At 38.2% G+C, this 112,838-nt stretch overlaps 1 protein-coding gene across 1 annotated transcript; it reads left to right on the top strand.

Annotated features, from left to right (window-relative positions):
• Positions 1-12,965: 12,965 nt before the first annotated feature.
• On the top strand, positions 12,966-54,552 carry MMRN1 (multimerin 1). The gene is made up of 8 exons (XM_082760091.1): positions 12,966-13,622; positions 26,975-27,094; positions 29,574-29,680; positions 34,940-35,038; positions 37,800-37,973; positions 43,028-45,007; positions 52,237-52,383; positions 53,537-54,552. The coding sequence occupies exons 1-8, from the start codon at positions 13,069-13,071 to the stop codon at positions 53,956-53,958; spliced, it is 3,603 nt and encodes a 1,200-aa protein (XP_082616217.1). The 5' UTR covers positions 12,966-13,068; the 3' UTR covers positions 53,959-54,552.
• Positions 54,553-112,838: the final 58,286 nt, after the last annotated feature.

Here is a 112,838-nt window from a genome sequence, read left to right as displayed (position 1 = left end):
GACTTATACCGACAGTTTTATTGCAAGAAATACCTTGTTCTCTCCTTACAATTACAATATATATATATATATAAAAAAATATATATATATATAAATATATATATATATATAAAATACTGCAACTTGCTTAACCTTATTTTATTGTTTCTATCATGACTGCTAAATGCATTGCTCTCTCAAGTAGCCCTGGTCTCTCAAGCAGCTCTGGTTCTCCCAATTTTCTTTCTCTGCCATCAATAGGCTGTCTGTCTGAAATCTGTAATCACAACAGCAGATGAAGAAAGTCTCAAACCCTGCATTACAGGTTAGCCTGACTGCACCATTAGCACTCAGGTCAATGCTGCATGCTAGAATATGTTATTTTCTTTGTGTACACTCAAGCCATCACCATCTTCAGTATGCAATTTCATTTTGATATCTAAGCTCTGTAATACCTCCAGATTTACAAGGGAGCACAAGACACAGATTCTTCACCAGAGTAAAGTTATTTCTGGGAAAAGGGAAAAAGATATCAAAATATCAAAGTGGGGGCCCCTACTTACCTCCCAGCCTTTCCACCAGTTTGCTGGTGGCCCTAGGAAGGAGATCCAGTGCTCAGGCTAATGGATCGATGCATATGAATACATATGCCACCCCACACCTGATCCAGACAACAGCAGGACTGAATGCTGAGGCATGCTGCAGGCAGTGAACACAGAGCCTGTCATTCCCCTAAATGTATTATATGCCTTCTACTGTGGGTTATTGAACATCATAATGCACCTTCAGTCAGGCGTTCCTGTATTCTTTTATATAACCTGCAGTGATTCCCTGAATGACTTCACGAAGGCTGTACCCTACTGCTTTAGGTAAGTGTATTTTGTCGCACAGCAACAGCTACCATCCCAAAGTACCACTGTCTTTTCTACCCCTCTGTCTCACAAATTTATCAGCTAGGACTGACTGAAACTCAGCAAATGTGGCTGTGGCAAACCAACAGTGAAGCAGAACATGTAAAAATTGAAACGGGGCTCATAGGGAAAATTTTATTATTGCAAGGGGTGAGCATGGCTCACACTCAATCGTAAGCAAATGTCTTGGGGCCCCTCCTGCCACATGACAGTAAAATGTGCTGTTCAGTTCAAGCAGTTTGCAAAGCCAGTAATTAGCCATTGTCATTTCATTTTACTATGCCTTGTAAATTTGCCAAGCCTGCACTTCCCAGCAGACCTTGCAACCCATTCCATAAACCCAGAGAGCTGCCCAGGCAGCCAGGCACGGTGTAACCCGCTCTGTTCTGTTACATTTTCTTTGGGTTTTCATCCACAACTCATGTCATTAACAGAGCGTCCTTTTACAAGAAATGAGACTGCCCCTCCAGCAGTTGGAAACACCCCTGATTAACGGCCCTGCTTACTGGCAAGCCTTGTGCTGCACTGCAGCACATAGAGATTTTTTTTTTTCCTCCTGCTACTTCCAGTTTGCTACCAGCACTACAGATTCTGTTCCGCATGTTACCAGTGTGTTGCATCCAAATTAAAGACCAGATTACTCAAATTCTCCATCAGGTTGATATACTTCAAATCCTGTTATGAGCAGAAAGGGGAACACACCTTATGTGTAAAACCAATAACTGACCAGAGCTGAGCTGTTCACAGTCCTGGGACCTCTGATATCCTGTGCCGATCCTTTACATTTTCCACTCTAATCCCATGCCCGTGGTCCTTTATGCTGCATTTTATTTGAGGGTCACAGATAATTCATTCTGTACATAATATCTCCTTGCTATTGCTGTGTGTTAATTACAGATAACAGTCAGTGTTATATCACACCATTTTACAAAGCTTGCAAACGCTAAAATCAGGTTAGCTATAGTTACCTGGTCATTAGGCAACTGTTGCAACCAAACAATCTAAAACAAAGCTTCAGGGAAGCCAGAAAAAGTCCAGACATTTCATAAAGGCTGTTTGGTACAAATAGGGAGAGGAGAAAAAGCACCTACACCACTCCCTTTCCTCTAAATAGAAAAGAGCTGGGGGAGATAAAAATAATCATCCTCCAAAGGGCTCAGAGCTCTGGTATTCCCCAGGAGTGGAAAGTAACACACATATGCAGTGGGATCAGCTGGAGAAAGAAGTTCTGCAGATGTTGAAAGAGCAGGATTTCTCTCTCTCCAGCAAAATTAGATTGGAAGAGCTCAAAATCATGCAGAAATTTTACAGAGCCTTTCTCACCAGTGATATTCACTGCAATACAATATATGAAGTCAAGGTAAGCTCCCTCCCATGCCAAGAAGCAGCCGGTCAAATTAGTGGCTCCTTTGTTGTTTCTAGGTCTCTGAAGGATCCTGGCACTATGGCCCAACAATGTGACTTCCAATGAAAAGCCTGGCGTTTTTCATAATAGATGCTTCCTGTTCCCTTGAAAAATGGAAATGATGGATCAACCACTTAACTTCTTAAAGGGAAGGTGAAGCCTTGGTCACTCCTAATTCCTCTGGGTATTCATTCCCAAATGAGTTCATCTTGGGCACTAACAGGCCATGTTCCCAAAGCCCTTTTGCTACACCTGCACCAGGTTTGAATAATCCAATTGCTCAATGCTTGGAAAACGTCTTTTCCTTTTCTTTTTCAATGTCTGAATGTGATGTAGAGGGCTTGAGCAAATCTCAGTGCCTTCCTGCCAAGGATCGGGAGGCTGCCTGATCTTTTCAGAAGGATTTAAAGCCACTCAGAATATAGATCAGACAGGCTCATATTGCTGTACCTCCTGTAGGAACACTGTGCTCAGTGTCACACTGAGATCTTACATTCCTCAGTTGCTAAAAGAGGTGGTAGCAGGTCTTACCTTTCAGCTACAAACGATAAAACGTATTGGGTTCAATTCATCTCCAGTGTAGCTCTAAGCAGAGTTGATAGAAGAGAGAAAAAGGGTTTCATAAGAAGCTTTGAAATTTAAATTTCTTAGCTGATAAAGTGGAGCAATTTTACATTCACTTTTGTTTTATTCTGTGAGGGATTTTTATTTTGAAAGCCTTTTCTCAGTTACTCAATCTGTTTCTCTTCTTTTTATTTCCCTTTCATCTTTTCACCACTGGTGACTGGTGTGGAAATGAAAAATACAGTTATTAATTTGTGGGTTTTCTAACATAAGAAAAGGAAAAGCATTTTGATGAAATGGGACATTATTATTATTTCTATTTTTTAAAAATAAATAAACCTTTTCTGTAGATTTACTGGCACGCTCCTGGTGATTCAATCTGAAAGTGTAAACAAAACCAAGAAGCCAGGTGTGAAATTAGAAATCATGCTTATTCACTTAGTACAAGGTTTTCCAGCTCTTTCATTTGAAATTAGTAGCTGGTGACCATTACTACTTGCTCCTATCTCCTTTGACTCTCTCTTAACCTCCCATTTTCCTCTTATTGATGCAGCCAGGAAAGAGACCCTTGAAATCCAAGAGCTCGTGTACTTACTGTGCCATGGCTACTATACATGAGCATACATACATATATTTAGATATAACACTTACTCCCAAAGCTCATTATTTTCTAAATTAAGCTTCTTCAGGCTCCAATCCAAATCTAAACTCCCAGCTGCAGCAACCGTTGCACAGTACATTAGTCACCCCTCCTTTGCTTTTTGGTTCCAAGGAAAAAATTAGTCACTACGACAGATCGACAATTGTTCAAATTGGAGATTACACACAAAGGTTCCTCTTGCCCTCCTTCATTTTTTCTCTCAGGGCATGTCAGGTCTTCTAGCTAATTTTCTAGGAATAGAGTTAATTGTATGGTCCAGGGAAAAGTCTCACGAATCTATTTTCCATATGATGGTGAAAGCTTCTCTGTAAATAAGAGAGGGCTTGTTCCTAGGTCTTGGAACAGTAACCTTCTCCTTGAAACAACAGTGTGCTTTGAAAAACCTTCAGCATACACAAGCTTCACACATAACTAAGGTTTCTGGAAAAACAAAGGACAGCTTTAAATAGTAGCAATGTACAGAGTGACAGAATATAAGGTTTAAAATCTGGATATGAAAGATATTTTCAAAATCTTTCTTCAAAGGCTACAACGAAGGGTGAGTTTCAGCTGGTTTGTCATGTCTTTTCTGACAAAATAAATTCAGGTTTTTAGGCTTTCCCCATGGCCATAAACCATTTTCTGACTGGAAACTTAAAATTTGATCTCACTGGACACATCCAGAGGTAATTTGCCCTATCCTCAAATGCTCAATTTTAAGGAACATAGATCCCCAAGTATTTTTATAAGTAGAGAAAAATGGAGAAAAACATGATAAATTCTGTGAAAGAAACTGAGCAGCTTAAATGAAAATCAGTGTTGGAAACTGGCTCCAGCCAGTCATTGCAAATCATATTAATCTCTTGTGAAGGCATTCAGCATATTCATCTCTTCTACCAATCTTATTCATATAAAAACCTGCTTAAAGATCCAGCTAGACAAAATACCTCTCTGCCACAGGACTACTCTGATCTGGAGATAGCTCCTTTTACAGATTCCTCTGTTACGTGCAGCTCATGGATACCCAGCTTACCCCTGAGTCACAGGTGAGTGAAATTATGACACTACTATATCTTGACCTAATGTCCTTCACAGGATCACAGAATTGTAGGGGTTAGAAGGGACTTCTGGAGATACTTCAAGTCACAGAGATGCCAGTTGGGAAACACCAGGCAAATCAGTTCTTTCCCTACTGAACTACAATGTGATTATAAAACCAAAGCTCATTTCAAAAAACAGAGACTGCCATGTTTATTCCTGTGCAGTTTGTAAGTGCAGTTTTGCTATGAGCAGCAACAAGCTTCAGCCATGTATCCAGCCAAAGCTGGATACATCAAGCACAACATCAAGCACAACACCAAAAATTAGGAAGCAGGATTATGGATAAACTTGGATTTAAATTTATGCAGACTGAAGGGTCAACAGTTGTATCCTCACCTTCCCTTTTCCACTATTCCACTAGCACCTCAGGCAGTTTGGCACTGAGTCACATGCATGATGGAGGGCCTTCACATCTATCTGCACTTCCATCTGCAAGACTGGGGCCTCAGTGCTGGAAAATGGAAACAGGTTGATTCTGTGCGTAAAATACAGAGAAGAAAATTGACACATAGGTGAATCAAATAAGCAAAATGTAGAAAAATAAAACATAATGATCAGAATGCTTACAGTCTTAGGAAATCACATGCGGATTTTCATAGAGCATTTTTCATTGATTGCATTCATTAAGACTTGCTCTTTGTGTATCTTGCACATGAATTATGCTTAAAAAAAAGTAAAGGGCCTTTCACTGTCCCTTTAAGTATCTGAGACTCTCACTCCAGACTGAGGTGCTCAAGAGGGAGAAAAAAAATCTATTTTTTCCTTGAAATACATATCTACAAGAGAAGTGATAAAAGAGTGTGCTTGTAGAAAGCCAAGACTGTATATTTGTCATGGAAACAGCAGTTAAAAGAAACAGTGATGGGAGGGATATCAACTATTGCTTCAATCTGATTATTCCAGCATGCAGGCATAGGCAACTGCGGGTTGCTCCTTGCACAGTCTGACAGATCCACCAGTAACTTGGTAATTTTGGGTTGTTTCTGGCTGCAACTTTTGAAACACTCTAGGCATCCTTTGTTATATTCAGAAAATACAATGAATTAAATGGAAAAGGGGAAACAAAGTTGGGAAGGCCCCTCACTGGACACTGGACACTCTGCTCATGTTTGTGAGGCTGGCAAAAGACCCGATGCACATTTCGTTTGCCAGGTTTCATATGCCTGTTTCTGGCAGTGGCATGCAGTATGGCCTGGCAGTGGCATGAAGTATAAGGAAAGAGAGGGACCTGTGGAGACAAAGGAGCATAAGTCTCATTCTGGTGTTCTACTTGTTGAAACTTCTTGTTTCATCCTTGTCAGGAAAAGCTTGGAATTAAAAGAAACTCTGAGGTCTAAATCAGCCTAATCAAAGATGCAAATCCAAAATTTAGTAAAGAGTTCCCTTTCTAGGACTGTCACTATCTCCTTAATTGTCAGCTCTTTGTTCTTCGCCTCTTTCAGTTTCCTTTCTGCTTTATGCCTTGTTCCTCTTCAGTCACCTGTCCCTTAGCTGTTCCCTTCTTTTTGCAACAAAAGGATTACGGAATCATCCTGATCTCTCTTCTCATCTCCACCAATGTAAAGCAAAAATACAGCCAAGCCAAGTGACCATTTTTTGCTAAAAGGAAGAGAAACACATGTTGAATGCAATTTGCAAAACAGAGATAATTCATGTCCTGGAGGAATTAGGAATTTGATGACCTGCCATTGTAAGAAAGGGGTTTGGTTACTTCTAGTTTTCATGCGAATGTCATTCTTCCATGCACCTGCAGCTCTAATGTTCACGAGGTTCCTCATGATCTCTCTTTGTGGTGCCATCCTTCATTGTGAGAAAGCAGCCCACTGTAGATCTAAATGGATGGTACCAACAGAGGAATTTCTTACTGCTCTTTTTTATTTATTTTTTTGTCACAGCCCTGGTTTCCACAGAATATTATTGATCAATATACTAGGAAATGAACTAGCATGGGAGCTTCTCGGTGCTTGTCTCTAGCAGCACGATTTGTTTTTCACAGAGTGTTGCTAACAAAGCTTTCTCACTAGCAGATATGCGTGGGAATGTCACACCACCAGACAGATTAAAAGTGCATCCAGGAAATTTCTGTCCTTCAGAAATGATTACTTTTTCCACAGCTTGCCACAGTCTCCTGAATTAAATGCAAGTAAGGCAAAGCCTTGACTCTGGGGGTTAGCCAAGCTTTTCTTAGTGTTGGTTCTGAAAGCTATAAAAGTAACTGTTGTTTTCCTTTATCTTTGCTGATTTCTAGGCCCATGCAAATGGTTTGGTCACCGGAATATTGCAGGCATTTCCTAAGCTAAACTGACTTTTATCTGAATCTGGTGGAGGCTGCTAAAAGAGGCCATGATGCTCACCAAAGATCACTGTCTCCATCATACTTGGGAACTAATACAGAGAAGGAAATGTCCAAGATTAGAGCTCTGCAGCAAGTTATTTATTTTGTTCTAGGAAATCCTAGTGCTTGTTTGCTTTATTTGCATATTAATATCTATTTTGGGAGGAAAACTCTAGAAGCCAGACCACATCAATTCCCACTTGCTTGATGTCACCTTTGTCTTAAGGATAGGCTGAAGTTTGAGAGAGCAAAGCAGAGAGCAATCTCCCTCACCAGCTGCCACAGTTCCCACATGAAGATATTTTCAATACGAAAATATATATATTTATGCCTAAAAATGTGCCTTTGGGGCTAAAATCTTACTCACAGTCAAAGAAGAAAAATGTATCAGAATTACTTTCAAATCACAGCTCTGACATGATACTATAAGAAAGGTTTGCTCAGATACTATGGACTATTGTTCAGTTTGATCAAGGATGATGCTAAAGATGGAATATGACTCTTAGCACCTAGATTGTAGCTGAGTCATCAAAACCACTAAGAACTCATGCAGTAACCATGCAAACTGCACATACTGACCTTTAATTTGAAAATCCCTGTGCTGTTATCTCCTTCCACATAAGGTAATGATTTTTCCTTTTACGAATATTCTAAGTAAAGATTCAAAGGAGTTGTTTTTGAGAGGGATATAGTGGTGTTTCACAGTCAAAATAAACCTAAAGGAATCTTATTTATTCACTGAATCTTATTTTAGATTTATAATGTGAACATACAATGTTCATTTTTCTGGAAAAATATTCTACACAATGCTTATATCAGTTATATAGGAGCACCTCTCCTACGAAGATAGGCTGAGAGAGCTGGGAGTGTTCAGCCTGGAGAAGAGAAGGCTCTGGGGACATCACATTGTGGCCTTTCAATACATAAAAGGGTCTTATAAAAAAAGATGGATAAGAATCTTTAGTCAGGTAGATAATGATAGGACAAGGGGGAATGGTTTTAAACTAAAAGAGGGGAGATTTACATTAGAGGTTAAAAGGAAATTTTTCACTCCGAGGGTGGTGAGGCACTGGAACAGGTTGCCCAGAGAGGTCTTGGATGCCCCATTCCTGGAGGTGTTCCAGACCATGTTAGATGAGGTCCTGAGCAACCTGATCTAGTGGGTGGTGTCCCTGCCTAAGGCAGGGGAGTTGGAAATGGATGATCTTTGAAGCCCCTTCCAGCCCAAGCCATTCTATGATTTCTGTGATTCTGTACGTATCCACTTTGAGCATGATGGCATCTCTTATATGGCATGTCCTATCAATTCATGCTAACCAGCCATATACATTGGATACATGCTGTTAACTTTTAAAACAATGAATATGGGAATTCAGAACTGCTCAGAAGCCTAGTGCTTACTTTGGGAGCTGATAGGGAAAATATGAGAAGAAAAGGAGACTTTGCTTTCTCTTCTTATATAGAGCAGGTTTAGAGCTTATATAAATTGATGAGAACTTTTTCCACCATGGCAGAGTTACAGAAGTTATTTCTTCTTCCTGATTCTATGTCTATTTTCATGATCTTAGTGCTGCTCTATCCTGTCTGTATATGAGAGAAGAAAACAAAGTGGTTGTTTCACTGGACCTGGTACTGGAAGTAATGTGAAATACTATCTCAACACAAATGTAATTTATCTGAGACACAGGAAAGCTAAATTCTCCCAGCAGCAGCCATGCTAGTGGAATACATGTAAAATGCTACCAAACGGCAGCTTTCTCATATAAAAACGCATATTTTTTACCCATTTTGCTTTTGACACTGCATGCTAAGCAGACAAACAGCCCATGGGCTGAGCAGTGTTTTACAGATGCTGTAGCTGCTGGCATAGTTGGAGAAAATGATCTGGCTGTGCAATCCTTGACCTCACTTATTCTTGGCTGGCCAGCCCCTACGGATTCTGGCAGCTTCAGACTACTCTAAGGCTAAGGACAGCCTTACTACTAGTAAACCTCCAAGAGTGAGGATGATAAAAAGCAGTGAGACAGACCACAGCAGTGTAGCAGAGGTGAGCTTATAGAAGCTGTTTAATAATCTGAAGAATGAACACTAGCTCTGCCAAAGTGAATGTGCCGTCTAACTGCAGAACAGAGCAAACCCGATACTCCCTTCACTTTGCTTGGGGAGAGTTTAAAGTCCCCAGAGATGACTAAAATTATTCAATGACATGAGCAAGGATTTGTCTAAAGTCACAGAACTGAATGAGTGCCATAACCAGATGTTAAGTACAAAAGTGTTTCTAAAATCCCAGCTTTGATCAGTTTACTCAGGCTTCTGCAAAGTGCTTGCCCCATCACGAGAGCCACAGTTGAGACCCTGAAGATAAAGGCTCTTCTCTTTCTTCTAGAGAACTAAGAAGTGATAGCTCTTCTGTGAGGAGAAGGGTGCTGCTCTTCTAAAGTAATGTAGGCTGTTGATTTGAATGCCCACCAGGAGGTCAGCTACATCTTCAGACCATATCTTCCACCTCCCAGCAGTGTTTTTTACCACCCTGTGTTCTCATAGGAGAAGAAGGAACTCTTCCATCCCTCCTGCTCAGTGTGCCAATATATATTAAATTTAAGATTCACTGAATGGAAGAATATGTGTGCAGCAGTAATGAATGTAGACTCCAGGAGGGGTCACTTAGTAATCCATGAACTCGGAACCTGAGGTTCAGTTTCTGCTCCAATACTAACATTTAAATTTTACAATAAAAATCCATGAGGCTAGCCCAATATTCAGGGATTTCAGTAGCACTTTAATACAACTACTGAAAAAACAGTGGCATCTGTGGATTTACGCATAAGGGAGTAAGCAGTGTGTTGAGTAGGAGTTTTCAGGATAATTTTGAACCTACATGTATTTCTACCTAAGTTTTACCAAATGCGCCTAAGCGCTTATCTTTCCCTATCTTCAGTTTGCAGTGAGACAAGCAGCACTTGGATGTGAACTAATGCTGAAATACTATTTACGAGGAACTTGGGATTTAGATCCAGCATGCAGCAATCTGAAAACTGATACCCAGTGTTTCTTACAGTCCAAGGTTATTCTGCTAAATAAAAACAACTTCAACTAATTTTAACTTGTGATCAACAGCCCAGACATTTATTAATAAAATTATATTAATAATAAATGTTAATTTAAGGGTATTCAAAGAGGGAAAAAGCACTGTTGTAATGAAATTTTCCAGCCACCAAAAGCCAGATTCTTCTACATTGCTTTTCTCTGCATTGGTGGAAATCTGCAGTTGCTATGTTGACTGCAGAGGCATAATTAACACTTGCAGTGGGGTAATAGAAGGAAGAATACAAGCTTTTTTTTTGTTATTAGGCAAGTTGATTGAATAAATAAACACTCTATATACCAGCTGCTACTATTTTTTTAAAGCCAGCTTGCATTTAATTTGCAAATATGGTCAAGAGTAATTTACCTTTCTTTTTATCTTGGGATTTCTAAAAATAGGGAATGACAGATGCTAATTCAGGTAATGGTATTAATTCAAAATCGCAAATGTAGAGCTCAGAAAGAGAAGCACTCACATGAAATAGTTTATGTTAGCCTTTCAATGAGATTGCTCATTAGACTGTGGTCTACATACAAAAGGTTTTACAGGCTTTTATTATGAATGAGAAGAAGAGGGAAATAAAGTCTCTGAAAGGGAGCACAGCTGCATTTCTTCTTTAACATGTTATATCACAAAATGGCAGGGGTTTCACTTGCACAGTAGAATCCTACACATTAAAGATACAATAAAACAGTAAAATAAAATGATAACAAATGGAAAACCCAAACTTTTGGCACACCTAAAAGGCCAGACTATCAACTGGAAACTGAAAGCAAGACACTGTTAATCCAAACACCACAAAACATGAGCCACTATTACAGAAATTTAATTGACTTCAATAAGAACTAGTTGAGTTTTGAATATATCGAGGCACAGAGATCCCACAACTTCTCTGGGTAATCTGATTCAGTATTTGTTTACCTTTCTGGTGTAAAAAAAAAAAATATATATATATATATTTCACTCTTTATATTGAACATCCACCATCTCCGTCTGATCATTTATGTAAAATTCCCAATATCATGCTAAGGCTGCAATTGATGCTGGTTTAGAATACCATCTTATATTACTCAGACTCCATTGTGAAAATAACTTAATGCCCTGTGAGGTATTGAAACAACTTACAAATAAAAGTTGTAGGAAAAAAAATACAAAATGACCTTAATTTTAAGATCAATCTTGAAAGTTTTATGAAAGAGGTTACAGGAATTTAAAGTGTGCAATAAAAGGGAATTCCTTTTTATTCATTGATTCAGGATATTCATTTAAGTCTTGTCTGTATGTGGGATTGAGCTAGCAGAATTAGGAATATGGATTTAAGTGTCCATAAATATGAGTCTGTATTTGAACTAGGGGTCTAAACTTCAGTTTGTAAGCTTCTAACACCATTTCAAATGCTCTCAAATATCCTGCCCCTGAAGGACACATATCTCCCATAGATTATACACCTTCTCTGCCAGGACCATGTAGATGTCTCTTCCATCCAAGACAATCTTAAAGACACCAGACACAGAATCACAGAACGGTTGAGATTGGAAGGGACTTCTGAAGATCATCTAGCCCAACCCCTCTGTAGAGCAGGATCACCTAGAGCACATTGTGCAAGATGACATCCAAGCTTATGCTTGTGTGTAAGCAGCAAAACCGAGCTCCTAATCAAGACAGTCAATAAGTCAATGAGTCTAAAGAACTCTTTTGATCATCCTAAAATAGGAGCCTCCATTTAGTCAGGTAGTACTACAAGGTCCATCTTCATTAATGACATGGATAATGGGACAGAGTGTGCCCTCAGCAAGTCTGCAGATGATAAAAAACTCGGAAGAGTCCCTGATACACCAGAGGATCATTCTGCTATGAGATGATAGGAACGTCCACAAGGGCATGTGAAGTTCCACAAGGGGAACTGCAAAGTCCGGCATCTGGGGAGGAACCAGTACATGCTGGGTCCTGCTGGCTGGAAAGCAGCTTTGCACAGAAGTACCTGGGAGTTCTGGTGAATGCCAAGTTGACCATGAGCCAGCAATGTGCCCTTGATGGAAAGCAAGCTAAGAGTATCTTGGGCTGTCTTAGGAGGAGAGTTACCAGCAGGTTCAATGAGGTGATGTTTCCCCTCTATTCAGCACTGCTGAGGCCACACCAGGAGTGCTGGCACCAATTCTAGGCTCCCCAGTACAAGAGAGCTACGAAGATACTGGTGGGAGCGCAGTGAAAGCCCACAAAAATAATACAGGGACTGAAACATCTCTCCTGTGAGGAAAAGCTGAGAGAGCTGGGACTCTTCAGGCAAGAGAAAAGATAGCTCAAGGGGAATCTCATCAATATGTATAAATACCGTAAGGAAGGGTGTCAGGTTGTTTTGAGTGGTGGGAGCAATGCTATAGGACCAGGATGTGGCATATATAGCCAATGACCTACAGGTAAATGATTACATAAAAAAGCTTGTACTACAACAATGAGTATAGCATGATCCTATTTTTCAACACCTCCCTATGTTTGGCAGCAGTGTGCTTAATTATTCAAAGCAGAAGAGAAGACACAGCAAACTTTGAGCTTTATGTAGCACACCAGTTTTCCAAGTCATTTTTCAATAACAAGGTCACAAGTACAAATCATTCAAAGTGCATGTGACAAGTCACTTCTGCTCTCTGCACATGTACACGTGAAAGGAAAATTACCTACCAATTTCAGTTTTTATCCCTCAGGATTACTTCACAGTACATATTTTTCCACATTTCTATTGTGCCATTAATCTTTATCCTGTGCCTTCTGCAAAAAACTTCTTTTTTTCCTTCTACACAGGCTGCCAGGCTCCTGCTCTCTAAGGGGTCAAAGGTTGCAGAGGAATCCACAGAAACAGGAAACCAGGCTTCCTCTGTCAGTTTTGAAACACCAAAACCTGTTTCCTTTCTACAAAAAATAAACCCCAGCAGGACATTCTCTGGGTAGGCTCTTTGCTGTATGAGTAGCAGCTCAGGAGGAGAGAAAAGCCACAGGGTTCTTGCTTGGGAAATAAATGTGAGACATCCTTAGCATTTATAAACTAGCAGAATGAAGGAGGTTATCTTCTTGCTGCTACTTTTGCACTTCCAGAGTGGCAACCTTGGATTTAATACCCCAGGAAAACTTTGGAACACAGAGGAAGGTGGTCAAAGCCCAACAACTTACTCAGACATGACCCCATCTCCAACTGCAGTGCCTGGCTCTGTGAATGCAGTGACAACTGCAGGGTCACCCTATTCTGAGATACAAGTTGCCAAGGAGAGTGCATCACAGGCACCCACTTCTGCATCTTCAGACAAGACTCTGGGAATTAAAGCAGCGAAGAAAACTTCCAATTCTACAACCTCCATCCCTGCAAGCCAGTCAAATGGACACAGTGATGGGGACTCTGACAAAGATAAGATGAGAAGCTCATCTAGCAGCGAAATGACATCTCTACAGAGCAATGCAAGAGAGACCCCTCTCCAGAAAGAGGTCACTCCAAGCCAGGATAGAGCAGCAGGGAACAGAGCTCTCAAGCAGTCATCCTACAGCACTGATATCACCAATACCCAAAGCGATGCCAACTCTAAAACTTCTGGCTCTCAAACTACCAGGGGAAAGTAAGGAAAACTAAACTTTTTTTTTTTTTTTTTTTTTTTTTTCTCTTGTCTTCTATGTACTGTTTAGCAATGCTATTCATTAATTTCCAGTGAAATAAATGGCAAGTGTCCCAGTAATTTCAAGTAAAACTGTTTTCTGAGCTTTAGGAAGATCATGAAAAAAACAAGCAAGGGACCAAACCTACAGTATTTACTCAGTCAAAACCATTGTGACAGAGTAAAGACTGAAATATTTATTTCCTCGTGGTACTTATCTCAAAATCAGCAGGAAAGTCATTAACACATATGGATAAAAAAGGACTACAATAGATGTCTCTGTTTTGTGCATACTAAAATTTCGTTGTTTTCTTTGTTGTGGGTAAAAGAAATTTTAAATGCAAGATTTCATTCTATTAAAAATGATTGTGTTTCTAAACTTCCTCACTACTCTGAAATTACAAACAATTAAAGATACAACAGTGTGTGACAATTGCAGCATTTTATTCTGTGACAAAAACTTATAGCAAATAGTGCTGCAGGTGAATGTGCATTCAGAATTGTATAGCTTAATACATAATAGCTATGCTTAATGGAGTATATCAACTTGTACTGGCTAGCTTTATAGCTCTAAACACTCAATTATTTTCTTTGAGCTCCCATATCTTTAACTCAAATGGGGATGTTAATACTGACTTTGGAGTTGTCATAAGCTTCACGTAATTACTGATATATATTCAGATACTGATGTAAATGGAAGACACAAAAGACTGGTGGTTTTCTGTCATATTTAAGGATAGAGGGCTTTCAGAATATAGATTCCTTCTTTTGATTGTAGTTGACAAATGCTAACATCCAAAATATGGAAAAACTCTTTCTCTTAAGTTCACAAAAAGGGAATAAAGCACTCCTTAGAAACACTCCTACAATTATGTTGCAATGTGAGACTGTGAGCTAATATTCCTCCAAGGCAAAGAAAAGATTCCCATAGACCTGAGTGTCTTTTGGATCATGCATAGATGAAGTGATGCCAGAAAGATGCAAAGCAAAGGAGTTCTTCACCTCGGCGCAGAAGAAATACCCAGTAAGAAGCAATGCTTCCCAGGCTGCTTTCCTAGCATACTCCTTTAGAAGTGAATGTCATCTCTTACAACACCTTATCACAGTTTTTGGCAGCGTCTGAGATAACCTGGCTTATGTGGGCTCTCTTTATTTGTTAGAGCCTATACACCATTTAAATAAGCCTTAGAATATGCTAAGCTAGAGACTTTAACTTTCTCAGCTTCTCTCAAGAATAATATTCCAGTGAAATTAATCTTCAGAAAAACTCTGTGAATTGGCAAGTATTGTTTCTACCCTTTACATAAGGTACAAAAGCAGAAAGTGAAAAATCAGTCTCTGGTGAAGAAGAACTCACATTTTACTTATCACAATGGGATGTGGTTGCAACTGTGTAGAGGAAAAAAAGCAATTTTGTGTGGGCTACCACCTTATTTCATGAGTGGTTGAGGAGCAACCTGCTGTGCAGCCTGCATAAAGGTCCTATTTTGTTTGAGTGCTTTAAGCAAGTTAGACACAAAGCAAGGTTTACATATGATATTACAGGATTGAGTAACAGTGTGAAACCCCAGCATAAAACCGAATGCTAAACCCCCACTCTCTTTTTTAAACTGTTCCTGGGGTGGTTTATCCTTCACACATTAAGATGTTTGCCTTGCAACTCTAGTCCTCCTACTGCATACAAGTGCTTTTGCAGCCAGATAGGGTGATTTGAGCTTATCTTGCAGTTTTGTCACTGACCTTTGTCACTGTGACTTGAGTCACTTCACTGTTCTTTCTCCCTTTCCCTATGAATTAGACTTGGATAAATAAGAAAGTCTTTTGCAATTCGACTTTTTTTCAGTAAAGTCATGAAAAAAAATGTCTGGTGTGCTCAATATTACCAATCACTGCTGTGAAGCATCTGGAAAACTACTGCTGAGAAACTATGCATAAGAAAACAACTATTTATATTTATTATGTGCAGGTGCTATTGACTACACATTACATTAATTTCTAGCACATTTCCTATTTTATTTTTTTTTTGCCCTTTTGCATCGTTATTGCAAATAAAGTGAAAGAGATGCACTAAAGTTTCCAATAAATACATGCAGCTACCTTTGAGGTTTACTTCTCTAATTCCTGAGTGCATCTTGAATGAGTCAGTAGCAGATTTCACAATTGTAAAGCATACTACCTCTGAGGAAATTTGGAAGCACTATTTGCTTTTTGGTTTTATTTTGAATTGAAGCAACTGTGTAGTGATAGTCCCTATCCCAGCCTGAATTTTGAGGTGACTTTGTAGAAACTGCATGATTCTGTTCTCCTTTATGGCAACCCATTGTGCTAACATATGTGCAGAAATGCTGATGTTAAAAGATTCCATACAGAAGGACCAAAATAAAGAAGTCAGGGAGACAAGAGTAAGAAAAATAAAGGAAAGCAATTTAAAATATATATATTTATAATTAAAAAATAATAAAGTAATATGCTTTATTAGAGAGTCTCCACGGCTGTCAGGTTACCCAAAAGATACAGTATGTGCTCATTGTACAAGATTAATTACCAAAATACCCTCTTTCTGAAGGAAAAAGATTGTGTACTCAATTGGCTTAATTATAAAGAGATTTCCCTCAGTTGTCTCTGCTCTATGTTATCTGAGGATAAGACTATGTACATATATCATGCACATGCTAGAACTAGATTTAAAAATAAAGTTCTTCTGGTTCATTCTATTTTGGCAAAATTCCCATGAAAATGTCAAAATAGTATGATTTGGAAATATTTTATGCATTTTCAAAGTCTGCGCCTGAAGAATATTTCTGACAACTGACAAACAAATGCAGGCAGGGAAGACTCAGATATGGCAACTAGCATCAGCCCAGAGGCCAAATCACAAAGTGCTGCTGTGGTGAGGCTTCAAGGCAGACGTCAAGCCAGGACGGCAAGTCAGTGAGTGCAGATCAGGCCTGGTGATGGTGACTTATTATTTCAGAATTTACAGAGGAAAAAAAAAAAATGTATCTCAGAGGAATCTAAATATGCTAGCTCCTAAAAACTTCCCTACTCCTAATTGTTTACTACTTGGGCACCCCTCTAGGATGAGTAATGCTGGAAAACTAAAGCTGTGCTTCAGCAGCAGAGTTTTTTTCCAGTGTTGAGTTAAATTAAATGTGAGCACCAATTTAGTGTCAAAGAAGAGAATTGATGATACATTGTTTTCAACTGACTTCATGTGAGATACATCTTTTTCAGCCTGCAGAAAGGACTTAATTGAAGGATTTTGCTGTATAAAACAGACCAAGTAACTATGAGACTCTGGAGCGAGTTTGAGGCTGAGTCTTGGGATGAGCACAGTCTCCTTTCATTCTGAAGCCAATTTTATTAATTATTATTCAAGGCAGCTTCTGAATACATGAGACATTCATTCAGGCTGTAAATTAACCACACTACCTCCACACTGTTGGATGGCTCTGTATTACTCATTTCTCTTAGTACGTGTATATTCCACATTTTCCAATTATCATGAATCCACTGAGGGTCTTCACTGACTTCCCCTGCCATTACCATGGGTAGTGGTGAGGTGACAGTATTTTATTACTAAGTACAGAAAGATTTAATAAAGTCAGCACCAGGGACAGATTTACTTAACTGTCATATGTGATAGGAGTGCTGAAATATTTCATTCTCAAGACCAGAGCTCTGGATTTCTCCCCAGAAATTGCTTTTACTTTTACTGGCTTGGTAGAATTTCTAGTGTACTGGTGAATTGAAATGAATGGTTAAGTTCAGCAGATGTTTCAAATACAGAAGCAGCATAGAAACTGATTTAACTGCCTGGCTAATGTAAGGTCCACCGTCTCTTTTGATCATGTCACTTTTTAATGGAGCAGAGAGAACAATTCTTAAATGGATTCCTTAGGATTTTGCATCACTGTACATTTACAATAAATAAAACTCATGTATGACTTAAGTTTCTGCCTCACTAGGTGTATTCAATAGGACCTGGAAGAAAGAATCCCTTACACTACTACTTAGGCTGCCTTGGTGGCTAAATGTCAGAAAATGTTTGACAGCGCTTTGCCCTCACAGTGTTGTACTCCAGCCATGTAGAGGACATTTACAATGATAGCTTCTTCTCCAGCAGCATGTTGAACATACTTCTTAAGTATGGCTATGAGTCCACAATCTAATTTCCCTGCATATGCTGAACACAGCATTGCTCCCATTGCACTCCTGGAAAAATAGTAATAGTAGTTGTAGTAATACTCAGTACAGGGGAGTAAATAGTAGTAGTAGTAATATTCAGTACAGGGGAGCGAAATACATAATTATGCACTTCCATAATGATGCATGAGGCATGGCACCAAGAAAATGTAACCCCAAAGAGAATTTTAACACAAGTATTTAGAGATCGGTGATTAACAGGTGGCTGAGGGCGCTGGTGTGAAGTAGCCAAGTGCCTTACCACATCGTGCAGATCACATACTACTGCAAGCTGTACAGCAACACTGGTATAGGGCAGCAGGTGCAGAGGGTTCATGCAATTCACAGACATATTCTTTATATCAGTTTATATCACATATCCCATGCACTGAGGAAATCTTTCCCACTGCTGATGTCCCATGCACAGAAAGAATTAAAGTTTGTTTAAATGTGAAACTCTGCAATGTTCACATTTCAAGTAGTTCCAGTACCTGAAAGAAATCATTGAGGGAGACCCAGCTTGTACTGTCTCCCACAGTGACCCTATAGGATATTTTGTCTTTCAGGGAGAGAAGAAATAGTAAATATATGCTCATGCAATTCTGGAATATAGGTGATAAAATTGTAATTTCTGAAAACTAGACAAAAATTTCAAAGTAACAAAATCCATAGTTTTGGTTTTCTCAGACAGCCTTTCAGCAATGATGGCTTGGCACAATCATGACAGACTTTTCAGTAGCACAGGAAATATAGCGCTGGAAAAGAAAAAATACATCTCCACCCACACTGCTTTTGAGACACTCACATGGTACTTAAAAGAGAGGGAAAGTCCCAGCCCCTTAGTCCCTTACTTCTTTGCTTCCTCAGAGTTTGGTTACTTAGTTTTTTTATGATCAGATTTAGATAAAGCACTACTATGCATATGACTTCTGAAATACTTTAATGAAGTTAATAAAGGTTTCCATTAATTTTCATTAATTTAATTACACTGACTACTGCATCAATGCTCATGCTTATCCTTGCTGTTGCTCTTTGCTTCATCTGCCATGGAAACAGTGAGGATTAAGAAGAGAATGCTTTCCATCCCTATTTATATCTCTCCATCTCACTGAATAGATTAGAGTTACTTTAACAAACTGGACAGGGTGTTAGGATTTAGCTCCCGGTAACTGCAAAAGGTATTTTTTAAAAAAAACATAATTCCACCTAAGGTACACCAGAAACATCTGCTCAAATTTCCACAGAAAATTTGCATTATCACAAACCCAAATATTATTAACATTTTAGAAAACTGACACTCTAATTCGTGGAGTAGATGTGGCAAGGAAAAGAACAGTGGCAAGGTGTCCCTGTATGTTTTCCAAAGGCATTGTTTGTGTTGCTAGTTAGAGAATGTAAGTGATTCATGAAGACACTTCTTTTGCCAGATCTCATAACATCTATGCTGTATTATACTCCTAGCAAGTAATACCATAGGTCATGAGGAAAAACCTGGGGGAAAAAAAAATATAATTTAATGGACTTGTGCTTGGATTCTTTTTGTGAAAAAGCTCCACAGAAATCAGTGAGTAGAGACAGTTCTGCATGAGTAAGTGGCAAATCAGGTACAAAGCAACTAGCGAGGCAATTTAGCCATTGAATGAAGCTAAATAAGAAAAGAAAAGCTGCCCAAATACTCTAAACAAATTAAAAAAGAATAACATTTGTCCTGGGAACTGGGATGGGATCTTCTATTTTAACATTTTCATTTTGTGTCACTTTTTCTTTTTCAACATTTCTCAGAGTGAAGTCATTACTGACATACTGCAATCTCCTTTTCTGTAGATTAGAAAAGGACTAACAAAATAGCAAAAACCAGTACCACTGAAGGTCATCTGAGAAGCAGTGTCAGTAAATTAGACCAGAGTTAGATTAAATTAGACCATGAATTCTGTAGTCTGTGCCAGATAGATGATGGAAAACAAATCTATATTCCAGAGGGGGGGGAACAAGAAAAATTAAGACACTTCAAACAAACAAACAAACAAAAATCGGTTTGACTGGATTTTCAAATGTAAATCGGTTCAACTGTATTTTCAAAAGTGTTTTACTTGATGATTCTCAATCCAGATTAATGGAAATCTTCTTAAAATTTTAAATTTCTTCTTTAGAAAAGTTTGATTATTTTGAGGGGCTTCAAACACAGTGAAATAAGTTCTAAAAGACCTAATGCAGTATGCAGCAAGCCATCTTTTTTAATGCTAAAACTGATGGGTAAAATGCTAGCCAAGTGGAAAATGTGAATTAATTTTTGTAGCACAAGACAAAAAACACAACTGGTCACAACAGTAAATAAAAATTTGAGTGAGACAAAGAGGCTATTCACAGTCCAAGGTTTCGGCACAGTACATACAAAAAAAGGAAATGAATGATGACAGTAGAATTTGTATTTTGTAACAGGCAGGACAAAATGTCAAGACCCCAAATCCTACAAAAAACATGGAATAAATGGTACAACTCCCCCAGCTGATACTTCAGTGTCAACAAGTCAACTGTTTCTCAGGGTCAAAAACCATATCCTATAAAATATTTAACATCACTTACTGTACTGTATTGCCTATCAAAAATGTAATTTTCAGAGGTCATCCAGGTTTGTCATTCCAATCAGGACATAAAACAGATTTCCCAATCTGATTTTTGTTTATTTTTTTTATTTTTTTTATTTTTTTTTTTATTTTTTTTTTTTTTCCAGTTTCTAGTGAGTTTTCATTTCAGCTGAGATTAGTAAATTCATATATTTCAGAACTAAGGAAGCTGAGTAGAAAACAGAGAAAAATAACCAATTTTGATTCAGTTTTATAACTTCTGTTTGAAGTAGAGCTTATACTTCAGAAAGATATCTGATGTTCATTTAAAGATTCAGAATTTGCTATAGAATCATAGAATCACAGAATGGCTTGGGTTGGAAGGGATCATCTAATTCCAGCCCCTGCAGTGGGCAGGGACACCTCCCACTAGATCAGGTTGCCCAAAGCCTCATTCAGCCTGGCCTTGAACACTTGATGGGGCATCCACAGCTTCTCTGGACGACCTGTTCCACTGCCTCACCACCCTCACAGTAAATAATTTCTTCCTAATACCTAGTCTATACCTACCCTCTTTCATTTTAAAACCATTACTCCTTGTCCTATCAGTACACTCCCTGGTGGAGTCTCTTTCCATCTTTCCTGTATGCCCCTTTTATGGACTGGAAGTCCATTAGAAGGTCTCCCACAGCCTTCTCTAAGCTAAACAACCCCAACTGTCTCAACCTCTTTTCACAGGAGAGGTGCTCCAGCCCTCCGAACATCTTTCTGGCCCTTCTCTGGACTCGCTCCAGCAGGTCCATGTCTCACTTATGCCGTGGGCCCTAGGGCTGAATGCAGCACTCCAGGTGAGGTCTCACTGAGAAGGGGAGAATCACCTCCTTCAACTTGTTAGCCATACTTCTTTTAATGTAGCCAAAAGGCTATGATTGACTAGTATCGGAAAGGTCAGAGGTCTCCTTTGTCACCTAGTAGAGTTCAAAAGAAGTTGCTGAAGCCAAAATCTGGTCTCCCATGCAATACCAACAAACCAACCAAACCAAACAAATAAACATAAAGGTTTCAAGGATGCTTTCCCTCCTCTTAATCTGAGTGTTAACATTTTGTCAATCAACGTTATCTCTCTTCACCAAAACTTGGCAGAATAGTTAAAGGAAGCTGAAAATATATGACGGCAATGTACTTTATACAACCTAAATCCAGGTCCTCTGTGTAACACTCTTTCATACTTGGAAATGTCCTATCTTAAGAAAAGCTAGAAAAAGATTGGCTTCTTCCACACAACTTCAATACGTGTTCTTCCATATGAATGCTTGTATGGTACCATATTCAGAAGAACAATCATACCACCTAAACTGTATTTGTGCATAAGCGAAGAGCATAGGTTCACAGAATCATAGATCAGTCAGGTTGGAAAGGACCTTGGGAGGTCTCTAGTCCAACCTCCTGCTCACACCTGGGTGAGTTATGAGATCAGACCAGGTTACTCAAAGCCCGATCTAGTCAGATCTTGTGTTCCAAGGCTCACCTGTTCAAGGCTGGTGACTGTACAACCTTTAGGTCCTGCTCCAATGCATGGTTGTCCTTGTGGGGAGCAAGCTTCTTATATTCAGTCTGACCATCTCTTCTTTGAATTTGTGCAGATTTCCTCTCATTCTCCTGCCACACATTGCTCTAGGACCAACCTCTCAATAAGGTCCCTGTAGATCCTTGGGGTGGAGCTGGGGCAGAGCTGCTGTTGGGTGCCCCTGAAGGCCTTCCTTCCTCCAACTGAACATGCCACAGTTCCTCAGCCTTTCCTTCCAAGGCACTGACTATAGCTGCTCATAGCATCTTTCTACATTCTCCTTGCCTAGGTATAAAGGAAGACACTAAATGAAAACAGGTGTAGAATTGGGATTTGTATTTCATTAACTGTTCTATGAAATACCCATCAGCTGCATATAATCTGAATGAGGCATGGCCACCAAGCCATGCTCTGGCTTTAACAGTGTCTCCAGCTCTGTGTCCTGCTGTCTTCCTTCAGCAACACAATAATCTCATTTTCATGATTCAATGATGTTCAGCTGTGCTGATTCAATAGCATTTCTATTAAAAGTCAGGTAATCTAATTTACTTATGGATAAAAATAACTCATTTTCAGATATAATATGAAAGATACAGAATGAAAACTCTACCCTTCATGTCCCAACTACCACTGGTGTTCCTTCTGTGTGGCTTTAGGACTTCACAAGGATTGTCTGAAAGTATGGTCTGTGCTTAGAAGCAATGGGAAGAAATTGTGTACAGCTACACTTGATCTCTAGCCAGCAGTGTGTTGTTGTTCAATTACCCAAGGAACAGCTTAAACCAGCGGTGTGCTGTGGAAGGGGTCACTGAAGTCTCATAACTTCCACTCACCCTCTCACCTTCAGGAAATTATCATTTTTCGATGATAGCGTAAGTTGCACTTCCCCTTTTACCAACACCAAGCCTGCTGCTGTGGAAATATTTCCACTGACTGCAAAAGTATTAACAACAATCCTTGTATAGACTGGATAACTACCAGCAAGCCAGCGTATCCTCATCACCTAATTTCTCAAAACCAGAGGATTTATTTTCACCTAAAAAGTGAATGAAGAGCACATCCTCAAGGACAAAAAGAGAGAAAGGGACAGAAGTCAGAGCACTCTCATTCTTCAGGATTTGGAAGCGAACATAAATTTATTTCCTTCTTTGGCCACTATTCCTGTCAACAGACTCTCTGCCCTCCCTCAGCAGCCTCGGGAGCCCGCACAGAGGCGTTAACGGCCACAGCTTTCCCGCCGCTGCGGGCAACGGCCGCCACCTGCCGGCGCCTCCCGGCAGCGCCGCCCGCCTCGCCTCGCCTCACGCAGCTCCTCCTGGCGGCAGCGGGTCGCTCGGGCAGGGCTGCCGGGCTGCTGTCGAAGCGGAGCAGAGGCTTTGCTAATTAAAAAATTAAAAATTTGAGAGGGTTTTAAGAGCGCTGGCAATGCGCCAGCGGAGAACTAATGAGTTTATGGGCTCTTGTTTGCAGACAGGCATGACTGCCAGTCCCCTGATTCTGCGCCCAGAAATACGTGTAACAGGACATGGTGATACAGTTGCTTCAGACCAGCTGGGGTGTTTTCCTTCATATACCCTCCAGTCAAGCTTTGGAAATCTGCGTAGTAAATTAAGAAACTGTGCACCAAAGGGCAGACCTCCCCAGGTTCCACAGTTTTATGACACAGACAAGGAACTTGCTCTTTGCTGAGAATCGAGTCCCATTAAAGTTGCAAAATGTCCAGTAATTCAGGCTGTATAGCTTCACCTAGGATGAGTCAGTTAAACACAGGGAAACACTCCAGTAATTTGTCCCATATTTCAGAATATTTTTATTTATTTATTTATTTATTTATTTATTTATTTATTTATTTTCCCAGCTGACAGAAGGACATGTACATACATACTTACTCATTTAGCCTGGGCATGGGGCTTCTTGCCATGGAGGAAACACAGTGTGGGCAGACCTTCCTTATGACTGCTCTGAAAAATCTTCTATTTCACAGTTATCTCCAACCTATTTTCTGACCAATTGTGGAAAGGAAGGAATGCCTCACAGGAATGTTTTCTCTGTTGAAAAAGAAATAGGAGTGGTATAAGCAAAAGAGAAGAGAACTTATCCAGTAGGGTATTAATACAAGATTCAAATGAGCCTTACAGGACATGCAAGATCCCAAAAGGCAAAGAGAGGCTTATAGGCACCATCTAGGTTCCATTAGCACTGTCAGTTGTAGGTATTTTACTCCAGCCATGTGTGCAGGCTCCACAGGTTGTAAGCTACACAGACCTTGAATTTGCAATGTCCATAAACTCCCCAAGATTCAGGCCAGCTGGAGTTGCAGAGCTTGTATGCTTATTGCTTGCACAAGAAAAAAAAATGTTGCTCTTCATATTATGCCCAACTTCTCAGATAGGGTCAAACACCACTTGATGTATATTTGGTGTAGCAATATTTATATTTGAGCTGGAAATACCATGGCAAATATCACAAGCAAAGAGGCCATTTCAAAAGTCTGAGGATTCAAAGGTATTCTTTGACACCTTGCTATGAGTGAGTTTTGCTGGTCAGCACATGACAGAAAAGGATGAAATCTGTTGCATTGTCTTTACGCCTGTCAAGACTTGCACTACACTCTTCAGGCTGGATTTCTGTTGTACACCATGAAGATGTTGTTTTGGTTTTAAATACAGTTTTCCTGATTGAAATCAGACCCAATGCAAAACAAACAAGAGACTCCTGCAGCTTTCAATAAAATCTACATGTTAGAAGCTTGTGTTGCTGATCTGAAACATATTATTCCATGGAGTAAAGAAGATTTTCAGGTTTAAGTTCCTGTTATGCAAAAGAGTTGTTTTCCATTCTGCCTTTGCATTAACACAGCTTGTCACAGTTCTTCCGCTATGCTTCATCTTCTATTTTCAGATCTACATTTTTTCAGACCATTTGATTTCAAAATTATATTTACATTCTTAACATCTCTTAATGAGCTTATTTCATTGGTAGCATAAACCTAATTATAAGTCACACCAGGGGCTCTGTGGATATTTCCTCCAATTTAGCCTGATCAAAGATTGCTGGGTCATGTGAGAACAGCTACAACCATTGTACTCACAGAGCTTAAGAATGAGTTAAATATTTTAAACAGAAACAATCTATTCAAGTTGAGTTAAATTTTTGATGGAAATCAGAGACTGAGTTTAGGCTATTTTTAAAAACAAACAACAATCCTTAACTGTTAAGTTTGGAATGTATTGTACTGATCTTTCCTTGAGGGCATCTCCAAATGGGTATGTTCCAGTAGCTGTTACATTGAAGTTGGCTGCTTTCAATAGTAATGATAATTGTTGGACTTACATTATGAATTTTAAAAAGTAGATTTTTATTTTTTTTTAACTGACCTCTCTGTATTCCAGGACTTTCATATATTTTACAGCTGCTTTTTACGCCTGTTTTCATTGTTTTATCTTCTCATTGATCACATTTACTTTGATGTGAAATGGAATCCAGTTACTAAAACCTGTACCTCCACATACACTGCATAAAACACTGACAACATTGCTGTATTTCCTCTTATTAGTCCAGCTCTGGTGAGCTGTCAGGTCTGCATGTGAGGGTAGAGTGCAGGAGAGGGAGCCAGGAGTTCAAGTCCTAACCATAGCACTGGCAGGTTGAGATGATCCACTTCTGCCCAGATTTTAAAATCTGACTCCTATTTTTGGGTCTTGATTTGTAGATGTGGTAAGACACCTTTCTGCTCTTTACTCTTAGTCCCTTACTTTCTAGACAGATAACTTGCTACAGTAAAAGAGGTATGGTACTGAACTGAGGTGTATTTATCACTTCATATGTCTTCTGATCAGACTTTATATGCTATCAGTTAATTGCTGAAAGTTATTCAGAAACTTAGATGTTTATATTTTGTATATTGAGTTTAAATCATAAGCAAATCGTAAGCAAATCACCATCTTTAGTCAGGGGTCCCCCCCCCCCAAAAAAAAAGAACACTGCCAGTCTGGACCAGCATCACTTTATTCATCTATTAAGAATTGTTTACTATGACATTCATGTGTTGATAGATTTCTGATTTGTTTGCTTGTTTGTTTTTTAATTTAAATCTCAGTGCTGCAATTCAGAGAAAATTATGTTTTATAATATCAGGTATGAATATGCAGAACCCTTACTACAGCTATGAAATAGAGGAGGCTTCATATCTGTACAGAATTACAGAACATCCTGAGTGAACTAGAAAGTGGATTGTTGTGGTCAACACAGAACCACCCAAAAATCAAACCATATGTCTGAGAGTGTTCTCCACATGCTTCTTGAAGTCTGACGGAGCAATTACTGATATTACCTGAAATTACTTTTAAAAGAAAGTGGCCTTACACTTTTCAGCTCCCATAATTCTGTACTGCAGTTAGCAGTTTGGTTGTTTCATATGTAACTTCCCTCTAGGAAAGGGTGTGGAAAAAAAAGGCACAGGCAAAGGCAGTGCTAAGGCACAATATAGTCATGCGTGTCTTTGACCTCAAAGTGCACTCAAAAACACAGTCTAATTGTACTGACAATATTTCCAGGAAAAGGGAGGAAGAGTTGAAATATCTATCTGCAAAATGGAACCTATAGGTGATTAGGAACCTTGTTAAAGAATCCTTTGACTACTGGAGAGACAGTTTCTATGGTCGGAAATGTAGGTGTATTATAAGATCTGTGATTACTGCAGTCCAGAAAGGCTTTTTTGCCTTGGTGTTCCACAAACATTTACAAAGAAAAAATCTGTTATACCATATAAAAAGATGTAGAGGTGTAAAAATGATTGCTTTCTTTGCTAATGAGTAGCTGAAGCACAAAAAACTAAGTAATTTGCCTAAGATTACACTGTCAGTCTGAGAGAAAACAAATTTTATTTTCATAACTTTCCTATCCCTAAATCATGAGTTTGACTTCCCCTCTAAGTATCATATCATATTGTGTGAAATGTTATTTGTACATTAATTATATTTACATTTTCTTTCTTACAGAAACTGGTGCGCTTATGTCCATACCAGACTATTACCTACAGTAGTAGTGGACAACCTGGAAACCTTCTCATCAGGCAGAGCGAAGCCTTGCACTTGGCTTATTGGATCCTGTGCTCAGAGGTGTGTAGACAACAGAACAAAGAGTACTTGAGGTTAAGAGTGACACATATGCTTAATGAATACAACCACAACTTCAGAAATTTAAAAACAGAACACAACAACAACAACAAAGAAAAACCCACACATTCACAAAACACACAAAATAAATAAATAAATAAATAAATAAATAAAGCAAACCAAACCAAATGAAACAAACAACAACAACAACAACAACAAAACAACAAGCAAACAAACAAAACCAACCAACCAAGCAAAAACAAACAAACAAACAAAAAAAAAAAACACCAACCACAGGAGGGAGCAGAGAGTGTGTTTTGAATTTTCATCATAATGTGTTGCTAGTAAAGCAAGTAAACATAGCAAGTAAACAACATAGCAAGTGAAAAAGCTCATGACTGGGAGTATCCTTGAGCTCTGCCATATGGGCTTGGTACGCCCTCACTCTGGCATCCTCTGATCTGTTCAAAGCCTTCAAGTAAGCCCACTGCCTTCTCTTCTCTTCTGAAGTACTACAAGAGAAGGTACAAGGCTTTAAAGCACGTATGGGAATGAAACTCTTTCCTGTGCAGTTTTCTAGGCTAGTGCATTGTTGGAGCAAAAGGCTTTCTCAGAATGGCATAAATATTTTTGTTACTATCTTTGCTGGGTGCTTATTTGTGGCACAGCTTTGTTGCTCAGGCAGTGAACCTAGCAAAGTAATTGGCCTGAATGCAATGTGTAAATAACAACTGCTAAACATATTCAGATTGTCCTTTGTGATTTGAGTGCCTCATTGGATTCTCACGCATTAGATTTCAATAGTAAATGAAGTTTGATTTTAGTGCCTGAGACTGGAAAATGGCATCCTGAAATAGCACCAGTAAAACAGAGGCTGTAATACATTTCTTCCCTTGAAAAACTTCAGAAGCTTCTTACAAACCAGCTTGTTCTGAGAATTACCCTCTAGGTGGTAGGACTGAACATGCTTAAAGCTTTGAGGTGAAACCTGGAACAGAAGTGTCCTTAGGATTTGTGAACTCTGAAATATAATGAATTGCATCACAAAACTGTGGGATGAGCCCTGTGGTTGCAATGTTGCCAGCTTTTTTTTTCTAATTAAACCTGGAAGATTCACAATATCTCTGATTATTATTATTATTTTAAGGAAAATGAGCTCATTGGGCTGTTCCTGTAAATAAGTCTCTGCTATATACACTTCTTGGTTTTGTCTACATGGAAAGTTATTTTTGTAGTATTTATTTCTGATTAACTTCTTTTAGGGACATTTGTTTTTAAGGTTGCTTTCAGGAATCAGTTATACTAATGCAGAACAATGCAATGGTACCATAAAATAAGAGCATCCAGAAGGTGAAAGAATTGAGAAGAAATCCCTTGATTTCAGTTCACCTTAATTTTTATTGAGTTCTTGCAGCTGAAAAGCCTTTTCTCAGAGGCAAAGCTGTTTGGGGACACATGCAAAGCTCCCAAAAGTTGATACAAATTTTAATATACCATACTGCATTCCTTGTGAAAGGCTGACAAGATTAACAACTGTATAAAACAAGATGGCATGTTTTTTTTAATTCAATGGGAAGGCATTTTTTGGTCTGCCAGTCTTCAAATATGCCACCTTTTGCATGATTTAGACGGGGATTGTATGTCCAAGAGTTCTGTAGACATTATATTTTTGTATTTTCTGAGATTTAAAGTATTCTTCATGGTAGTGTTTAGCAACTAGCAGAACCATTTGATACACTTTTTACTCAAACTTTTTATTTAAAATAGACAAGTGGAGTTGCTGTAGTTTGTTTCTGTTGCAGCATGCTCATTCTAAACTAACTTCTCTGAACTTCAGAAAGCTAAAAGAAGTGATGGTGTAGCCAGGACATACAGAATGTGATGGAACACAGAAACAAAATTGCTGCTGACTCTGCAGTTACCTACAGTAAAAACAGAGGCGTCACATCTACATAGCTATACCCTCCTTTCAGCAACTTACAGAGTGGAAATTTTCATATTTTATCAGAATAATGCATCTATAAACCTACAAAAAAAAATAATCAGAATGGAAGGCTTCTGGTATGTACTTAATATGAACTGGCATGGCACAGATTCATCATAAGTGCTTTTTGTTACTGATTTCAAAGTAAACAGGATTCCACAATTTTATTTTTGTCTCACTCTGTCCAGTGTAGTATGTATTAATTATAATAACATAACAGTTATTAAGATTTGCGTCCTGAATAAGATATTCAGGGAAGAAATCTGACAGCCCTAAGCAGCCATCAGTTTTCTTTAAAACCTATGCAGATGATCTGAAGGGTACAATTCTAACACTGATTGCTATTGAAACACCAAATCCTAGTTAGGCTTCACTTTCAGTTTCAATGGGTTAATGAAAACATAAGAATACATAAGAAAATATATTGTTGATGTACAGGTATCCTACAACTCCTCCTTGGTCACCTAAAACATGTTTAAAAAGTTTTTTGTTTTGCAGGTCCCAGACAACAACGCACGTGGCCTACAGAACTAAGCATAAAATAGTAACATCACTGGAGTGGAAGTGCTGTCCTGGGTACAGTGGGCAAAACTGCCAATCCATGGGTAGGTGAGAGTTGTACTAATTTCCAGATCAGCTTAAGCAGAACATCACTTCCTTTCTTCCCGTCTAAAACTCACAAAATCTTCAGCCTGATTCCATTTTGCTGAAATATGGAGTTTGCATTCAGTGCTTCTCTTCTTTCAACCTTTCAATTATTGAGTATTACAGTGCTAGGATATTAAGCCCAGGTCCTGTATTGAATGCTTACTGTAAAATTCATCTGCAGCACTGTGACCCCTTGGCTTTCAGTTTCAGTATCTAAGAATATGTTTCACACGTATGATAAAATAATGTACCAACATTGTTTCTCTCTGAATCGAGCAGGAATTTTGCTCAGTTCAATGGTGACTGAATTTTACTCAGTATTACATGTGATCCATATATAGCTGTGTCCTTTTTCAATAAAATAGAACATTTTACCTCTGCCCTGGTGATCAAACATATGACAATATACTGTAGTTTAACATCTGTGTAATAGCTATTTCTTTGCTGCTGGCCTTAAACAAGCTGCCCTTGAAAAATAAGATATGGCATCAGCATACATATTTTAAATGAATGAATATTACAAGAAAGGCCATTAGATGTGGTAGGGAATTCAATCAGCAGTGGTAAAGTAGGGGTTGTGATTAAAAATTAATGTACAGGAATGAAGAGAAATCACTGTTATTCACATCCAGGAGGGAAATTTTAATGCTGAAGAGCCAGAACCTCAGCAGGCACAGAACTCTCTTCTGTGTAGCTGAGTATGGAGTCAGATATTAACAGGGGACACAGTCAGTCAGCAAGGCTGTCCAATGAGCATGGATCAGATGTTTTAAAGATTTGCATTTAAAAAACTCAAACATTAGCAAAAATAAATTTCAAAAATGCTTATAAAGGGGTCAGAATACAGTTGATAAAATGGAAATGACATCAAAACAACGTGGAAGCACTGACCAGGAAAAAACAGCTATTAATTCAATTTGTAGTGGTATCTATGTAAAAACAAGAATAAAGGAATGCATTGTCAAGTGTTACAGGACTGGGTTTGAAATTACATCTCCCGGGTACTGTTTTCAAGCCCCTTCTGACTTGCTGAATAACTTGGGGAAGCTACTTATAATCTGCATACCCAAGTTTACCCATCTAGAAAATTGAGATGACATTTATCTCACAGGGGCACTGGGATATTTAATTAATTAATGCTTGTAGAAGTGTTTAAAGAGACTGGGATGAAAGGTGTTATGTCAGAAATGCTCCTCTTCCCTGCTACTGGAATCCTCCCTCCCATGAGGGGCAGACCACCAGCACAAGCCCTGCCTGTATTATTCAATTCCCATGAAGGGACATCAGCTAATGAACTTGAACAACTGGGAGTCCAAGAGCCCTGTCTTCAGGCACTCTATCTCTACAATGGTAGGGAGAGAGATGTTGTAAGCTCTGACAGTGGCTCTCCAGAGTCCCTGAGGCCTCCACATGGCCTGTCTGCGCTTGATCTGCTTAACAACAGAACCATTTATTGAAGGATTTCTGTGCTAAGGGAATCAGGGTATTCTAATGATTTGTTTTGGATCTTGGGAAGGCACCATTAGTGTGATGTGGATTGGTTGTAGCAAACGCTAATTCAAAACTCCTGCTTTAGTTTCCCTCTCAAACCAAGTTAACCCATACATAATGATTTCAGTACAACATTCTAGGCAGCAGAAAAACTTGTTTCCATCTGACAGCAATTTCTAGACATTTGTAAACTGTACTTGGTATCCTCATTATAACTGGCTACAGATACTTCTGTGGGTAACAGTACTGAGTGACACAGAAGAGCCTCTGGAAAGAAAGTGGTGTTCATATCACTATTTCCAGCTCTACTTCCCATGTGGCTACACATTCCTAAATTGGGTAATACATGTATCCTAGCGTAGCATGGACAGCGCAACTTTACAAGAAAGGTTGTTGTTGTTGTTGTCATTTAATAAAGAAAAACTATAGACATGAATTCTTTATTATAAATCTCATGGAACAGCAGAATACGGACAATTCAACAAACAAAATGACAGTATTTTAATTCAGAAATATCAAATGTTTGACTGTGAGCAAAACTGCTGAAATTAAAGAGCTTGTCAGTTCTGAGTTACATAGTTTGTGACATATTATTATTGCTAAGCACAGCTTTATTTTAACTATTTATCCTTAAGTTAGAGAAAACAATTTGTCTGTGGTAATGTTTTGGGGTGGGAGGGAAATCTCATTTCATTTTTGGACATAAGGTTAGTGGATACTACATGATGTGTCACAAATAACTTCAAGAACTGGAAAATACATCTTCAAATATAGGTCATGCTGCATTCAGCTTTGCTTTGGAGTGAGGTAACTTAGTGTGTGGTAATTTGTTTCCATCTATCCTGGCTGTGGTTTAGAGCAAAGGGCTTGTTATTGAAATTGCTGACAATACAGTAGCCATTGTTAGCACTGAATTCTCTTGCCTGGTAGCGATGTCATTTCTCCAGCAGATGGCTGTAAAATGTTCTGCACAGGAGCAAGTGCCGTCCTCAGCGTGGGGTGAGATTCAGACACAAAAGGTAGCAATTCACCTTTAAACACAGGAGTGCTCTGAGAGGGAGTGGGACGAAACTACCTAATTCCCCACAGGGATTTCTCTTGAAACACTCCTGCTCCATCAAAAGTATATTGAGAGAAAAAGATACAATTTTCATATTTTTAATATTCCCTGAAATCATTTTGCACATAATTTTGTCCCATGTATTTAAAAATTATACATCTAGGCCAATATATTCAACAACAGGAACCTAGTGTTGGATTCCTATGTGCGTAACGTATTTGGAAGTGCTAGGAACCTTCAAGTTCCTTGAGCTTCTTATTGTAAATGTCATCTGTAGGGTGGACTGGAAGTCTAATTTTGAATTTATATTTTCTATTTTAGCTTAAACTGAGCATAGCATATCCCATTTCAAGTTATTTGATGGCTATTTTGAACCTACAGAATGTGTGTGTTGGTATTTCAGTTTGGTGCTCCTGTCCCATCTGCTGCTGTTTGGGATCTAGGATGGGGATATCAGCTGTGGGACCAATCAGCACCTAAGACCTAATTACTTTGTGATCCTTTGTGATTCCAAAGTGGTTCCTTTGGAAAAGGGCTGAGCTAGCCTAGAGGAATAATAAAGGAGAAGTTATATTGCCACTGACTGTTCTGAATTTGTTTCACCAATAAAATTCCTGAATTTCTAGGGCTGTATGAGACGTGCCTTTCCTATACAGTGATGAAATTCCATAAATGTACAATCCAGGGAATTCTTTTTTTCTCTTTCTCTATTTTATTTATTTATTTATTTATTTATTTATTCAGTTGGTAGCTGGGTTGGTTTTCTGTGTGTGTATGTGTGTGAATTGCTGGCTACAGTCCTTGCTGCTGTTAGAAGCAGTACAATGCATTAGTGGTTTGCTGCATTACTGGTTTACTCCAACAGGGTGATATCTATGTCCTGGGTTTTACAGGAATTAAGCTATCTGAGCAGTTCAAAGCATTAGTGAAACAATCATGCAGCAATACATATATGTCCTTGAAACTCTAAAAGCAAATAAAACTGACTATAAGCATTTGGGTGTTCTTCAATGTAAGGCACTTGATTTAATAGGGAGAATGAAAGATAAGATGGATAGTATAAAAAATCTGATATCTGTAACAGTGGTGCTGAATACATTTAGAGCAACAGAAGGATCAGTAAAATGAAAGAATAAAAGGACATTGATCAGCTGGTCTTTATCATGGGCAAGTAACTGACTCCTTTGTCATAGATTATATCATCACATCAGCAACTGGTAAATGCTGTGTAATGAATTGGGGTGAATGCAAGTATTTAACTCCTGTCAATAATCATGCCACGGAAAAATAACAGAAGCTACTGAAATGGTTACTAAGGATTTTGTATTTTTTATCAGACCATTTCAGCAAATTCTATGAAAATTTCAGTCCATTTAATAATTTCCTTTGATGTTTTCCCATTCTAATTGTTACTTCCCCCATTAATTTACAACCTCAAACACTTTATACTTAAATGAAATCTATTGATCCTCATATACATTGCAAAAAGACTGGTGAAAAATAGAGAATTTCTTGATTCAGCATTTTGTTCTGTTTCCCTGGAAACTCACATTATGGTCGTACTCTGTTTTAATATTTGAACTGGGGAATAATGTTGCCATATCCAAGTTCTTCTTTTACTGTACTAAAAGGCTGGAAATCACTTCAGCTGAAGTGTCATTCCTCAGATGTGCTCAAGATGGAACAACAGCCAATACAAAATGCTTCATGAACTTAACAAACATGTAAAAATAGGTCTGAATTTACACTAACAAGTTTACAACCTGCTTTGTACATATTTCATTTTTCCCCCACTACTATGAAATGAAAGTGAATTGAAAGAGAATTAAGTCCTGAAGGTGGAAATCTCATTTCATTTCCCAGAACCATCAGCTGTTTCCTATGTTTTGTGGGTGACAGTATCCCCAACAGTAGTACTGAAATAGTAATGTTAGTCCAGCTTTTTACAAAGTGCTTTTGTATCTCGGGATTGAGAGGTAAAACAAGCACAGAAAAACCTCATCTACCATGACCAGAGGAAGTATTTACAAACTTACCACCTTCCTAAGTTTAATTATTAATGTAGGTACCAGTTGAAAATCTCAGATAATAGTTGTTGGAATCCGGAATCTGATTACGCTTTATAATTTTTTTTCATTTTTTTTTTTAGGTGCTGCAAGCATCACATTAATGAGAAGCTTATTATAATTTGAAGATTTATGTAATCTGCGAAAAATAAAAAATAATTAAAAAATAATTTCAACAAACTTTACTTTTATCCCTTTCACCTAGGAAAAAAATAATCTTATAGCTGCAAGTAAATAATTTTATAGCTAGCAATCTTTGTATTGTATTTGTATTGCTGTTTTATATTGATCTAAAATGTTCATCTAGAATTTGTAGCCCTCTTTATTTCCATGTTCTGTTCATTCTAGGACAAGTTCTGACCTTATAGTATTAACACCAACCCTCACCAATGTCAGGAAGACATTTATAAAGCTGTTCACTATGTTAATAAATATGTGGTTCTGCACTCTGTTACATAGGTACTAAGCAGAAGAGTAAACTGCAGTGTTTTTTTGTCTTGTATTGTTTTGTTTTGTTTTTGAAAGCAATTGATTCAGAATCCTCATTTAGGCACATTCAGTATTTCACTTGCATCCTTTCCTTTTTGTCTGTCTTTTAGCTCAAGAACAACAACCGTTTCTACACAGCAATCAGGCTGAAAGCAGCAGAACTCTCAGTGAGAGGACACCAGGAGTTTCACAGGACCCCAGTGGTCCAGGTCAGTTCTTATAGCTAATTTCACCGTGGGGCAGTGTGAGAAGCTGAAAAGTCTTTGACTTAGTGTAAGCACTGCAACAACTAAAACATCAGTGTGTTATCAACATTATTCTCATCCTAAGTCCAAAACACAGCACCATAACACCTCCTAGGAAGAAAATTAACTCTATCCCAGCTGAAATCAGGACAGAACTATAGAGTGTCCATGACAAAGCTAAAACCAGAAAAAAAAAAAAAAGAAAAAAAAAAAGAATAAAAAATATTTAAACCACTGCATTACTGAGTTAGATGAATTAACAGAAGAACAAACAAACAAAAAATCTAGTAGTGTAGACTACCTTTGCACTTTGAAAGAAAATGTAGTGATGTTAATTATATTACCTGAATACACAATTCTGTTATGTATTTGCTTATAAAAGTTGTTGCTCAAAAAAATTGTTGTTATTCAAAATCAGTACAGTGACTCTTTGAACTTTGGTAATGGCAGTTTAGATGTTTTTTAAACTACTCCATCTATGATGATCAAATAACTAAGCAACACAGGGACGATATACCACTCCAAACCACAAATGTTTGAGACCATGTCTTATTGCACTACTCATTTGCTCACTATGTCCATATTTTGCCCACCTTTGTTCATTTTAAGCCATAATGTTTTGGAACATATTGATCAGTGTTTTCCTCTGTGGGTGTGTATAGAGAGGGCCCATATGAAAAAGTGAGCCTGATCAATAGCGTTAAATAGAGCCACTTCTCTTAGTAGCAATTCTGGCCTGAAAAATAACACTAAAACTGAAATCTCAACACTCCATGTTAATTGATAGGATCAGTTTAGAGTATAAAGAGATACCTGTTCTAGTTGCCAACTCTGCAAACACAACCTGGGGTCAGGAGTATTTGACTACCCTGGTCTGCCACTCCGTAAGCTGCTGTCAGAACTCAACAAGCCAGCTTCTATTTCCATCTGTCATAGCATTTATAAACCACAGTTTCAAGTTAATTTTTGAAGCTTGTCTACTCCCTTTAGTAAGACTGACAGAAATGTAACTGAAGAAAGTGTTGCACTCCGCAAAGTAATTATAATTCAGTTATTAGATCTGATGACTATACATGAGCCAGTACTGAAAACAACTCAATTTATTATGGTGGTAATTCAAATAAGAGAGATACTCCTTCAAAGAGCAGAAATATCCAGACTTGTCTTTTTGTCTTTGTCAGAGAGTAGTATTATGCCATGGAGCATTCAAAAAGAACCACCAATGGCTTGTCTCCACAATGATGCTGAGGAAAGCTGAGGAGAATTGCCAAACTCTAAACTACTTAGTTGAGATATAATCACAGTTTTCTGTCTAAGTGGACATCAAGTGGGAAAGTAAACAGCTGGAGATGCTAACACTCTAACCTAAAACAGGTTACTCATCAAGCTATACCTATTAAGAGTTTTACAGTCATAGTGTCTCTACAGGAAAGCATTCTTGTGGGTTTTGGCACAATTCATCTGTACCAACTTGATGCATTTGGTGAATTCTCTGTATTTTCCCACATGCTATTGAGTTAGATATGATACTTTTTTTTTTTTTTTTTTTAACATATTAGAATATTTAAGAATCAAATTCTAGTCAGAACATTCAGGTTTTAAACTTGCTTTTTCTTGTCTTCAGGACCCTGTGCCTACAGCCTGTATTTTACACTAAGCCTGTGCCTACATGATTTCTGATTATAAGTGTACTGCCATGAGAAAAGACACTAATCCCATAATGAAAAGTGACTAAAGATCAATAGCAATACTGTAAATTTGCACTAATAAATATTTATCTGTATTGCTTAAGAATCTTATGCATAGCAATTTGTTAAGTCATGGTATAGTTTGGATAATGTGGTGTAGTATATTATGTGTATAACGTATGTGTATAGGCCATTTGAACTCAATTGTTGAAGAGATTTTATAGCTTTGCTTACAGGAATTTAATCATTTAATTTTCTCAACATTTCTGAAAATTTCAGACTAAGTCTCATTCCTGTCAGCTGTGAAACACTGGTGGATAGCTGATGTTTCATGAAGTCTCAGTTCGCAAGATCAAGGCCTTCTTTACCACTATCTTAAAACCATCCAGATAGGCCTTTTTGCACCTGAAGAGACTACAAATGCCAGGAAAAATTTGGGCAGGTTTTGAAAAAAATTGACTGAACAGGTTGGATATCTTTTCTTAGTGACACACTAATTATTCTGAAGTCATTTATCTATTAGCTGTTTTTCTGATAGTTTTTTCCCTTGAACAAGTCTTTATTTTGATCCCAACACTGAAAATATGATGTGTTTCTTCAGAAACAAGCCTTGGAAATTCATGAAGTTATGCTATAAATGGAAAGTAAAAATCAATGCTTTTGTGATTGTGTTAAAGGAGGCAGGGTAAATGAGAGTTAACTGAATACCCTTAGGGTGCTAGGTGGAGAATGACATTATGCTGATTAAAATATGCTAACCATTCAAAGTACACTTCTGGAATTATAAATGCTTTATAATGGATACAGATGCTTCAGTAATTATTTACTGCTGTGCTGCTGAATGTCACTAATACATGATACATGACAAAAATCAAGATGATTCACTCCAGGCTAATAATTCAGAAACTTTTCACTGCACTCTCAGCTAATGTCTCTCAAGTCAATTACATTTTATTTTTACCCTCACAATTTTGTAATGCTACTTTTTTTCTTTTTTTTTCTTTTTTTTCTTCTTCTCATTTTGTTTTGTGAACAAGCACTCACACAAAAAATGAATGAGAAGATTAGCAGCCAGGAGATGAAACTGACTTTTCTACAGAAGAAGGTTGACAACATTACTGCTGCCATGAATGATGCAAGCAAGACTCTTTCTTCTCTGGAAGGCAAAATCAATGAAGATAAGGGCAGAGACCTCCAGTCTTTTCTAAAAGGTAAGAAAAATAAATTAATGTAATCACTCACCCAGTTAAAGGTGCCAGGAGAAAAAAAAAAAAAAAAAAAAAAAGGGAAAAAACAATTATCGGCTTTCTTATTCTATTGTTCAACATTTGGAGGGAGAACTCTTGTTTCATAACAGAAAGATTTTTTTTTTTTTTTTTTTTTTTTAAGCATTTCTTATGGTATCTTTTATAGTAACAAAAAGGACTTACATTCTTACGTACTATATCATCTATATGGTAACTTAAGCTACTATCAACGCATTTTCTCTTACTTAGAGCTTCTGCAAACTTTCTTATCTCTGCTTTTAATTTACCTGACAGCTGCTAAAGGAGGTAGCATTTGCTTTTATACTAAGTTCAAGCAATATTCTTTAACACATAATTCACATATGCAGAGGAAACATATAAGGATTTCTGTAGTTGCATTTATAACATGTCAAACATCCCACTGAATAATTCGCCTCTGTGATAACAATAGGCTAACTTTGATAAAGATCTGTGCTCATGAGCTAAAAATCAAGTAAGAAATTATCCTTCTTATTCTATTGGATGAATGAGAAAGACATAGACAGGGATCAGAAGGTTGGGCAGATTTTTATCAGCAAAATTATGCATCCATTCTTTGTAAATCCCACAGCAAGATCTGTTCGATACTTATCTAGAAACAGTGCTTAAGAAACAGACTGGGACAGAAGCTTTCATTTCCTTGATATGCAATACTTTCCTATTTTTTTCAGGATTTTTCCCAAACTGATTGTATAATATGTTACAGAATCCAGAGAACTTTCTATTGATTAAAAATAACATGGGGGAATTGAAACTTTTTCATAGAGATAAAACTAAATGAAGCAATAAGTGCTTTCGTATTTCCCTTACAATTATCTGGTGTTGTCCCATTTCATGTATTTTCAGTTCTCTTTTGTTTCCCAAGTTGCTCATGCCAAATGCTAGATGGCTCTCTTGTACCCTGGATCACATTTATCCCATCTCTCACTTTGTGACCTGCTTTCACCTCTCCACATATTGCTAGATGGCATTCTTGACCCTTGGGCATACATTTAATTTGTCTTTGAATATTTCCCATTTCCCTTTTGCTTTCTCTTCATTCTTTTTTATATTCCACTCATTCTAGCTGTCATTTTGATGCTATTCCAAGAGGTCATTTGCTGTGCTCCTGCTTCTCCATTCCCTATCTATATTTAGGGGCCCAAGTCCTAATTAAAATGCACAGTTAAAAAACAAAACAAAACAAACAAACAAACAAACAAAAAAAAATCAACACATTATTTCCTACTTGTCTGTAAATGTGGTTTAAGTCTTTATTGTTTTTATCTACCATGTTCTATTTTATACCTGCTTCAATGAAATCCCCTCTTGCTGGCCTTTTTTTGATTTATGTCCTTGATCTACCTCCTAATCAGGTAGCTGTAATGAAAATGCTGCCATCAGCTACTTTCCTTAACTCTCATTATGGGCACTCCAATACAGGTTATTCTTGGCTTGTACATAGGTAAACAGCAGGAATGAATGGAACAGGGGAGAGAGGACAAGCTTCATGTTTCTGTTGGCTCATGTAATAACATTAAAGGGCAACTGCAGTTTCTGCCCAGGGAGTATCACTCTGTCATATCCCAAGTGGGCAAAGAATATTCTAAAGAAACTGAAACTGTCAAGAGTTCCATGCTGTCCTCTAGCTCAGTACAGACGCAGAGCATACATCAGAGTTGCTAAAAATTACTGTTAGAAGCTCACCTGAAGCAAAACACTTCACAAGCTTCCCCACTACCACTGCCTGCTGAAGCAATATGCTTTCAAAGAATAGCTAAGACTGTATTTCCTTCATGTTATTCAGGTTTCTTCCTTCTTCCTCCTGCCTTTGCATTTTCTTTGCATGATGCCCACCTCCTTTCTCACATACATTATTCACCTTTTTTCATATCAGAAATTCTAATGGCTACCCAGATTTGTATCAAGGTTTGTTTGGAGTGATGCCTTTTTCTTTGAACAAACAATTCAATACAGTTTACAAAGTCTTTATTTCTTGTTTTTATCTGTAAATAGACTTTGGTCCCACAAATCTGTCATCTGTTGATACAAGGTGACACTGTAGTAACTGATATGCTCCTCTAATTTGATTATTGAAGTCTTCTATGCATTTAAAAAGACTGCTTTCAATACTCAGGAGACTCATCCTACATTTTTACTTGTCTTGAGAAAATGATTTGGCGTTCTCCCTTTCATTTAATAAACTCAGCTTATTTTTTGCTATTCTTTCTTCCTTCTTTCATCCACATCAAGCCCTTTTATATACTCCTTTCCTCTTCATTATTAAAATGCACACTCCTTTAAAAATGAACTCAGCAATGGAGAGTTAATCACTTCCAAGTCAGAAATGTCATTTACAGCTGGATGTATAACCTCAGCTCAGTCTCCTGTGTACATACATTTATTTTGCACACTATTCTTCAAATAGTAATTGAAACTGCAGAGGGAGTATATGTTGACACAGAGTAATTACGCACTGTGGATTTCAGCCAGGGAGTTAAAATTAAAATTCATAATCTCATAAAAAGTTCAAGAGATCCTTAGTGATCACAGGTAGTTTGGAACTTTCCATTTCAAAATGAGCAACAGAAAGATCGAGTTGCATCCATGAATGTACTCACATGTATTCTTAGCTCAAGCTTAAGATTGTCACCAACAGCAGGAATTTGGTTCAGGTTTTCCTGTGAAGTATGCTCCCACAGCCTCAGGGAGCAATAAAAACAGTACTTGCTTACCAAGTACCTAGTTATCCTAGCCAGGAAACAATGGAGAGAAACCCCAAGTTGTTTGTTTTGTCAGGTTTCATCATCTTGGTAATAACAAGAACACCTGAAAAACAGAGCTGAGATCCACAAAACACCCATGATCCAGCTAAATAGAGTAGGAATGGGAGAGGAGAGGCTGGCAGTTTCTTGACTGTCACAGAAACAAAAGGCCAGTGTAGATCCCATAGAATAATTCTTGCAGCAGGATGGATTTTCATCCAAATATGTTGCTGACATGAAGAAATGGAATGAATTCCTCATAGAAGGCATAGAGTAACTTTGTTTTTTTTCCACAGCCATTAAACTTCTCTTCACTCCTTGTGACTCTTAAAACTACAAAATATTTTCTAGCACCTTCAAGTATCCTGACCAAATCATCAGTGATAATGGTTTCCTTTACACGTAAATTATTTTATTCTTCATTCATATCTTGGATCCTCCCCTCAGCTGCCAGTATATCCTCATTTTCGAATATCTTGCTGTTTTTCTTTTAGTGAAGTTCATTGACAAAACTCTGCATATGTGAGTGCACATTCATGTGTATATATTTGTCTAGTCATTTACTTGCTGTTTGGGTAGTCAAAAGTGAAAAAATAGAGGCAATCTCAATATTATCACTTTGTTGTTTTCCATATTGTATGTAAAAAAAAAATGCTGTAACATCTGTGACCACAGTTGACAGCAACTGAATGTATTGCTTGGGAAACTTCATTTCATATTTCTGAAGTGGCTTTTTTCTATGCTATCAAATTTACTGCACTTGTCTATTATATCCTACCTTGAAAAAAACACTTGAACAAGTGACAGATTTCTCCCCTAAGCATCAGAGATGTTTACTGTCCATTTTATCAGACATAATGAAGACTGAAACTCATTTATAGTTCATAGAAAGCAGCCTTTATCAGTTACATTAGCCTGTTTACAGCTGGAAGGACACACATAATTCAAATGGATTTCCTGAATAGAAAAAGTACTATGTTTCTAGCTTTCAGAACAAAACCATTTTTATTGGGACTTTCTTTTGCACCCTTGGGGCCCAGAGCTGTATTGGCATTTATTGTCCTTATGTTTTATGGGTCTGATTTCCTGCCACTTATATTGCTCTTGCTGAGAATGTATTTTCAAATAAGGTTTCAGAGTTTGCCTTGCTGTTTTAGAGATGAAGGCTCCAACCCTCAGACTGGATATAGCATTCCAGGCTATAGAAGTAGTTTAGAGGAAAACAGAGAAAGGCAAAGGAAGAGTTTCTATCTTTACCAATAATTTTTAATCTGAAAACTGATAGTCATCAAAGTATTATAGAGCTTGAAGAGTATAATCATTATACGGCAAGCTGGCTACATGTTTCAGTGCTTTAACTGGACACAGGGGCTACCTTTGGAGAAAAAAAGAAAAAAGAAAAAAAAAAAAAAAAAAAAAAGAAAGAAAAAGTCCTTCTAATCTCATAATGGAGCAGAATTATTGCTCTAATTAATTCAATATTTTTATGCAGCAGTCTTGATGGACAGTATTTTATGACTGCTTTTACCCACTTAAGGCTATACAGGAGTCATATTTTGATATTCTACACAGGAGCAGAATTCCCACATAATTACCTTTAACCATTGCTTTTCAGGATCAGTATTCCTAGGAGCTATTAAAGAAGTTAGTATTCAAGACTAACTTAAAATGTGTAACTTAAAAGTCTGTCTTTTGCAACATTTTTATCATACCTTAATTTTAGATATGTAATAAGGCTATTACTTTTATTTTCTTCTTTCTCACTATAGTGTGTCATATGATCACTTATCATACATGATAGAATAGGAAGGTAATAATAATCTCTGCTATTACTTCTTCTTGACCATAACGTTGTTAAAGCCATTTTTTTCTTACATTCCAAATGGAAAAAGGACACCTTGTTTTCTTCCGAGCAAGCCACAAAAGCATACAACTCTCCCAATTTCAGTGCTCAGAGACAGCTTATCTAGGCAATCAAAACTGAAACTATATATACAGCAGATGAGTTTGCATTTTCAAAATAATAGCAAAATTCCCTCTGATTTCATTAGAAGCAGGGATGAGACTTCATACAAGTAGTCATCTTCTGTGTTCCTCAGCTGCACATTTTCCTCTGTGGGTGGGTAACCAAAGTGGGCATTTCACTTCCTTATAGCGCTGTGCTCACATTGTGGAAAAAAAAAATATTGCTGACTATTGATTTGATTGTTTCCATATTTATCCTTTCTCCCAAAGGTCTCAAATCCAAGAGTATTAATATGTTAGTCAAAGACATTGTCAGAGAACAGTTAGAAGGATTTCGAAGAGAAATGCAAGAGAGCATTGCTCAAATTTTCAAGACTGTGTCTAGTTTATCAGAAGATCTTGAAAATACAAAAGAGTCAGTCAAACATCTGAATGAAACTCAACAAAAATTTGCTCAAGAGAAAGAGAGTGGGCCAACAAAGCTTGACATTCTGGAGCTAAAAAGTCATATGGTGCAGATGAAAGAGGAAATGACCCTAACTTGTGACAAGCCTGTGAAAGCTTTACAGAAAAAGCAGAAATCCTTGGAAGAGAACTTGGAACATCAACAATCAAGATGTGTCATTTATTTTGAATCTTTAAATAGGACCCTTACTGAAATGAAAGATGCTCATGAACAACTTTTATCAGCTGAACAGTCTTCAAATCAAAACATCCCTTCAACAGATCAAGTCACAGAGTACAACATTACAGAGTACATGTTCACACTGAATGAGAAAGTAAAGAAACAGGGCCTGATGGTGCTGCAGATTTACGATGACTTAAGAATCCAGGACAGCAAAATCAGCAATCTCAGTGTTGAACTGGAAATTCAGAGAGATTCTGTTCTGGGAGTCTGTGATGACATGTTGTCAGAGAGCAGAAAGGATTTCCAAATGCAGCTGGCAGCAACCCAAGAGAATGTGCTTATCCTAAACAGAAGTCTCTCTGACATGGTCCTTCCATTGGACAGTAAGATTAATAAAATGAATGAGCAAATTAATGATTTGTGCTATGACATGGAGATCCTGCAACCCTTGATTGAACAAGGGGCACCTTTTAGTCTGACTTCAGACTATGAACATCAAATTCAAGCTGAAGCAATTAATGAAAAGCTTGAAAACCTCACAACTGCCATTAACAGAATGAGTTCTACAATCAAGGGACTTTCTAAAACTCAGGAAGGACTTAAAAATGAATCTCAGGCTTATCAGGAACTCTTTGACAGTCGTATTAATGAATGCTCTATGGAAATAGAGGATGGATTAAACAAGACCATGACAGTAATAAACAGTGCTATTGATTCTATTCAAGATAACTATGTACTGAAACATACGCTACATGCCCTGAAAAATGAGACTGAGGTCTGCTGTGGCAGAGCGGAGAAGCTGGACAGCCTGCTGGCTCTAATTTCCCAGTTTCAACAGTTGAATGAAACCCTCTGGACACTGCTTACTGGCAAGAAACAGGAATTCACTTCACAAGTAGTTACATCCATTTCTGATCTTCCTTATGTGGAGTCAGACAAAATTATGCTCCACAATTTCAGAAGAATTTACTATATTTTAAATGAAACATCATCAAAAGTGGACAGTCAACAAAAAGAAATCACCCGACTGGAAGAAAAAATATTTGACTCTGTGGAGGAATCTAGGGACCATGAGGTTCGCCTCCTGGGTGTGGAGTCAAAAATTTCTAAGTTTTTGGCAAATAACTGTGTCTCACTGAAGAAAAACAAGGCTGCCTCAACGGAGAAAGAACAAATGATCTCACTTCAGCTCCAGGCACTGAATTCCAGGATTAAGGCTCTGGAAGCCAAGTCAATCCGCTTCTCAAACAACATTCCACTTCTGAACAGGACTGCTCATGAAGCCTGGGGGCTGTGTCAGGATGCCAACAGCACCATCCAAAAAGTGAATGCAAGTATACCTGTGCTAATTAAACTTGCTCAGCCAGATATTCCCCTACTGCAAAGAGGTCTCAAAGAGCTCATTGAATCTGTGCTTGAAATAAAAGCAGGGACTATCCTGATGAATTTAACTGAGCATGTTGACATATTGGTGGCAAGCGCAATGAACAACATCACCAAACTTCAGAAGCAAGTGAAACCAACTATAAAGAAACCAGCTCCAGTGAAGAAAGGGACAACAAACATCACCATGAGCCTGGCAAGCCGAAGTCAGAGAAACACAGATAATACTATAGATTCAGGTAATGTGTTTTAGTGTTAAGAAAAATTAGGCTCTTTTGTAATAAAGGGTATTATGTAATCAGTGAGATGAAGTGAGTAAGAGAGTAGTCTTAACAGGTGACATAATAACTTAAGGAGAAGGAGAATAAAAACTCAGAGAATGCCATAGTGTTTTGGAGGAACTTGAGGTTACTCTTCTAAGAAGGTTTATTTTTCTTATGAGGAGACTTTGCAATAAAGACATCCCAGAAGCTCCATGTAATTTTCCTTAATAAATTCACATCTAATCAGTTTAAGATATATGTGTACGCACACACTCAGCTGAGGACCTGACCTTTCAAACCTAACCATCAATTTAGAGAAAATCTAAACTACAATAATTTTGTGCCTGCCTCTCAATTAGCAATTTCAGTAGAAATGTGAAACTTGGGAGAGATATCTGGAGTTTCATCAGTCCTTTGCAGCATCAATGGGGATGAAAGGTATTAAATACCTAAGCAAGTGAATACACCAAATGATTGCAAAGAAGCTTTTGACAGCTCTTACTTGAATTCATTAAGATAAGTTAAAATAATAACAGTGTTCTTGCAGAATCAGTAGTCCAGCTAATAAAGTGTATTTGACTCTTGAATTCATCTAGAGAATGGCTCAACTGAGTAGAAGCTGCCATTCTGAGTGTGATTGGCTTCCTTACTTAAATTCAAACATCATCACATGAAATTCATTTATATGGATGAATTCATAGAAATACAAAAGTTATGCCTTTTGGCATCATATTTGAGTGAAAATCAATAGCACAAGCTGATGTTTTATGGAAATATAGTTTCTGGAAAAAAAAAAAATCCTAGAGGAGACTAATTCACATTAAAACAAGTGAGACAGACTCCTAAATGACACGTGAATGTCCAGATAGTTTTGAATGTCAAGACAAATCTTTTCTATACAGCATTCTTAAATGTATGAACATTTCTGAAAGCATATTTCGTCCCTATTGTAGGCAGATGTGGTGGTAGAAAGGGCTATGGCTCTTGTTATGGGGCGGTCTTGCCCTCCATCCCTCCTTTTTTCCTCCTGTCCTATATACGGCACTTTTCAGTAATCAATGGAAAGGATGCTCATTAAAGCTCTAATCCCACAAGTATCTGACTTATGATGAACTCCATCCCCACTGAAAGACTTAACACACTTCAATTAGAGGGAACATACAGCTATTCCAACAAGCAGTCACACTTAAAAATGCACTTGCTACCAAGAAAGTAATTTGGTTATTTTAACATATTGAAACAGCAATTCTTTCTTGGTCATTTCTGTTTTCTGCCTGTTCTCACCACTGCACGGGATGGAAATTCAAAACCCTTGATCACAATTAAAACTAGGTGAAAATGAGATCTGATGTCCTTGATCCCTCCTGAGTCTTCTACTGTTTTGGAAACTGTCACCAGTGCCACCTGCCTGGAGCAGGCAAAGTTGCCACCTGCATTAGTGAATTAATGTCTTTCCTATTTATTATTTATCTCATGCCAAATTTATTAAATAGCTTACTTGATAACATTAACTATGTGCTCGCACTTAGAAAAAGTGCAGATCATTGCAGACATAACAAAGTCATATTTTTAAGCAAGGTCTTTACATAGCAGTGTTTATGCAGTTTTCCAGCAGTAATGAACTTTTGCACTCAATGAAGTTTGTTGCCTAGCAAAGTCATACATTACATTTCCATAAGTTAAAGAAGTAAGACCATTGTCTTAATTAACAAATATCCATCTTCTACATCAGTAGATTTTACTTCTCCAGGAAAGCTTTTTCTCTCTAAGTTCCAGGAGACCATCCAGAAATATGTGCTGACCTTACTAAAGTTTCTAGAAGAAATCCTAAGGTACAGTCGGCTAATTATAAAGTGCATTAGCTCTTAGATCATTATTTTAATCCACAAAGATTAAAATCATATTCTATAAACAGTAAAAAGGTGAATGTCAATTCTCATTGATTCTAAAATGTTCAATATTCTATTCTACTCTAACAGACTGAAATTTTTCATTGGCTTTAGTGTGTTCAGGATTTGGCCCTGAGGTAACACTTTCCACAACAATCATTTGACATCAAGGAGAAACACTGTGAGTTTCCACTATGTATGCAGGTACATGCAAGTTTGAAGACGTCTCAAGTTGTAGACTGAACAAAAGGAAAGCTTTTTGTCAGCTAGAGGGTAGAATATGTGTGAGAAGTACTGAATATCTCTCTCACCTGATAATAACTTAATAGCTATGTGGAGTGGATAAAAAAGCAATTAGGATCTTAAGATACCCTCAAGTATCTAACATAGGGGCAAAGACATCCTTTAAAGAAAAGAAAAAAGTAGTAAACTCTTCATTAGCCTTTGTTATGGATTATGTCTGGTCCTACCCTCCAGTACACTGTTCTACTGCAAAAATGCATGATGCAGAGCAAGGACAGCTTAGCTAAATTCCAATTTTCCCAATGCCATTTAGTGTTGGTTTTGTTCTCTAGAGAACCTAGAGGCTGTCACAGTTTTCAAAGTTGAATGCACTCTTGGGGCATGTCTTATGTTAGTTGTGGCTATGCCTTATTCAGATTATTCTGCCCTCCCATCAACAAGAATAACTGAGAGTGCAACTGTGTTATATTTATGTATTTAAAACAGCGCATCATTGTAAGATAAAGGTCATTTCATTCTTCATCTTCTTTTGATCTCACTCCAGATCTTAGTACACCCTTAGTACATCTTAATACACTCATCTTAGTACACTCATCTTACGTATCTTAGTATACTCACACGGGAATGACCAAAATCAGTGTTCTCAGTACACCGGAGAATGAAGTACCAAAGGAGTTAAAGTGTATTTAAGATTTCAATAATAGTTACGTTTTATCTCCTATCTTCTTGCTTCTGTCAAAAACTCAGCAAAGCAAGACAACTCCCTGTACTGAAACGATGGTCAATACTCCTAACTTTCAATAGGCTGCATTCTATCTTTTAGTTTTAATCCAAGCTCCCATTTGTTTGTTTCAGCAGGGACTACACACTGAAACTGAGGGCTAAGTCAGAGTGTTTGCAGTTGTATATGTGGAAATCTTTTTTTTTTTTTTTTCTGTCAGATTATAGTTTCTCATGATTTCTGACTCCTGACATAAATGCAAGCCTCCATTGCCACTCTTTCACTATATCCTGCAGTGAATTTAAACAAATTAAATATTTTGATCCTCTGTTTTAATTCCACTAGTTTGATGATTATTCTAGTTCAGTTTGATGGCACACACCTCCATTTTGCATAATTACACTTCAGACTAACAGGTGGATGAAACTTCTTTGTTGTATTTAATTTAGTAAACCTGAAAAACATCATGGTTGAAGTGTTAGATATCTCTGTTTAACAAAGAAGCACCTCAACAGAGTTGCCAGAGTCTAAGTAGTTCAGGTCAAAGTAGTTCAGGTCAAGTTTGACAAACTGCCTCCACCTAAAGCTGGGGAGAACAGCTGCAGTGATGAAAAGGCCTCCTGTCGTCCTCACTTTTTGTCCAAGATCACTGTGTGGTGAGTGTGCCTTTTTGTAACTTGGATAGCTTGTAACTTCATAGAGCACTTGCAACCGAATTCCCTACCAAGGCACTGAGGGCACCAATAGCCTGCATTGCCCCAGGCAGCCTGACCTATCCCTCACACTGCACCCCCTGCCCATATGACTGAGAGCCCCAGCCCAGCTCAGGCCAGGCTTCATGATCTGGTCTTTTGTGAGTCATGCTGGGCTGTGGCTGATCCCGGTTGATGTGATTGACCTGCCTCACTCTGCTCGTCACCTCTCCAGGTAATGCTCTAGCTCTGCTGTCACCTTCTGCTCATGCCTGCCTGCCCTGGTGGGCAACCCCTCACCTGCAGCCCCATGTCACTCCTTGCATCCTGGCTACTGAGGATGCTCACTGCTTTTATCGCTCTCAGATTTCCAATCTCTTAAGGCTTCCACGGAGACAGCTACAGATAACCAAATATTGAGAAAACACTGGAAAGTCATTTCTTGTTCAGACACTTCCAAACTGAACCACTGGAGTCACTTCTTTCCATAGGGAGACTATTAGATTGCTAAATATTTCATTTACTTCTAAACAATGCTGCAGTAGATACTGACAAATCTTCATTATTTGTTTGAAGAGTTGTTTGTACAGCATTGGCAGCCTATTTCCCAAAAGAGTTTCTGGCTGCTTGCCCTCCCAAAGAGTAGAAAAACTTGGCATTAATACACTATCTCCACTCTTACTGTTCTAAGTGTAAATAACAACTGCATTTCATTTGTTCTCCACTATTCATAGCTGCAATTAAAGTTTTTCATTATTTTCTAAAGTGTTTCTTCTTCCTCATCTACACTACTAAACTGTGAAGGATTAATTAAAAATAGGATGTGTACAATAGTAAGAAATCTTTTCCTAACCTGAAACTTTTGGCATCTTTACCCCAACTAGAGTATCTGTCACATGGACACAGTGTTCCAGAATGCCCTTCAGCAAAGAACAAAAAGAAAATGCAGGGGAGATGAGCAGCATCTTCCAGAAATGACAACAAAAATATGCTGTTGTAAAACACACAGATGTTACGCATAGATTGCTTATTCCTTGGAGGTCTAGGGCATTGGCCTCTTACTCTAAAACTCCTTATTTGACTCTAGTCTTCACAGATTCTCCTAGCTTGTAGAAAGTAAAGCATAAACCCAAGCAATGCTGCTCCATGAGGGTTAATTTACAAAAAGTAAGTTAATTTACAAAAGTAAAGCTATGTCTGAATTTGGTTTAACTCCAAGGTTAAATTCAGGCAAAATCATCCCTCTGCAGACTGCTAAAACACTGGTCTCAATGTCATTATCATTTCCTTTCATGTGATCTTTTTCCTGTTTCTTGGATATACTTGCTTATGATAAGCAGAGGACAATTAGCAGAGAATGAGCTGTGTTCCTACACAAAGCATTCTATGGTATTTTGGGAATATGATACAGTCGACACAATCAGCTGTTTTCCTTCCTTTTCTGCTTTCCTTTCACACAACTTCTAAACCGTTGTGGACACTTGGCAAATATGAGTGAAAAATAACTTCAATTAAATTTGCAGCAAAACTATAATCTAGGAAGAAAAGCATAATTTCCTCGTGTCCAGTTGCCTGTGCTGTGACCTCCATCATGAATTACTGAGTTCCTTTATTTTAGGCATTATAGGGTGAACACCATTTTCTGTGAAAAAAATTACTGCTGTGTTTTTAGGTCTATATGGTTCATCAGTGCAAGTTCAAGTGGCACAGTTCAGTGTGCTTTAGCATTCTAGTCTCTGAACTAAAATTTCCTGTGGAATTTAGTTGCCTTAATGCAGCAGTCTGTGAAATAGTCCGATAGGAATCTTAGCTAACTGTGGGCATTACTGGAATACCTATGTGAAGATCCAGTTTAATACTTCCTTGGCAATAAGTAAACTCTTTCAAAAAAGGCTTTTTCAGTTCCTACCTACCAATCTAGATTTATCACAGGACTATATGGAGTTCTCTTTCCACAGCTCTACTGGTAGTTGCTGGCAAAGAAAAGTTTCATTTTCTAAAACATCTTTTATTTGACTAAAGCAAAGGAAAAAGAAAATAAAAATGTATAGTTTGGGAATACTTTGTGTTTCAAATTTTTCATAGTGATGTTTAATTTTTAACATAGCCTGAATGTTGTTCCTCCAAACGGCTATGACAAAACATTATATAATTGCACTCAGTAATTACTGCCTCAGAGCTCAGAAGCACTGGAATTACAGATTTCTCCATATCGGTTGAGCATGATTTGGCCAGCACATACATAGGAAGAGAGGTGAGGACATCCTCAGTGAAGATGCTCTGCAAAATCATCAATAATTTTTATTGCTTGAAATATATATTTTTTACAGCAATTTTCATGGATATTCTGGAACTGAGTTTATTTATGGACAAAGAACCGGTAATGGAAGTGGTTTAGATAGCTTTTAAGATCTTTCATCTCCAGTAGCTGGCCCACCCCCAGTGGTTGTGACACATTTGGATGAATAATGTCATAGACAGGACAGCCTATCCTCAACACCAGAAGTACAAAATCTGTGTTTTGCTATGCCCAACAATGAATTGAATATGCCCTTTGAGAACAACCTTCTGTGCTTGCATTAGTGAAACCAAATCAAGACACAGATTTGCTTGAAGCAACAGAAAAAAAAAAAAATCATTTCATTTGTCTTACCAAAAGAAGGAAATAAAATTGGATATGTCAGCATTGCCTTTCCAAGTTTTGCTGTTTGTTTCTGAGGGGCTCCTGCAGTCAGCTCCAAACCTCTCAGCACATTCCCATTAATAAGCTTATCCAGCCTACTTCTTTAATCACACGATCACAGACTGCCTGATTTTCACTGTGTCTTGTTTTGTTGCAGTGTCTAAGAGCTACAATACAGTAAGAGAGGATGAGGACTGAGCCAGCTGTGTGATAGTCAGCAGAGAAAGTCAACTGCCAGTTGATGCTGGACAGACTGCAGGTCTCTGTGCCAGAAGGGGCTGATTCTCAGCACCTTCACCTCCTTATGGGAATGAGTATCTTCCAAACTGAACCTGTCCCAAGGATCATCTGTAGGTCCACCCTGCCTTAAATTGTTATAGAAAGACTCGTGTCAGGAACAGCAGGAGGAATATTTCCTAATGCTCGGCTGTAACCAGGCTTTGCTGGCTTTAAACTTTTATTACGAGGAGGGAGGTCATTAAATTTAAGGAGGAAGGAATGGGGAGAAATGAGCAAGGAAAGGTTGCTATTTCTTGACAGGACTCTCTTGGACTACGCAGTCACAGCTGTTCAGATATCTCAGTCTTTTAATGCTTCTCATGTGTGGCATGCAAGATGCTCCAAAAAAGGTAGATTTATAATATCTTTCATCTTATTACATGTATCTGACCCCCAGAGACAAGCAGAACTAAGCTTTTATAGGTATTTCTGAATAATTTGGAGACCAGCTCAGGATATGCTATGTTCAGGGAAAGAGGCAGGCTGAATTAGCAGAGATGCTGAACGACCTGGACAGGGTCTGAAGTTAGCCTTCACACAGAACCTCAGCAGAAATGACACCAGCTTTATGAATTGATGAAAAGACCATCCAAAATCCAAAATATTGAAAATTTGGGCAATGTCACTGTAATGACTGTTTGGGTATGTACATGCCATTGAAACTTAAGGTTGTTGTTTTTCCTCCCTCTCTATCACAGGGCAGTATTCAGCTTGTGTCAGCTCCCCATGCCAGAATGGAGGAACCTGTATCAATGACAGAGAGAATTTTATTTGTGCTTGTCGCCACCCCTTTGGAGGAGTCAACTGCAGTACGAAGCTGGTGAACGACAATTCTCTGAGTGTTGGCAAGTAAAAAATTTAGTAGTGCAATATGCTAGCAGCATGGGCATTTGCCCCAAGGTCTAATTAGAGAGCATTCGCTGGTCAAAGGTCTCACATTTCACTTTAATGAGTACCAACTGAAGAAGTAATGTCCTGTGTTTTGGTGCTGAAGACATCAATTCCTGTGGGTGACTCTCGATCTCTTTCTTTAATATGACCAGACAATAGGATTAAATTGGGTTGGGACCAGCCATAATAGCTGGAAAGCTCCCTGCTGACTTGTGCAGAAGGCTGCTGAAGGAGGGAATGCAATAGATGTAGCTGAACATGACATCATGGAATTCAAGGGGGGAGGTGAAATCACATCACTTGGGAATACTAGCTTCAACACTGCATGAAATGCCCTATAAATACCACTAGCTACCATAATATATGGGACTATAGCCTGGAGGAGTCATTTTAGGCATACCTCTGATTTTCAGTAGCAAACCATACATCCCTTGAAAGATATTTCAAAGAAGAAAAGTGCAAACTGTGCTTATTCAGCCCAGAAAACAAATAAATAATTTACATCCAGGCTGCATGGAATGAGAATTTAATGCAGCTTTCAGCAGCTGTTTGGCTGATTCTCATTCATGACAGCATATGAATAGTGAATAAAATCATTTTTACAGTGGCAGGGAATCACAGTGTGCATGCTCAGCTGGAAGAGAAACACATATACTTTTACTCCCTCATTTAACGTCGGGAGTACTAAACCTCTCCACTATTTGTCTAAGATTTGTGGAGAAAATTCTTGGCTTCAGCACACACAGATGAACAATGAAAGATATCATGGGATGGGGGTAGAGAGGGGAAAAGAAGAAAGAAAAGAAAAATAGCACCTCTCTTCATGTTAACTTAGCATAGTCCATCACAGTTACCTTGCTTTTTTCTAAATTTCTTCTTTTGTGGATACACCTGGCACTAATTCTGAAGAAAAATGTTTTTTTATACATTACGGAAAAACTGTGTGCTTATGTAGAAATACTGTTTTAGTTGCTCAAATTACTCAATTATGTGACTTCAGAAAAGCTTTTTCGGATCTTCTCACTAATCCAAGTCTACAATATAACAGGAAGAATGAGAGGGAAATGCCATGGATATTACTTGAAATTGTTCTTTATTCCTTTCCAGATTTTTCAAAGGGATCATACAGATATGCACCTATGGTGGCTTTTTTTGCCTCTCATACATATGGGATGACAACTCCAGGACCCATCAGATTTAACAATCTGGATGTCAACTACGGAGCTTCATTTGCCCCCGCAAGTGGGAAGTTCCATGTTCCATATCTTGGGGTGTATGTTTTTGAATATACCATTGAATCATTTAGTCCCCGTGCCTCTGGCTATCTGGTCATTGATGGAATAGACAAACTTAGTTTTCAGGCTGAAAATATTAACAGCAACAAGTACACTGACAGAGTAATTACTGGAAATGCCTTATTAGAATTAAATTATGGTCAAGAAGTCTGGCTCAGACTGGCAGCTGGCTCTATACCAGCCAAGTATCCACCAGTCACTACCTTTAGTGGTTACTTGCTGTATCGTACATAAGTCACTCATAAATGTATAAAGTAATTATCAAATGAAACAACTGGCATATAAATTTATCTTTGCTTTTAAAATACTTAATTTCTTTCACTTCAATAAGTTTCTGAAAGTAACCAAAGCAATGGCATTGGCATTTGTGTCTGATCCTCCAAGTTGCTTGTGTGTAGCATGTACACACCTACGAAGAATCCAGAGGCTGGAGATAGGGGAAAAGTAAGCATCCTCCTTCTATGAGTGAGAAACACAAATATAATTATTTTCTACATTTACATCTCATAAATATACTTACATAAGGAAGCTGAGAATCAGTTCTCAAGAAAAATCAAAGCTGGTTTTGATGATCACTTTACAACCTGAGTGCACACCTAAGTGATGGATAGATTTGTTGATTCAGATGTTGGGTTACTGTATAGCTCATTGTATCAAGTGATAGTCATGTATATATTGTTTGGAAAAAATATATATATATATTTTTCATTTTGCCTGACATCATTGACCACATACCTAGAGAATTCTGCATTTAATTGTTTCAAAATTTTGTATGTAATCAGTATGATAACAAACTGTATTTTTTTTTTTTTTTTTTTTTTTTTTTTGTCTAGCAGAAATAAAACAGGGAATACTTAGAAGTTGCATATTTATATACTCAAATCAGAAATAAGGTGGTCATTTTTCCCAGTGAATATAATTAGTCATGGCAAAAACATTACAATGGATTTGATGGACTCTTTCTACTGCTTGAAGCATTTAAACCACTGAGAGATTTTCCTTAGGTGACATTTGTTTGAGTAAGCATGATTATATGGGCTTTATATACATTTTGCTGTACAAACTTTGGCCTATGTATAAAATGTTAAATGAGATAATCATAATAGTCCTTTCCAAGTTTGAATTCTATAAATCTATTATTTTATTTTTTTCTGCATCATATTTGCTAACTGTTAAGGCAAGATAAAATGAACTTTGATCTGCATAATCCAAAATGTGATTTCCAAGCATCAATACAATAAAAAACAACATATTTTCACATATGACTGCCTGTATGCAATAGCGGATCACATTGCCTCATAAAGTAACAGCTTGAACATACATGTGGATAAAAATAAGATAACTGAATTTTACATATCCTAGAAAAATGCTACTACTGATGTATATTAATTGGGAATTATGTTATAGTAAAATTTTACAGTAAAGTCAAACAAAAGAACACATACTGTAGTGATCTCTCTGTCCCGTCCTGTGTGTTCCCCCCCCTGCCCCGCCCCCATTGAGTTTATTAAATATTTTCACTGCTAGACGGTAGACTATTTCTTCATTCTTAAGGGATACTAAGAGCAGCCACCTTGACCAGCAGCCCTAGCCCAGGACTCCTCCTGCTTGAGCCCAGGCCAGTGTCCAGGATTCAACTTCTGCTGAGCTGTGAAGTTGCTTATCTTCTTGGGAAGGGAAGTTATTCAAAGTGTCCTGTAACAGCAAACACCAGCAGCGTGTCATGCATAACATGACCTCAAATTTAACACTGCTCTTAAATGCTGGAAAACCCAAGGGAGGGCAAACAGTGATTTTACCATCTGCTCTAATCTTGGTTTAATCCTGCTGTGGAATATGAAGTCTATTTGACCTAGGGAAATGGATACAGCCTACTGCAGGCCAAGTTTTCCTATTGCATTTCTTTTTTCTCTGAACACTGTTATCTGAAAGAAAGCCCCTTATCATTTCTTTGCCTACATTAGCTAGTTGGTTACATGTCAGAGGCTTATTTTCTGTTCTTAAAGACTTATCGAGATTCCAAGGGAGATGAAAACTTTAGATAAAAGCCTATTTTCTGAAGCCTTAAATCCACTAATTAATTGTTAATGGATCCTGCAGCGCATCATTAATCATACAAAATATCCTATGTTTCCTTAAAGGATCTGAAATAAATAGAGCCACTGTAATAAAGGTCAACTGCAAATCTCATTAACAGGTTGGAATGTTTTGCTGTTGCTTGTATTTTTCTTTTATTTATTTATTTATTTATTATTTCTGAGGCCAGAAATCCTTTCACTTTCATGCCCAATGAATTCTCAATATACCATGAATGCTGAATGAGCATGCTACAGACCTTTCTCCTGTTGCATACTATATTTTTCTGTAAATACTCAAAGTCCTTGGTATGGCACTAACTCAGCCTTCCATATCATTGAATTTTATCAAACATAATGACCACGTGCCGCAATCCCCCCTTGTATGATTTTGTCATTTTAATCTGTTTAGTCTTCTTTATTCCTGCTATGGCTATGGCTAAATGGCATGAAAATTACTCTGCAGATGAAATTCAAATGACCCATCAGAGACTGCATCTCTGTTTTAATGTAACTTTCTTTGTCCTTGCTTCTCTTGCCACTAAATCATTCAATCTGGCTCCTCATCTTCATAGGCACTATTTTTCCCCCCAGAGCCAGAAACTTTCCAGGTCATGGTATTGGTTTTCTTTCCTCTCTCCTTCTCTCCCTCTCTTCCTCTCTGCCTCCCATCCTCCCTCCCTTCCTCCGTCTCTCCCTCTCCCTCTCCCCCTCTCACTTTCACCACCCCCCCCCATTTTTTTTCTCTCTCTCTCAACTCCAGATTCATTAGTAGTAGTGTAAGGATTCTGATTAAAGCCATGTCTGTAGCTGTAACACACAGAAAAATCATTTCCTTAATTCAAAATAGCACTGAAGCTTATTATTTAAAATATGGAAGAAAAAAAAACTTTTTTTTAAAAAAACAAACACACATAATAAATGTACCCTATACAATTTTACTCTGCAATAATCCATCAAAATCTTTCCACAGATGTATTAAAACTGAGTACACTGGACGTTGTCTGTTGTTAAAAAACAAAGTACAGATTCTTCACTATGCATATAGGTTTGCATTGGCTCTTGAGGCTTATTTATGGGACTGTGGCTCTGTACATTGACTGCGTAGACTAATGAAGCACATAATATTGAAAAATAACTGAAGATCAATAAAATCTGAAACCATTATGCAGAATAGACAATGATAAATTAATCAGTCTGAACTCCCAGGAGAACTTTTTAGGAAACAACCAAGAAAGGTCATTCCTAAGGTACTTTGTCACCCCTCTACTTTCATTTTCGCTGTCTGATTTGCATTCCCTAATAATAGCAGGCAGCAAATCTGAATGTTCATCTCTACCCACAGCTCCTGTGAGGGACCACAAAGACATCCTGAGCCTTTGTACTTTAGAGTGAGCGGTGTTCTCTTTATTTGGGTGATTCAATAACCATGGCAACATTTGGTCTGGTTTGGCTTTGACAAGCCCATCCAATTTACTTTGAAGCTTGCATTATCATTTCCTCACCTATACCAACCAAGTTATCACTAAATGCATTCCCCAGCCCATCATATACTTTGCATTCATGTTGAGATTAGCAGTTTATTTTCCTCACATACCTTTTCTAGTTGAATAGGCAGCACAACTCTGCTTCCTTCCAGCTCATGCCAAATCCCTCTGTTAACACATGCCTGTCTGATGCTGACTTATGAGTATTGCCTTCTGTCCATGCATCTGGGATATTTTTGTTCAATTTTTTTTTCTTTCTGGGGAAAAAATAATTACCGACATTTACAGGAAGTGTAAAGAGAGGTGTTATTTCTGAATTTATGCATTGAAGTGAATGTACCTATTAGAAGGAACAATGCAGCTAAACCCCACCAAATGGTTTGGTGCCTCATGATTAAGTACCTTTGCAGTGTGATTGCAAGTGTTTTAAGACAGTTGTGAAAGTGAATCTTCCTAGCAGCTGTATCTGGACACATGAGAAGAAAAGCTCAAAACTATTAAAAAGAAACAAAAATATACTCGTGGCATTTACAAAGAAACTGCATGCAAAAATGTCCCCAGAAAGACCATAGATTTACACATTTTCCTTATCAAGTTGTAATGACTGGCCTAACATTTTATATGACACAAAACTCTGCACACACATTGCAAAGATCAGTTAATAAAATATTAACAGACTGCTACTACATGACTGCAGGAAGCCTAGAAGCTTCATGGATTTCATTAACCCTTTTAGGCCATCAGATGCGTCACAGAGTTAACACGGTCTATATTTTTTCATCCTGTTTTAACTTGCTTAATTCTTCTTTGTACACTCAACTGACTTCTAGAAAGCAAGAGCCACATACATAACACTGTCCCCATGCTACAGTGTTATCAAAAGGAGAAGGCTTCTTGATTTACAGTAGAGGAAGTCTTTGTATTGACTAAGCCTTCCCAATGTAATTATGTTTTCAGCAGAGTTCTATAAGAAATACAAGTATTTATTACCACTTTGTATTTAAAATATTCAGTAAAAGTCTAGTTCTAGTCATTTGTTATTTGCAAAGCTGTCATTCTCCTTTTTGTATGAGAGCAGTAATGGCAGAAGAGTTGACAAGAATTAGATATAAGAAAACACAATCTTTAAATGGAATTCCAGTCAAGGGAGCTTAGAAATAAAACTTTATTATCAAGCTGCTTCCTAGCTGAAGTTGCTATAGACATGTTAACACTGAACATACTGACTTGTAATGAACTTCATTGCCCTGCTTAAATCTGTGGTGGTGGCTGCTAAATGAAAACAGTCTTCTGCATTCACATATTCCATGTAAACACACTGAAGTGTTTCTGAAAATATTTATTTTGGAGGTTGCTGTTGAAGATTCTTATTTTACAGAAAGCAACTTGCAAACAGAATAGATCATGGCTTTTTACAAACAGTGGACAAGTGCTTCCAGGAAGCTTGCTATGTGGATCTGCAAGAGTTGGGATGTACCATACAAATGATATGAAGTGCCCAGAAGTTCTTTACAAATACCAAAAACCTTCTGAATGATCTGTGAAGCCATTATTGAAAACCAGTATATCTCATCCATGTAGATTTAGCATCATGAAGGCTTTGTTGTCTCAGATGAAGTCATACATTTGACACTAAATGTCTACTTCCATCTTATCTAGTGTAAAAGTCAAGAATGATTGTGATTTTAAAAAAGAAAAAAAAAAAAAGCAAACAAAACTGACTAAAATTATGGATCTGTTTAGACAGAGAATTATCCTCAGCTGTGTTTGACTACTCTGAATCTTCCAGAAATTACCTTGGAAGGGAACAAAAAAGATAAAATCATTTAGGCTTCTTATAGGCTTCTGTGAAGTAAAAAAATGCACTTATGAAATGAAAAAACACATGGGAGGAAGTTGTATAAGTTCACTTCCTGACAAAGGAAGTGCCACGACCAGCTTATACAAGCAAGAGACAATTTTCAGATTGTGTTTAGACACAGTCAAGAGGAACATAGTAGGCCTCATGTATGTTTTTCCACAATAATTTTTAGTGTCTAAGCTCATCATCCTGTTGACTTGGCCCCAACACCTGGGCATTGCTATAGCTTTTTAACAGATACACACTACCATAATATATTTTATTCTGGAAAAAAAAAAAAAAAAAAAAAAAAAAAAAAAGGAGCTACACTTACATGAAATGGAGAGAGAGCCTACCAAAAGCTAAAGGGAACCAAAGAAAACCATGGAATGCATTAAATACAGATAATATGGGTGTGTTGGGATTATGTGGCAAAATTTTGGTAGCAGTGCCTATAGGAGTGGCCTGTCTGAGGAGTACAGAAGCAGCTCCATAAGGGCCAGCTTCAGTTGGCTTCAAAGAGACCTGCTGGTGTCAAGGGCCGAGCCAATAAGCCTGCTGAGAGAGCAACTTTAAGAAAAGGAAAAAAGTGCTGTGCAACAGCAGATGGGAGAGAGAGGAGTAAGAAACAGCAGACACCAAGAAGAAGGAGGACAGGAGGTGCTCCAAGCACCAGAACTAAAGTTACCCTGCGGCCCGTGGAGAGGCCCCTGGTGGAGCAGGCTGTCCCCCTGCAGCCCATGGGTCCCACATGGAGCAGATCAATCATATTTTCTCTTCCTTTCTCTATGAGGAGTGGGAGTGAGAGGGAGTTAGTGGTGGAGAATAGCTGCGTAGCAAGGTGAAACCACCAGACTTATCCAAAAGCTGTTAATGGCTATCTCTTTAGATGTTGAATTATTTGCATGAGCTAAACAGAAATATGAAGGTAGCAATGAGGAACTGTTAGTTTCTAGAGCAGAAGATACTAGGTAAATTTTTCCATATGTCTATGGGTTTGCCTTGTTTGCATAGGTTTGGACTTGTACGTATGGCCATTTTCCCCAAAGAAAGTACAAATGCTTAAATAATCATGAAGTAAAGACACAGATTTGTAATTTAGGGAAATAACACAGGCCCTGTTTGTAGGGAGTAAATAATAAAATAAACTTTTACCCTTTTTCTTGTTTGATGTCCTGTACAACCAACCGCGTAGTGAACAGTCTACAAGTTGTTTTTTATCTAGCAAATATCTGGAAAATAAAACAAATGATGACTTTAAAGAAAATGTATGAACAACAATATATAAACCTATCTAAATAATGATGAAGAGAAAAATAAGATGAAATTAATATATTTTAATATACTTGAACAATAAATGAGAGTGCTTATCACATAACCCATAGAAAGGCTTAATTCTGAATGATTTCAGAATAGAAACTATCTTTCCTCATGATTATTGTCTTGGAAAATCATTTTCATGTTTCACTGTATGAAGCAGATTTTCTTGTGGGACTTCACCTCTGTGGTTTGAAAGAAAGCTTATTTGCCGAGTGCACAATGTTACTACACAAGTAAAAAACTTCCCTTAAAATTTTGTAGAGGGTGGACAGCTTGAACTACTGCTCCTTTGAAGCCAAGTGACAGGTGTACTCAGTACACGCATTTCCCAGGTATGTCTTTCAGACTTTCCTCATACAGCAGATATCAATAAAACACACATAATAAAAACAACTTCTTTTGAGAATGTGCTTTTTATTTTGAAGGACACTTTGTTAGAGCAGCCTGACCCGGTGTGCTCCACGCTATTCATTTTCTTGCAGTATGAGTGTACATTTCCTATGATTTTAAACTGAATCAGTCATGACTTTTCTAAGGCTTTCCTGTCTTATACAATGCATTTCTTTCTACTTCCCTGCTACTTTTGAGAACAACTGGACTTCAGTGAATTTGGATATTTTTTATGATGCAGTATCTTTGTGTCAGATTTCTTCTGAGCCATAAACCCAAATATTTAATTAATTAATTAATTAATTAATTAATTAATTTTGCTAATTCCTATAGTCAACCGTATTACTGTTATTTTAGTTCTGCTATACTACACTGAAAAATCCCAAAAGTTTGTGTAGAATAACGGGTAGAGTATTTTTTTCAATCAATTTGTACACAGAGACAATATTTTGTTGTTATGGTTTGTGTCTGTGTCTGTGTTTTGTTTTGGTTTGTTTTTCCAGGTAGAAACAGAAAAAAAGCTGGTGGGGAAAAAATGGCTTTTCAATCCAGTGATGTACACTTTTGTTAGAGGATAAAGTGCATGTCTGAGAAACTGTCTAGTAGTTTCATGTTCAAAACTTCATGCCATTCTTTTCTCTTTTACAGATACATATACATTTTGACTATTCATTTGTTGGCTTGTTTCATCTCTGTCTGCAGATGATACTCTCTGTGGTTATTTTCCCAGTAACTGATAGTAAGATAACATGTGTATGTGAAAGGCTCTTCAATGGCAGGGAAAAATAATAGATATGTTATAAAAATTCAAGGAGATCCTTTCAGACTTTGTTTTGTTACTGGAAATAATGTGATTAAAGTGGGAGCTGCTCTTATTGTAGTATCTCCAACTATTAGATCAAACGTACAGTATAACTTACAACAGGTGTGTAACAAGCCTAATTCCACCTTGTACACTGTTGCATACATACAGAGCTTCCCTTGGCTTATGAACACTGATAAAAATAAACTCATTAAATGAAGTGTCTATCTCATTTCAAATTACTTGGTTTATACGATTCTGAATAGAGTTTTGACCTAACTTACCTTAGGAAAAAAAATTGAATCCTTATCTAAATGAGAACTGCTTGTTCAAATTTAAGCCAAGTAATAACTGTTGCATAAATATTTATTTAAGACGGTAATGACATTGTGTTTTGCAGTTAAACTCCCAAGACAGGCTTTAAAAATTGTAGCAAAAAAGATTGGACAGATTTTCCCTGCATACTGAAGGAAGTTAAAAGGGGGAGTTGGTTTTGTAGCCTTCAGTTCTGCTAGCCTCATTGAACTTGTTGGAGGGAGGAAAGAAATTCTTCCTGCACACGGAGCAGTATTAGTGGCAGTATTAGTGTGAGAAAAAAAAAAGTTAAAAAAGTTAAAATCTTGAGCTTAGGTGGTTACAGTAATGGGTGAGGACAGGTATGTATGAATAAATACTGGACTATATATGTGTAGTTGTTCTTGTCTAATGGGTTAGAGCTATGTAGAGTAACATGTACATAGTAGGTACTCCAGTGCAATGATGTATAAAAGAGTGATATGTCTGACAGAATAAAAATAACATTTATAGGAGGCATGAAAATGCTGAAGTACCAGAGAAGTAGAAGTAGGGTAAGTGCCTGATAGTACTGAAAGACTGAAAGCCAGGCTCCTGCTCAAGTAAAGTTTTCTTGCTCATCATCTGCTTGTACCTTTCCACCTTCATGCTACTGTAAGATATGATCATGCGCCTCATAGCCTACAACCAGTGTGTTCATTATAAACTGCAATATCTGTTTTCTGTCTATCAAGAGCATGACCAGAACCAGTGAATTCTGGTAACTTGTTTCAAAACCACCTAGTGTTAGTGTGGACCACTGCCTTCATGTTGGAGTGTTGCCTATAACTAGTTATGCTGCTGTCTTTGTAAATTAGAAAGCTCTTGCTTCTCAACTATGATGTTCAGTGGCAAAGGGACTGTCCTGGAGTAATCTTTCATCACCATCCAATTTGCTACTTTTCTTCTCACCATGATTTTCAAAAATGCTGACAAAGACAACTTGGTTAGGAAGCTGCTTCCCAGCTAACACCTTTAATGAGAAATTCTTGTTTGGATTTTGATCTTTTCTCAGCATGATGACTATCCATTGCAAAGTTACAATGCCAGTTATGTGCTTATGTATGCTGATAACAGCATGCTGCAAGTGCTGATGTTGTTGGACCTGTCTCCTGAACCTGACAGAATTGATCACAGGAGTTCACATCTGCAGTGTTCAATACTTCTGCAATATCTCAGCCTTTCTGTACAGAATCCCATACAATTTTGTACTTTTAACTTGCTTTTATTTCTTGCCACTTCACTCCATATACACTGTGAAATCTCATGAGGACTCAATTTTTACATCCATGCTTCTCTGAGCTTCTGTATTTCTTTCAAGAACAAGCACTCTACAATATAATTTCCACTCTCATTGTTATGCTGATGATTCATTGGTTTATTAATCAACTGCCCAGGGGTGTGACTTCAAATCCTATTACTTCTATAATCTAGGAAACATAAAAGGAATTACCTTGTGAATAGCTTCTTTTTGTACCACCTCAGTATAAGTCCGCATTTGTTTTTACGCTTTTTTTTTTTTTTTTTTTTTTTTTTTGTGTTGTGTGATCTCCGAACCACTTTGGTTTACAAAATTTAAAAACATCAGTGTGTTCCTGTGCACCTGCTTAAAGCATGGTCTGTGAGAATGCTGCTTCAGTCAGCCCCAGTAAGTTGATTCACACGTGCCTTAAGCAATTAACTATCTCTTCAGGGTAAATTCCCTTCAAGGCTGCACTTGAATAGTTTTCCTTTCCCCACTTCTTTCACAGATGTGCCTCTTTATATAACATAGTGTTGGTACTCAATTCTCATCTGACCAGTCTGGGCTTGCCTACCCTGTCCAGGGACACCAGGCTTGGGAGCTGTATGAATAAGAGTAATTTCTATACAATGGGTTTCACGTGGAACTGAAAATGTTGTCAGGATCCTGCTGCCAATACCCAGAGGCAAAGAATTCTAAGTCTCTGAGGATAAAAACTAACTTCAGTAGAGCTACACATTGGAAGCTGTAGAGAACTAGTTCCTAATCTGGTATCATGTCTAGTTTTATACATTTTGTTTGTGAAAAGCAATTTAAAATACACTGAATACTTCTATTTTTCTCTCCTCCTGGGATCACTTTGATGTCTGGTACTTTTCTTGTTGGAGAGGAACTATTCGCCACAGCATTTCAAAAAAGTTCACTTGAAACTATATATTCCTCTGGAGTCCCCAAAACATTTGAAGCTAAACACTTTACAAATCAAAGGGGCTTTGCTCAAATACATAGATAAAAAATGCTTTCATAGGAGCAGTTGAAGCCCTTTTAAAACATTCCCTCATTTTCCACCCTGAATTCGTGTTGCAGCTTGCAGATCTTAACTGCGCATTTTGAAGTCACAAAGCTTTCTTGTACTAGGAGCTGTGAACACAATCCCTCTGTGAAAATATGCAGATTGTTGAAGTTTCATAATCTTTCAGAAAATAGTGAATTTTTTACTTTAGAAACTCACTCTCATTTACTCATAGGTTGCCAGTTTTACATGAATTACCAGATACTCCTGCAAATCTAAAATCTTCCAAATAAAATGTCTTTAGTATGCATGTGCGTTCATGGTCCTTTCATCCCACCATATAGGATGAGTTTGGGATTTATAACTGCTAATTTGATAATTATTACATTGTGCAATAATACAGAATGGTAACGAGACATTAAAAAAAAAAAAAAAAAAAAAAACGGAAAACAAAAGGAAATCATCTTGCTTTGTTCTTTGTTTCATTCCTTTATACTAATACTAACTAAAACAGTTTTTTCCAATTAAGATTGAAACAAGAAGCCTGATTCTTAAAGATAGCAATTCTCCTTCTCTCCTCTCCTCTCCTCTCCTCTCCTCTCCTCTCCTCTCCTCTCCTCTCCTCTCCTCTCCTCTCCTCTCCTCTCCTCTCCTCTCCTCTCCTCTCCTCTCCTCTCCTCTCCTCTCCATCTCTTCCTCTGCTGAGTATAATTACACTGTCAGAGTATAATTACACTGTCAAGTGTTCATTTATGTTCCTCTGGTAGACATGTTGTTCTATTTCAGCTTTCCAATTTCCATCTCTTATGGGATCCACAGCCCTTAAATGGTTGTAACATTGCTACCCATCTAAAACATTTGTGTTCGTGAACTGATGAATTGCATACCACCTGCCCACCACCCTAACTTAGTGCCAAACAGATAAATATGATAGACCCATTCCCCAGAGGCTACTGGCCTCTGCTTTGTAACAGGTGGCTGTACAGCAGGATCCGAGCCAAGGAATGTCACTAGAAAATGAAAGTAGAAGTGGGAAAGAAAAAAACAACAAAGTTCAGGAAGGAAGGAACCATATTTACCAGATTAATGCTATGAGAAGAACTGTTTAATTTATTATTATTATTTAGTGGTGAGCAGAATATGCTTTCCTATATTCCTGATTTTTTCAAGGTAGACCAGTTTGTCCTCATGCTGTGTAAACCTACTACAACTCACTGCTACTTGTTTTTGTTTTGGTTTTGTTTCCTCACAGAGGCATGCTGTAATAGCATGTGCTGCACAAAGCAGGAGAGGGAGAGACAAGGTGAATACTGGGGGGGGGGGTAAAACAGAACAAGATAGTATCCTATGTATGTATTAGTTTTAATTATGAAAGATATGCTATAGAAATAGGGGACAGACATGAACTCAAAGAATGAGGTTTGGATTATTTTTTATTATTATTATTAATATTTTGATTTTTTATTGCTCTTACTCATTATAGCTGTTTTCAATGCAACTTGCAATTTGCAGGTGATTTCCTTGTGTGCCTTTCTGTCCTCATGCTCTTAATTTTGTAATGTGTTTCTGGCAATGCTGTGAACTATACAATGTTTTTTGTGAACCATATATATTTTTTTTCTGCTATTCTTTCTAAAGCTCAAAAAAACATCTAAAGCATGATATGGTCTGAATTGGCACTGTTCAATTGATTTGCAAACAGGTGAATGTGGTATGGTGGGAGGGTGGGGAGAGGGGGAACTTTACCCTAGTATTTCAACACAAAATTAATAGTGATAAATAATGATGCTGTTCTTAATTTTTCACCAAGACTGTTGAATCTGAACAGATATTAGTAAAGCTTTCCATTTTCTATTCTCATTTGATATGACGCTCTGTTGACAGAAAGATGACTTATTTGCTTTTCCACCATCTCTGCAGAATTCATGCTTGTCACATGGTGAAGTCTTCCTGATTCAGTGTTTCTGTAGAAAAAATGCATCTCTTTTTCTTCCTTTTTCATAAGATACTTACTTTGTTCCCCAACTGTATTGCAAGTGATACAGGACAAACATGGGATTAAAAATTAAAGATGCAAAATTTTGTGCTCATTGGTTGCTTGGTTGTGGTGACAAAAGTCTACTCAGACATTCGGAAGCACAGAGGTTGCCACAAGGTGTGTCCTAAGTAGATTTGGCTTGCCACAGGCAACATAAGAGAGGAGTGAAGGTTGACTGATTATATCAGATGAAGCAAGAAACAGGAAGAAGCAAGAATCAATGTGAAGTTAAGATGAATCTGTGTATGCTTTCCTTTGAAAACAGTCTATTAAAGCTGAAAAAGCAGTCCTTCCTTGTGATTTGACTTGTTTCTGGAAACTGTTTTCATATTTGGCTAGGAATACTCAGGGCTCAAAAATTCACTCTACTGTCATAAAAACCAGGAACAAAAGCAATTTTTTTTTATTTTTTTTTGGGGGGGGGCGGGGGGGGGCGGATTTTATTTGCCTACGTTTCCAACACTGAGATCTATTAGCTGAAAATTAAGGGGTAGAAAGGAGAGCTGAAGGTGGAGGTATTAATTTTGAGTAAACGTTAAGGTTATCATGTAAACCCTGGCTTTATGATCTGGACATTCAAGAAGGAGTACTGGGAGAGTCAAGGAAACTTATGATTACATTTGTTTGTACTGAATGTCAGGCTTGCATACCACAGCTGCAGCCTGAGAAGTTGTGGTTTATATAAACCAGTCTTGAATACAATTCTCCATCCTTCTTTTTATTCTAATACAACATTCATGACTATCCTGTTACCATTCAATAAGACTGTAACAATTATCTATTACAAAATTCAGGGCTGTGGCACTAATAAAATGACAGAAGGATCAGTACGTGTGCATGTGCAAATAATCATGCAATGCTTTTTTTTTACTGGATCTTATGTATTCAAAGCCTGACACTGTATCCAGTCCCACCAACACTTTACATTTAAATGTAACTCACAGTTAGTGACAGATGCTGAAATAAATATACAAGTGTGTCTGTGTGTTTGGGGAGGGGGGGAGCATTAAGGTATTCATTTATATATAGTCATTTATCTTCTGATAACATGAGCAAAGCTTAAGTCTAACACAGTTAAATGAACTGAAGCTTTAACAGTACCTTTTGAACTGCTTGAATTAACAAAATCAATCCTCATAAATTAAACTATCATTGATCTATGATACAATTAAGTTCTATAATCAAAATACGCTATCAGTGCATGCAGTGTAACCATACTTGTTCCAACACTGAATTTTAACCACTGCTGGCTAACTGCTCCTGTCATCTTGTGTGAGACTCCCATCTGGCATGTGAGACACTAACATTATGATACAGTATTTCTTTTCCATTTTTCAATTTAGGCTGACATCTGCTGGTCTACGCAAATGGTAGGCAACCCTGCTGAATGCAAAACAATTTGAGGCAGCAGTGATTCCAGTTTTCCTTTTGTCAGTTTACAAAGCTCAGAACTACAACCATGTCACTTAATTACAAAGGAAATTCACGCAGAATAATAAGTCTCTGGAAGAAGAAAGGCAGCAGCAACACTGTGTAAAAGAAAATGAGTTTGACATGATAAATTACATGCATGCACGCCCAGTGTGCAGTGTAAGCACTCAAAAGGAGCCAATAGAAGCTACTATATATTGGCCAATTAGACCTACACAAAAAAAGGTGTTATTTAAGGGCACCACACTGTGGGCCTTAACAAGGAGGCGGTAGATAGGGGTTCACTCTTTTTACCCTATCAATAAGACTAAAGAGAGGGGGAGTGGCACCATGTTGGGCAATCAGCTCTAGACATTTGAGCAGGCATAAGGCAATTATCACATACTGCTTGGCTTTCAAGGGTGTGAGAGGTTCCTCAGTAGCTACTGGAACTCCAGATGGAGAAGTGTTTTGCAGCTTGTCAGAAGCAGCAGCCGAAAGGGGAGGCTGCTCTCCACCACTGAGACCTGGACAGGCTTGAGTTGTGGGCCTGTGAAAACCTCATCAAGTTCAACAAGACCAAGTATAAGATCCTGCACCTGGCTCAGGGCAATCCCAAACACAAATACAGACTGGATGGAGAATGGATTGAGAGCAGCCCAGATGGGAAGGACCTGGGGGTGTTGGTTGATGTAGCCCAGGATGCAGTTGGCTTTCTACATGTATTGGGCCTGTATTTGTACTTGGGATTGCCCCATCCCCAGTGCAGAACCTTGCACGTGGCCTGGTTGAACAGAGGCCCACCTCTCAGGCCTGTTCAGGTCCCTCTGGATGGCAACCCTTCCCTATAGTGGGCCAACCACACTACACAGCTTAGTATCATCAGCATGCTTGCTACAGGTGCACTCAATTTCATTGTCCAAGTCACTGACAAAGATGTTAAATAGTGCTGGTCCCAATACCACCTCCTCATTACTGATCTCCACCTGGTCTTTGAGCTGTTGACCACAATTCTTTGAATGCAACCATCTAACCAACACCTTCTCCCCTGGGAGGTTCATCAGTCAAATCCACATCTCTCCAACTTAGAGACAAGGTATCATGCAGGGAAAGAGCAGTCATCTCTGATTCAGCTGTAAATATGGGTAAGTACTGAAAGTTACAATGTTCAAGTTGTAAACAACATTTTTGCTTTTGCCACCTTGTTTCCCTCCCCTGCCCTGTTCCTTGATACTGGTAATGTCCTTGTTTATTTCACCTTCTATTTCCCAAGCTACTTCCTAAGCAGAAAAAAAGATAAGGGAATTTAATTACACAATAGCAACTACTCCTTTAATTTATGGATGTTTTGATCACAAAACTGACTGGCTGTTGCCTGTACCAGCCACAGGCTGCCTGGCCTTCAGCAGCAGATATGTGGTGGTTGGAGTATGACCCTGTTTTTTCTATGGTAATTAGCCCTGCTTTTCAGCAGCACAATTACATTGTCATCTCTCTCAGCTAAATCCCTGAGATGTTTCCATGTTGTAGTAGGTTTACGTGGCAAGGTTTTGTTAGCAGAGAGCCATAGGGGTGGCTTCTGTGAGAAGAATCTAGAAGCTTCCTCATGTTAGGTAAGGGCCCTGCTGCTTGACCAGAGCTGAACCAACAGGGCATGTTGTTTGCACCTCTGTGAGAACAGATTTAAGAAAGGGGGGGGGGGAGGAACACTGCCACACAACAGCTGGGAGAGTGAGAGGAGTGAGAAACAGCCTTGCAGACATCAAGGTCAGTGCAGAAGGAGGGAGAGAGGTGCTCCATGTGCCGGAGCCAAAGTTCCTCTGCAGCCTGTGGAGAGGCCCCTGGTGGAGCAGGCTGTCCCCCTGCAGCCCATGGGTCCCTCATGGAGCCGATCTCCATGCTGCAGCCCCCCCCATGGGTGGAGGAGTCCCCAGTGGAGCAGGTGGATGTGGCCTGGAGGAGGCTGCGGCCCATGGAGAGCCCCTGGGCCGGAGCTGCAGCCCGTGGAGAGGAGCCCCCACAGGAGCAGGGGGTCTGGGGGGAGCTGCCACCCACCCGTGGGGGACCTGTGCGGGAGCAGTTTGCTCCTGGGGGATGGACCCTGTGGTACAGAGCCATGTGGGAGCAGTTCTTAAAGAGCTGCTGCCTGTGGGAAGCCCACACAAGATCATTTCAGGAAGGACAGCATCCCGTGGGAGGGACCTCGTGTGGAGCAGGGACAGAGAGTGACCAAGAAGGATTGGTGGAGGCAAAGTGCTATAGACTGACCTCAGCCCCTGTGCTGCTTGGGGGGAGGAGGTAGATGGGGAGAAGACTTTTTTTTTTTTTTCTTTTTGTCCTTTGTTTCTCACTTCTCTAGCTTGTTAGTAATAAGCAATAAATCTTACAATCTCCCTACTCTGAGTCTGTTTTGCCCATCATGGTAATTGTTGAGTGATTTCTGTCCTTATCTCAACCCTTTTCATCGTATTTTCTCCCTGCTCCTCTTTGAGGAGGGGGAGTGAGAGAGCGGCCATGGTGGAACTTGGCTGCCCACCTGAGTAAAACCAAATTGTACATGCTGCTAGTGTTTCAGTCAGGAATCTGAAGTTTTTTTTTTTTTTTTTTTTGGCACGGGTATAGTGGTGGTTACTAATTACAATTAACAATTATTGTGTGTTAAGTGCTGACAGACATGGAAGGAGACCATGCCCAAGCATAATAACAATCAAATAAATCAGCAGTTGTTGCCAGTAATTGTGATCCCAGGTGCTAAGGTGCAGCTGAAGTACAGAGATGTACTTCATCAATGAAGTACATGTACTTCATCAATGAAGTACATGTACTGAAGTACATTGATGAAGATTCTGCAGTGTATGGCACAATGTCAGAGCCAGGACAGTCCCTTGTGCTTCTCTTGCTAACTCTGCAGAATTTACAAGAATAAAATAGAATTTTAAAAAGTATGTCTTCTGAGTCCTAACTCTGAGAATGCATTTAGGGAGACAGACAAGCTAGCCAGCAGGTTGACTTTTTGTCTTTGTACTCCAGGTCGTATCAATTACCCAATTAGCCATACCAGTACATGCAATACAAAACTATAGGACTGAAGCTTGTGCAAAAGTTTGCATCAATCAATATAAAGTATGTTTTTTTATTTTTGGTGGGTTTTGTTTGTTTTTACTTTTTTTCTGTTTAGGTTAAGGTTAGAATTTTGAATCATCTTTATAAAAATGATGTGAAAAGCAGTAGTGAACAATAAATCAGGTGCCACGGCAATATCAGTGTAAACCTCAAGAAAATCCTTAAATTACCTTAAACCTTTAAATAACCTCTTTTCTGTTTGAACTGCTATTTAAGTAACCGTAGGCTGTCTGGTGCTTCTTCAGGCTAAAGCCCTCTGGATGATCCCAAGATCTCTGAATTGCAGTTCAGATTGTTTTGTGTAGTTGCTTCCAGATGGAAGTGAATGCATTTACTATTGAATTGCTGTCTTATCACTGGCATTCATTTCTCTCACTCTCATATTCTGCAGATGCCTTGTTTCTGTCTGTGACAATATAGTGACATAAACCCAAGTATGGTGTAATTTACTAGAGCTGATGGGGAAATGTTCTCAGACCTGTGCTTGCAAAATGTAGCTGTTTTATAACTTTCAAGATTGATGTTCTTGAGAACTTCACCCCTCTGAAAGTGCTGATAGACAATTTTCCTTTCCATTCATTCCTGTGCTTATCATAATAGATACTTTCAGCACAGATCAGTGAACTGTAAATCTGAACAGACTCCTCAGTATTTCGAACAGTAGAAGAGAAGTATCATAGAAATCAAATTTGTAACAAAACTAAAATAAATTATAGCACAAAGAAAGCTTGCTAAGCTAGCTTTTAAGCTCCAGATCTTCAATGTCAGAATGAGAAAACCCCTTCAGGTCAAGGTTTTATATCTGCCTACTGTAGTGCTGCAGGTGCTAGACATATTAAACTGAGTGATATAATAGATCGCTGGATGAACCTCTGAAGTTCTCATTTGAACGGACTTCTGTAAATGGAGGCTGATGTTTACTGTGCTGAATACCCTGTATTCAGTCAATGGTATGGTGTAGAATCACTTTGTACACAAAAAACAAGCCAGGCCAAAAGTCAAACTGTTCCCCCATTGTGTTGAATCTTAAATCATTAGTGGAAAGCTTTATTGTGTATTTGACTTTGTTACAATTAGAAACCACAGAGCATGACACACAGGGGAAAAAAAAAAAAAGAAAAAAAAAAAAAAAAACAGGACTAAAGCGTGTGGTCTTTTACTATTTGTTCACTGCTTTTTTAGTACTAAAAACTTTTGCCACTTGATTATATGATAGCTAGAGCTTTCCTAGTGAAAGTTGAGGTAGTTAATTTCACATTTCTGAATATAGCAATACCTGAACATCTAGCATGTGCTATTGTAACACCTAATTTTGTGTCATTCTAGATATTCAATTTGCATAAATGCTCTCCCACTTAAAGAATCTCTTAAGTAATGGCATTACTGCTAATGAACAAGACCTGTAGATACTAATTCTTCTGAATTTAAAGTGTAATCAAGTGAGAAAGTCTAGAGGATTTCAGTTGGTTAGGATCCCACTTGAACTGATAAAGCAGTTTTATACTCTGGGCTCCTATAGAAATGAACATAACAGGGAGGCAGAACAGCATCATTTCATCTATACAGGGCCCTCTTCAGATATTCAGTTGACAACAAGAATCATCTTCTGTCCTTTTAGTATTTCTGACTTGTTTCTGTTGAAGCTCATTAGGTTTAAAAAAAACTCCTTGATACAAATTGAATTCACTCAACATGACCTCTCAAAGCTTTACAGAGAGCTGAGATGAGTATGGAGGTGGCAGCCCCTGAACTTGAAAGAGAAGAAGATGGAAATTAGTGAGTCCGGTCACTGGTATGACCTTTTACTGAAGTCAAATTATAGAAAACTCTAACAACAATTTGGAGAGGGGGAGTGAAAGCTTTTATTTCACTGCAGCATCACAAATGGAAGAGGTCCCAATGCTATCATGTTATTTCTTGCCTGAGAGTCTTTTTTACAGTCTTTTTTGCCTGGGAGGATTTTTACAGACAATATAGCCTTCCAGATTAGCTTCTAACCACTTCAAAATTTCTGGTCTGCTTTCCCACAGCCTTCTGGGTCTGTATTTTATGCTAGTAGAAGTTATGAGCCATTTTAGAACAGCCCAGATGCTAAAATTATACACAATTTGCCTCTCATTATTAAGCTTAAGACACTAGTGAAATGTAATGCACAGATAATAGGCCTGCAAACCAGCAAAGATTCAAATAGTGATCTGATACAGCAAGACTGGGGCACTTGTAAGAATGGTGAAGAGCAAGATGAAGACCTCTTTGCACAGTGGAGCTCAGGGCAGCATACACAGAGTGAAGCTGTCCCAATGGCATGTGAGACAGAAGTAGGGTGGAAGTTGGTGGGGCTGGACAAGGTCATGCTGGGAGAACTGGTGTCACAGCCTGAGTAACTGTGAGGATTTAGGGGGCTGCAGTGTGGATGCAAATCCTCCATAAGCCTCAGCAATGAAGAGCTCAGGCCCAAAAGCTTCAGTGTTGTTATAAAGTTGTCTTCTGCCCCCATTCAGCCCACTCAAGTGTGCGTAAGCAGCGAAGTATACACTTAATCGAGTTATGTGAGCCAGTAAATTTTGCTGCGTTTCCTGTTGCCCTACCACAATTATGTGCTTTTATTTTTGTTTGTTGCTTAAAATCATGGTAAAGATCTTTTAATTCTTTCAGTATAGTTTATCTTCCTGCTTCTTCACCTCCTTATGGAGCTGCTGCTCCTAGGCTCAGGTGGACTTCAGGCTGCCTGCAGTATATATCTGCAGGGAATATTGTGATCTGCAGAGCTTTTACCTGACCTCAGGTCTGAGACAGAATGTCAGGGCTGGACCCTGAATATCTGAATTAAAGGCTTAACTTTGAAAAGCAAGCCATTGAAGAAGTGGCCAGGAGGCCTGTGTGGCACACAAAGCAGGTTATTGTGCACTTGGGCCCTGCACTAGCTTTCCATCTGCTGCCAGCAACCAGGGCTGAAAGAAAGAGCTTGTGTTCCACAGCACCAGGTAACAGTAGGAACAATAATCTGATGAGGGAAAAGAAGCAAAACTCCTTCTGAAATGCTCAGTTTGGCAGGGGTTGCCCTTCCCACCTCAGTTCTGCACCTTTGAAGCAGCTGACTTTCTCTCCCCTGGTGACTGAGCTCACTGAGTTCCCTTGCTATTGCAGTCTGCAAAGCCTTGCTGTCTTTATAATTGACACTTGTAACAGCTGTATAATGTCTTTATAGAGGCACAGCTTCAATTCTGTAAATAACAGCACTCATGAAGGCACACCTCTCTCCCAGCCTTGTCCAACCCGTGCTTCTCACCTCATCATGAGTGCAGGAGGAGGAGCTGCTGGTGTCCCAGGGTGGCGTGGCTCCTAGGCATCTTTCTTCATGAGTCACACAGAAACATTTAATTTACAGAGCTGACATATTAACTCCACTGGCCTAAAAGAATAAATGAGTAATACCGTAGGGTTGCCCGCTCAACAATGGGAATGTTTTCCCAAAGATCTCTCTTTAATTGAAGCCATTTGTCATTTTGAATGTAGAATGTATTCATTAGAAAGCAGCACCTCAGAGGAGGCTGGAAAGCTCAGGAGATTAGTAACAGGGTACAAAGCCTTTTGCCTCTAGGTTGCCAGTTTCAAACCTGGCCATGTCATTATTGATCAGAAGAAGTCATTACAGGCTGACAGATGTTGGAATGCTTGTATCGAAGTGACCTTGTCAGACTAGTAAAATTCTTTGTTAGGAGATATCTGCACTCACAAAAAAAAAGTCCTCATTAGCACTTTATTGGTAGTCCTTACAACTTCAGTATGGACAGGGTGAGCTTGTTTATGCAAAATCAGAATGGAGGGAGTTTTCATCTGTAGGAAGGTTGAGTGAAACATTTTCAAAGCATCTCAGGATGTGCTTTGAAATTTTCAAGCTGATTTCACTGCATAATTTAAAATGAACCCTTCTTGCAATACTCGCCACACTTTGATCAATATGAACTTTTTTAAAGAATCTAAGGATTCAGATGTTTTTAGAATCCTCAAGATGTGTATTAACAGTAAAACATTTTACTAGCAAAATATATGTTTGAAATAATTTCAAAAATGAACAGATGTACCACATAATTTCTTCTAGTAACTTTCAGAGCAAGGCCCAAATTGTTTTCAGTCCTTGTGCTGAGTGTTTTTTACCAATGCTGAAAGCAGAGATCTCCCCCTTACAAGGCTCTTTTACTTCAGCATCATCCTTGTCTTATACAACTGTAGAAGACAACCACTTGAGAGAGTGTACATGTGCACTTTCAAACGCAGGCTCTTAGAGAGACCCCTTTTCCTTGTCCATTTGAGGATCCTCCAGGGAAGATGATTCACCCTGGAACAGAACTTGCTCTACTCAAGGAGACCTAACAGAAGTGCAGGGCAGAGCTGGAGCTCTGGATGAAAAACTTGAATGGGTGATGCACCCCATTAACTTCTCTGGAGAGGAGGAAAGAAAATGTAAGAAATCCAGTGGGAATTAAATTTGCTATAAGGAAGAAATGATGTTTTTGTGAGCTTTGCAGCCTGTGCTGCAAATTGAGTTTGAGATAGTATGAACACCCCACAGCAATTTTTCCTTCTACATCAGCAGCAATAAATATCAAAGCTGGTTTGATAACTTTGTTGGCAGAAAAAAAGAAGTACAGATGACATTGGTTTGGTATTGCAAATGGCAAGTAAAATGTCTTGGTTAGTAAGGCAGGTAGTGGAGAATTTTTATTTATTTTTTTTATTTTTCTATTCCAGGCCAAATTGTACTTCTAGGATGTTGGATCAGATGTTTTCTTAAGTTAAAGGTGCCTCCATACATGGGCTTTGTACAAGACCCTGTTTAATGCATCCTAACATCTCCACAATGGGGATGAATATCTTCTGCAGTGCTATATGCATTCAATGATACCTTTGGGCTGGTCTAAGAAACTTAAATTTTTGGCACCCCTTGTTGTGTGTCAAACACAAACACCTTTAGGTAATTATAGCATGTGACTGGCCCTTCCTGTGTCAAGAACATTTGTTGTGAAATGTGCAAGGATATGGGAAGGTGTGCCAAGACTTCTGTGCACCTTCAGCCACTCTCAAGGTGATGTGAATACACAGGTGCTTACATCACTGTCAAAACTGCAGATTTATCCTTTTCAGAACAGAGAACATCATGTAGTATTCAAGTGTTTGGCAAAACGCTATGACAACATACTGTGTTTGAGAGTTAAGGATTGTGAATCAAATAGTGGTTTTTATTATTAAAGTATACATATATGGACAAACAATGTCAAAACACTTCAGCCTTCAAACTCAGATAATTTTTTTTAATTTTATCACATATCTGACCTGCTGGAGATCTGTTTCCCCATAACCAAGGGAAACAGATTAGGGAAGGACAGTTTAACACAATGTGGAAGACTAGCTTGTTCTTAAAGCAGTGACAAGTAAATGGTGACATCACCAAATCATATCAATAGGGTCTGGATTTTCACCACAGGTAAGGGTCTAGTCCTCTAATGATTTAATGATTACCTGCAACTAGTATCTTTTTTTTTTTCTTTTGATTTTATGCAAGTTCACAAGCTAAGTTTTAAATAACATAGTTAATGATGCAACTGGAAATATAACCCTGTAATGTTATAGGTGTCAAAAAGAGAAAATAAAACATTTTTCAGTGTATTTTCATGGGAAAAATACAGAATCAACAGGCATCTCTAAGTAAAATGGTGATGAATGCTGTGTTATGGACTGGTATATGTGCCACAGGCTTTTATGGATTGTAATTAACATTAGGAGATGTTGTTTTGACCTGGATGTACCTATACTGGTTATGTATTATGTTCCTTTGACTTGAGATAAATAATACCCAATGAAAACTCTTTCAAATGCTACATATCAAACATGTATCTGTTAACATATAGAACAGAGGCCCTGATGACAAATAAAACAAAAATGTCAGTAGAAATCTATTTCAGAGTGGATGTATGCATGGGAACACTGATGGCTTTGTGAAGGCAATTTGACTTGCCTCTCTGTGATGGTGTAGCTAAACAGATGCTTGTTCTACCAGTCTGTGCAGCCACCCTTCCCAGACGTGGTGTTTCTCGATGGACTCAGGGAATTTTTTTACCCTGTTTCAAGGCAGCCAGCCAAATTAATTTAAATCACCACTGAAGGTGTTTCAGAATAATCTGGCTAACTTCACTGAGTGTGCTCAAAGCCTTCACACAGCCAGCAAAAGCTGCTTAGCTGGGGTGTTCCAGTGGAGTGATTGGGCAGCAACTCTCTAAACCACTCCAGTTTTCCTCAACATAATCATGTTTATAAAGCAGAAGAAAGATTACAAATAATACTGCAGAACTGTGTAAGAAGGCTAAAATAGCAAGACACATGATTTATTTAAGGCTTTTCCTCTATTTTCAATAATTATGGTTCTTCCGTGCATAAAAATTGGAGCAAAAACTTAAGACTAAGGCTTTTACAAGGTCAAACAAAGCTAAGAACTTTAAATGTCTGTGCAAAAAAAAAAAAAAAAAAAAAAAAGAAAAAATTTAGTTATGAAAGGGGTTTGGAAAAAGAGTTTGTAAGTGTAAAACATTCAAGCACGGCTTTTTCAGTATTGTTTCAGCTAGACCTTTGCCTTTGGTCAGGTAAAGGTAGCCATGCAGTAAATTAAAACAAACGGTGTATACGGAGGACTACATTTGCAAGAGAAAAAAAGAAAAGTAGCACAGCTTAAAATGCACAGCTACTAAAGAAAAGATCATTTCTGAAGCTCTTACAAGTAAATATATCACTCCAGGAGATTCTGCAACACAGAAGGGAAAACTAAGCTTTACTGACCATATAGCCTTTCGCCAAAAGAAATCACTGTATTGTTGGTAGCCTCACTTCCATTTTTTCATTTGCTTTTCATCACATTTCCTGTTGAGATTAATAAATACAATACACATCCAAAGTGGAAGTGCATAATTTTATTTTCTTGGTGATTTCTTTGCATTGCTACAAAGCCTCCAAAGGATGAGTGAGTGAATGGTGTGAAGTCTGCATAGCTTGAGCTACACTTTCTTAAACTGCTGAAACAGTTATCAGCATGACCAAGCTGGTCTTTGCAAGGCAAACAAAGGGAGAGGCAGAAGAAAGTAACTTTGAACCACTTGCTCTTTTGGCTCGTTTTGTGTTTGCCTGTTTCTACCATTTCCAAGTGCCTGCACTGTCCCTGGGGAAGCTACCTCGTTGGGTAGGTACTTCCCTTTTCTCCTTCCTCCTTCTCAGAGGAATGCTACTAGAAAAGCTTCAGCTGGGTGTCCCCAGAACATACGCAATGTGCTCTTTGCACACACAAATGCTTTTCTCAAACCATGGCTGTGAGCAGCTAATCACTTTTTAATCTTACTAGCCTATTTGCCTCAGCCGTATGTTGGGGTCAAAATTCCTGCTGATAAGATTAAAGGATGTCTTTGACTGGGGCCTACATAAATAATAGTGTTATTTCCACAGTGGCATTCATTAGAATAAAATGTAAAAAAAAAAAAAAAAGATGCCAGTCTTCATGCTGTGGGACACCAGCCAGCTGCTAATTGTTTGTGATCAAAAAGAAGTTCTTTATTTGTCATCCTTTAGGGGTCCTATGTCTGTTGATACAATTACGTTTTACTCCTCACACTGAGCTCACCTGTATTTATATAGTGTTTGAGCTAGATCTTTACTTTTTGAATACTGGACATTTGAAGTGTGACTGTATTAGGACTGTTTGTCTTTAACTTTCTTATGAGGTTATAATTTTTGATTTGCTTTGCACCTGCTGTCAAATCTTCCTCACTGGCAAAGAGCGTCACCTCAGATTTAATCCTCTCATAAGCTGACGTGTTTTCCCTATTGTCACACCATTTGTGACTCATTACTCCCTTCTGCTGACAAGTCATCCATTATATTATTATGAGTCTGAGAAGTACAAAGACATCATTCTAGCAATCTTTATTTAAAAATTAATCAACATATGTTGGAGAAACAAAGTGGATAAGTCTCTTGTTTTACTGAATAATCTAAGAAGCAACATCTGCCAGGGAACGTATGCTGAAATTGTGGCTTGACTCTTTGAAGATGCTTTGTGCTCTGTCACCAGTTTAAGCATAAAAAACAGTAGGAGAAGATTAATTTTAGTCACACCTGTCTGTACTGTACTGACTAAATGCTTTGGTTGCTTTAGCCTTATGTTGGCAGACTGATGAGGCTCTTGGATGCAACCAGTGACATCTAGAAAATATTCTGAACCAAATAATGTACCAAGACAAAAAATTCTTTCAAGCAGTGTTTTAAAACAAATACACGGTTTAACTTGAAAAATGAAGGATATGAAAAAATAAGACCAAATGCTAGCTTTCCAATCAGCAAATGTCTCATGTTGAGTAATATAGGCATGCCTGAAACCACTTTGGATGTCAAAGAAGTGCACAATAACATGTATTGTACAGATAAGTTAACATTTCCAATGTTGCCTGTTTGAACATTTAATTTTTAAAAAACGTGTTAATCCCTCTGGGGGTGGGAGTAAGATGGCAAGAAATATACTGATTTTTGCCTTTTTGCTAAAGGTATGCAGAGATTGCTTTGAAAGCCCTAGCTGAATGGCAAAAATCATATGAGAAATATGACTGATCTGGGAGCAGTGCTTTGCCAAAAGAGCTTTGTAAGTCATGCCTGCATATATGTCAAATAAGACTTGCTTGTGATGCCATTCCCAGTTGCGTGTGTCATGAATTATCTTCGTTGTTCCTGTGTTGTGCACTCTTAAGATAGAAATGCAAATTTCCTGATGTCATCTGGATGGCCATGGAGGGAAGAAAGTGAGGAATGGAATCAAAGAGAATATATTATTGGTGACAGCAGCTATACTAAGTGAGAGATGCAAGCATGAACTGAAGATCTTGTTAATGAGAGCATGGGAGGGAAAGCAGACCACCGTACAAGCTAAACCAGAGGCTGGGGGAAGGGGGTGGGGGTAGAGAAAGGCACTTGCTGAGAAGAACAAAATAGACCTCATCTGGTGATATTTCTGATTATGCAACCCTGGCCTTCTCAGCAAACAGAACTCACTTCAGCTGGTATGGCCAAAAGCCCTCTAATCTTCCTCTTCCTATTGGTTTGCTTCTCCTCGAGAGCACAGGTGTTCTCCTGAACTCTCATGTTCTCAATAGTGATGCTAAAAATATCAAAGGGAATGCCGTTTTGTAATGAATTAGTTATGACTTACACAATTATTCTTTCATTTTCTAGTTTGCTGTTATTGTATCTTCTAGTATTTAAAGTACAAAATGTTTTCTTTATTCAAAAAATAAGTTTCCAAGCAAAATAATATTCTTCCCAGAATATTTCTTCCCTAGGGATTTCAAAATTAGCATGTTTATTGTAACTTATATTGAAGCCAAGACAGTTTTTGAATTAACTGAAGCCTTTGTCAAATAATATATTCGTCCTTTTGCCAAGTCTAGTTCAGGCTTGTAACAAAACAGCAACAGAAGAGATCTTGTGTTATATGCATCCCTACCGCTGTTATGTAAGACATTAAACAAGTGTGTGTCCTCATCTTGGCCTGTAACTTCATTTCACTGCTTCTTTAGTTAATTTTTATTGCATGGCTATTACAATCCTTATTTCTGTCTTTCCCTAAAGGCTCAAAAACCATGCTGAAGAATTTTATCACAGTACCATTGTTCTTAAGTTATGTACTTTTGGAAATGTTTGGTACTGCTTTTATGTAGTTATTATCTTGTAAAATTTCCAGACCCTTGGTTTATACATTTATGTAATATGTAAGCATCATTCCACTTTCTACTAATCATTCATTGTGTTTAACTACTATTGGCATTCTTTCATCTATGATTAAGGTGATCTTCTCTGATCAATACAGTTTCTAGGTGTAAGTTTTACACATACTGTCTTATTAGCGTCTCTCTGCAGAGGTCTTGCCTCTATATTCTCTGCTCTGTCACATTTAGAACTCCTTCAAAATATTCTGAAATCATAAAATCCCTAACCAAGATCATCAAAATTAGCTGCATAAAAATTATCATCTAGAGTGAGATGGAAAAACTGGATGTATACTGCCTTTTTCTGTTATAGAAATATTACTTAAACTGTTGGTTTCTCTGCTTTCAAGTAGAAATAAAAAATAGTATTTGAAATTACCAAGTGTTACAAAGCATGAGGACTCAAATCTTTTAGAATCAGGCCTGCAGATAATGTCCAGATGTGGGTAATGTCAAAAATGCAGATGGGGGTTCTGGTAGATGCATCCATTATACCTTTGAAAAGCTTTACCTAGAAATTAAACATGAGGAACTTGCTTTAGCACTGCTTAAGCTTCAACACTCAGTCTTCATGGTGTGTTGAAATAAGCTGTGCCCTGTATTGTGGGGAGAAAGACACCAACATTTTAATGAATGGCTTTTATGAATGCATGCAATGTGTCTCTTCTACTCATATTACCATGTTATCTGAACTACCTCCCCAGGCTCATCATGTATGTGTTGGTGTTTAAAAGCACACCACTGTCAAACAAGGTCTACAACAGAAATTACAAATGTCATCGGGGGAATACCAAAATAAGAGTTCAAATAGAAAGTTAAGATGAATTTGGATAAGCAATATATATCAGTTATTTTAGAAATTTAGACAAGTGAATTCAGTGTAAATCATACACACAAAAAAGTAATATGAAAGTCATATTCAAATTTTATTCCAAAAATTTCTTGTGTCACTTTGCTTTCAGATCAGGTAACAAGGATAGTGCATGTTGGTGAAAGCTCTTTCTGCCACTCTAGAAAGAAAAGTAATCTCTGAGATTCTCTTTGAGAGCACTTCTAACAAAAAAAAAAAAAAAAAAAAGACAGTGGAAATGAATTAATATTTCTCACAGAGAAACTATACAATCATTTCATGAGAAGGTTGCTTGAAAAATAGAAGTCATGTTGGGCAGGAAGGAATAGCTCCTTAGATGGTCAGGTATTCAAAACAGTAGGGAGTTAAATCAGCCCATTTCTCTTAGACTGTTAAGAACCAACCTTGTGTTCTACAGCACTCTTAATGCATGCAAGCAGACAAATAATTAGATGATTTTTAAAAAAGGCTCAGGTATAAAACTGTGTAACTTATATCCATTTGTCCACTCCCAGAAAACTCACATTTCACATGAAGCTAATATTGAATTAACTTGAGACTTCTTGTAGGAAGAAATCTGTTTCCACAAGTCCCACTGCTCAGAAAAACTGCATACGTTTCTGGCCTTTGCTAAAGCTGCTCAAGATTTTCTGCTTTTCAGCATGACTACCTTTTAGTACATGTTCTTAGCGAAAGTAATTACTACTTAGATTTCATGTAAATAATAGGAAACAGTAAGCAAGAAAGGTTGTTCTGTCTCGGAAATGAGTTACTGGTAATGAAAGTAAGGGGAAGAGGGTGAAAACAGTCTTGCAGGACTGAGGCCTTAAATTAGTGTATGAGATACATAGTCCTTCATCACTGAACAGATGTCAGAGGTCTGGTAACACAGCAGATCTACAACACAGTGACAAAGCCAGAGACATCTAGGCATTAACACAGGTCCTTCCTGATAGGCCTGTGGAGTGAAAAAAAAAATAAAAGAGCATATAGCACAACCACTACAGCTAGAGAGAAGTGGATTTGTCTCCAATTTCCATTCTGGCCAGGAGGATGGTAGCAGAGGGAAGGGATTTGCTGACTGTCACCAGTGCCAGAACCCACAGAGCACCCACTATGTTCACAATTTCAGTTCCATGGGAAACTTTCAATGTTCTTCCTACCAAGAACTGCTCTAATGCATTACTGGAAAGCCCACATTTTAGGAATAGCCAAGATCCATAGACAAAACACCCTCCAGTTCTAGCAGCCTTAACCTGCTGGGGACACAAGGTGCCTACATACCCTTTCTCCTCCATAAGCAGACAACTGGATGAGAAGGACTGTAATGATTTGAATTACCTCTTGCCAACAGCAGAAAGTCTGGCTGTCTTATTTCTAAGACAATTTATAAAAGAAAAACTATTTATGCAAATCATTTTCCAGGCAGTGCATAAATATCTTCTGAATTTGTATGTTGAGGTGCTAGGAAATATGATTGCTAACTGGAATATGGAAAGGTTAATAATTTTAATTCTTTTTGAATGTGGGAATGCATTAATTTGAATAGAAATGTCCTCCTAGCTAAGGAATTGTCCCCTTCCTAATTAGCAATCATGATTCTGTCAGTTCTATGTATAAAATAAGTATCAGGCTAGAAAGCATTCTTGTAGTCTTACTCTTGTCTGTTTTGTGCATTTGTGATTTGAATGCACAAACCTTTTTGTGTGACAATGAGTAAAAAAAACATCAGCATTTTTCTTATCTTAAGGCAGGTATAAACCTATGCCCCCAGAAACAGTGGTTTCAGTGTTCACTTATAATGTACGTCGAGAACTGCAGGTATTCTACAGAGTATTAGTACAAGGACTAATTACTTTTTTTTTTCCTGGCTTTTTCCTTGATCAGAATCTGATGGTTTCCTACTTTGGACACATGGAATTTATTTATTTATTATTAATTTAAAAAAAAAAAAAAAGGATGAATCCTCTGCAAAATGAACAAGCTTCATTTGAATTCTTCTCTTGTAACAATGTATTTATGGATCTAGTTCATTCCTTCCCTGTTGGGAAAGGCTTATTGCAAAACACTTCAGCTCCCGTGCACTGGATACCAACAATTTCATTCTAATTTCATTCTATAAAGCTCAGAAGGTGGGAATATCGAGTTCAGATGAGGCCAGTCTTGAAAACTGCAGAGCAGTGAGGCCCAAGTTCAACAAAGCACTTGTGTAACTACAAGCAAATTCAGAGTCACATGGCAGATAAGAAAGTAACTTTTATACTTAAAATTTATCACACGTTTAAGTGCTTTTTTGGACAGAGTCCAGAGTTCTCACCACTTTGCAGGACTGAGCACACACGTAACCTGCTCACCTGCCCAGGTCTGAGCCCAAACTCATTGAAGTCAGGGACTCTCTCACTGTTAATGGACATTGTTATCTTCATCAGCCTTTGAACAAGGCTCTTTCACTACAGCATTTTTTCTTAGCTTTCCCGAACACTTAGTTTCTTAAATTTGAAGGATGGGAGAGATAGAGACTTCAACACAACTTTGTTTTTCCTGTCTCTTAAATCTCCTCTTCAAAATTTTACAATATTATTCTATTACTTCTATAACTATTTCTATTATCCAAGTCCTTAATAATGCATATTGCTCATACTTCTTCACTTTTTTCTTCTTCAGGGTGACTGGTAAAAGATAACAGTTCATTAACCCTGCCATTATAAAATTCTTGTTAATTTGATCATCTCCCTCATTTATCAGTGGACCTGTTTTTCTCTGGTTCTTCTTTTATGCCTCTTCCATTAAACAGGTTTTTGCAATCAATGCTCCCTCAAGCATTGCTAATTCTTTGCTATTTACCTGAGTGACTGTAGTTCAAAAGAAACCCAGCCAACGTCACCCAAAAGAAACCTCCTTTATGCTCCCCTGATCTCCTACATTTGGAAGATTCATGACCAGGGTGTTGCCAGTTTGTGCTCACAAGGGGAAGGAAAGTCTGTAGCTTAACATCTTTTATACTCTTACACATAATCTCTATTTATGTTACTAAAGCACTAGGATTAAAATAAAAACACTGAAGTAGTCCTAGCAGGAATGGCAAAAAACAACTCTATTGCTTGTTTCCCTAGAGCCCTCATCATGTTTAAACTTCCCACTTTCTCAGATTGGTAGCTGGAGAAGAACAAATCACAGAAGAACAAAGATAAACCCCACCAACTTGAATGGAAGAAAACCCACAGCTGTATCAGCTGGATCCGTGTCAGCATCTCCTATTTAAATATTTATCTCTGGCAAAGATTTCTAAATGTTCTGCTTATACATTGGTTTTTAGCCACATTGCTGGCTAAAAACCAAGTAGGCAAATGCTGGTTCCTACTCTTGTAAAAAGGAAAACTTACCCTTTCCAAAGCATTTACTCTCTTCTATAATGTCTTAGTGAATACTTTTCTATGACAAGACCCCAAAGAGTCAAAATATGTGCAGGGTTTTATACAAATTAATAAGAAGGCAGAGCTTGTAATCATTAAGTCCGGTCCATCCCTCTATATAGATCAAGGCTCTTCAGGTACAAGAGTTCACCTTCACAGATGTGTTAGACTGTAGGTTAAGCTGAGAGAAGACTGCTTAGAAAGAAAGTTTTCTCCTTTTCACTGGAACAAATTCTTGCTCACCTCCTCTGATGTGGGGACCCTGAAGAGAAAAGATGCTCAAAATAAATAAAAGCCCCCTCCCCAAATTTGAAAGTACTGTGAAGCTGATGCTTAATACTTGTATTCATTGTTCACAGAACATCATGATTAGCAGGACAATCTAGAATACCGACAGGTTATGCATGATGCATGCTTAATGCATGAACTCCCGAGTTGTTCTGAGGAGTATACTTCCAGCTTCCATTCCTAAACAAATTAAATATTTTAATGACATATGCTATTCAACAATTAATAGCCATCAGGAACAAACAATAATTTTGTTTTGCATTGTTTGTAGACCTCAGCCATATATAGAATAGCTCATAGTATCTACTCCATATAAAAACAGTTTTGGAGAAATTAACCATATGAATGACAAAAGACCCTAACTCAGAGCTCCCATACTCTTGACTCTTATCAGAAGTGTATTTTTCTCTCTTAATTTTTTCCACAGAGTACTGTAAAATGTGACATAGCTTCATGCCACTTATAAGAAGATCAATATTTGCTTAATACTCTCACTGTGAATTTTTTCCCTTGCATTCTCTTTTCTAAAGCCCCACTTGCATGCCTTTGGGACACTGCAGCGACAAGGGGATTGGGACTAGGGATGGGGGTGAGTAAGAGGGGAAATGGAGAGACACAGGAGACCTCTGCTTGTGGATACAAGATTTCCTCTTGGAGCTATCATTAACAGCTCCCACATCTCTCTTTTACTTTCTGTCTCCAGCATGGATCTTAGTCTTATATAAGTTAGTATATCTTGACAGGGTGGCTAATAAGTTAACATGACCTAGATTTTTTTTAGTTATATATTGCCCCTAAACAGATGTGACAAGATAATATTTAATCACTGTAACATTCTTGACATCCACTGGGCTGAATGCCTAAAATCCACGTCTCATATCAAAAGTGTATGATTGCAAAAAAAAAAAAAAAAAAAGTATATAAAAAGTATATTTGCCTATTTCCTCAATTGTTGAGGAACTATAGACACACAGCTGCACTTTTTCATTACTCCATAGCATGCAGAGCATAATATTCACTGCTAAGCAGAATAATTGCAGGGGAAAAAATTAAAAAGGGAGAAATGAAGAGAGAAGAATGACTTGTCTAATTAAGATAATTTGTTTAGAACTGGGAAATTTGTGATCCTTTCATCCATACCTATTGTTCACTTGTATTGTATTTGCTTCTCCATCGCTGAAAATAAGCTTAGAGATTTTTTGTTTTGTTTTTCATCAGAGAAAACCACCAGTTTTATTCATTTGTCATTTATGGTGTGCATTCTTCTGTGCTCTTTGTCAGATTGCAGTGGCATATTATTTGGCTACTAAGAAGCATTATCTGACACCGGAGTGAAGTGGGGGTAGAAAGGCAAATTGACTTTTTCAACCCATGACCACGGAGCCACATCTGGAATTGTGGGATGTCTACAATAAATCCCATCTTATTATCCTGCGTATGAAATATAACTCAGCTAATGACCATATGGAGCAGATTAATGTGAGCAGAGTCTAATTTAGTAAAGACAGGAAAAAAATGAAATTTCTTACTTAATTATCTAAGGCAGAAATAAAGCAACAGACAGCATGAAAAAAGGATCATATTTAAGGGGCTGCCCATCAAATGTTTTAATGGCATATAGGAACCAAGGCAAATCTGAAAATTCCTGGCATTATCAAAATACTTGTAATATGGCTTTGCATTTAAAAACATTTGGCTAACATTTTTGAAAATTATTTAGTTATTAGGGATATCTTGATTTTTCTGTCTGTCCATCTTGCAGTACCTCCAAAGGGGATGATTTTTTGGTGACTATAAGCAGTAATTAATTATTCCAAGGTGGAGTAAGTTAGACTTTCCAAAAATCAAGGCACCCTTGACTTGCTCAGAGGAGGGTATACATGAGGCAAAAGACAAGATAAATCCAGATGCTGCTTGTTCCCAAGTGGTACTCCAGAAATTTATCTCATCTGGGATAGAAGTCTTCCATCATCTTAATAGATGTAAAAACAACTTTCAAGTATCGTGTTCTGTCTGTATGGGCAGTGGGCCATCACTTTATATACATCACTGCTTTTGATTCCTTATCCAACCCAGGCAATTCCTTTGATTACTACTGCAGCCCTTAGAGACCATTTGTTTTCTCATGTATTCAGATTAGCCCTGGTGTATGACTGCTATAGTAATACCTATGAAGAGTGTTTTTTCTTTCACAACACTAGTTTTAAACTGATTTTTTTCTGTGCCACTGAAAAGCCCCAGCAGCTGTGGACCTGGTTGTGAAGTATGTTGTGCAGACTCAAAGAAAAAGATATTACTGTCTGAGAATTAAAGAATGAGATAAGTGATTTGTAAAAATCTACAGAGAAAGTGAACATAATTTTATAGCAGGTCTCACAGTTGCATAGTAATTTTGAAGTCTATTTTGCTTTTTGCTGCTCTCTTTCATTATCAAGTTAGCAGTCATGTAAGTAAAATATAAAACAATGTTGTATTTTTTTTTTTAAACTACAACCCTTAAATCTTGTAAAATACAGGAAAAAACAGTTGTGTTTTTTTTTTTTTTTAATTATTATTATGTATTTATTTATTTTTTATTCCTGACAGCCTTCCTTTGGCTTTACCACCATCCTAGCTACAAAACTGATTTCTATCTGTGTTGTCACATATATGATGCTGGATGGCTTGGATTATGTATAGCAAAATGTAATTAAAGTTACATATTCCATGAGAGAGGTTGATTCACCAAGGAAAAGAAGATTTGCCAATCCAGAAATGAGGATTAAGGGAGAAGGATGTTTGCAGAGACTTGAATACATTAATTTTTGTAACAGCTTACATAGCAATTCCAAGACTTCTATTGTGTACAGTATAGCTACTGCTTTCCTTGACCTGAAATTAAGAAGAAGGAGTGTACCTGTGTGGAATTAGATGCAAGAATATTTTATTTTGGAGTCAAAGAACAAATATCCTAGACTGATAAGAGTAGCTGATAGATTGCAGCCAAGTGGCCAGGTCACAGATGAAAAAAAAATATATGTTCCATCTTGTCTTTTGGGACTGCAGTTGACTGAAAATTAAATGGTTGACAATGATATTTTCCCATATCTCATTGTCTCACAGTGCTTGTTGGGCTTTTGTTGCCTTGGGCTCATGATGAACCAGATCTGAGAATGAGATAGAAATGTCACTCCAATGCTCTCTATGAGCTGTTGAGTCTCAACTAAAGGGTCTTAAGCCAGCCTCAGCAGTTAACAAAGAGAAAAAAATATCTGTGTAAATGTAGATGTGTAATAGAATGAAAAATATTCTTTAGAAAAAAAATCTTTAGGAAAAAATATTATTTAGAAAAATATTCATTATTCTCGCATCTGGTGTGTCTGGACTGTGGTAACAGAAAAATACCCAGGACAAATTATGTTATCTTGATATTTGCAATGGGAAACTCTGTATTTCCTTCTGAGTCTTGAAAGACACTGCTCCTGTCAAACAAATACATCTTCATTAATAAATGCATGTATTTAATAATTACTGTAAAAAGGAGCCCAAAACACATCAAATTTGTGGTAAGACTTCAGGAACGTGAGTCATTGTTTTTGTTCTTTGGAATCAGATTCTTTAGGTTTAACCTTAATCCTAAAGGACTATTTCTTCACACACTTGTTTCTCCACACAGGCACAGACCTGCTCGTGGCTCTGGCTGGGGTCTGCAGCCCATGGAGCACAAATTCTTCCTAAAGCCATTCACTTGCTGGATGGCTGCATTTCCACTAGCTGCCCAGCCCTTTACCCATCTGCTCGCTTCAATTGTGGTAGCAGTCCCAGTGCACTGGATGCATAATTTCCTGCCTGTCACCCAGAACAATCCACAGTGATTGGTCATGTGTTAAATATGGGTCCTTGCAAGCATTGCAATATTTCATTTTATGCTGCTGAAGGATCTGTCACGTGCCAGGTGTGCTTTCTACATGCTGAAAATCCTTGACTTGATTTTATACGAACCCGTATGATACATTATTTTTCCTGGAGATGTTGAAGTTTATTTGTAGAGCCTGAAGTATGAAAAGAAAAATGTGCAGCTGGCCTGAGTTAAACGCAACTTTGCATTTTGTCCTGTCAATGGTGTGTGAATAAGTGATTTCTTTGTGAATACAGATTAAGGCTTTTTTAAATTCAGGGATTATTATGAGAACTGAGCTTTCTTTCAAATCATGGTTTGTTAGAAAAGTGAGAGCAACTCCCTCTGAACCTTATGCCCCACAATAACCCCACATGGGCTCATTTCATCTGGTTCTGCAAATGTGTGTCCATTGCACAGAGCAAGTGGCTCCTATCCAATACTTTCATTTCAGCTATATTTTGTGATAGAGTGTGTGGGACATGATACTGAAAATGCACTTAAGGGGATTATTTTAGTGGGAGTTTTGAGGTGTCTTTCCCTCAGCTTCAGCCCTTCCTGAGAAGCAGCATAACAGATGGATCTTGGGCTTGCTGCTGGCTCCTCTGGGGAGCTTGACAGTGCTTCCCAGACCTTATATGCTATCACTGTCTTAGCCACAAGTGTGTTCATCATCTCAGGCGAAAATTATCTGTGAACCTTCAGGTGTCTTTTTCTTAACTATTAAGTTATTTCCATACTTTTTTTTTTTTTTTTTTTTTTTTTTTAAGTTCTTTGATACTTTTGGAGCTTATCACAGCCACCAATCTCTTCAGGAAACTACTAGAGAATAGAGAGAAACAAATCAGAACAACAACAATGACAAAACACAGGAAAACGTCTCAGCCCATCACATATGCAGGTTAAGATCAGATTGGCCAACTCCCATTCACAATATGTTGGATGTTGCTCATGTAGTGAAAAATACATCCCCTACACCACTGGTGATTTGTACTGAGTTGGAAGAAGATGTTGAAGTGACATGCAAACTGCTAACATCTGTTAATACTAAAGGTTACAGGAATTTTGTGAAATTCTTCATTATACAGAAACTGCAACCTCTATATGTGATTGATCTGCAGCTGCATAGGAGCCTGCCCAAATTTCTGCCAAAGCTGTTCTCTTACTGCCTGTGCTCAGTTAATTCATCTGCTCTTGAGACACTCTGAGTGTGCTGAATCCCTAAAATGTTTACTAATGCATCTGAGCAAATGCTTTAACATAGTGTGGAGGTATGCAATATAACAGTAGATTTAATTAAAAGCCACTGGATTTAGAAAATTAAAACATGAAAGTTAATGAAAAGGAAAGGTAGACAAAGCTGAAGAGCAGAGTTCAGATCACTTTTTTAACCTCTATCCAAATTTCCTTTAAGTTGCAAAAAAGGATTTGTTGAGAAAGATTTAATGATTATTGACTGATCAATCAATGGCATTTCCTGCCAGTTCCTTTTAGAATGGAATATGCCAAATGCCAGTTAATCACACTGGTCTCTTTTTAGACATCTTTTTAGGAATCAGACAAGACCAACTGCATGATGTCTAGGACACACTTGACTATTCAATAATTAGCTCCTGTTATATCATTAATATTAAATCTAGATTTTGGGAAATGGAGGCTAGAGGATGGTGAAAACAAATCACTCAGCATAAATTCACATACAGATTTGCAAAAGTTTGTGTCTGCTCTTATAATTTGTCCTGGAAGTGCTTCATAATCTCAGATGTTACAGAAACTGTGGAGGGATTTGTACAATCTTATTTTATTTTGAGAATGAGGCAAAGCCATTTATTAACCACTAATTCATACCCTTGCATGAAAATGCTCTGAAAAGACTATTTACAGGAGCTAATTGTGTTATACTGTTTTGTTTCAAACCAAAACTAGTGTTTAAAGGTTGTGCATTAGCTATACTAAGTGCTATATGAAGCTGTGTGCTCTGAAAAATCATGTGCTATGTCTATCAAATAGCATCCCTACAGTGATAGTGTCTTTTTTTTTTTTTTTTCTCTTGCCTGTGCTTCAGTTCCTTTTCTGTATGACAAAGATAATATCATCCACTCATCTCACAAAGAGTGCAATGAAAATTAATTAATTTTTGCAATACACCCAGGTATTAGGGTAATGAGATTCTAATCCTCATCCCCCCCCCAACTTTCTGTAATATCTGATTCCTTTCTCTTTTACTGATTCCTATTTTGATTTTAGTATGCACCCCTTAGAAAAAATGACATATGTTCAAAAGTCCAGAAAAAATTAAGAATAAAAACATTGACCAATATCAAACATTTCTTTTACTTGGGATAAAGACTTTCACTTTCAGCCTTTTTAATCATCTTTGTTAATAAAAAAAATGTGTTATCTCCAAGTGAAGTGGTCTGAAAACTTTAATCCTTTCCAAAAATCTTCTCCTCTTCCTCTTCTATTTTGAAACAAACATATTTGTTAAATCCAACTTGAGGGCACAAAACAATTTTGTTCTTGGAACATTTTCTCCTATCTCCTTAAGCTGAAATTGTCCTTGAATTGCTAGCCCTGCTCTCTAATAAAATAAACCCCAGATGCTTTGAATCAGTGTAGCTGAGAGATTTGCACAGGTTTCTGATTCAGGTGAGAAGTTTTTGGGGTTGGATCCAGGGCTTACTTGTACCCTCCTTCCCTCCCTCCCTCTTCTCTCCCTCTTTCAGAATGTATACCTGTCCTATTCATTCCTTTCATTTGCTTTGTGGTGAAAAATGACTGAGGCAGCAGTGCAGAGGTAAATTCAAAAATGCTATGAAAAGAAAAGTGCTTCTTTTGATGAGCAGAAAAGGAGCAAGTAAGAGAGTGAATTTCATCAGTTTGCATGGACTGGATTTTAACTGCTCAGCTTGGTGCAAAATGACTACAGAAGATAGCAAACAGTAAAGCTTTCTTAAGGAGACCTTGAATTCATTTCATTTTTTACATAAAACTGTTTTCAGCGTGAAATGTTTGTGCAATTGCCATGCAGTCTTGTGCTAACATTCTGCCTCATTTTCAAATTGGTACACAAGGGAGATATGAAATTTCACACTATAATCACAACTTGATCCATAATATTCTAGATATTGTGATAATAGCTAAGAGAATGTGAAATTAAAATGCATACTTATCTAGAGGGGTGAAAATCAGTACACAAAAGAATCACATAGTGAAAAGTATTGGAACTTAGCATTCTATCTTTCTTTAAACTGTTTTTGAACTGCAGCAGTTAGATCTAGATATTGGAAAGCTAGCTTAGGGAATAGCCATTCATTAAAAGCTGTTTAAGCTCATGTTCCCGTAGAAGTAATTATGTGGTCTTTACTGTGAACTTAATACTATTAATATAAATATCATAGCTTCAAAAGGCTGGTTCTAGAAAAAGAAATGTTTTGCATCTATGCAACTAAACTACTCAAAACACTTGTTGATGAAGCAAACATTCACAAGACAAAGTAGTTGTGAATTATGTGTCTGACTACAGGTATTTTGGTCATTCTTGTATCCCTTAAACCAAAAGAATTAAAAGATACCTGTTTTTTACTCCAATCATGTATGTGTACAAAACGTTTACTATTTACTATGTACAGCGCATACATATACAGGTCCTTATACATATTTGTGGGCATCACTCTATAGCCTATTCAACCAAGGCTTGTGTCCCAGGTTCTTCCTACACAACCCAATGTTATCCTAGCATTCAGGGACTTAGTGAATTTCCTTCCTCTTGCACACTTGGTTTGTCCTCCACCCCCGTGGTGTATACAGCAGATGATTACGTTTAAAATGATGGATGTATGTTGCTTTCTGCAGACACTTTTGTGGAAAACTGATGATAAGAGATTCAATAGCTTTTCCTAAAACTTTCCACTTAGGTTTCTTTATTTCCTATGTGCCATGCTTACCGCCATTAAAATTTGTTTTGAAGGTAGATAGTTTTAGGTAAAGAAACTTGATATTCCTAGAAATTAAGAGAATGAAATATGTGTATTTCCCCCAAGGGAGAAAGGGGGGTATTTTCTGCTATGTATTGTAAGATAGTGATGGAAATTCTTATTTAGCAGATTCCATTTCTAGTAATGAAATATTACTATTACCTGTTATAGCATATATTTTTTTAAATTATGGCTCTTTTTCAAGATTATTTCTGCATAGTTACTGTAGAAATGTAACTCACTGTTAAGTCAAAAAAAAATAAATAATGTTCCTTACCATTTATAGGAAGGTACAATTTTTTTTGTTTGTTTTTGTTCCAGGGATTTGTGACATCCAAGAAGTCAGCAAAAGGCAGTGCGAGTCTTCCTGTATTCTGTCAAGGACTTCTCAGTCTTCATAATTGCTGTGGTGCAGCAGCTGTCGTGTTGCTAATGTCCAAAGCTAGGGGTGCATACTATCATCTACTGAACCATACAAGGTAGGAATTATTTTTCTACTGATTTCAACTTTAGCTTCTAAACTCATTAAGAAAACACTACCTATTCTATAGGTTCTGGCAAAAATATTTCATGTGGTATCATCCACTCTTGCTTGTAGTGTTAGTCTACTTTCCACAGAAGTATTTCTATTTCTTCAGCCTAACACAAATACATACATGTTGGTATGATAAGTTGCCTCCAAAAAGGCTGTTTGCACAGTTTGGAGGTGAATTACACAAAATAACTGCTTCACTGGGGAAAAAAGCTGATTTATTGCTTTATTGTTTTCATTTGAAGCCTGAGGCTCTGCAGTCAGAAACAAAAAAGGAACCGATGCATCATGAGAGAGATGTATCCAGGGAATGAGTGCCTCTTTTGACAAGTGTTTCTGACAATTGACAAATTGTTGCCTGCCATGTGAATCTGAGGGGTAACTGATGTTAGCAAACTCACCTCTCAACCCCCTCAGATAGCACTGGAAACCTGAAGGAAGGTAGAGACAAGTATTGCCACTGCTGCCAGGTTGCCCTTCCGGACACTGTGAGAGACCTTGGATAGCTGCTGAGCAGCAAACATGAGGCTTTCCCAGCAGGTGGCTGGGCACTCTGAAGATATTGGTTCTAATTATCAAATCCTCTATTTTAGGTGACAAACAGGCCATAAATCTGAGCATCAAGCATCTGTCCTTGCTAGTGAGCTCTAAAGTTAATGTGGGTAAAAGATAGTCTCTCCTATAACCATAAAAAAAAAATATAGGTGAAAAAGTGTTAGTAACTTCTTGTAAAAATCTGGATTTAAGCCTGAACTATGTCGATTGGCATTAAAGTATATCACTTTCTTTGCAATGTCATGTCACCCTGAGATGCACTACATGAATATACCACCAGCTCAGTGAGACCAAACTTTCCATTTTCTGCCCATTTGTGCCCTGCAAAGACAGGCCATGTCAGTAACAACAGATGTCATGGTATCTTGGATATATCAGATATCTTGGTATATTGCTTATGTTCCTGCTAGAATTTTATTCCTATTTTGAAAATGTGATGCTACTGTCTGTATTCTAACGCATAGTAAAACATTCCTCTGATGTTAAGTGCGTATGCAGACATATATTAAATAAAAGCATGATTTATTTTTTTTTTTTTTAAATACTGCTCTGTGGAAGACTGCTCAAGCTCAAGAATATACAACCACTAATTATCACAGATACCTCTGTTTCAGTAAGTGACAAAGCTGCTGATCCCTTCCCCACTATTCCATTGGCTTCCTGCTGTAGAGAGGTAAATATTATTTTCAGCCTCCCCACAGCCTTCAGGTTCTACAGTGGTGCACGACTTAATTATATAGCTTTGTTTGAGAGAGTGAATTACTGTTTGATAGCATAAGATTTAAAACCTATGAAGTCACATCCCTCAAGTTCTAATCTGTGTTTTCAGAGTTCTGTAAGCAGACTTTAAGTACGGTTATGAATGTATCTTGTGTGTGCGTCTGTATTCTGTATGCTAGAACTAGAGTCCTTCATAGATCTAAATGTAAAATTTCTACCTGTAGAGAACGTAAATGATTCTTGGGAGAGTATTTCTGCAAGTCACAAAATTATTGTCAGAAAAGCTGCAAGCTTTCTTTTTTAGACTCTGCTCAGATATTTAGTCTATTGATAGGAAATTGCAGAAACCTGAATAAGTTAAGATGAAATATTTAAGCATTAAAAAGAAAATCTGGTTATCAACTAATCTTAATTGGTACAATTAGTGAGCTCAATGGAACTCTCTAGATTTTCATATTGTGAAAATTTTGCCATTCAGTGGTGGATATGTGTTTCCCTGGGTTTTTCTCATTTCCATTCCTCACCCCTGCAGAAAAAGTAGATTACTTCCCCTCCACAGCCCCCTGCCTATTGCTTATTAAAAGCAACATGAAAAATGAATAGCAGGAGTGTCAAATTATTCTGAGTAATCAAGAAAGCTAATTATGAGTTTTAATATTTACTTTTAAGAGCAATTAGCCATTGAAATAAAAATGCCTGGAGAAAAACTGGGTTTTCCTTCTTTTGCTGTCCTAAGATCTGGCTATCTTTTTAAAAGAGAAGCTATAGCTCAAACCGAATTAGTTTTAATGTAGATGTTTCTAGATTAGATTTTAACACCTACTTTAGTTAAGTATACAATATAACATCCTTTTACCTGGTGTGCTTACAAATATCAGAGGGAACATTTGTTCTTTGGCACATGAAAAGGACCACCAGATTGCACGCTTAGAGCAGGATTAAATGCTGTTTCTTATTCTTACAACAGCCGTCAGAGAGGTGGAATCATCTGCTGAGGTCAATAAAAAAAAGTGTTGTAAGAAGCAATTATGTGATTCAAATCTTGGCAACACTTAGGAAAAGGCATTGTGTGAGATGGCTTCAGTTAAAGCAGGACCCTTTCCTGAACTTGGAAACTAGAGGCATCGTAACAAACTCTGAAATACATTCTGCAGTTCAAAAAGGATGATTGAACTATGTTACCTGGTTGAAACATTTCACTGACTCTGGGCTTTCTCTGGTGAATACGTTTTTATTATGGTTATATGACCCTGTTCATCACTGACTATTTGACAGATCAGACATGGAGATGGGTCTTTTTAAGATATTTGGTGCTTGTCCTCATAGAACAAGATACAGATTCTCCTTTGTGGTGTGCAGGTGCTGCCATAAGTCACATTGTCATGTTGGCACAGTATTTCATCTGCCATTGACCTCTCTGAGAGCAGGCAGAAGTGAAGAGCACTGAAATTCCCTGAATCCTTCAGTCCGAATCAATGCTGTGACAGCTATGTGAGGGCCATAAACTTGAGGAGTCTCCCTAGTAGTTACAAGATGTGGAAATTTTTTAAAACTTTTTCTGTATAGACCCAAATTTGCCCTGCATACTTCTACTCAGCAATGTAGTCAGGCTCAGGATAATTATTTTTATGCTTCTTTTCAACACTGAATACTGCCTGTTACTTGAAAGAACTTCATTAATGAAATTTTTGCGTTATCAGATGGTCGCGTGTTAACATCTATGGTTAGGGCTGATGTAGCCCTCTGTTGACTGGTAGACTAGAGTAATTTCTGAATGCATCAGGAAAGAGTGAAATAAATCTCAGCCATCTACATGAATATTCAGTGAGGCCTACACAAATGTTTCTACTCATATATTATAGGCTGAAACAGCCTCAGGAGGAGCTAACTGTACTTTGGCAGAAGGGATGTAGGAAGTGCAGAGCCTTTTTCCTTTTAGTGCCATTACCCTTAGCAGAGAACTGTCTCAAGTGTAATGCAGAGCCCCACTTACAAAGCTGCTTGCAGCTGGACCCAAACATTTAACAAATCTCCCCCTGCTTCTGTCTTTAATGCAAACCTCATTTGTGCAAAGCAAATAAAAACTGTTGTACTTTGCTGTTGCTGACTGTTCACTGCAGATTTTCAAGGCTCTGAGAACTGATAGAATAGTTTAAACATTAGCTTTATAATACAGGCTATGCAAAATCTCTGCTACATCACAGAAGAAAGTAAAACAGGAGTCTGCTGAGAAGATAAAGGGCTCAGTTTTCTTTGTGATATGTCACTGTAGAGTAACAGCTACTAATGTGAGCTGTAATCCTGTGCTGCTCATGGAAAGGAGGGTAGAGCTCAATGGAAAGATGACAAGATTGGTAAAACCCAGCCCCCCTCCTTCTCTGTGTTGCTGATCCTCAGGTTCATTATTGCTAATGCTTCTGCAAACACATGTGCTTCTGATAGCACTCATCACCAAAGTATCTGAATGGTGATCACAGGAAAAAGCAAGAATGGCCATAGACGTGTGTGCTCTATTGCCAACCTCCTCCCACGCTCAAGGTTTCCTTAGAGCCTGCCTCCTGGCACCCTGATGCTGACAGTCAGTCTGCAAATGTCTGTCTGTGTCTGTTTTAAGTTGCCTCTTGTTGCAGGAGACAAATGTCTGTAATTTGACAGGTGGCCTCTTGTTATGCTTGGGGTCCTGCTTGAGGCAGCGCTGTTGTACAGCCTCCAAGTTTGATCTATGAGAGAGCCCTGGGGAAGACTAATGCAGTGATATGGATGCAGTTTTTAAATCTTTTTGCCCCTCCTTGGAGAGTGCTGGGAGTTGGCTTGCTATGGGAAGTCTAGGAGCAACTGACATTGCTTAGCAAGATGCTTCTGTTTGAAAGGTGAAGGCTCCTAAGCTGTCCTGCATTGTTCTCATAACAGAAGCCGAGTGGACACATCTGGATTTATCAAATACAGGCTTGTTAACAGGCACAGACACTCCATATATCCTGACAGCTTCTTTTAGTAGGTAGAAATTAAACTACTTGGTATTTGGCAATAGAAAATTCTTTTGGAGGTGGGTGAAATGAGGAGAAAGAGTAAATTTCTTATTTTACAATTCCTGGTAAAACTTTCAAATGAAAACTTACCCTTTGGTACCATTACTTCCACTTATTTGTTCTGTATGGTGGTATATTTCCAGTGCCTTGGCACGTGGGACTACCTAAAATGTGATGATCTGATCCTTGGCTGACTTTCTTTTATGTTGTATTGTAGCCAAGTAGTAGATAAAGATCAGTAAAATCACAGCATTTTTACTTTCTGTTGCTACTCAGGACTGCCCTAAAATGAGATATTTTTTTCTTGCCTGTCTGTATTGTTGTGTTGTTTTCCACGGGAAAGAAAAACAATGTAAGGATGCGAGGTATATGCTAAACGTGTCACACATCTAATACACCAGTCAGTGAAGACATGCCAGGACTAAATTCCAATCAATGAAAAACTGCAAGTTCAAGTACTATTTTAAACATATTGCCTTTGTTCTTAATTAACACAGAAAGCTTTGCCGAGATGGGGCAGTTTCGCTGTTCAATTTTAAACAGAGAGCCAGGCAGGAGCACCCTGAGTGCATGAAGCTCACTGATGGTCCCAGTGGAAGATCCACATGACCCAAGCTCCTGGCCCTTGCTTGTGCTTGATACCACAAATCACCCTGCAGCCATCCACACCCAGAAGTTCAATTTCATAAACATAAAATGGAGTGTAAACAAGTTAAGTGACATACAGGTCTGTCTTCTTGCAGGTTCAAAATAACAACAGAAGGGGTTGACCATGTTTTCTAAGGATACACTTCCTATCGTTTATGCACATTCTTGTATTGACCTACCAATCTTTGCCAGCTGACGTTCTGTTTCACTAAACAGATGAAATAAAAAAAAATGCTCATTCAAGGGTCATCTGATTTATACTGGGATACTTCAGGAATGAAGAGAAGCTGTGGGCTTTACAAAAAGCTGAGTATTGAGCAGAGTAAATTCCAACAATAAGTATTCAGTTGTTACTGATGGTTATGATTTTTTTTTTTCCCAGTTACATGGACACCAGCTATACTGCCATTTGTCCTGTACAATTATCTAGTGGTATTTATCACTGCACTTTTAAAATTGTTTAGTATGAATTCACACATAATGAGAACTGCTTAGATGGTAAAACCATATGCAGCAAAAAATAACTGATGTTGTTTGTGAGTGTTTAAATGCACACAACTACTGATAGTGCATTTTAATGCACATATTACTATCAGTGTTTTTTTCTGTTCCATTGTAATTAAGTTCCACAATTAGTTTTAATTATTACCAATCTCGTGGTAGCTTTCTGCATACCACAGACATTCATAAAAAATACATACATGTATAGATGGGTAGTTCTTGGAAAAAAAAAATAAGACCTGAGCTTTCAGTAAAATAAGTGGCTAAAAGTGAATAATAGAAACACTTTTTGTTGTTGTTGTTAATAATCTACAGAGATGCAGGCAATGCTTGACTGTTTAGCATACACACAAAAGGAAACACCTGGAGCATGGCCCAATCCTGCTCATATGATGTTAAATTCAGTTCTTTTGTGAGCCAGAATCTGCAGGAGTCATTTTAATGTGGACGAAACAATACATAGCACCTTTGCAAAGCTGAGCAACGAAGCTTTCTAGAAAAGGTAGGATTTTTAATAACTGCTAAAGGAAACATGGCTGGTACACAGCTTTTGTTACTGAGTTAATTTTTAAGGGCACGGACAAACACTGAAGAAACATCAAATTGCAAAAGAAGGTGGAAGACAGAAAGCAATTAAATGTATGGCTTCAGGTCAGAATACAAAAGCAACTCCTGCTTTCTCCAGGAATGGGATGGAATACCAGGGCTGTTTTTCCAGTCCATCTCCATATGTTTGGAAACCATGCTGGGAAGGCAGAAGAGATACAACTCCCATGGGCACAGCACAACCCAAAAGGAAAAGTTGGTGCACCAGCCACACACCACTGGATGGGGGCCTCTGTTCTCTCCGTCTGTTCTGTCTCCATGGGATTAGGCCATGCTTTAATAATCTCATTCAAATCAGAGCAGTTGTCTGGCCGTGGATTGGAAATGGATTTGGAAGAGCACGCTTTCATGTATGTCAAGGAGTGTTAGAGGGTGTGGAAGCACTTTTAGTGGTGAGACTTCAGCAAGCAGGAACAGGAAGAGTGACCAACATTAACATCACGACAGCCAGCCACAGAAACCATTTCTGTAGTAGAGGTGCCTGTTGCCTCCAGAAAGAGGCAGATTGTTTGGGACCGGTGGCCTTCACTCTCATGATGTTGTGCAGCTGGGATAAGCAGAATCACCAGATAACCTCTAATCTCCCAGCTCTTCCCCTCTTCATCTCCCCTCTACAACTGGGGTCTGATACTGTGCAGAGACAACATGCAAGTTCTCCTTAACATGATGAAATCTCCAGCATCTGCAGGGTGCTGATGGCTGCCCTCCACCAGTTATTCCTGCTCCTTCCAGGCAGTCACAAAGGATGCTTCAGTGACTGCAGTGGCATTGTTATGGGTGCAAGTTGTGCAAACTTTGAAAACATCATCACCTCCCACAACCTACAGCAGGAGCCAGGGACAGGTTTGACTCTGACAGCTTCAAACCCCAGGGAAAACTGAAGGAAGGTGTATCACCTCGCTAGCTCCTTTTAAGCACCCGCTGACTCAGACTCACTGGTGCAGTGTTGGAGGCACTGAGACGAAATAGTTATTCTTGTGTAGACTGAGGAAGTGCACGTACAATTTAATCATGCTGGTGATTTAAAAAAAGAAAAAAAAAAAGAAGATGAAACACATTCCAAGATTCTTTTTGCATCTGCCTAGGTATTCTTTAAAAAAATAAATAAATTATAGTATCTTTCTTCTTAATTTTATGCTTCTTAATTTGCATGTCAAATAAAACCTCAGCAATTAATTTTGATGACATTGCAAATGTTTAGCTCTGTAGACAATCCCTGCAAGACGTCATTCATTATCAGATAACCATTGACTAACTAGCTAACTGCTTGCTTCATAGTCTAATGTGTAACATTTTTCTCAAGAAATTAAGAAAACTCAAGATTCCTACAGAATTGTGGCTTTTATTTGGAATGAATTACGTGCAATGCAGGAAAATAAGAATCAGGTCAAGAAGTCTGACTGAGAATCCTTCTCCCTCTACACCAAAAGCCTCCCCTACAGCCTATACACCCTTGAGACATGGGCTATATTCCAGTCTGTTTTAACCAAAAATACTCCGTACTTTTATGGATGTGAAGCTGCCAATGTGGTTTCAAGATTATCATTCTGGACCAGTCTAACAATAATGCTGGTCTTGCAGACACGTCCTGAGTGCTATTGATCTTAGTGCTATTTTTCCTTTTTATTTTCCCAGTGTGGTGGTTTATTATTATTATATTTAATAATGCATCTATTTCGTATTTCAGTTGCATCTGATTGGATTTTAAGTATCTGTGAACAGCCATTTGTTAGGTTGCAGAGCAAACTTGAGGCAGAGAGAGCAGAGCATGTATATGGGTATTTTGCCTGGCAGGGGGTATGTCCTTCGCTAAGTTATGGAGAATGTGGATATTGCATTTTCATATCAGGCACAGTGGCAAGCCTCAGGTTTTAGAGCTTAGTTTCCAGTCAGTTCCCTTAGTCAGTGAGGTGAAGTGATCCATACTAAAGAGATTTTTCAACAATATCCTAGCAAATGTCAAAGAAACCACCTCTTTATTGTTGGCAATTATTGTCCCCCATGGAATGACATCCTGTTTTTATATGACAAAACAACAGGAAAGTGCAAAGTTGGCCTTGTCAACTACGATAGAAGATTTGATTGAATGCACAATGGCAAAGAATAATTAAATACATAAGCTTTTCTATGTAAGCTTGCTAGCTTAATGTGAAATTCTAGCTTAAGTGATATTTTGGGGTTGTATCACAGAACAGTATTTCATTTGTCTCTGCATTATGGTTAGCAGACAAAATAAAACATCTTACATGTGCAACGTTATTACTAGATATTACTTATAAACATGGGTTTGCATTAGTTCAATGAGCTGCTGTAATGTATAGCAGAAATATTTATTTTCTCCTAAAAAAAGACATGATGATCAGCAAAGGATTTTTTTTTTTTTTTCATGAATGGAATATGAATGAAATTCAAGTGTAGGTGTCATAAGTTATTTAAGAAGAAATAAAAGATCCTATGGAAAGGTCATGTAGAAGGTTTACCTCATTTGAAAGGTAAACTTGAGCTGTTTCTTAAAGTCCCCTCCTTAGGGTTTGGTAAAAAACAAAACAAAACAAAACAAAAACAACAAGCAAAAAAACAACAACAGAGTGAAATCTTGTGAAATCTTTTCCTCTTTCCCATTCTCAGGATTTCCTGAAGGCTTTCCTTGTCTTTGCACCTTGCTCCTCTCATGATGGGGTTACTTCCCCTTACTCTGTTGCTGAGCACACACAGGGGAGGCTGCTGCGTGGGGCTGGAGTGTTTCTGCAGGTGTTCAGTGCTGGCAAACAAAGGGCTTTGCTGTCTTTATTCTTCAGCTGCAGAGAGGCGAGGGAACAAATTAAAACTGATGTTAAAGATCCCCATGTTAATAACATGCTGCTGTCATATTGTGGTTAGAGACTTGTGTTACCTGTACACCTCTTCTCCCTGTCTGTACAAAACTATTCAGGTGCTTGCTGGCTTACTATTTTGAGAACATTGCTTGACAGCTCTTACCCATGGATGTATGCATTCTTCATTTGTTCAGGTGCAAATAGACCAGAAATGCTGCAAAGGACTCGCGAAATTTTGGCCCCTGTTCTGAGGGTCTGCCCCAGGTGCTGGTTTCATGTTGTGCTTACCGAGAGCAGGACCAGACCAGGGAGAAGGAAGAAATAGGAAAATGAGAAGCCGTGCCCAGGCTTTCTTCCGTCACAGCGGTGCTTGGAGGAGGTTGTAGCAGTGAGAGCACAGCCAGGGCCAAAGAGCTTTTCGGGGCTGGCCAGGATCCTTCTTTCCTCTCTCCTTGAACACCTGTGTGTGCATCTAGCCTGGCCTCTCCTGCAAGGAGAGGAGGTGGGGGTGGTCAAAGAGAAGGTATTCAGTTTCTCGGGAGGTGGATAGACTCGAATATCTGGTTCCATCATGGTTCACAAGGTCTGCTCACTGAAGAGATCAAAGCGTATTTATTTCTAGCACAATACTGACACAGCTCCCTCCAGCTGTGTCAGCAGAGCATGGATGAGCTCCCTGACCGCTGTGTTCACTGTTGCCACACCAAAACTTCACCATCCCTCTTTGTCCCTTTTGGAAAAAAAATGTTTTAGCTACAGACCAAGTTTCCCTATTAATTAGTTTGTAATACTCTGTAACACCAAATTGTCTTGGTTGTGTTTTTTTTTTTTTTCTGTTTTTGATAGTTGCGTCACATATCAAATTGACTGAAATTTCCAGGCATCCAAGCAGAATAATTGTGAAACAAGGCAATCGACTGATTCCTCTAAGGTCATGCTATAAAATATGGTTTGATTCAGCTCAGAGTTTAGGCTCTGCTGAGCTACCCAGGTGAATCATTACCAGTTGCCTTCAGGGGACAGTGGCGACCAACCCCAGGCCGCTCGGTCCATCGGCTGACAGACCCCAACGTGGTGGATGGCAAATGGCGTTTATTGTCAAGTCACATGGGGTTATATACCCGAGGCCCACAGCGTCGCTTCCACTTGCTTACATCACAGACCACACGCTACTGTCCATCAAGGGAGGGGCTCCACCTTTCCATACAGCGCCACATCCTCCGACCGCCAGACCCTAACTACCCACAATTACCTCTTTGGCACTGACCAGTGTTGCCTGGGCTCTGTGACTGAAAAAAAAAAGATGTTTATGTGGAAGTTAGAAACTATCTAACTCTTGGTCCTAACCTATTGCAATTGATTAACGGCATAGCTACTATTCTGATGTTCATAGGGTTTTATTTGTTCATTTTCTCATGCTTTCCTTAGAATTTTTCTCACCTTGTGAAGAGTCAGGTTAGTCCAGAGCCTTTCTCCCCACAGTTCTACCACATCAAAAGCTGTACCTTGTGTTAGGGGGACCGGTATTGCAACGTGATTTCTTCTACTGTAACCATAGTGTTTCTATCACAGTCATCTTAATCCATATTCATTTTCTTTATTCAAATAATAATTCACACACTAATGGGATTTTGTTTGAGTCCATTTCCAAAAGAGTAGCTCTTAGCCTTTTTATTATTATTATTTTATATAGCTGATATTGGGGCATCTCTACTATTTTCGGAGGTAAAAGGAATTTTAGTGCTCTGGTGGCAGAGCCCCTGTGGATTCTGATCTCTTCTTTGACTCGTGACTTTCTGTGGCAATGCCCCTTTTACAGAGGCTGATTTGACGTCTTGTAGGGTCAGCAGAAAAATGGCATCATGGTAAAGGTGCTACAGAACTGCACTGCAGTGCTTCCAGAAGAGGCAGGGTGCTCAGCATGCCAATGCCACCTTCTGAGGGCTTCCCCATGTGTCTCAATACTCGATGTATATTTAACATTTAAGCCTAAATCGGGCATGCAGACTCCCTGTACAATGCACAAAGAAGTGAAACAAAAGTCTGAGGAAGTGATCCTCTGAAATCAGAAAATCCCCTGTTGCCTGAACCAGCTGGGAAGTGAAAATCAGAAGAGTTGGAGCTTATGTGCCCCTCACTGCCTCTTCACATGGCATCTAGAGGGTCAGCCTTTGCCTCAATTTCACTCCAAGCTGTGATGGCAGTTGGATACATCTTTGAAGCTGGCCCTGCTTTGAGCAGGCATTGGAGCAGATGACCTCCTTAGATCCCATCCAACCTAAATTATTCCTGCCCCATGGGGACTGGGTGGAGGGAAATAGCACAATGTTGCTACATTTCCAATGGCTTGTGACTAAAGCAGCCACATGTGAGAGGCCCAAGTTCATGTTCCCACTCAGCCTGTTTCACAAAAATGTGCATCCCTGTGATTTACTTCTCAAAGGGACTGTCCTGCACACACACACAGTTAATAAATATGTAGTTATTAATGCAGTGTAGATGAGAGGAATAGAAAACAGCTTCCAGGTTCCTGTGCTCACCTGCAGTGTTGGCCAGCTGGATTGAAACTGTGTTTGAACATGACTCTGACCTCCCGGATCAGCCCATTCACAGCACCAGTAGCTGCTTTGGCTTCCAGCAGGTTTTTATCTCTTTAGACAGCATTTCTATTTATGCAGTTAAATGCACACCAGTGCCAAAAACATGTTTACAAACAGGGCTTGGCAGCAACCATCCTAACATTGAGGAGATACCAGCAGTTCCTGAATGAAGCTGGAAGGTGCCCTTGTGTCTCTACAAATCCGGCCCCTGGTGCAACAACAGAAAGGCCCTAGAGGCCTTATCTACTTTTTTTTTTTTGTTTGTTTGTTTGTTTTTTCTTCATGAAAATCTTATTCTACAATCAGTGTCAGGAGGCTTTCTTCTATAAATAATGCACAAATGAGTTTCCCAACCAGTGCTGAACATCACATTTCCTCGAAGTATTGAGTAAATACTAGAATCTAGGTTTCTAGATATTTACCCTACTGTAGGGTCTGATCATATTCCTAAAACACTGTAATTAAGATCCAGATAATTTATACAAAACACTTAATTTCTACAGGCATGCACACATAAAATTATGTTGGCGTAATGGAATTTCTGTTGCAAAAGATAAAAAAGTACATATTTTTTGCCTCTGGTTTGTAGAAGTTAAACAAGTCAGTGTGCATTTCAAATTAGGCACTTTACATAAATCATGAATCACTGAACAAGTTTAGGTACAACACCGAGAAATAGCATTTTTAGGCCTTTTATTGTAGTAAAAGGGACTGTTCTGCAAAACCAGCTTCAGCTTCAGATGAACTTCTGCACATAGATTAATGTTAGTGGAATTAATATGTGAACTTGGATCAAGTCCAAGGAAAAATAAATTGCAGTGAACCCAATGTTGAAGTTAAAGGTAATTCTGTCATTGATTTTGGTACAGACAGCTGTTGGAGCCAAGCAGGATGCTGTAAAAACTGACATTATTTCTATTATTAGCTCTGTGCTGAGGATCTGTCTTCTTCAGATACCTCGCCCATTTGATAGTACTCAGTCCTGATTCTCTTAATGGGTTTAATCAAATCTTGCTCGGAGTTTTTGAAGCTGCGCAGGCATGTGGGGAAGGAGCAGGCAGTGGGCACGGCAGCTTGGCAGAGCTGCGGGCCCCAGGTGTTGCCTGTTGAGCAGAGCCAGAGCTCCAGTGTGGGGCATCTTGGACTTCTCGGTCAGGGTCCAGGGTCCGCATGCAAAGTACTGCAAAGAAATATCCAAATGCTGGCAGCTCCTTTTCATCACCCAAGTAGTACAATATTATTGTTTTGTTGTTTTCCAGAGAAAATGGTTGACTTAAGTGTTCAAGCACTAATATAGCAAGCTCCTAGTAGTCCAGTCATGAAACTCAAGGCTTGATAGCCAAATCTGTTATCTCACCAGTCTTCTGATAAAACAGCCTAGGTGTTCCTGAACTAGAGGACATCTGTGGCATCGTTTTCTTCACTGTGATGAGAATCCACAAAGTTCTTTTAGATAATTGGGTTGCTGTATTATTATTTTTTTTTTCACACTAATTAAAGGGAAAACATTTTGAAGTGAAGTCAGTCAGTTGGCAAAATGCCACACTGAATCGTGCAGGGGTGGGCTCATTCACAGCACTCCTAGCTGCATAGAGCATACTGTGAGAGACATAGAAAAAACATCAGTGAAAAATGGACAGTTCAGTGGAGGCGTAAGCCATAGCATTATTAGATCAATAAAATAAACATTATGGTTTTTATGTACAGCTATAATTATTTTCCACTAAAAAGGTTGCATGAAAGGGAGAAACATAAAAAACAATGTAGTTCAGTGCTGGCAGCCTGAGTGGCAGAATGTCTGCCTCCTCCTCTTTGCCTCTCTCATGCACACATCAAACAATTGCATTAGCACTTCTACTGCCTTTCTTCTCCCACCCTCTTTTTTCACACTATTTAAAAGCTAAAGCAGAGTGGTGTTGATAGTTGAACCTAGCAGCAAGTTTTGTTTGAACACAACATATACTATCAATGATAATTCAGAAATGTCTGCATACATTTTGAATGCCAGTTTAAGTAACTCTTAAAGACACATTTCAGCATTTACAAATAATAAATCATTTTTTCAGTTTACTGCTTCCAAGATCATGTATTTGTAGAAAAACCAGGTGGTAGATGTTGGAACAGCATAAAATCCTCTCTCTGCTCACAGGGATGCACTCCATGTACCTGTAGATTAAGACTATAGTATTTTAAAAAACTGTTTTTACCTTATTACCCCTTTTTATTAAAAATATGTTATTGTAGAAGAACAAATTTAAATATTCAGTCTTTATTGCTACCTCTAGTACTGTGGGAGCAGCTGTTAAGGAATGACATCTCAGTAACAGTGTGCTTGCTGCAGAGAACTGCTTTTTTCTTGACATGTTTTTAACAGTATTTAGATCAGACCCCAAATATTTGTAAATACCTTTCTCTGTAAAAAGCCATTATAGTGTAGTCATCCTCCCACCTGCATTTCATGTTCTGGCTATTAATGCTATATAGATGCTTTAAAATACATAGCTGTATTCTTCCTTCCTTCCTTCCTTAGCTGTTCCGTTCCTATTAGTTAATGCCCCACATTCTCTTTCTGGCAAAGAAGCAGAGAGAAACTTGGAACTTTACATAGAAGCACCCCCTTACATGGGGCATGTGTTTAGCATTGTGCTTATAGTCAGTTCACCCACTGAAACGACACCGGTGCTGGTCCCGTTAAAATTACTGGGACATTTGCCATCAGGTTCAGCAGATAGAAGTTTGTGGTCTTCATTTAAGTATTAGCAAAATATACACATATCTACTCATGAGCTTCCATAGCAAGCTTGCTCTTTCACTGAGTTAATATACCTTCTATAGGGCTGAAATTTCATGTTCATCAGTGGTCTGGTGTAATGCAAGGTAGTTACAAGTCTTAATTTCTAAATAAAATCTGTGGACATCATTTGGAAGGTCTTATTTTTTTTATATAAAATAAAATAGACTTACAAATCTTATAGGCTCAATTTAGCATGGAACCCATTAGTATGGAATATTTGAGGAAGCCTGTGGGAGCAAGCATCTAATTTCTAATATTTAGTAGGACTTAAATCCCTAACTCCTATATGCCCTCTAGAATATCTCAGACACTACCCAAAATCTTATTCCCCAAAATCTCAAAGGAAGACCAGAACCCAGCTAAAAAACAGCACACAAACACATAAGAAGTATCAATTTCTTAAAAAAATAAAAATATAAAAAGAAAATAGGAGCCCATAGGTTTGGGTAGAAATGTCTCATTCCAACAATACACAAAAAAATATTAACACATGTTGGGGTTATTTTGGCTTGACCCAATGTTTTTTTGAATCATCATTTAATGAATATAATTATCTAATACATTTTTTCTCAAAGATTAATTCAGTATCTTGGAATTAATTAAAGTACATATGATTCCTAAGGTTTCATGGCAAGTATACAAATGTTTATTGAAGACAGAATCATTTAGGGACATAAATCCATGCTGCTTGTTGAGGCATAACTTACTGTTGCCCTTGGGAGGGAAAAATGCACTGTATTTGTGTGTGTGTTAATGAACACACATTTAATATACCAGAGCATTTTATTTGCTGTGAAACTCGGGTTTTCATTTTATATTTTTATATAACATCCATTTCAATAGCATTTAATTGTCTGGGGTGTAGGAACAGATGAATTAAAGAAATCTCAAAAACTCTGAAAACTATATAGAGCTGGTAGCAAATATCTATGTTTATTTCATAACTGCTCTAACATGTATCTCAGAAGGAGCTTATTTATTATCTGTATATGATTCACAGATTGTCATGGTAAAAATAAAATGATACTCAGGGGGAGAGTAAATAGGGATATAAAAGTCAGCAAACCTGACACATGAATTATTATCACTGTATATTAGCGAAATAAGTTCTGCTCTCTGAATAGTTTTTGTTATTGATTTGGTTTTGAAGTGTGTATATTAGGCAATGTTTGGGCACCACTGAACTCAAATTTCTGGTACATTTTTGCATGCATCCATTATGCTACTCTGTTTGCTACTGCTTTTGAAATCCACGCTACTCAAGATTTGGCTGTTTAATGCCAGTTATCACATTTACAAGACTATGAATAGCATAATTAGTTACATTATGGAGGACAAGTTAACAGACCTTTCTAGTGTCATTCTTCAGGTCATTTAAACTAAATGCCACCTGAGAGAGGAAGGTGCCTGGCAGAATGGCAGCTGTCAGTTCTGTGGCAGTGGTGTCTTTCTCTGAAAGCCTTCAGGCTTTCTGACTCAGGGTGGGGAAACTGCCTTGGACTTGTCCCCTTATCATAGATCATCTTCTCCTGATGCATGTTCTCTAGGAAGGAATATATGCTTCAGGGACCTGAGCCAAGATGTGAGCCTGTTCAAATATTCAGAGCATGAGGCAACACTGAGCATTTCTATATTTGGGGAAGTGTGCTGATTTTTTTTCTCATATTGACTGTGATAGAGATATATATCATGGGTGTCTGTGAAGCTCATAACAATAATATTGTGTAATAATAGAGTATGTAATGGAGTGGTAAGTATCCTTTAGGATCTAAGCCAAAGCCCAGTAAATTCATTAAGCATACTAGATTTCCAGCCACAAGCAGCAGACCTTGCACTTACATCAGAATTACAATATGGATTTCAGCCACAGTTAGTCTCTAACAGTGTCTAGAAAATTTCAGGATCTGACTTTAAAATGAGATTTTTGAATAAAGCTTTTGAATGGCTCTTTCTTCCATAAATACTAAATATGAGGGTAGGCACAATGGGCATGAATGTGGAAATGGATACATCTTAGCACATCTTTGCATCTCAGTTTGATTGCACATTATGAGAGCTTGAGGTGTGCTACTTTCTCTCCTGAAGCCTCATGATCATACAAGCCAGTGCAACATCTGGTGAAGAGAATCTGTCCCTGCCACAGCAGCACTTTGAAGTAAAATGCAAGGCACCAATCTCTTGCAGATTCTGTTAAAAATTCTGCAAATTTTCCTCACAAGTAGTACTCTACAAAACTGCTAACTCACATTTGCACTCACCTGCCTGAGATTGTACTACTTGTGGTAGCAAATATAAAGTAAGGGTGCTTCTGTGGAAAAGGCAACAGGCCTTCTTCTAACTCCAGCTCAGCAAGGGGTTTCCAACACGGCACTGCCAATTCATTTAATCCTGTATGTCCACTCTCCAAATGCCAGCTCAGACAGGGCACAGGAACATGCTTGCTAAATACTCAGGCACACCATATTGTAGTAGCTCATAAATAGTCTGCCTCTAAGATTAAAAAATAAATAAAGAAATTGATGTGTAGTTAATACCTTAGTTTTTACTTGAGTACATTTTTACTCTTTTATTGGCATTTGTTAGCTACATTATTATTATTATTTTTTTTTTTTTAACCTGATGTGACTGCTAAAGGTCTAAAAAACTAATGTGGTTTTGAGGAAATATGGAGCTGATATTTATTTCTTTCTTTGTTTGTTTATGAACACCAAAAGCTTTGCCTTACTGGAAAAGTACTAGGGAGCACTAGTGATCATCCCTGTACAACTCTCTGAGTTCTTGCCACTGTGGCTGCTAAATAGCCAATAGACAGAGATACCACACTGAGGGGACTCAAAAGGTTTTGTGTGTTTAACTGCAGGATGTTTTTCCAGGTAGATTCCTCCAACTGAAGATCTAACTGAAAGGCTGCTTGGAAGAACATCAGTAAGTGAATAAGTTTATATTTTTTCTGGGTGTGGCCAGGATGCTAGCTATAAGTAATACAAGTGGGTAACAGTTGAATAAAATAAAATTCATTACATATATTAGTTCTAGTTCTTTGACCATTATCTAAAGTTGTTTTTTTTTTTTTTTTCAATTATTATTATTATTTTTTAATTTACCAAGCTAAAGAAGTAGAGAAACCAATGTTTTCTCCTCAGTGATTGTCAGTATAGATTGAGTGAAGCATGAAGAACAGGTATTTCAGGAGAAAAATGTGGTCTATAACAGCAGAAGTGAAAGAGAAAATTTGGAAAGGAAATGCTGAAAATCTGGCATTGCTCTACCTCGTTAAATATTACCAAGCAAAACCTCTGATAAGGAGTTCCTGTAATAGCTGTAAAGATGGACTGCAGGGCCTTAGTCTATCTGTGATGGAAGCTTTTTCATTAATTTTTCTTTTAGGTGTTACACTGCATAATATGTGCATAATATTGCACCGTGTATGTTTTATGTATTAATACATATGCCTGGACATCCTGCATTCCTCTGCATTATCTCAGGTGATTTCTACCTCTTACATGCCTCATATATGGTCTTTTGTCTGCAAGGCACAGAAGTTGCTGCTCACTAAACATATGATGAAAACTTTCATAATTCCACACTAACTGAACAACCTTAGGCATTGCTTAGGCCTAAGGCAAACCTAATTAATTAAACTTAAAGGCTGAATTTTTTCAGACCCCCAGGATCAGTGGTACTGTGGAAAGCTCCTGCTGTGATGATACATTAGAGTCGCAGATATGATAAAATGAGGCATACATTACTTTTTTAACAATCCTTTATTCCTGGTACAGAATACCACCCTCAGACTATGTTTTCACTGTTAACAATCATTCTGTTTCAAATAGAAATGCAGTTTTCCCTTCCAGCAGGTTTCCTTCCTATTCCCATTTTGTACAATGGATAAATAACAACACCAAAAGGAATGCTTGTCAGCTTTAATTTTGCCAAATATGTAAATGTTATAAAAATAAACTTAAAAAAAATCCCTAGACAAACCAAAATATTTCCACAATTTAAATACAAAGAATGCAAGTCTGAACAGACAAATTACAAAGGAAAAAAGCCTATTAGCCTGGAGAACCAAAATATTCTGACATGGGGATCCTCAAAGGGAAAAAGCTCAGAATGAAAAGTAAAACTGAATTATACGGGCTTTTGTTGTACAAATAAAAAGCAATGCAAACACACAAAGCACGAATTACATGTTTTCATTAAGCTGTTGTCTGTAAAAATATAGTGCCCAAGTCCTTTGGAGTCCTTAAGATTTCTATAACCACATGGAGCTTTGGGGATTGCTTCAGGAGCAAACCAGGAGTTTGTTCACCTACTGCAGGATCAGCCCCCCAGCCAGCTGGTGTGAACAGATTTTACTGCAAAAATACTCTGAGTTAGGAGTGACAATTTTTTCACCAAGACATTTTTGCCAGTGGATCACTGAAAGAAATTCCTTTATGCTTCTACAGAACTACGTTCTCCAGTTATGGCATTTTTCTATATGGAAATGTAAACAAACTGTACCACTAAGCTCATTTATATAAATAATAGAGCTGATTAGAACTGATAACTGTGGTCCAGTTACACATTCATTGTCATCCCAATTGGATGATGCCAATATCTGCATTAACAGTTTGAATGCTAGATTCTGCACTTGGATAGGAATAATGCTGGGCATAACTACAGATTGGTTAATGAGTGATTGGAGAGCACCCCTGCAGAAAGGGACCTGGGGTTGCTGGCTGACAGTAGGCTCAACATGAGTCAGTGAATGGTGTGCCTTGGCAGCCAAAAGGGCAAACCACGTTTTGGGATGTATTAAAAATTGCATAGCCAGACGCTCAAAAGAGATGATTCTCCCTCTGTATTTAGTGTTGGTGTGGCCTAACTTTGACTATTGTATGCAGTTTGGGGCTCCACAATGTAAAGAAAATGTTAAGGTACTTGAATGTGCTCTGAGGAGGGCAACAAAGCTGGTAAAAGGGCTGGAAGTCCTATGAGGAGAGGCTGAGAACACTGAGTTTGTCAAGCTTAGAGAAATGGAGGCTGAGAGGTG

The sequence above is a fragment of the Aythya marila genome (genome assembly GCF_965140915.1).
Source record: "Aythya marila genome assembly, chromosome: 4".
Classification (NCBI taxonomy): Eukaryota; Metazoa; Chordata; class Aves; order Anseriformes; family Anatidae; genus Aythya; species Aythya marila.
This window is presented reverse-complemented; position numbering and strand designations above follow the sequence as displayed.

Bases quoted from the DNA above. Each gene is read 5' to 3' on its own strand.
- MMRN1 (XM_082760091.1), top strand. From the start codon at position 13,069: ATGAAGGAGGTTATCTTCTTGCTGCTACTTTTGCACTTCCAGAGTGGC. The intron at 13,623-26,974 runs GTAAGGAAAACT...TCTTTCTTACAG, and splicing joins TCTCAAACTACCAGGGGAAA to AAACTGGTGCGCTTATGTCC. The intron at 45,008-52,236 runs GTAATGTGTTTT...TCTCTATCACAG, and splicing joins AGATAATACTATAGATTCAG to GGCAGTATTCAGCTTGTGTC.